Genomic DNA, 144,179 nt, shown 5'->3' with positions numbered 1-144,179 from the left:
ACAAGACAGACCAACAGACATGCAAAAATTATACACAGAGATGACATTAAATCCCACAACAATCATCTCCCTCAATGTCAATGGACTAAATGCACCAATTAAGAGACACAGAATAACAAAATTGATCAAAAAGATGAAAGCAACCTTCTGATGCCTACTAGAAACACACCTGAATAGTCAGAACATAGACTCAAAATCAAAGGCTGGAGAAAAATTATCCAAGCAAACAACACGAGTAAGAAGCTGAGGTGGCCATATTCATATCTGACAACACAAACTTTGGACTCAGAAAAGTTGTAAGGGACAAAAATAGACACTTTGTACTGACCAAGGGATATGTGAAACAGGAAGAAATTGCACTACTAAACATATACGCACCTAATGAGAGACCAGCAATATATCTAAAACAATTAGAGATAAATTTGAAAGAGGACATGAATAATACCAAAGTAAATGTGGAAGACATCAACAAAACCCTGTCACCCCTTGATAAGTCAACCAGACTGAAACCCAAAAAATATACTAAACCTGAAAAGAGAAATGGAAGAAATAGAACTAGTAAATACATATATAGGACACTCCATCCCCAGAAACCTGGATACACATTCCTCTTGAGTGTACATGGGTCATTCTCCAGAATAGACCACATGCTGGCACATAAAACATACTTACATAAAATCAAGAGGATAGAAATTTTCCAGGCTACCTTCACTGACCCTAAGGCTCTGAAATTAGATATGAACAACAAAGGGACACAGAAAAATACTTTAACAAATGGAAATTAAACAGCCTTCTACTGAACAACCAGTGGATCTGAGATGAATCAAAGAGAAAATCAAAATTTTTCCAGAAACTAATGACAATGAAGACACAAACTATCAGAATCTATGGGATGCAGCAAAGCCAGTACTGAGAGAAATATTTATAGCTTTGCAAGTACACATCAGGAAGGAAGAAGGGGCATATCTGAATAGCTTATTGACACAGCTTATAGAATTAGAAAATTATCAACAAAAGTAACCAAAAATAGGGAGAGAGAAGGAAATAACAAAACTTAGAGCAGAAATCAATGAAGTGGAAACCCAAAAAACAATCCTAAAGATCAAAGAAAGCAGAAGATGGTTCTTTGAAAAAAATAAACAAGATTGATACACCATTGGTAAAAACTCACAAAGAAAGAGAGGAGAGAAACTTGATAACCTGTGCCAGAAATGAAAATGGGGAAATCACTACAGATATTGCAGAGATTCAAAGGATAATCGGAGACTATTTTGAGAAACTCTACACCACTAAACATAAGAACCTGGAAGAAATGGATAAATTCTTGTACTCTAGTAACCTTCCATGGTTGAATAAAGAAGATGTAGCATATCTAAACACCCCATCACTGTTGAGGAAATTAAAACTGTAATCAAATGTCTGCCCCAAAACAAAAGCCCAGACACAGATGGATTCATGAATGAATTCATTCAAAACTTTCAAGAGGAACTACTACCAATCCTGGCCAGACATTTTCATGAAATTGTAAAAATGGAATACTTCTAAATAGCTTTAATGAAGACAATATCACCTTAATACCAAAACCAGGCAGAGATGCTGCCAAAAAAAGAAAATTACAGAGCAATATCCCTGATGAACACAGATGCAAAGATCCTCAACCAAATCCTGGCACATAGGATCCAATGCCTCATCAAAAAGATCATTCACTACAATCAAGTAGATTTTACCCCAAGAATACAAGGATGGTTTAACAACCATAAATCTATCAACATAATATACAATTTTAACAAGGAAATTAAAAATTACATGATCATATCAATAGAAACAGAGAAAGCATTTGATAAGCTCCAACACCAATTTTTGATAAAAACTCTCAGAAAGATGAGAATGAAAGGAACCTTTCTCAATGTAGTTAAGGCCATCTTCCACAATACAATGGCAAATATTATCCTCAATGGAGAAAACTAAAAACCTTTCCTCTAAATTCTGGTACAAGAAAAGGCTGTCCTCTCTCACCACTCCTATTCAACATAGTACTGAAAGTACTTGCTATAGCAATTAGGCAAGAAAAAGTTATCAATGGAATCCAGGTAGGAAAGGAAGAAGTCAAGCTCTCACTGTTTGCAGATGACATGATACTCTACTTAGAAAACCCTATAGACTACCAAAAAGCTTCTAGAAACAATAGATTCATAGCATTGTTGCAGGCTACAAAATTAACACACAAAAATATCAATGGCCTTTTTATACACTAATAATGATAGAGAAGAAATGGACATTAAGAAAACAACCCCAGGGGGCCAGAGATATTGCATGGAGGTAAGCTGTTTGCCTTCCATACAGAAGGATAGTGGTTTGATTCCTGGCATCCCATATGGTCCCCCATGCCTACAAGGGGCAATTTCTGAGCATAGAGACAGGAATAACCCTTGAGCACTGATGAGTGTGACCCCCCCAAAAAAAAAGAAACAAATAAAACCCAACCCCATTCACATTTCCACACAAACTTAAATATCTTGGAGTCAACCTAACTAAAGATGTGAAGGACCTATACAAAGAAATCTATAAAACCCTGCTCCAAGAAATAAGAGAGGACATGCAGAAATGGAAACAGATTAGCATGGATTAGCAGGATTAACATCATTAAATGAGAATACTCACAAAAGCATTGTACAGATTTAATGTGATCCCTCTTAAAGATAACCATGACATTCTTCAAAGAAGTGAATCAAACACTTCTGAAATTCTTTTGGACAATAAACACCCTTGAATAGCTAAAGCAATCCTTGGGGAAAGGAATATGGGAGGCATTACTTTCCCCAATTTTAAATTGTATTACAAAGCAATAATTATCAAAGCAGTATGGTATTGGAATAAAAAAGCAACCCTAGGATCAGTGGAATAGGCTTGAGTACTCAGAGAATGTACCCCAGACATACAATCACCTAGTTTTTGATAAATGAGCAAGAAATCCAAAATGATACAAAAAAAGCCACTTCAAAAGTGGTGTTGTCACAAATGGTTAGCCACTTGCAATAAAGAGAACCCAGACTCCCAGCTAACACCAGGTATGAGCCTGCCAGGAGGGATTTTTGAGTATCAAGACAGGAGTATCTCCTGAGCCCCGCTGGGATAACACACACAAAACAAACAAACAAACAAACAAAAAAGACCTTAATGTCAGATCTAAAACCATAAGGTATATAGAACAACATGTAGGTAAAAAAAAAAAACAAAAAAACACGTAGGTAAAACACTCCTTGACATTGAGATTAAAGGCATCTTTAATGAGGAAACAGCACTCTCCAAAACATTGGAAGCAGAGATAAACAGATGGGACTATATTAAGCTGAGAAGCTTCTGCACCTCAAAGAAAATAGTGACCAGAATTCAAGAGCCCACCAGTGAGTGGGAGAAACTATTCACCTAATACCCATCAGATAAGGGATTTAATATTCAAAATATGCATGACACTGACAAAATTTTACAAGAAAATACCTAGTTTCATAAAAAAATGGGGAGAAGAATTGAAGACACTTTGTCAAAGAAGAAATACAAATGGCCAAAAGGCACATGAAAAGATGCTCCACATCACTAATTATCAGGGAGTTGCAAATCAAAACAACTATGAAGTAATATCTCATGTCACAGAGATTGGTGCACATCACAAAGAATGAGAACAAGCATTGCTGGCAAGGATATGGGGAGAAAGGAACTCTTTCACTGCTGGTGGGAATGCTGTCTAGTTCAACCTTTCTGGAAAGCAATATGGAGATTCCTCCAAACACTAGAAATTGAGCTCCCATATGATACAGCTATACCACTTTTAGGGATATACCCTAGGAACTCAAAAAATATATACAAAAATCCATTCCTCACACCTATATTCATTGGCTCTCTATTTACAATAGCCAGAATTTGGAAACAACTAAGATGCCCTTCAACAGATGAATGCCTAAAGAAACTGTGGTACATGTACACAATGGAATAATATGCAGCCCGTCAGGAGAGATGAAGTCATGAAATTTTCCTATATATGAATGTATATGGAATCTATTATGCTGAGTGAACAAAGACAGAGGGAGAGAGATAGACACAGAATAGTCTCACTCATCTATGGGTTTTAAGAAAAATAAAAGACATTTTTGCTATAATTCTCAGAGACAAAAGAGAGAAGGGCTGAAAGATCCAGCTCACGAATAAAGCTCTCCACAAAGAGTGATGAGTGCAGTTAAAGAAATAACTACATGGAGAATTATCATAACAATGTGATTGAATGAGGAAAATATAAATCCTGTCTTGAGTAGGGCTGGGTTTGCGGTTGGCAGGAGGGAGACTTGGGGCATTGTTGATGGGAATGTTGCACTGAAGGGGGGTGTTCTTTACATGACTGAAACCCAACTACAATCATATTTCTTTTTTTTATACCCTATATATATTTAAAAAATTTTTTTAATTTATTTAAACACCTTAATTACATACATGATTGTGTTTGGGTTTCAGTCATGTAAAGAACACCACCCATCACCAGTGCAACATTCCCATCATCAATGTCCCAAGTCTCCCTTCGCCCCACCCGACCCCCGCCTGTACTCTAGACAGGCTCTCCATTTTCCTCATACATTCTCATTATTAGGACAGTTCAAAATGTAGTTATTTCCCTAACTAAACTCATCACTCTTTGTGGTGAGCTTCCTGAGGTGAGCTGGAACTTCCAGCTCTTTTCTCTTTTGTGTCTGAAAATTATTATTACAAGGGTGTCTTTCAATTTTCTTAAAACCCATAGATGAGTGAGACCATTCTGCGTTTTTCTCTCTCTCTCTGACTTATTTCACTCAGCATAATAGATTCCATGTACATCCATGTATAGGAAAATTTCATGACTTCATCTCTCCTGACAGCTGCATAATATTCCATTGTGTATATGTACCACAGTTTCTTTAGCCATTCGTCTGTTGAAGGGCATCTTGGTTGTTTCCAGAGTCTTGCTATGGTAAATAGTGCTGCAATGAATATAGGTGTAAGGAAGAGGTTTTTGTATTGTATTTTTGTGTTCCAAGGGTATATTCCTAGGAGTGGTATAGCTGGATCGTATGGGAGCTCGATTTCCAGTTTTTGGAGGAATCTCCATATCGCTTTCCATAAAGGTTGAACTAGACGGCATTCCCACCAGCAGTGGATAAGAGTTCCTTTCTCTCCACATCCCCGCCAACACTGTTTATTCTCATTCTTTGTGATGTGTGCCATTCTCTGGGGTGTGAGGTGGTATCTCATCGTTGTTTTGATTTGCATCTCCCTGATGATTAGTGATGTGGAACATTTTTTCATGTGTCTTTTGGCCATGTGTATTTCTTCTTTGTCAAAGTGTCTGTTCATTTCTTCTCCCCATTTTTTGATGGGGTTAGATGTTTTTTTCTTGTAAAGTTCTGTCAGTGCCTTGTATATTTTGGAGATTAGCCCCTTATCTGATGGGTATTGGGTGAATAGTTTCTCCCACTCAGTGGGTGGCTCTTGTATCCTGGGCACTATTTCCTTTGAGGTGCAGAAGCTTCTCAGCTTAATATATTCCCATCTGGTAATCTCTGCTTTCACTTGCTTGGAGAGTGCAGTTTCCTCCTTGAAGATGCCTGTAATGTCCTGGAGTGTTTTGCCTATGTGCTGTTCTATATATCTTATGGTTTTGGGGCTGATATCGAGGTCTTTAATCCATTTGGATTTTACCTTCGTACATGATGTTAGCTGGGGGTCTAAGTTCAAACTGTTTGCAGATGACATGATACTCTACTTAGAAAACCCTAAAGACCCTATCAAAAAGCTTCTAGAAACAATAGACTCATATAGAAAGGTGGCAGGCTACAAAATTAACACACAAAAATCAATGGCCTTGCTATACACCAATAGTAATAAGGATGAAATGGACATTAAGAAAACAACCCCATTCACAATAGTGCCACACAAACTCAAATATCTTGGAATCAACTTGACTAAATATGTGAAGGACCTATACAAAGAAAACTATAAAACTCTGCTCCAAGAAATAAGAGAGGACACACGGAAATGGAAACGCATACTCTGCTCATGGATTGGCAGGATTAACATCATCAAAATGGCAATACTCCCCAAGGCATTATACAGATTTATGCCATCCCTCTAAAGATACCCATGACATTCTCCAAAGAAGTGGATCAGACACTTTTGAAATTCATTTGGAACAATAAACACCCTCGAATAGCTAAAGCAATCATTGGGAAAAAGAATACGGGAGGAATTACTTTCCCCAACTTTAAACTGTACTACAAAGCAACAGTTATCAAAACAGCATGGTATTGGAATAAGGATAGGTCCTCAGATTAGTGGAATAGGCTTGAATACTCAGAAAATGTTCCCCAGACATACAACCACCTAATTTTTGATAAAGGAGCAGGAAATCCTAAATGGAGCAGGGAAAGCCTCTTCAACAAGTGGTGTTGGCACAATTGGATAGCCACTTGCAAAAAATTAAACAATCATATTTCTAATCAAAATGTTTAAATAAATATATCTATTAAAATGAAATAACATATAGCTTTAAAAAAAGAAGAAAATCATTTTAAATTTCTATGTCTACAAAGAAAAATATTAAAATAAAATGCATTATAATTGCAGGACTTAAACTAAGGTAAGATAAACAGATGAATTAAATTTATCCAAGATAAAATAGTTTGGGAGTGGGTGGTCTAGCCACACCCAGCAGATTTTACATATTATTCCTGGCACTGTGCTCAGGGAACACTCCTACTAATGCTCAAAGTCTTATTCCTGGCTCTGTGCTATGTTGGATCCTGGTGGTGCTCACAGTACCATAAGTGGTGCCAGCGATCAAACCCTGGTCTTCCACAAGTAAGACAAGTGCCTTGCCTGCTATACTATTTCTTTGACCTTGTCATAATTTTGACTTTGTAATAATTGTTTTTTAAGCTATACCTAAGATAATTCCTAGTCTACACTAAAAAAATCACTCCTAGTAAGTTCTGGTGACCATTTGCTATGCCAGTGATCAAACAATGGTTGACCACGTGCAAGGCAAACACTCTACCCACTGTACTATTACACCAGTTCCCAACCTCGTATTTCATGTGCTAGAATAAAATATTATGAAAGAAAATATCATGTTAAATCACATGTTTCAGCAGCAAAATTCAATAAAGACCATAGAAAATATATCAAAAATTGTTGAAAATGCAAGCTATGAACTCTGAATGGATTTAAATAATGAATAAATAGCACTTTGATAGTAAAAGACTGAATATGTGTGCAGTGTATATCAAAACTCTGACTTTTTGCTCAAATTTTTGTAAATTTGCAAGAGCTCTAAAAGGCACATTCTGTGTGGGATTTTTATTGTTGTTTTTTGTTTGTTTGTTTTTATTTTGGGGCTACATTGACACTGCTCAACGGTTACTCCTGGCTCTGAGTTCAGAAATTACTCCTGGCAGGTTTAGGGGACCATATGGCAAGCCAGGGATTAAACCTGGATTGGCCTTGTGCAAGGCAAAGCCTTACCCGCTGTCTATCACTCTGGCCCCAAAACAGACACGCTCTAGGGCCAAAGAGACAGCACAGTGATAGGGTATTTCCCTTGCAAGCGACCGACCCAGAACCAATGGTGGTGGTTCGAATCCCAACATCTCACATGGTCCTTCTGAGCAAAGAGCCAGGAGTAACCCCTGATTGCATCCAGGTGTACCACCCCCCCCAAAAAAAAGACATGTTCAAATTTAGACAACTGAATACAATGAGCAGTATTCATCCTATGAATATCTATAGTAAGGAGAACACCTTACCTTTTCTCTATCTCTCACTTAAGAAGAATCAATTCTAAGTGGAGAGAACTAATGAAGGATCAAAGATAGCTCCTCTAGAAGAAATATTACATATCAGAATATAGGGTGAGGAAAAGGCTCTTCCAGTGGCAGGAGTATTCATTAAAAGGAAAAGATAAGTATGATATATAAATGACAAAATAAACATTACAAATCAATAACTGAAATATGTGTCTATAATATAGGAAAATTAACAAGAAAACTTAATTATAATATTTGGCCTAGCCATCGTAGAAATGAGAATATCCCTTTGCAGCAGTCCATTGAAGTTGTTCCCTATGATATTCTCTCCTTTAATCCAGCTGCTTTGAATTCTATAGATGGTAAAATAAGTCTGCAGAGACAAATGTTTCTATATTTTGTCAACTCTTAATGAATCTCTTCTCTTCAGAATGAAGGTTGTTTGGATAGAAATCTCAAGTGTAGGAACGCACGCTTTACAAGTAGCAGGTCTGGATTCACTTCTGGGCACTGCCAATCCCACAAGCACCATCAACAGTGACCCTTGAAAAAACCGGCTATCCTTTGCAAAAGCTGGCTCCCTGTGTGTGACACCAGGCGGGGAAAATCCGCGAAAGTACACCGGCCCAGTGGGGCTCAGCTGTGAAAGACTGTAAGTGTGACCTGTCTATGTCTGTCTACTGTCCTCTTGCGTGAAACTCTTGCGAGTGGGGCAAAAAGAGCCTCCAGAAACCTCGCTTGCCCAGACGCCATTTTCAGGGAGGGACTTCAGAGCATAAAAGCCGGCTATCCTTTGCAAAAGCTGGCTCCCTGTGTGTGACACCAGGCGGGGAAAATCCGCGAAAGTACACCGGCCCAGTGGGGCTCAGCTGTGAAAGACTGTGAGTGTGACCTGTCTATGTCTGTCTACTGTCCTCTTGCGTGAAACTCTTGCGAGTGGGGCAAAAAGAGCCTCCAGAAACCTCGCTCGCCCAGACGCCATTTTCAGGGAGGGACTTCAGAGCATAAAAACCGGCTATCCTTTGCAAAAGCTGGCTCCCTGTGTGTGACACCAGGCGGGGAAAATCCGCGAAAGTACACCGGCCCAGTGGGGCTCAGCTGTGAAAGACTGTGAGTGTGACCTGTCTATGTCTGTCTACTGTCCTCTTGCGTGAAACTCTTGCGAGTGGGGCAAAAAGAGCCTCCAGAAACCTCGCTCGCCCAGACGCCATTTTCAGGGAGGGACTTCAGAGCATAAAAACCGGCTATCCTTTGCAAAAGCTGGCTCCCTGTGTGTGACACCAGGCGGGGAAAATCCGCGAAAGTACACCGGCCCAGTGGGGCTCAGCTGTGAAAGACTGTGAGTGTGACCTGTCTATGTCTGTCTACTGTCCTCTTGCGTGAAACTCTTGCGAGTGGGGCAAAAAGAGCCTCCAGAAACCTCGCTCGCCCAGACGCCATTTTCAGGGAGGGACTTCAGAGCATAAAAACCGGCTATCCTTTGCAAAAGCTGGCTCCCTGTGTGTGACACCAGGCGGGGAAAATCCGCGAAAGTACACCGGCCCAGTGGGGCTCAGCTGTGAAAGACTGTGAGTGTGACCTGTCTATGTCTGTCTACTGTCCTCTTGCGTGAAACTCTTGCGAGTGGGGCAAAAAGAGCCTCCAGAAACCTCGCTCGCCCAGACGCCATTTTCAGGGAGGGACTTCAGAGCATAAAAACCGGCTATCCTTTGCAAAAGCTGGCTCCCTGTGTGTGACACCAGGCGGGGAAAATCCGCGAAAGTACACCGGCCCAGTGGGGCTCAGCTGTGAAAGACTGTGAGTGTGACCTGTCTATGTCTGTCTACTGTCCTCTTGCGTGAAACTCTTGCGAGTGGGGCAAAAAGAGGCTCAGAGGAGCACGGCCGCTCCGCTTCGCTACGCGGCCGTGCACTCTTTCTAAGGAAAGAACTCCATTGCAACAAGAAGGAAAAATCACACTAAGAACGGCGCTATATCACAGAAGCAAACATTTCTCTCTGGACTGTCTTCTCTGTTACATGCTCGGGCCTAAGATTTGACCCAGTGTGAGGCTTCATCCACGGAGGACTCCCCTCCCTTAGAGGCAAGTCAGCCCATCCAGAAAGGGAGGAGCCAGAGGAGTGTGCTGCCTACATCATATAGACAATGAATACCACTACAACACGTAGAAAAACCCACAATACAAATGTGACAATGGGGAAACAGCGCAGGCCAGCATCAGACATAGAGAATGAAGATGACAATTCTGAGGACCAGATAATGACTGAACAACTAATCAACCTCTCAGATAAGGACTTTAGACTAGCAATATGGAAGGTGCTCAACAGACTCCAAGAAACCATGGATCGAGTTGAACAGAACACTAATAAGAACCAAGAAAATATGAAGGCAGAAATGACAAAACTCCAAACTGAAATAACATGTCAACTAACAGGCCTGAAAAACTCAGTAAACGAAGTGAATGACAAAATGGATAAGCTCTGGGACAGGGTATCAGAAGCTGAGAATAGACTTGGTGCTGTGGAAGATGAGATACATAACAATTCCATACAGCAGGAGAGATTGGACAAAAAACTTAAAGCAAATGAGCAGACAATGGAAAAATTAGTCAAAGAATGGGAACAGACGAAAATAGAAGTCTATGATAAGATCAACAGAAACAACTTAAGAATCATTGGAGTCCCAGAGACCCAGGAAGAAAATTTCCAGGAAGAATCAATGGTCAAGAACATCATTAAAGAGAAACTTCCAGAGCTAAAGAATATATGTGATCAAATCCTGCATGCCCGAAGAGTACCAACCAAAAGAGACCCCAGAAAAACCACCCCAAGACACATCCTAGTCACAATGACAAATCCCACAGATAGAGACAGAATTCTGAAAACAGCAAGATCAAAAGGGGAAATCATGTTCAAGCAAGCTTCCCTGAGATTTACAGCAGACCTGTCACCAGAAACGCTCAATGCCAGAAAGCAGTGGTGGGATATTGTGACAAGACTGAATGAAATGAATGCTTCACCCAGAATACTATACCCAGCAAAACTCACTTTCCGGTTTGATGGAAGAATACATGGTTTCACAGACAAAAAACAGCTCAGAAACTTCACAGACACAAAACCAGTCTTAAGAGAAAAACTGAAAGACCTAATCTAAGACAAGACTACCCAAAAGACACACCAAATTTTGAAATAAAGATGGCGTTAAATCCCAGGACAATTCTTTCTCTCAACGTCAATGGACTAAATGCACCAGTTAAGAGACACAGAGTGGCTAAATGGATCAAAAAACTCAATCCAACCTTCTGCTGCCTACAAGAAACGCACCTGAATAGTCAGAACAAACATAGACTCAAAATAAAAGGCTGGAGAAAAGTTATCCAAGCAAACAACACCCATAAAAAAGCTGGAGTGGCCATACTAATATCAGATAATGCAAACTTTATACTCAGGAAGGTTGTAAGGGACAAAGACGGACATTTTATATTAATCAAGGGGTACGTAGAGCAGGAAGAATTCACTCTCCTAAACATATATGCACCGAATGAGGGGCCAGCAAAATATTTAATACAACTGCTGACAAATCTGAAAAATAATATCAACAACAACACAATAATTGTGGGGGACCTAAACACGGCTTTGTCAACACTGGACAGGTCAACCAGACTGAAACCCAACAAGAATATACTAGACCTGAGGAGAGAAATGGAAGAAAGAGGCCTAGTGGATATATATAGGACACTCCATCCCCAGAAACCTGGATACACATTCTTCTCCAATGTACATGGGACATTCTCCAGGATAGACTACATGCTGGCACATAAAACATACCTCCATAAGATCAAGAGGATAGAAATTTTGCAGACTACCTTCGCTGACCACAAGGCTCTGAAATTATTTGTGAACTCCAAAGGGACTCAGAAGAAACACTTTAACACCTGGAAGTTAAACAGCCTCATGCTCAATAACCAGTGGGTCCGAGATGAAATCAAGGAGGAAATAAAAAGGTTCCTGGAAACAAATGACAATAAAGACACAAACTCTCAGAACTTATGGGACACAGCAAAAGCAGTACTGAGAGGAAAATTTATAGCTTTGCAAGCACACATCAGGAAGGAAGAAGGAGCTTACCTGAGTAGCTTAATGACACAGCTAATAGAACTAGAAAATGCTCAACAAAAGGACCCAAGAACAGGAAGACAGAAGGAAATAACAAAGCTGAGAGCAGAAATCAACGAAGTGGAAACTCAAAAAACAATCCGAAAGATCAACGAAAGCAGAAGTTGGTTCTTTGAAAAAATAAACAAGATTGATAGACCACTGGCAAACCTAACAAAGAAAGAGAGAGAGAGAAACTTGATAACTCGTATCAGGAATGAAAAAGGAGAGATCACTACTGATATGACAGAGATTCAAAGGGTAATCAGAAACTACTTTGAAAAACTCTACGCCACTAAAAATGAGAACCTGGAAGAAATGGATAAATTCTTGGACTCTTATAATCTTCCACGGTTGAAGGAAGAGGATGTAGCATATCTAAACACCCCCATCACCATTGATGAAATTAAAACAGTAATCAAATGTCTGCCGAAAAACAAAAGCCCAGGTCCAGATGGATTCACTAATGAATTCTATCAAACTTTCCAAGAGGAACTACTGCCAATCTTGGCAAGACTCTTTCATGAAATTGAACAAACAGAAACACTTCCAAATAGCTTTTATGAAGCCAACATCACCTTGATACCTAAACCAGACAGAGACGCTACCAAAAAAGAAAATTACAGACCAATATCACTGATGAATGCAGATGCAAAGATCCTCAACAAAATCCTGGCAAATAGGATTCAATGCCTCATTAAGAAGATCATCCACTACGATCAAGTAGGTTTCATCCCAGGAATGCAAGGCTGGTTTAACATCCGTAAATCTATCAACATAATACACAACATCAATAACAAGAAAAATAAAAACCACATGATCATATCAATAGATGCAGAGAAAGCATTTGATAAGGTCCAACACCCATTCTTGATCAAAACTCTCAGCAAGATGGGAATGGAGGGAACCTTTCTCAATATAGTGAAGGCCATCTACCACAAGCCAGTGGCAAATATTATCCTCAATGGAGAAAAACTGAAAGCCTTCCCTCTAAATTCTGGCACAAGACAAGGCTGTCCTCTCTCACCACTCCTATTCAACATAGCACTGGAAGTACTTGCTATAGCGATTAGGCAAGAAAAGGATATCAAGGGAATCCAGATAGGAAAGGAAGAAGTCAAGCTCTCACTGTTTGCAGATGACATGATACTCTACTTAGAAAACCCTAAAGACTCTATCAAAAAGCTTCTAGAAACAATAGACTCATATAGCAAGGTGGCAGGCTACAAAATTAACACACAAAAATCAATGGCCTTTCTATACACCAACAGTAATAAAGAAGAAATGGACATTAAGAAAACAACCCCATTCACAATAGTACCACACAAACTCAAATATCTTGGAATCAACTTGACTAAATATGTGAAGGACCTATACAAAGAAAACTATAAAACTCTGCTCCAAGAAATAAGAGAGGACACACGGAAATGGAAACACATACCCTGCTCATGGATTGGCAGGATTAACATCATCAAAATGTCAATACTCCCCAAGGCATTATACAGATTTAATGCCATCCCTCTAAAGATACCCATGACATTCTTCAAAGAAGTGGATCAGACACTTTTGAAATTCATTTGGAACAATAAACACCCTCGAATAGCTAAAGCAATCATTGGGAAAAAGAATATGGGAGGAATTACTTTTCCCAACTTTAAACTGTACTACAAAGCAACAGTTATCAAAACAGCATGGTATTGGAATAAGGATAGGTCCTCAGATCAGTGGAATAGGCTTGAATACTCAGAAAATGTTCCCCAGAGATACAACCATCTAATTTTTGATAAAGGAGCAGGAAATCCTAAATGGAGCAGGGAAAGCCTCTTCAACAAGTGGTGTTGGCACAATTGGATAGCCACTTGCAAAAAATTAAACTTAGACCCCCAGCTAACATCATGTACAAAGGTAAAATCCAAATGGATTAAAGACCTCGATATCAGCCCCAAAACCATAAGATATATAGAACAGCACATAGGCAAAACACTACAGGACATTACAGGCATCTTCAAGGAGGAAACTGCACTCTCCAAGCAAGTGAAAGCAGAGATTAACAGATGGGAATATATTAAGCTGAGAAGCTTCTGCACCTCAAAGGAAATAGTGCCCAGGATACAAGAGCCACCCACTGAGTGGGAGAAACTATTCACCCAATACCCATCAGATAAGGGGCTAATCTCCAAAATATACAAGGCACTGACAGAACTTTACAAGAAAAAAACATCTAACCCCATCAAAAAATGGGGAGAAGAAATGAACAGACACTTTGACAAAGAAGAAATACGCATGGCCAAAAGACACATGAAAAAATGTTCCACATCACTAATCATCAGGGAGATGCAAATCAAAACAACGATGAGATACCACCTCACACCCCAGAGAATGGCACACATCACAAAGAATGAGAATAAACAGTGTTGGCGGGGATGTGGAGAGAAAGGAACTCTTATCCACTGCTGGTGGGAATGCTGTCTAGTTCAACCTTTATGGAAAGCGATATGGAGATTCCTCCAAAAACTGGAAATCGAGCTCCCATACGATCCAGCTATACCACTCCTAGGAATATACCCTAGGAACACAAAAATACAATACAAAAACCCCTTCCTTACACCTATATTCATTGCAGCTCTATTTACCATAGCAAGACTCTGGAAACAACCAAGATGCCCTTCAACAGATGAATGGCTAAAGAAACTGTGGTACATATACACAATGGAATATTATGCAGCTGTCAGGAGAGATGAAGTCATGAAATTTTCCTATACATGGATGTACATGGAATCTATTATGCTGAGTGAAATAAGTCAGAGAGAGAGAGAAAAACGCAGAATGGTCTCACTCATCTATGGGTTTTAAGAAAAATGAAAGACACCCTTGTAATAATAATTTTCAGACACAAAAGAGAAAAGAGCTGGAAGTTCCAGCTCACCTCAGGAAGCTCACCACAAAGAGTGATGAGTTTAGTTAGAGAAATAACTACATTTTGAACTGTCCTAATATTGAGAATGTATGAGGGAAATGTAGAGCCTGTTTAGGGTACAGGCGGGGGTTGGGTGGGGAGGAGGGTGATTTGGGACTTGGGTGATGGGAATGTTGCACTGGTGATGGGTGGTGTTCCTTTTATGACTGAAACCCAAACACAATCATGTATGTAATCAAGGTGTTTAAATAAAAAAAAAAATTAAAAAAAAAAAAAAAAAAAAAAAAAAACAGTGACCCTTGAGAACAGAGCAGGGAGAGTACTACTGAAGTGCTTAAGTACTTCCTTGTGAAGACTATATATTTACATATAAGTTTACAGTTTTGGATATTGGGGATCAGAGATATAGTATAGGGGTTAAGGTGCTGGGTTTTTTTGTTTTATGCAAAGAGTCTGCATAAATTAGATTTGAGATTACAGGTATAACATTGTTACCTGAGCATTGCCAGAAGTAAACACAGCCAGGAGTAAGCTCTGGGTAGGTGTGACCTAAAAACAACTAACAACAAAAAAAAATAATGTCATAATATAGGAAGTTGCTTTATGGAAAAGTAAAATAGTTAGTGAACTAAAGATGAAAAGCTAGATTTGTCACTTATTAGCTACATGACATTGGACAAATAACATACTTTCATATTCAGTTTGTTTATCTGGAAAGTAAGTGATTATGATAGGCTCAGAAAAGTTAGAGCTCCTTATATTATGAAATTCATTTGAATAATGCCTGTAGACTGAAAGAAATCAACAGTTTCTCACAGCATTTTTGAGTTCTACAAGACAGAACGTTTGGGTTTGCATTGAAATGTTTATAAAAATAAATATTATGAAAGTTTAATTTACTGAATAAAATAGATTGTTATTAGAAAGTAAAGAACAGCAAGTTAGGCATGGAAGCAGGTAGATTATTTATCTCACTGTAGATCTAATGAAATAAAATAACTAAGAATACCTGTTACCACATTTTATTGAATTGTAAATGCCACTGAGTCTAAACACATCCACTGGAGGAAAAAACATTGTGTATCAATTATATTTATAAAATATGGTCAGCCAGCTCACAAAATGAAAAAATAGACTCTCAGCCTGAGAAGAAACCAAATCTCTATTCCTATCAATCTATTATCAATGGATTTCTATCTTCCAACTCCCTTGACTGGGTGCCTGTGTTTGCTACCATAAACAGTTTCCAAGAAGCTCCCACTCAAAGACATTTCCTGATACAGGAGTTCTAGGACTTGTTTTACAGACTCCAAATGGCCAAATCACAGACCAAAGTGGTGTCCCGAACAACACCCTCCCCCAACAACTATTTCTAAAACATAAAAGGGACATGTGTATCTCCTTTGTATATCTTAGATGTATTCCCTTAACATCTATAACATTTTGAATATCCTCTTATATAGTGACAATTTTACCCACTAGGATTTTGTTTGTTTGTTTGCTTTTTCCCCTTTGGGATCTGTTCAATAAGCAATGCTGTAGAAGTGTATCTCTGTATTCATGTTAGAACCAAGTTACAGCGAACTGTTTCCTCAGCCCCAAAATGCACCAACAATACCTTGTGGCATTGTTTCTCTTTTAGCCCCCACAGGGTTTCACAATGAATAAGGTTAGTAAGAAAACTTGCCTGGAAATTCCTGACCAGAACCTCTGCTGCTGCTAAAACCCCATGCTGGCAGAAACTCCTGGCTCCCAGGAAGGAAAGAGATCCTTCAAGAGCTGGAAGGCAGGAAGTTCAAAGCCCCCACCCAAACCCTCCCTCTGGGATTTTTTTTCTTTCTTAAAGGATAAGTGTTAAAAAATATAGTAGTAAAGTTGTGAAAGTGGCAATCGCCATAGGCCCAGCAAAATATGGGGAAAACGGAAAAAAACGCTTGGCCTGATTACAAGAAGGCCTCACTCCTGACGTTTATTGCCATAAGACCGACTCTGGGCTCCAGGCATACCAGACTGTCCAACTCCTGAGTCATTTTCTATTTTCCTGGTGAAACATTTTTGCACTTTAGCTGTTGTTGGTATCAGGTTCCTGTATTTAATGATTCTGGATTCTGTGCATTTCCTTCATCGAAGTCAGGCAGATGTGGAGCATCCTCTAGTTTCACCTCACCATTAGATGTGGAGAGACCTGCCCTGCAAGCAGGTTGTTGCTAAGTTGTCTGGGTGTTGAGAGCACTCTTTGGAATAAGTCAATGCCAGAGCAGTGGTAGGGTCTTCCCTGGTAGAGGTGTGCGTCCTGATAATGTTATAGACAATTGTGGTTGTTTCCATAGATGGTATCCATTGTTCAGGGGTATATGGGCAATCCCATTCTTCTGAGGCCTAAGTCAAATTATTATGCCAATGTTCAGGGTATAAGGCCTAACTGCATTAAAAATTTGTGTTCCTGTCTCTATTAGATAAGAGCTTGTTTGCATATGTAATATATTCCCATTTTAATGTGCCCATTTGAATATGTAAGATGTTCCAATTTTAATGAACATATAGAAAAATATTTGGATATCATTGTGTTTAATCTGTCATATTCAGAATGCAGCCCAGAAGCTCATTTTATTCATTTACTCCCTCATTCCCACCTCCTATTACCCCACATTTAACCATTTTTTGTACTAAAGGTTTTTTTTGGCCAAGGTGGATTGCATATCTTTCACAGTAATGTTTGGGGGGGGGGGGCGTCTGAAGCTTCAGCAGGCAACACGGGGACAACATGGCTCTACACGGTAGGCTTTTGGGCTAAGTTTAGGGGAAGATGCAGCCTCGGCTGCCCACCAAAGCCTTCTCTCTCTCCTCCTGGTCCCCAGGGTCCCCTAGCTCCTGCTCAGGGTCCCAGCAAGTGAGTTCCTGCGAGGATCAGTTTAAAGGAGACCCCAGGCTTCCTCATTCCTGCAGGTGGTGGGGAGGTGACTGGTGAACTTGCAGCTTCCAGTAATTAGGAAGCAAATGCCTCTCGGGGAGTCAGAAGCTTCAGCAGGCAACAAGGGGACAACATGGCTCCATGCGCTCTTTGCTTGGCCAAATCACAGACCAAAGTGGTGTCTCGAAAACAACACCCTCCCACTTGACCATTTCTAAAACATAAAAGGGACACGTGTATCTCCTTTGTATATCTCAGATATATTCCCTTAACATCTATGACTCTTTTCGAATATCCTCTTATATAGTGACAATTTTGCCCACTGGTTTTTTTTTGATTGTTTGTTTGCTTTTCCTCCTTTAAAATTTGTTTTATAAGCAATACTGGTAGAAGAGTATCTCTGTATAGAATTCATGTTTGAGCCAAGTTAAGGGGAATGTTCAACTTTATTTGTTGGCCTCCAGATGTACCAACAATACCTTGTGGCATTATTTCTTTTTTGCATAGGCACATTAAAATGGAAAAATAATACATATGCAAACAAGTTCTTATCTAATAGAGATGGGAACTCAAATTTGGTAATGCAATTAGGCCTTAATGATTTGGCTTAGGCCTCGGAATAATGGGCATTGTCCATACACCCCTGAACAATGGATACCATCTATGGAAACAATTGTCTATAACATTATGAGGATACAAACCTCTACCAAGGAAGACCAACCACTGATCTGGCATTGACTTACTCCAAAGAGTCCTCTCAACACCTAGACGACTCAACAACAGCCTGTTTGCAGGACAGATTGCTCCTCATCTAATAGTATGCTGAAACTAGAGGATGCTCCACATCAGTGTGACTTCGATGAAAGAAATGCATAAAATCCAGAATCTTTAAATATAGGAACCTGATACCACAACAGCTGAAGTGTGAAAAAGTTTTACCAGGACCATGAAGAATGACTCGGGTTGGATAGTCTGGTATGCGTGGTGCCCAGAGTCGGTCTTATGCCAATAAACTTCGGGGATGAGGCTTTCTTGTAATCAGGCCAAGGATTTTTTTTCTATTTTTCCCATATTTTTCTGGGACTATGCAAACAATGGCGATTGCCACTGTCACACCTTTACTATTTTTAACCCTTATCCTTTAAGAAAAAAAATTTACTGAACTTAAAAACAAATAACTGTAGAAGAATGTCTGTCTCGAATACAGGCAAGGGATGGAAAGGGGGGATTTTACACTGGTGAAGGGGGTTTCTGTTTTGACTGTAAACCGACTATAATCATGTTACTTAAACAAAAATATATTTAAAAAAAGGAAAGGAAAAAAACCAGCTTACTGAACTTGAAAAAATAACTGTAGTAGAATGCCTGTCTCGAATACAGTCAGGGGATGGGAAGGAGGGTAGGCACTGAGTTTGGGAATGTTACACTGCTGAAGGGGGGTGTTCTGTTTATAACTGAAACTCAACTATAATCATGCTTGTAATCATGGTGCTTAAATAAAGAATTTTTTTTTTTTTTTTTTGGTTTTTGGGTCACACCCGGCGGTACTCAGGGATTACTGTCTGCTCAGAAATAGCTCCTGGCAGGTACAGGGGACCATATGGGACACCGGGATTCGAACCAACCACCTTTGGTCCTGGATCGGCTGCTTGCAAGGCAAACGCCACTGTGCTATCTCTCCGGGCCCTTAAGTAAAGAATTTAATAAAAAAATGAAATTCCCAGGTAAATTAAAAACACATTGTGTATCAATTATATTTATAAAATATGGTCTAATTTTTTAGAATCAAGTAAAAGATCCAATTTTTTTTAAATCTTCATGTTTATCTTTACAGAGAATCAATAAACTATCACTGCCATGAAAAAGCTGTAGGGGTATCTTTAGAATCAAATAAAATTATGTACATAAAAATAAACAACTATCAGGCACATGGTATTCTATTAATAAATGCTATCTTGTATGGTTACATTTGATAATATTAATTTTAGAAACCAATATTTTAAACCTGCAAACTTCTTACATTTTGGGCTTTATTTTGTTACTAGTATTACTCATTATGATTACCATCATAAATATGTTGAGTGGTGAATTTTCTGGAATATAATTTCAAAATGCTGTATAGTTCTGAGAGCACACTCTGTATTTTAGTAACTTTTGAACTTATTTTCTTCATTTATGTAATATTAGCAGAAATGTTTAAGTAACCAAAAACCTAGGAAACAATAAAACTAGTCAATCTAATAATTACTATAATAATGTATTTATACATTGCATAAATAATGTATATTTATTTAAATAATTTATAATTATGCAAATAAATTTTATATACAATGCATATCCAGAGATAGATTAAAGGCACCAAAGATTCACAGGGATCAGATATATTGCAATAAGACATTGTTAATGTGTGGTTAGAAAAATAGCCTTTTTTATTTGTGATATAATTTTGTATCATCCTTTGAACTATGAAAAATAAGAGCACTGGGCCCGGAGAGATAGCCCAGCGGCGTTTGCCTTGCAAGCAGCCTATCCAGGACCAAAGGTGGTTGGTTCGAATCCCGGTGTCTCATATGGTCCCCCGGGCCTGCCAGGAGCTATTTCTGAGCCGACAGCCAGGAGTAACCCCTGAGTAATGCCGGGTGTGGCCCAAAAACCAAAAAATATAAATAAGAGCACTAACTACAGAAAACTGACTTTGACAACTATGACTGAACAGAACCTATCTGGAGATCATTTAGGAAAACCCTACTCTAGGCTATAGCCCAGGTCTTTTACAAAAATCAAGACTTCTTAGTACAGAGGCCCAATTCTGGCATCAGAGACTGAGCAGAACCATTGGAACCATAATTTCCTAGACTTCAGCTTAGGGAACGAGCAAAAACATGGAGCATATGATACAAAAAACTGGACACACCAACAATGGTGGAACAGTACCTCTAGAACCTTAAAGACCTGTCCCAGGACCTGCACAAATACCAAGATTGCTTACTATAGTGGCCTTATTTTCTCATCCACAACAGAGAAGAAAGGTTTCTGATACCACAAAAACAAAAAACAAACAAACAAAAAAAAAACCCTGGGATATGGCAATGAGAAGGTATGAAGCCAGTGGTTGTTCCCATGACAATATGCTTTAAGAATGGAGAAACCCTGAATCTCTTAGGCCACGGGAATTTCCTTCCTTCCCCAATACTTGCTGTGCCTATACAAAAAAAAAAAAAAAAAAGGTGGGGTAACAAACCCTGCCACTGCAGCACTTTTTCTGGTGTTGTTTTGTTTTATTTATTTATTTTTTGATATTATCTTCCTTCTCCTTTTTCTTCCACTTTTTTCTTTCTTTTCCACTTTTGTGGATATTATTAGGTGATTAAAAAAAATTTTTTTAGTAGTTGATTCCAAATTCTTTCTCCTCTTTTCCTTAAGCTTTTAATCTCCAACAGAATCACATAATTTGAATTGTTCAGCCTCATAAATTGAGGGGGGGGGGATGATACCAAGACCAGTCATATGAACATGTAGTATAAATTAAAAAATGACCAGAGTGGAACACCAAACAGAATAGATACCCAATCTATAACACACTGTAAGGTGGCGACCATTTGCAGTAGGATTCTGGGGAGTAAAGGAGGGAGATGTGGAAGACATGCTGGGAACAAGAGTGGAGGCGAGGATAGCATTGGTGGTGGGAATGCCCTTCATTCATTGTCACTATGTATCATAAATAATTCTATGTAAATGAACTTTAGTCACAATAAAAAAAGAAAAAAAATAAAGAAAAGATAAATCGCAAAAAAAATCTGTATTTTCCTTCTTCTGAATTAATTACTTCATTTAACCTAGTATCTTTCAGTTCCATTCACGTTGCTGTAAAGAAGGAAAATACAGAATTATATCACATATATGTGGTATTTAGAATAACTGCATGAAGAAATTCAATGGTTTAAATGGAAGTTTTCTTGAACACTTTTGGCCCAGTGTAGTGAAGAGGATAGAAATTTTGTGAAGGAGAAATACAAATATGAAAGTATGGGGACAGGGGCTAAGAAGTCTTATGTGCACTGGTGATGTTAAAATAAGACAACTAAATATGCAAGTCAGAGTCAACAAAAACAAAATCATGAGGGTCAAACTTTCACAATCAAAACTTAAAATGGGCTAGTTATGCTTACAGGATGGGGCAGGTGTGGTGGCATAGGCTGTAATCCGGGAACATTGGTGGAGGGAGGTTGACACTAGAGGTGGGATTGACATTGAAACATTGTATGTATGCATGGAAGCCAACCATGAATATCTTTGTAAATCACAATAGCTTTAATAAAATGTTTTTAAAAACTTGTTTTATATGAAAAAAAGTCTTTTCAGAAGACTGTCACCACAAAGTAATTTAAGAAGAGATAATACTTGAATCTTCATGTTTTAGTTTTATAATGTACAAAATTGAACAAAACTAATAGTGACTAATGCCAGTCAGATTGGCCCCTTTGACTTTAGTTCAGAAGGGGTCAGTAGTAAAGAATGAGACAGACAAAATGCATATGGACTGACCAAGTTTTAGGGTTGACTGGGCAGTCATCAGCAGCTCACAGACTGGACATTTGTTCAGTACTGTGTCTCTCATGCCACCCAAGATGACATTGTGTAAGTTAACAGAGACATTAACATACAATAAATATTTGAAGTTCAGAGGCTGGGAAATTTCAAGAAGCTAATTTATCATTAAGCACTCTTATAAGCTTAAACCCATGACAATTTTCTATTTTTCTCTCCTGTTTTCCCTACATCCAAAAGGACGTAAAAAGTCTTATTCTAGTCTTTCCTGAGACATTTTTGCAGAAGGCAAATATTTGTTAACTTTTCTATCCTTTTTTGCTATATTATACTTTTCTGGTTACAATTTAGAAAACCCTTTGCATTCTAATGCCTGAACTATTTTACCTAAAGCAAATCCTATCCTTATTTTGTTTGTCTATTTGTTTGTGTTTATTCTGTTATTTACACACAACAATGCTCAGGGGTTACTCCTGATTGCCTTTGTTTTAATTCTTGGATGTCTCTGTTAAAGAGAAAAATTCCTACAAGTATTCAAGTAGAAAATGATGCTTTGTAACCTCAAGAACTTGTGTTAAGTCAATTACTATTAAAAAGTACATTTTACCAGACACTTATTACAGCTCAAATACTCCAAAGATTAATTTCCATTGAATGTTTACCACTATCACATATATTCAGACTAAATATTGACTAATTTATTTTGGTTAAGCTTCCTCCTTCAATTAGGAATAATTTTAAGAGTTTGAAACTATTTGGTATACATACCCATATACAATCAGTAGCTCAGCTTCTGTCTCATTATGTTTGACCATTTCACTAACCAACCCCAATTTGGCATTTTTCAATTTTTATAATCTTGTGTTTAGCCCTCCCATACTCATCTATCTAACTTGAGTTGGTCAACAAATTATCAGCAAATATGATTAAGACTAAACCAGAAATTTTCTAGAACACTGCTTTCTTATTCTGAGAGTTGACCAATGCTCAGTTAGTTTCATTGTGAATACTCCATGACTGATTTACTGGGAAACACACACACACAAATTCAAAACAAATCAGAGTTATGAAAAATAGTAAATTGTTACCCACCAAGTCTTGGAGATACTTGTTGTTTTTTAACTTTATTGATTGATTGATTGATTGATTGATTGGTTTTTGGGTCATGCCCGATGGTGCTAGGGGTTACTCCTGGCTCTGCACTTAGAAATTGCCCCTGCTAGGCTGGGAGACCAAATGAGATGCTGGGAATCAAACCGTGTCCCTCTTGGGTTGGCTGCATGCAAGGCAAACACCCTACTACATGCTCTCCAGCCCTGGAGATAATTGTTTTAAGTATAACACGACACATTCCTAATCATTCCTAATGAAATCAATGAGATTAATTTTCCATCTAAATGTTTAAATTATACATTAGCTTGTTTTAGGTATACAGGATAAGGAAACTGAAAAAAAAATCCTCACAGAGAGCTGGTTAGTGCACAAGTGTCATTTCACGTACAAATTTCTGCAACTACATTTGAATCATGGAATTAAATAAATGAATTTGGGGTGGCCCCTAAGTTTGAATCTATCCATCCATTAAGAATTTTGAGATTTCAGTCAGGGCTGCATGTTCATATATGCAAAGACCCAAGTTCACTAAGATGCCACATGGTTCCCTTAGCACCTCTGGGTGTGGACTCTGTGGTCCTTTAGCACCTCCAGTGTTGACCTGCTGGACCAAAGAAAGCCTCCATCATGAGGAGTGATTTCTGAGTGCAGAGCAAAAGGAAAGTAATCCCTGAGTGCTGTTGGGTGTAGAAAAATACCCAAAAGGAAAAGAAAAGAAAAAAAAGAAAAGGGGGCAGGAGAGATAGCATGGAGGTAGGGCGTTTGCCTTGCATGCAGAAGGTTGGTGGTTCCAATCCCGGCATCCCATGTGGTCCCCCGAGCCTCCCAGGAGCTATTTCTGAGCGTAGGGCCAGAAGTAACTCCTGAGCACTGCCTGGTGTGAACCACAAGAAAGAGAAAAAAAAATTTAAAAAAGAAAAGAAAAAAGGGGCCAGAGAGATAGCACAGCGGTCGGGCGTTTGCCTTAGACGCAGAAGGACGGTGATTTGAATCTCTGCATTCCATATGGTCCCCCGAGCCTGTCAGGAGCAATTTCTGAGCATAGAGCCAGGAGTAAGCCCTGAGTGCTGTCGGGTGTGACCTGCAAGCCCCCCTCCCCCACAAAAAGAAAAGAATATGGAGTCAGAGGGATAGTAAAAGGGGTAAGCACTTTTCTTGCATGTGCCTAATATGCCAGGAATAATATCTGAGCACAGAGCTAGTAGTATGCCCTTGAAAAATCCAAATTAGTTTAGTCTTTGGAAAGGGTCCTAAAAAAAAATTCTAACTTACATTTTTAAATATTTTATTCATAAATGGTAGGTTATATAAAAGAATTTTATGGCATTCATATTTCATGTTGCTTTAAATAAAAGTGTATCTACTATGGCTTTTAAGATAGTTTACATTTTCTCTGATAAGAACTCTGTGAATACAGTATTTTTAAATATGATTCTCTATGTTGTCCTCATTACAGGATGATCAATGAATACCAAATTACATTTACTCACGACAGGTAAAATTACACTTATATTATTAAACAACAAAAAAGAAATAATAGAGAAAACATTTAATCATTCTGAGAATTTGTAAAAGTTATTCAGTAACTTAATGTTTCATTGTGACAGATTAAAAATTGAGGCACTTAAGTTTAAAGGCTATACCTTTGAAAAATTGTTGTGTGTTTCTAGGGTATATCCCTAGGAGTGGTATAGTTGGCTCATATGGGAGCTCAATTTCCAGATTTTTGGGGGGAATCTTCATTGTTTTCCATAAAGGCTGGGCTAGATGACATTCCCTCATTCCCTCCAGCATTGAACGTGAGTTCCTTTATCTTCATACCCCCGCCAGCACATATTGTTCTTTGTGATGTGTGCCAGTCTGTATGGTGTGAGATGGTACCTCATTGTTGTTCAGATTTGCATCTTCCTGATGATTACTAATGTGGAGCATTTTTTCTTTTGGTTTTTGGTTTTAGGTTTTTGGGTCACTCCCGGCAGCGCTCAGGGGCTACTCCTGGCTCTACGCTCAGAAATCGCCCCAGGCAGGCTCGGGGGACCACATGGGATGCCGGGATTGCATGAAAGGCAAACGCCTTACCTCCATGCTATCTCTCCGTCCCCAACATTTTTTCATGTGTCTTTTGGCCATTTTTATTTCTTGTTTGAGGAATTGTCTGTTCATTTCTTCTCCCCATTTTTAAATATAAATCTTTATTTAAGCACCATGATTACAAGCATGTTTGTAATTGGGTTTCAATTATAAACAGAACACGTCCCCATCACCAGTGCAACATTTCCACCACCAATGCCGCCCCTCCTCCCTCACCCCTCCCTGTATTCGTGACAGCCATTCTACTAGATGTCTTTTCTTTTTAAATTCTGTCAGTGCCTTATATATCTTAGATATTAGCCTCTTATGTAATGGGTATTGGCTGAATAGTTTCACCCATTCTGTGGGTTGCCTTTGTATCCCTGTCTGTTTCTTCTGAGGTGTAGAAGTTCTCAGTTTAATATAGTTCCATTTGTTTATCTCTGTTTCCACTTGTTTGGATAGTGATGTTTCATCCTTGAAGGTGCCTTTAGTCTGAATGTCATGGAATGTTTTACCTATGTGTTCTATGTACCTTATGGTTCTGGATCTGATATCAAGGTCTTTAATCCATTTGGATTTGACCTTTGTGTATGGTGTTAGATGGAGGTCTGATTTTGCTCTTTTGCATGTGGCTAACCAGTTGTCCCAGCACCACTTGTTGAAGAGACTCTCCTTGCTCCATTTTGAATTTTTTGCCCCTTTATTAAGGACTGATTGCATGTCTGTGGAACATTCTCTGAATACTCAAGTCTATTCCTTTGATCTGAGGATCTGTCATTATTCCAAAACCATGCTGTTTTAATGACTATTACTTTGTAGTAAAATTTAAAGTTGGAGAAAGTGATGTCTCCCATCTTCTTTTTCTGTAGGGTTGCTCTAGCTAATCATGGGTGCTTATTGTTCCAAATGAATTTCAAGAGTGTTTGATATTCTCCTTTGAAGAATGTCATGTGTAGCCTCAGAGTAATTGCATTAAATGTGTGAAATGCTTTAGGGAGTATTAAAATTTTTATATGCTCTGGACCCCTATATTGATTGCAGTGCTATTTACAATAGCTAGAAGGAAACAATCCAGATGCTGACAATAAATGAATGGCTAAAGAAAGTGTGGAACATCTACACAATAGAATACTCTGCAGCCTTCAGGAAAAATGAAGTCATGAAAATCTCATATACATGGGTGGACATGGAAACATGCTGAGTGAAATAAATCAGAGGGAGAGAGATAGCCATAGAATAGTCTCACTTATCTATGGTATTTAAGAAAAATAAAAGACATTATTGTAATAATACCCAGAGACAATAGAGGTGAGGGCTGGAAGTACTGGCCCATAATATGAAGCTTACCACAATTATTGGTGAGTTCAGTTAGACAAATAACTATACAAACAACTGTCATGAAAGTTGTAGTGAATGAGAAAAATATAATGCTTGTCTCAAATACAGACAGGTGGTGCGGGAGGAGAGAGATGGGGGCATTAGTGGTAGGAAGGTTGTACTGGTGAAGGGGAGGTGTTTTGTTTTGTTTTGTTTTTTTATAACTAAAACCCAAGTACAAACATGTTTTAATCCTAGTGCTTAAATAAAAATATTATATAAAAAGGAATATCTGAGAAATAGATGCAGCCATGCTTTCAATGTGCTTTCTTAATTAGTGCCTGTTTTTCTTTCCTGACATTATTTTTACATCTTTTGATCCTGTCCTGAGGCCTGATTCTACCTTCACATACCTGCTAACAAGTTTCTTTGTTTTGGTTTGTTTGAAGGGGGTTAATTTTTGAACCACAACTGATGGTGCTTAGAGGTTTCTCCTGGCTCTACACTCAAAAATCATTCTGGCAGGCTTGGAAGACTACATGGGATGCCGGTGCTTGAAGCCTGATTGGCTAGGTGCAAGGCAAATGCTTTACCCACTGTGCTAAAACTCCAGCCCCTGTTAACAAATTTTAAAAAAATTTTGAACAAGATGATTCATGTTCTATGGTTCTGTTGAAAAGAAAAAAGAAAAAAAAGAAAGCAGGGAGGAACCCCTGTCTAGAAGCTATAAATATAAATTTATAAGAAGATAAAGATTAAAAAATGTAATGGCAGCTGGTATAATAAGTTGTTGTTACTGTTGTTGGTGTTGTTGTATTTGCATAGGCACAATAAATATTGAAGAAATTAAAAAGAAAATTCCCTTGGACTAAGAGATACAGTGTTTCTCCACTCTTGAAGCATACTGTCATGGTATCAAATACAGGCTCTGGATCTGTTCATTTTCAAACTGCCAGGTCTTTTTATGGTGCCAGGAAACATTCTGCTCAGTGTGGTAGTTAAAGTCAGTCCTCTGTAATCAGAGATCTTGATTTTTACACAAATAAATTCTAGAACAGTCTTTCTTTATGGTTCCAGAAGTTCTGCTCAGTCCAGGTTGTTGTAGTCAGTCTTCTGTAATTAGTGATCTTGGTTTTTTGCACAGATCAAAGGACGAAGTTTATCTCACCGTTAGGTAATGAGACAGGGCAGCCTGCCCTTAGATCAAGTTATTATTGTTTCCTCATTGCTAGGATGTCATATGAACCAAGCCTGGTGCCACAGTGGTATTAGTGACTCCCCCATGGGAAGTTTGATTTTTGGTGCTGTTAAAGGGAACTATGTCAGTTATAAGGTCGGGGGGATATGGGGCTCAGAAATGGATTGTCAATATTTGATCACATAAGATCTAAGTCTAGTCCCCATGACAAATGTTCAGGGTGAAAGGCACCCCTGTATTATAAAATTTATGAGTTCTTATTCCTAGTAGATAAGAGCTTATTGCTATACATACATAAGATTTCCCCCATTTTAGTGTGGCTATGCAAAAAGGAACAATGCAATATTATATTGTTGGTGCATTTGGAGGTAAAAGTGACAGGCTATACCATCTCTTTGCCCTGATTTTGACTTGAGCAAGATTTTTCTCTTAGAATCTTGTGCCAAGCAGAACCAAAACAAGCAAAAGCAGGGGAGTGGGGGAGGTAATGGAAGAGGCTACCTTTACATTTGGAAATAAAAATAAACTCACCATGAGTTATAACTCTTAATGAATTAAACATACAAAGAAAATATAGATATTCGATTAAGTCTTTTGTGATAATCTGTGATGAGATTGTGAACACTTGAGGGAACATTTTTGTACTACATCATGGTTTTGTTGTTGTTGTTGTTGTTTTGTTTGTTTGTTTGTTTTTTAGTTTTTAGTTTTGGGGTCACACCCGGCGGTGGTCAGGGGTTATTCCTGGCTGTCTGCTCAGAAATAGCTTCTGGGAGGCACGGGGGACCATATAGGACACCGGGATTCAAACCAACCACCTTTGGTCCTGGGTCAGCTGCTTGCAAGGCAAACACCGCTGTGCTATATCTCAGGGCCCTACAGCACGATTTTATTGAGTCTGAGAAATGGTTTGCAGCAGTAAGGGATCAGGTAGTGTTCTTGAGCTGGGGGTCCTTCTGGAGTTGAATCCGATAGCATGCAGCAGTCCACATTGAGGATGTGTGTGTGTGTAAAAGGACTGCATAGAATGAGTTAGCAGGAGTGTTGGCTGCAGCTTCTTGTGGGGCAAGAGATGTGGGACTGAAGGGATGTCAGTCAGCTTTGAGGGCTGGGTGGTGGCAAAGCTTAACATTCTTAACCATTCTTTCCCACTATAAATTAAAGAAAAGGCAAATCAGGTCTTAATCTAGACAATAGAATTGATGAACATTAATTTTATGCTTGTGCCTTCCATTTTAATAGGGGGAAATAGAATATGTGAAATCCATATTGTGGAAAAAATAAACAATAAATTTAGATCTCTTCTTTCTCTTGTAAATAATTTCACAAATTTTATACTGTTTAAGTAAGCCTAGAGTTTCTTTTTTTAATGTGACCTCTTTAAATCTTCTTAAGCATAGTCATATATTTGTTAAATTTAAGAATTAAAACTTGAACCTGGCATAAGCTGTGTAGGTTACCTCTCCCGCAGACCCCAGCAACCAGAATATCACCAATTTTTTTTGCAACTGGTAAGTGAGCTGTCTTGGAGGCAGGGGGGAGCTAGCTAATAGGCCTCCTGTACTAAACCCTACAGCAGGAATATGGGGCCTCCAGGCCAGGCCTTCACAGCATGGTCGGGCAGCTGGGTCCCAGGGTTGGAGTGGGGGGAGAAGAGAACGCATAGCTCCTCCCACCAAGCATAAACAGGTTGGCTGTGCAGGTGACCTTTGTGCATTGGGGTTCTTTCTCATCAGTTCTCATTCCCCAAATACCTGCATGACAATTGTACTTAGTTTACCATGGTACCACAATGCTCATAATTTTAGATTACTCCTAGGAAAGGAGATGGAATGCCAAGACCTGCTAGATAATACTCCATGAGCTAACTCTTCACAAAGAAGATGCCATTTGTCAACCAGGCCCCAAAGTGAAAAGATAGATCCTCTACATGATAAGAAACTGACACTCAGCTGCTATTGATTCACTCTTGGTACCCCTCTTCCTTCACCTCTCTCTACTATGGACTTTTGCTTGCTACCAGATTTAGTGACTGAGAAGCCCCCCAATTGAGGATACTCCCTGATATATGACTGCTGGGAGCCATATTTCCTAGACTCCAAAAAACAAACTCACAGGTTGAGGCTGGGTTCCAAATCTTACCCTTTCCCCACCTATTTGAAAAGACTTTAGAAGGACATATAAATCTCCTTTGAATATAATTACATTCCTTTAATAAGCATAACCAAGATTGAATATCTTCTCATGTAGCAGCAATTTCCCCATCCTAGGGATCCAATTAGTATGGAATTTTAGTAGACAAGTCTTTGTCTAGAGGCCATGTAAGAAATAGGTTATGGGATTGTTGGTCTTGATACCTGGACCCCCATATGTACCAGTAATACATTGTGGCATTGTTCATTTTTGCATAAGCACATTAAAATGGGAAAAGATTACATATGCAAATAAGTTCTTATCTAATAGAGATAGGAACACAACATTTTAAACTGCAGTGTGACCTTATACTCTGAACACCTGGCATAGTGACTTGGCTTACACTTCAGCTGATTGGACATTGACCATTCACCCCTGAACCGTGGACACCATCTGTGAAAACAAACATGTTTTCCTATACCATCACCAGGAATAAGAACTCTAACAAGAAAGGCCCACTACCACCATGGCACTGACTTACTCCCAAGATGGTACTTATGGGGTCTGTAGCAAGTCAGCCCCTGAAGAGGTTGACTGATGGTGGGACGGAGGATGAGGCCTTTTTCTTCCAGCTCGGAGCACGCATCTGCCACCCTGTCTAGCCCATGGTTCTGAGGTGAAACGGCGGGTAAACAGCTCGCAGACAGTCAGGCTCGTGGAAATATTCGCTTTATTCGGTGGACAAAACTGAAGTCCCAAGACTCAGCTTCCGTTCCAGCCAAAAAGCCCCAGCCTTCCACAGACCCTTGTTTTTATTCCCCAGAATCAGGTACCACCCAATGGTGGGATCAGATACCAACCAATGGTGGAAGCAGAATCAGGTACTACCCTAGGGTGGGGGCAGAATGCCAGGTCACACCCTAGGGTAGGGCACAATCACCAATCAGTTTAGGGTGAGTAACATAGTAATCCCCTCAGGTAAGGCATCTACCTTGCAAGCACTAGTCTAGGACAGACCACAATTCGATCCACTGGTATCCAAAGCCAGGAGCGATTTCTGAGCACATAGCGAGGAGTAACCCCTGAGCATCAACAGGTGTGGCCCAACCCCCCATCCCGCCAAATTTGGTACTTATGACACTCTGATAAACTATGAACAGCAATAGTCTGCTTTGCACAAACCATCTCCCCACCCCCGAAGATGGTACTTATAACACCCTGACAACCTAGGAAAAGCATAGTCTGCTTTTAGAGCAGGATTCTCTGCAATGTTACCTAAAGGTGAGACAAAACCAGAAGATGCTATATACCACCGGGCCTTCAACATAGGGCCTATACAGAAACCAGGATCTATAACTACTGAAACCTGACAGCAACAACTGTGATGGTGAAGAACTGTTACTGGGACCACAGAGAATATCTAAGGGATTGGATAACATAGAAGGACTGGAGCCTGGAGTTGGACTTATGCCAAAATACTTCAGGGGTGAGGGCTCCCTGTTTTTAGGCCAAAGGTTTCTCCTTCCAATTTCTCCTATATTTTTTGTGTCTATGCAAACAACAACTGCCACATACACACACATCTTTCTTTTTTTTAGAGTATTTACTATCTTAAAAAACAAGAGCATACTAAAGCTTCTGTTATTGTATTAACAACTTTATTGGTGATACAATAATTGTCACGGATATAACTGCTAAGAACTCTCCTTTTCTTTTTCCAATTCTCTTTATTTTTTTAGATCTCCTATTTTCTTTGTATTGTTTGATAACTTCGCTTCCTGTCATCCTGAAACAAATGTATTATGATTAGTTATGTCAATTATAATACATTTTCTTTAAAACAATTTAAATAAATAAATTTTGAATCTCCATCTACATATTCAGGTATCTTTTTCTATTTCTTGTTATCTACAAGAATAAGAAAGGTGACCTGGGAGAATAACAAAGAAGAACAAACGTAAAGGTCATAGCAAATTACTTTAAATATAAAAGCTATCTCCTATTTCTTCTCTTTAAAGGTTAGGAAATTGCTTTTGCTGGATTGCCTATTTAGTAGTTATCATTAGCTAAGCTTGTATTGATTTTTCTCCAAAATGATATATAATGAAATACTTGTAAGAGTTCATAACATTTTATTTATCTGATATATTTTGCTATCTAAATATTTAAAATTTTTTATTTAAAATTTCTTTATTAAGCAACATGATACCTAAATTTTAAAACAAAAACAGATTAGGACCAGAGAGCTAGCACAGATATTGTCTAAGAGGCTTGTTTAGTGCAGTGTTGAATAACAGCCCTGGATGGAGCTGGATGGTGATGGGATGAATGGAGGGTGAGAGGCCTTTCTCCTCCAGCCCAGGCCACATGCCTGGAAGCCCCTCTAGCTGGCAGGTCTGCAGGTTCAGGATAGTGGCGAGGAAATCATCCACTACACTCAGGTTTTAGGACACATCAACTTTATACAGGCCCTGGCCAACATGTGTAGCCTATCATAACCTTTTACGCTAGATTCATAATCAGCCCTGCATTCCACATGTTCCTTCTTCCTTCATCCTGCCAGCTCTCCCTTGCTGAATCTCTTTCAATCTCTTCTCCAAATCCTTTTCCTGCCCCTGAGGTAAAACTTGTGTTACTTTCCAAAACCCCTCTCAGAAATGGGCAGGTCTTACTATCAGGCAGAAGATGGGTGTGGGGTGGCAGTTCAAACCCCTGTTTGGAATCTAAGCATCATATATGGGTGTCCTATTATGCCACCTGTCATAAACCCTGAGGACAGACCCACTGTGACCTCTGACCAAAAACAAATTTGAAAACTAAAGTGGATTGTAGAGATAGTACAGTGGGTAAATATTTGCCTTCCATGCAAATAACCCAGGTTTGATTTCCAGTATCCCATATAATCTTCCAAATAATGCCAGGACTAATTCCTAAGTGCACAGCAGGGGTAACCCCTGAGCACTACCTGTGTAACCTAAATACAAAAACAAAACATAACAAAACAATAACAAGAACTAAAGTAGCATATATGTATATTGCATGCATTCATTGGCAAAACTTAGCTACCCTTTACTTTTTCTTTTTTTTTAGCGGTAAATATAAATTTTTGTATTTAAACAACTTTATTACATACATTATTGTGTTTGGTTTTCAGTCATGTAAAGAACACCACCCATCACCCGTGCAACATTCCCATCACCAATATACCAAATATCCCACCTCCTCACACAACCCCTGCCTATACTCTAGACACGCTTTCTATTTCCCTCGTAAATTCTCATTATTGGGATAGTGCAAAACATAGTTATTTCTCTAACTAAACTCATCCCTGTTTGTGGTGAGGTTCATGAGATGAGCTGGAACTTCCAGCTCTTTTCTCTTTTGTGTCTGAAAGTTTTTATATCAAGAATGTCTTTCATTTTTCTTAAAACCCATAGATGAGTGAGACCATTCTGGGGTTTCTCTCTCTCTGACTTATTTCACTCAGCATAATAGATTCCGTATATATCCATGTATAGGAAAATTTCATGACTTCATCTCTCCTGACAGCTGCATAATATTCCATTGTGTATATATACCACTTTTTGTTTAGCCCTTCATCTGTTAAAGGGTATCTTGGCTATTTCCAGAGTCTTTCTATGGTAAATAGTGCTGCAAAGAATATAGGTGTAAGGAAGGGATTTTTATATTGTATTTATATGTTTCTAGGGTATATTCCTAGGAGTGGTATAGCTGGCTCATATGGGAGCTTGATTTCCAGTTTTTGGAGGAATCTCCATATTGCTTTCCATAAAGGTTGAACTAGATGGCATTCCCACCAGCAGTGGATAAGAGTTCCTTTCTCTCCACATCCCCGCCAATACTGCTTGTTCTCATTCTTTGTGATGTGTGCCAATCTCTGGGATGTGGGGTGGTACCTCACAGTTGTTTTGATTCACATCTCCCTGATGATTAGTGATGTGGAGCATTTTTTCATGTGTCTTTTGGCCATTTGTATTTCTTCTTACTCAAAGTGTCTGTCCATTTATTCTCCCCATTTTTTGATGGGATTAGATGATTTTTTTTGTAAATTTCTGTCAGTGCCTTGTATATTTTGGAGATTAGCCCCTTGTCTGATGGGTATTGGGTGAATAGTTTCTCCCACTCAGTGGGGGGCTCTTGTATCCTGGGTGCTATTTCTTTTGAGGTGCAGAAGCTTCTCAGTTTAATAAATTCCCATCTGTTGATCTCTGCTTTCACTTGCTTGAAGAGTGCAGTTTCCTCTTTGAAGATGCCTTTAGTCTCAATGTCCTGGAGTGTTCTACCTACGTGTTGTTCTATATATCTTATGGTTTCAGGTCTCATATTGAGGTCTTTCATCCATTTGGATTTGACCTTTGTACATGATGTTTGCTGGGAGTCAATTTTTTGCAAGTGGCTAGCCAGTTGTGCCAACACCACTTGTTGAAGAGGCTTTCTTTGCTACATTTAGGATTTCTTACTCCTTTATCAAAAATTAGGTGATTGTATGTCTGGGGAACATTCTCTGAGTATTCAAGCCTATTCCTCTGATCTGAGGGCCTATCTTTCTTCCAATACCATGCTGTTTTGATAACTATTGCTTTGTAGTACAGTTTAAAGTTGGGGAAATTAATTCATCCCATATTCTGTTTCCCAATGATTGCTTAAGCTATTCTAGGGTGTTTATTGTTCCAAATGAATTTCAAAAATGACTGATCCACTTATTTGAAGAATGTCATGGGTATCTTTAGAGGGATCGCATTAAATCTGTACAATGCTTTCGGGAGTATTGCCATTTTAATGATGTTAACCCTGCCAATCAATGAACATGGTATGTGCTTTCATTTCTGCGTGTCCTCTCTTATTTCTTGGAGCAGAGTTTTATAGTTTTCTTTGTATAGGTCCTTCACATTTTTAGTCATGTTGATTCCAAGATATTTGAGTTTGTGTGGCACTATTGTGAATGGGGTTGTTTTCTTGATCTCTATTTCTTCCTTACTACTATTGGTGTATAGAAAGGCCATTGATTTTTGTGTGTTAATTTTATAGCCTGCCACCTTGCTATATGAGTCTATTGTTTCTAGAAGCTTTTTCGTAGAGACTTTTGGGTTTTTTAGGTAGAATATCATGTCATCTGCAAACAGCGAGAGCTTGAATTCTTCCTTTCATATCTGGATTACCTTGATATGTTTTTCTTGCCTAATTGCTATAACAAGTACTTCCAGTGCTATGTTGAATAGGAGTGGTGAGAGAGGACAGCCTTGTCTTGTGCCAGAATTTAGAGGAAAGGCTTTCAGTTTTTCTCCATTGAGGAGAATATTTGCCTCTGGCTTGTGGTAGATGACCTTAACTATATTAAGAAAGGGTCCTTTCATTCCCATCTTGCTGAGAGTTTTGATCAAGAATGGGTGTTGGACCTTATCAAATGCTTTCTCTGTGTCTATTGATATCATGTGATTTCTATTTTTCTTGTTGATGTCGTGTATGATGTTGATAGATTTACGGATGTTAAAGTATCCTTGCATTCCTGGGATGAACCCTACTTGATCATAGTAATTGATCTTCTTAATGAGGCATTGAATCCTATTTGCCAGGAATTTGTTGAGGATCTTTGCATCCTTATTCATCAGGGACATTGGTCTGTAATTTTCTTTTTTGGTAGCATCTCTGTCTGGTTTAGGTATCAAGGTGATGTTGGCTTCATAAAAGCTATTTGGAAGTGTTCCTGTTTTTTCGATTTCATGAAAGAGTCTTGCCCGGATTGGTAGAAGTTCCTCTTGAAAGGTTTGAAAGAATTCATTAGTAAATCCATCTGGGCCTGGACTTTTGTTTTTGGGCAGACATTTGATTACTGTCTTAATTTCCTCAATAGTGATGGATGTTTAGATATGCTACATCCTCTTCATTCAACCATGGAAGATTATAAGAGTCCAAAAATTTATTCATTTCTTCTAGGTTTTCATATTTATTGGTGTAGAGTTTCTCAAAATAGTTTCTGATGACCCTTTTGATCTCTACCACATCAGTAGTGATCTCTCCTTTTTTATTACTAATACGAGTTATCAAGTTTTTCTCTCTTTTTCTTTGTTAGTTTTGCCAGTGGTCTATCAATCTTGTTTATTTTTTCAAAGACCAACTTCTGGTTTTGTTGATCTTTTGGATTATTTTTTGGGTTTTTACTTCATTGATTTTTGCTCTCAGCTTTGTTATTTCCTTCTGTCTCCCTATTTGTGGGTCCTTTTGTTGAGTACTTTCTAATTATCTGAGCTGCGTCATTAAGCTATTCAGGTATGCCCCTTCTTCTTTCTTGATGTGTGCTTGCAAAGCTATAAATTTTCCTCTCAGTACCGCTTTTGCTGTGTCCCATAGGTTCTGATAGTTTGTGTCTCCGTTGTCATTCGTTTCTAGGAAGGTTTTGATTTCCTCTTTGATTTTTATCTCGGGCCCACTGGTTATTCAATATTAGACTGTTTAACTTCCAGGTATTAAAGTTTTTCTTCTGTGTCCCTTTGTAGTTCACATATAATTTCAGGGCCTTGAGGATAGCGAAGGTAGTCTGCAAAATTTCTATCATCTTGATATTATGAGGTATGTTTCATGTGCTAACATGTAGTCTATCCTGGAGAATGTCCAATGTACATTAGAGAAGAATGTGTATCTGGGATTCTGAGGGTGCATTGTCCTGTATATATCTACTAGGCCTCTTTTTTCCATTTCATTTTCAGGACTAGTATATTCTTGTTAGGTTTCAGTTTGGTTGACCTGTCAAGTGTTGATAATGCCGTGTTGATGAGGTCTCCCACAATTATTGTGTTGTCATTGATATTACTTTTCAGATTTGTCAACAATTTTATTAAATATTTTGCTGGCCCCTCATTTGGTGCATATTTGTTTAGGAGAGTGATTCTTCCTGCTGTATATATCCATTGATTAATACAAAATGTTCATCTTTGTCCCTTACAACTTTCCTAAGTATAGAGTTTGCATCATCTGATATTAGTATGGCCACTCCAGCTTTTTTTATGGATTTTGTTAGCTTGAATGATTTTCCTCCAGCCTTTTATTTTGAGTCTATGTTTGTTCTGACTATTCAGGTACATTTCTTGTAGGCAGCAGAAGGTTGGATTGAGTTTTTTTGCTACCCTTTTCTTATTCACATCTCTTGTTAGTCCTTAAAGGATAACACTTCAAATTATCTGACAAATATCATGTTTAAGGTACTGTTTATCTTAAGATAAAATCATGAATAGAACTCAAGCCCTCCTTTAGATGTTTTTATTATGTCATGTAAAAAATTTAGACATGTTATTACAATATTCAATATTTTGTTAGCAGAACAAATAATTTTTGTACAGTTCATCAATCAAAATTCCCCCTTTATTTTTGTGGCCAGAGATAAAGAACTGGGAGGAGGGAATTTGCATTGCACACAGGCCACCTGTTTTCAATTTCTGGCATCCCTTGTGGCTCCCCAATCTCTTTAGCAGATTCCTGAGAGCAGAATCTGGAGTAATCTCTGAGCATCTATGGGTGCAGCACAAAATAAAGCAAACAAAAACACCCTCTTTTTTTTTTTCAAAGTCAAATATAGTGGCTAGAATGGTGTTTTTGAAGCAGGCCTAGAGACTATCCAAAATCCTTGCACAAGGTTTCTTTTCTCTATCTTAATATCTCTCCTTATCTTTTTCAGTCTCTCTTATTTTTGACCAATTTTCCTCTTTTGCTTCTTTATCACGTCATAAGAGTCCTTTTTATTATTTGACTCATCCTGGAAATGAGGACTCATTGCATAATTTTCATATTTTAACATCATCTTGGTGTCCGAGAGATAGCACAGCGGTAAGGTATTTGACTTGCATGAAGAAAGACGGTGGTTTGAATCCCGGCATCCTGTATGGTCCCCTGAGCCTGCCAGGGGTGATTTCTGAGCTTGGAGCCAGGAGTAACCCCTGAGAGTTGCCGGGTGTGACCCAAACGACAACAAAAAACAAACAAAAACAAACAAACAAACAAAAACCCAAAAAAGACATCATCTTATTATAAGAACATTTTATTGGGGGGGGGTACACCTGGCAGTGCTCAGGGGGTTATATGGGATTCTAGGTATAGAATATAAATTGGATATACGCAGGGCAAGCACCTTTCTCCCTGTACTATCACTCTGGCCACTAGAAAACCATTTTTAATATTTCTTTCCCCCTGTATGACACATATTCTAGGGTTTGGGTCACAATATTCACTGGTTCTTCTCTTCTTGCCTGGATTATTTCAAATGGAAGATCTAGTTTGATTCTCATGTTGTTTTTTTATATACTTGAGGGTTTCTTTCTCCCTTACTGTTTTAAAGAGTCGATCTCTCTGGGTTTTTTGTTTGGTTGTTGTTGTTGTTTTTGCCATTTGGATTATCAAATGTCTTGTTGATGTTCTGTTATAGTATATTTTATTAGTCACATTTTCTTTATTGTCATTTGGATTGTAGAGAAACTTCTTTTCCAAGAATGGGGAAGTTCTCTGCTATTATCTCCCTCGCTATTTGTTCTACTCCTTTCCATTTTCTTCCTCTTCTGGAATTCCTATAATTTGGAGATTATTTCTCTTTGTTCACTATGTACCTTACATTTTCTTCCAGGGTTCTGTTTCTTCTTTCTTTTTGACTTTATCACTGCTGGCTTGTAATTTGTCTTCAAGTTCATCTATGCAATTCTCCACCTGTGTAATTCTACTATTATTGCTTGCTAACATGCTTTTATTCCTTCAGTTCCATTAGTATGGATTCTCTCATCTTCTGAAAAAGTTCTTCATAGAGGTGGTTGAATTGTTCACCTATAAATTTCTTAATTGTTTAGGAGAGTGACTCCTTTCATTTTCATTGCTAAACCATTAAGTGTTGATTTTAGGACCTCATCTATAAGTTGCAGACATTCATTTGGGTGGATTTGGATATTTGCCAGGATTTCTCTCTGTATTCCCCACAGTAGATGTCTTCTTTAGCATCCCCATTGTACTTTGCATTTATTGGTTTGGACTGCTGTATTTTTTAGGCTATTGAAAGCAGTGTTAGATCAAAGCTGCCAGGAAGTCTGCTGACCCCAAAAAGTAGATAAACAGTGATGGCACCGGAACCCAGAAGGAGACAGAGGGAAGGTTGGAGAGAAGAGGAGGCCCTGTTCCCTTTTCTTTTCTTTTTTTCAACAGAACCATAGAAGATCAAGCATCTTGTTCTGCCACATAAATTTAAAAGGAAAAAAGGATGGTAGATATCAGGGGAAAACGTCCCAATAAATATTGAGTGGGAAAAAAATGATCAGACCTAAATACCCAACCCAAAGTCAATGGCAATAGGATCAAGAGACCCCAACTATAACAAGTTATACACAATAGGGTCCTATTACATTGGCAGTCCAGGGAGTGAAGGGTGAAGGGAAGGAAAGCATGCTGGGAACAGGGGTGGAGAAAGATCGATAATGGTGGTGGGAATTGCCCTAATTCACTGTCACTATGTACCTTAAGTGAAACTGTGATAGACTTGTAATTCATATTGGTCTCAATAAAAAAAGAAATGTTTTTCTAATTATGACAGAAAGATTGTTATTTAAAAAATGGTTTAAAAAATAGCTAGTCTAGTGGCCGGAGAATTAGCACAGCAGTAAGGCATTTGCCTTGCACACGGAATCCAGCAAGGACCGTGGACAGTTTGTCTCGGACACGGTGTCCATATGGTCCCCAAGCCAGTAGCGATTTCTGAGTGCATAGTCAGGGGTAACCCCTGAGCATCACCAGGTGTGCCCCCCACAAAAAAAAAAACAGGCTAGGGACACAACTCAAAGAACTTGGAATTAAGGAGCCCCAAGTTTGATCTCTATCAATGCACAATCCTGGAGCTACTGCCAGGAGTGGACCTAGGTCACTAAATGATGATGCTAATAATTATAATAAAACAATAATAACTATTTTGCCTTATTGATGTCTTACTCTTTATTGTTTTGTCGTTCTTGTGTTTTTATTATTGAGCTAATAGCTGTTACAATATTGTTTATGTTTTTGGTTTACAAATTTATTGCACAGCTCTCCCCGCATACGTACAAAAAACTCTCCACTACAATCCTTATGGGATGTATAATGAGCCTCTTCCCTCTTTAATACACAAAGCTACTAAACAACTTCTTAACCTTAATTGTATTATAAGGATCCAGGTGATTGTCTTTGTTGACCATTGTCCATTCTCTTATTTTCTTTACATGTCACATACCTGGTGATATCATCCAGAATCTGACATTTTCTTCCTCTCACTTTTTCCTCAATGCAACAACCTTCTAGTTCCATAGAATTTTTTTTACAAGAGGTGAGAGTACAGCTCTATTTATAGCTGAGCATCTTTCATCATGTAGATTTACCACAATTTCTTTATCTGCTCATTGGTCCTTGGACATTTTGGTTGTTTATAGATCTTGACTTTTGTATGTACGGCTTACATAAAGATATATGGGCATGTATTTTGGTGGGGAGAGTGAGCTGGGAGCCACACCTATTCCTACCTCTGATCAGGGATTACTCCTAGTGATGTTAGCTGGACCATATTTAGTGCTGAGGATCAAAGCTGGTATGCCACCTGCAAAGCAAATGCCTTACTTGCTGTACTATCTTTCCAGCTCCACAGGTATATTTCCGTGGTGTTCTGGATATAGATGCTAAAGAGAATAATAACTGATTTTACAAAAGGCCTATTTTTTAATTCTTTGTCAAATTTCCCATAGAGGCTTAAGTGAATGTTACTTTCTCACCCCATATCCACCAACACTTCTTGTTTTTTTTTTTTCCATTTTCATATAGATTATTCTTAACAAGGGAGGTCATGTAGCATACACATGTCCTATTAGTGCCTTTTTATCTCTACTCCTCATTTCTTAGTAGGGTTGTTTGTTTTATTTTTGTTAGATTTGTGAGTGCTTTATGTGTCTTGGATATTAGCTCCATATTATATATAGTATACAAATATGTTCACCTATTCAATATGGGAGCTTTAAGAAACACAAAAATTGGGGCTGGAGAGATAGCATGGACATAAGGTGTTTGCCTTGCATGCAGAAGGAAGTGGTTCAAATCCTGGCATCCATATGGTCCCCTGTGCCTGCCAGGGGAGATTTCTGAGCATAGAGCCAGGAATAACCCCTGAGCACTGCTAGGTGTGACCCAAAAACCAAAACACACACACAAGAATTATTTTATGTTAGCTTAAAATAGGAGTTTATAGGGAAAGAGAATAGTGGCTAAACAAAATGTAGGGATACGGAAAGGCTCAGAATGAAGACAACTATGTATTACTCCAAGTGTGTTAAAATAGCTTAACAAGGAAGCTAGGAGACTGATGTGATTCTTCCTTCCTTCCTTTCTTTTTTCCTTTCTACCTTTCTTTCTTCTTCCCACCCTTCCTTCCTCCCTTCCCCCTTATTTTTCTCTTTTCTTTTTTTCTCTTCTCTTTTCTCTTTCTTTTTTCTCTCTTCCTCCTTTTCCCTTTCTTTATCTTTTCTTTCTCTTTCTCAATTTATCTCTTGCTCCCTTTATCTTTCTACATCATAAACTCTAGGAAAGTAGAAATATGGTTTGTTCTATATGTTACTTGGAACATAGTTGTCTGTAAATTTTACATGATGGTAAATATGCTAACAAAATCCAATGAAGTTACCTAATTATATAAGAAAATATTTAAGATATAAATATAAAAAGGTATTCAAGTAAACTGAAAATAACTTGTTAAGTCATGTATCATATGGTCCAATATATGTATGAGTATATATAAATTTATTTATACATATATGTGAAAGTTAGATTCCTTATCCAAGCATAATATATAAAATACTAACTCTCACAATGAAATGTTAGTTATTTTTTTTGCTAATACTTTTATAATAACTAGACTTGTAAGACAAACATAAACACCATATAACAATAAAATTGTTTTATAAGTGGTGCTGAGTGGTAAGGTGTCTGCCTTTTATGAGCTAGCCTAGGATGGTCCGCGGTAAGATCCCCTGGCGTCCCATATGGTCCCCCCAAGCCAGGAGCGATTTCTGAGTGCATACCCACGAGTAACCCCTGAGCATCACCAGGTGTGGCCAAAAAAACCCACAAAAAATGTTCTTTAAAAATTACATGCTACACAGTCTAATTCACTTGAGAAATAACGGTGATACCATTACCTCTTTATCATAGCAATAATAATTAGGCTGCCAAAACATTATATACTCAACCAAGACAAAGGATTCATTTCCCTGATATGATTAAATGTTAATTTAGTTGATAATTTTATATAATCAAAATCACTTAAATGGGTTTCAGCACAATATACACTGGCTACCCAAAAATTACAACTAGTTATTGAGAATTTTTCTCTCTCTCAGATCAGGAAATACCCAAAGGTATTCTCCATTCAAATTCCTTTTCTCTTTAAAACTAAAATTTATTTTCTCTATATGTTTCTGTCCTTTTATTATTTGGTTTCTTTGCTTTGTTTTCTTCATGCTTTCACATAGTCTCTCATACAAAATTACCATCCTTAGAGACCTAAATGAACTGGTTACTGTGGTCATGAAAATTCTCTTCCTGCAGGAATCAATTTGTTTTTCTCTATAGTTATTTCTGATGGCCCTGATTCAGTTCACCGTGCACTAATAGAGAGAGTGTTTACCTAATGGATTGAAACATATTAACATTTTTTCTCCTCACCTCATTTGATCTACAAGTAAGCTTTCATTTCCAGCTTTCAGTTACTTGAATTTGCCTTGCTTATAATAAATAATATGAAATCTTGTTATGACTGTCTGTGTTTCAATGCCTATAACACAAACAATTTTATCACATCATATGTTTTTAGATCATTAAACCAGCAGAAAACATTTACCTAACATTATACATTACCACCAATTAATAAGTGATACAAATATATATATATATTATATATATAATCAGGACATAGATTAGAAACACTATTATAAACCATGATCAATTAAGAATCAGTATTCAAAAATGTATAACAGATGGATTTGTACAATGTCCTGACATAAATTTCCTAAAAGATACACATATATAAAAATGAATATGCTGAGAGGGAAAAATTAGAAAGATGGCATTAGATGAATGTAAGGGTTTCAATTTTACCTACTTATCACAGCTTTGTAGTCAACTCCTCAGATGCCTTTAAATAAAGCAAACTCGAGGATGGGACACACTATGTGGCAATTTAACAACAAGCGTGGCATGACTTTCTCCTGCTCACTCCAATGAAACACATACATGTTCACCTAACATGAAAGAAAATGATTGCTTGTATGAGGAGAACAGTATTAAAAAGGAAAAACTATAAACACATTTTAAAAATAACTTGTAAAAGTCCTTCTGAAATTCTGCCAAAAGACATTTTTCTCCTCTGATAATCAGTAGTTTATACAAATTATTGTAACATTTTTTTAATTTTTATCAATAAAGAAAACATCTGTAGGTAAATATTAATGTATTTAATGAAGTCAAATGAAATCGATGATAATTTCTGCAAACATCAAGCTTACATTTGGTAACTGCCTATTTTTAATTACAGTATCAGTAAATTTTAACTACCTATCAATCACTCTGGAAATTAAATAGGATAGATTTAGTATAACAAAGTGTTCAGTGCATTGTTCAGCATCTTTCTTACAAAAGGTTAATCCATTTCTTGGTATCCCACACATAGCTAAAGCTAATGTGAGTATGTAATTTTCTGAGGCTTTCCCAGTGGAACTGTGTGTATCACATAGCAACATCTTCCAATGAGAAATGCTGCAGCCAGCTTTAGTTTTTCCCTTTTGTAAAGATGATTTCATCCAGTTACAGGAAATATAGGCTACTGCATCAAGACCATTTAAACATTTGTTTCTCTGCAAGTTGTGACAATTGTATTATAGTCAGGAACCCACTGTTACACAAGATTTGTATTGCCAGTAATTTCTCATTTCTACTTAAAGACAATATGTGCCAATAAGGACCTATTTAAAGCAGTTAGATGCCTGAATCAAGACTTTAAGAATAACACTCTCTTGATATATAAATATGTGTGAGAAAGAGAGATATATCAAGAAATAGATTAGTCTTTTGCTAAATCTATCCTATATATATAGAGAGAATATATAGAGTATATACATATATAAAGAGAGAGACTTTAAGAATAACCATATATAGATGCTGGAGGTAGTGCATTTGCCTTGCATGCAGAAGGATGGTGGTTCAAGTCCCAGCATCCTATGTGGTCCCCTAAGCTTGCCAGGAGTGATGTCTGAGTGTAGAGCCAGGAGTAACACTTGAGAACTGCCGGGTGTGACCAAAAAAAAAAAAAAAGAATAACCATATATAGGAAGAAAGAAAAGGTCTTGAGTCATTACTCAGATATCTCTTTTCGTTATATTTTGCCATAGTGTATTTTTATGTGATTGCAAAACAAAGAATGAAAGCACACTTTTGTGCACTAATATGCTATTTTATAATCTACTATAATTTTATAATCTACTGGGTCATATGTAATATAGAGGGAAGCTCTAGATCTATTGATTGCTCTAATTTCTATGTAATCATAGTACACTTTGTTTTTTGTCTTCTAAATGATGGTTTGGAATTGCTACAACTTGCTAATGTTCCTGAATATATTTGGCAGAAGCCTAAGGCAAGCAAATCCACACTAGAAAATTAAATCCCTATAGTAGTTTATCTCCAAGAATTGACAGTATGACTAACAAAGGAACTGTAGGTCCCTAATGATTTAAATATAAGTATAAAGTTACATAAATGTCTATCAAAGAAAGATAAAGTTCAGAATGTAGAGTACACAGAACAATAATCAGAAACCTGGGGCCAGATCTATATTAGAGGGGGGTGGGTCTTAGCCTTGTACTTGGTCTGCCCAGGTTTGATCCTCAGTACTCCATATTGTCCCCTGAGTGCAGATCCAGGAGTAATCTCCAAGCACAGCCAGGGATGACCAAAAACAAACAACATAATAACAACAATAATAGTAATAAACTCAAATTCTTGGTATAGCTAAAAAATTGTGAGTTATGAAGCAAAAAACATGTCCAGTAGGATAAATGTGTGGGAGAAAGATCAGAGGCAGATATTAATCTGGAAGTTAGATAATTCATAGAATCCACTAATTAAAGGAATATAATAAAGATATTTCTATATAATATAGGAATTATCATTCTTTAACTGTCATACAGTTAACAGCTACTTTATATTTCTCTTCTCACAAATCTTGGTCTACTTCATTCCTCTCCTCTACTCAACCACTATTTTCCCAGAGTCTCAACTCATGATCCAAAGATACAGGGGATAAGCTATACATAAGGTTTTCAATTGGGTGTCACAAGAGGAAAGACATTAAAAGACTAAAAAACACATATTCATGGCACCTGTCAAAAAGCAGTAAGTTAATCAGAAAACTGTAGTTATAAATATATTGATGATTGCAATGTGGTTTTGTACTAGTAAAAAGATTCTGGACTTAAGGTAAAAATAGAACAAATTTAGGTAGAAATTTATAGCCAAAAAATAGGGACAAGGGAATGAATGAGTGGAAAATGATCCAAAAACAAACACCTGTGACCTGAACAATTCTTGTTAAGCTGAGCAGCTAGCACCTGGGATATTAGGAAAGGTGGCAACCATACCAAATATTTTAGTATAATCAGGTGTCAAATTTTTGAGTCTTGGGGTGAAATGACATAGTAACGTATTTGCTTTGTATTTGCCAGTATTGTATTTAAAAATATAATATTTTCTGTAATATTGCATAATAATAAACACAGATGCCCAAAAGTCTGTTGCTAATGGAGAATTCAGAGAAGCTTTACTAGAGTTGGATAAGAACAAACACACAAATACACACAAAGATACAACACAACATACCACAGATTTCTTCCAGAAGTATCAAATGCTATTACATCTCTTTATTTTACACTGAAAATTCCACTGAGAATTATGGCCCTTATTTCTCCTCTACTACTACATGAGGGATATTTATACCTGATTGTTAAGGAATTTTATGTTTTTCAATAAAAATATTTCACTTATATTTAATTTACTTACTGATTTATTTATTTTAATATAATAATTTTATTTTGACCAAAGTGGATTACATATCTTTCACAGTAATATTTTGGTACATATTGAACTTGAATCAGGGAAATTCCCACCACCAAAGTTGTCCTCCCTCCAGCCCTGCTCCCAGCATGCATCCCATACTCCCCTCCTTAAACCCCGCCCCCCTAGGCTGCTAGTATAAGTGGTCCCCTCTGTGTCTATCTTATTGTAGATTGGGTATAGATTCTGTTGTCGTTGGCTTTGGATTTGGTGTTTAAGTCTGATCATTTTTATTACTACTTAGTGATCATACAACTGTTTGGTCTTGGGACTCTCAATTATTTCCTCCTCAATTTGAGAGGCAGAACATAATGGTTAAAGTTATGTGGTTCTGTTTGATGAAAAAAATAATAAAATGGATTAAAAATCAAACAAGCAATAAATGGACGGAGTCCTTCTAGAGGCTATAAATATCAATTTGAGAGAAAAAAGGAAAAAAGGGAGAGAAACACAACAATACAAAAAAAAAAAAACTCAAACAAAAAAAATCCAAAAAGCACTACAGCAATAAAGACAACCACCACACAATAACCACCGTCCTGAAATAAAAACAAAACAAAACACACACAAAAAAATGAAAACACCACCAATAACAAAACCAAAAGAATTATTTTGTGCTGTTTTTTTTTTTTTTTCTGCTTAGGCACAGTAAATATTAGGGGAATTAGAAAGGGAATTCTTTACCTAAGAGATATAAGGTTTCTCCTTCCTTGAAGTATACTGCCATGGGGATAACTACAGACTCCATACGTGTTCATTTACTCTTGCCTAGTTTATTTTGTGGTGTATGGGAAAGTTCTGCTTTGTTATGGATGATGAAATCAGACCTCTATATCTAGAGATCTTGGTACCTGCACAGGGCAAAGAACGGAGCCTGTGATGAAGTCTTTCTTTACGGTTCTAGAAGTTCTGTTCCATCACTGTTGTTTTAATCAGTCTTTTGTAGTTGGTGGTCTTGATTTTTGGCATTGATCTAAAATGAAGCCTAGGATAGAGTCTTTGATTATGTTTCCAAAAGACCTGTTCAGTTGCAGTTGTCTCAGTCAGACCTCTCTGGGATTAGAAATCTTAGTTGTTGTACAGATCGTAGACCAAATCCTAGACTAGGGCTTTTGATTTGGTCGTAGTATACGTTTTGCCAGTCATGGTTGTCAGAGTCAGTCTTCTGTAGATAGCGATTTTGGCTTTTGCACAGCTCAAAGGATGATGTGTCTTCTGATTTCATCTTGTTAGACGGTGAGGTAATACAACCTTCTCTTAGATCAAGTTGTTGCCATTTCCTCATTGTCAAGATATCATATCGAAACTGGCACATGTTGGTGTTAAAGCAGAATTAAAAATGTCCCAGAGGGAGTTTGGTTCCCAGAGCTGTTGCAGAAAACTGTGTCAGTTCTATGTCTGGAATCTAGGGTTCAGGATTGGATGATCATTATCTAATCACCTAGAGTCTAAGTTGGGTCCACATGACATATGTTCAAGGTGGGAGGTGCCCCTGTATTGTGAAAAAGTATGAGTTCTTATACCTAGTAGAAAAGAGCTTGTTTCTATACATAAAATTTCCCCTTTTTAGTATGTCTATGCAGGAAGAAATGGTGCTATATTATATTGCTGGTGCATTTGGGGATGGGAGTGTTAGGCTTTATTTTTTCTATGCCCTGGTTTTGGCCTGACTATCATCCCAGGCAAGACTTTGTTGTGTAGGTTTTTGTACCAAGCAGAACCAAAAGAGGTGAAGTTAAGGAAGAGAAGAAAACAGAAACAAGACAAATATATATACTCACATATATAAAGAAAAAATTTTAAAAATGAGTTAAGAAAAAGTAATTAAGGGAACAAAGTGATGCAGGAGACTACCTTATATTTGGGGATAAACAGGTTAAGAGGTAGTGTTATATAGGTCTTAAACTTATAAAAAAAAATAGGCTTCCCCATTGTCTTTTGAGATTTTCTTGTGGGGTGTGGGATCCAGGGCACATTTCCATCACACACTCTGGTCTTCTTGAGATTGAGAAAAGATTTGCACTAGAGAGATCTCAGGTAAAGTTCTTGTGCTGGGGATCCTTCTGGAGCTGAGTCCAGTATCAAACAACAGTCCACATTTGGGAGAGGTGAGAAGGGCCACATAGCATGAGTCAACAGGGGTGTTGGTTGTAGTTTCTTGCCTGGGATGAGGTGTGGGTCTAAGTGGGTGTCCCTTCATTTAGGTGCTGGGTAATGGTTTATTGGGGTAGGAGATAAGTCTTGATACCTAATGGATTGAGAGTGAGGGTAAAGAGCTTTAATAAGGTGGAATATCAGGTTGATAGGGGAGTAAAGGAATAGTAGGATTTCTGAAGGGGAAGTAGAGGGGATACTTTATAGGATGGGCTATATACACTATAGGCATGGGTTGTTTACAATTTAGATTTGGCTCTCATGGAGGAGTCTTCCCTCTATGTACTCAGGTCCACATAGAAACATAAAATAGTTAGCTTAGGTATAGCTTAAGAAAAAGAGGAGGGGAGAGCAAGAAATAAGAACAGAAAAATAGATGAATATAGTAAAAGTAAGGTAAAATAATAAACCAACTAAGAGAGATTGAGCAGGTGTGTCAAAGTTGGGAGGTTTTCTTAATATCTAGGGATTTTGTTGGTGATGGAGTTGGGCCTTCCTGATTGAGGGTTTCAGGATTATGTGATGACTGGAGCAATTTAGGATACACATAGGTTTTGCATCTTGAGTACTAAACAAAGTGTTAGTGAGGCCTATCTATATAGGTGGTTACCCATGTAGTATTGTCCGCTGACATTATGTATTGAATTTCCTTTACTAAAAAGAAAGTAATAGTGTGATTTGTATTTTACATAGATTGAATTGATGATAATGAGGAAGAAAAAGTAAAAGAAGAAAAGGGCTAAAGAAAGAAGTAGTGTGAAGAGAGAAGAAAAGATAAAGGATATGTTAATTTGCCTAAATGTGTTTGATGAGTAGGTCCTATAATAAATGTCTGTGAGTCACAGTTGAATGCTTCAGTGGTCTGGCTTGTCACATGCTTCAGGTCCTAATAGAGACCATAACCAAGAGATAAAGGGTATATTAAAGTGTTTTATCAAGATATATTCAGAATGCAAAATGAGTATGGTATCTAGTGTGATTGAGCACCGAGGTATCAACTTAGGTTGTCCACTCGTTGTATACAAGAAACCCGGTGGACAGAAAAGCTGAGAGTTTATTTTAAATTTAGCAAGATTAAGGCATTGAAACATATTGTTATGAAACGCTCCCACTGGAGTCACTGACTTCCCATCATATTCTTTGCCTGTGATCCTGTATAAGATCCTTAAGACATAATTATAGGCCTTTGTAGTAAAAGGCTAGTTACATACCAGTTCTTTCTTTTTTCTTTTTTCTTTCTTTCTTTCTTTCTTTCTTTCTTTCTTTCTTTCTTTCTTTCTTTCTTTCTTTCTTTCTTTCTTTCTTTCTATTTCTTTCTTTCTTTTCTTTCTTTCTTTCCTACTTTCCTTCCTTTCTTTCTTTCTTTCTTTCTTTCTTTCTTTCTTTCTTTCTTTCTTTCTTTCTTTCTTTCTTTCTTTCTTTCTTTCTTTCTTTCTTTTTCTTTCTCTTTCTTTCTTTTCTTTCTGTCTTCTTTCTTTCTTCCTTCCTTCTTTTCTTCTTTCTTTCTTTCTTCTTTCTTCCTTTCTTCTCTTTCTTTCTTTCTTTCTTCTTTCTTCCTTCCTTCCTTCTTCTTTCTTCCTTCCTTCTTTCCTTTTTTCTTTCTTTCTTCTTTCTTCCTTTCTTTCTTCTTTCTTCTTTTTTCCTTTCTTCTTCCTTCCTTCTTTCTTTCTTTCTTTCTTTCTTTCTTTCTTTCTTTCTTTCTTTCTTTCTTTCTTTCTTTCTTTCTTCTTTCTTTCTTCTTTTTTCTTTTTGTTTTTTCGGGCCACACCCATTTGCTGCTCAGGGGTTACTCCTGGCTAAGCTCTCAGAAATTGCCCCTGTCTTGGGGGGACCACATGGGACACCCAGGGATCGAACCGCGGTCCTTCCTTGGCTAGCGCTTGCAAGGCAGACACCTTACCTCTAGTGCCACCTCACCAGCCCCATACCTATTCTTTCTAAGCTGTTGTTTCTGCTGTTACCGGTTACTTTATGTTTATAGGCTTTGTGTTGCTCCTCTTCAACTTGTTTTGGGCACTACTCCCCAGTAAATGTTGACAATTACAGTGTTTGGAGTTTCTACCCTGTTAAACCATTGTATTTTTTCATGGAGTACTACATGTATATATGGTGTATATTCTAGGTACTTCAGAATAGTGCTATCATTCTGTGTTTATCTTTTATCTTCTGGCTTACTTCATTTAACATACTATTTTGTAGATTCATCCCCAAGCCAGGAGCGATTTTTGAGCGCATAGCCAGGAGTAACCCCTGAGCGTCACCGGGTGTGGTCCAAAAAGAAAAAAATAAACAGAAACAAAGAAACAAAAAAAAAAAAAACAATGAAGCTTAGGTAAGATCGTCATTTTGACAATGTTGATTCTACCTTCCCATGAGCATGGGGTGTTCTTCCATTTTCTTAGATCCTCTTCAATTTCTTTCTGAAGTGTTTTGAAGTTTTGATGGTATAGGTCCTTCACTTCTCTTGTAAGGTTTATTCCTAGGTACTTGATATTTTGATACTATTTTAAATGGGATTGTCTTCTTAATCTATTTCTCCTCTATTAAGTTTTTTTATATAGAGGAACACTACAGTCTTTTGTGTAATGACTTTGTAGCCAGCCACTTTGCTGTATTGGTTAACTCTTTCTAATAGTTTTACTGTGGACTCTTTAGAGTTTTTGATGTATATCATCATATCATCTGCAAAAAGGGATAGTTTGAGTTTCCTTCCCTATTTTGATTCCTTTAATTCCCTTCTCTTATCTGATTGCTATTGCTAGGACTTCTAATATTATATTGAATAAGAGTGGAGAGAGTGGACAACCTTGCCTAGTTCCTGACTTTAGTGGAAATGTTTTTGGATTTTCTCCATTAAGGATAATGTTGACTGTGGGCTTTAATAGATAGCTGTAACTATCTTGAGGAAGGTTCCTTCCAGTCCTATTTTGCTTAGTGATTTCAACATGAAAGGGAGTTGGATTTTGTCAAATGCCTTCTTTTCGTTGATATAATCATGTGGTTTTTGTCTTTTTTATTGTTGATGTGGTGTATGATGTTGATTGATTTGCATGTGTTGAATCATCCTTGCATCCCCGGGATGAAACCTACTTGGTCATGGTATATAATCTTTTTGATGTAGTACTGTATTCGGTTTGCTAAGATTTTGTTGAGTAATTTTGCATCTATGTCCATTAGTGATATTGGTCTGTAGTTTTCTTCTTGGCGGTGTCATTGCCATCTTTGGGAATGGGAGTGATATTAGCCTCATAAAAAGAATTGGGGAGGATTCCTGTCTTTTCAATGGTTTGGAAGAGCCTGTGGATCAGTGGTAGTAATTCTTCTCGGAATGTTTGATAGAATTCACCAGTAAACCCATCTGGACCTGGACTTTTGTTCTTGAGGAGTTTCTTAATTAAAGGCTTCAATTTCCTCTGAAGTGATTGGCCTGCTTAGGCTTTCAAAATCCTTATTTTCCAGTCTTGGAAGATGGTATTTTTTCCAAGAATCTCTCTATTTCTTCTGGATTTTATAACTGAATAACTAATTTAGTTAACGGAGTATAGTTGTTCATAAAAGACCTTATGATGTGTTGTATTTCTCAAAGTTCTGTTGTGATCTCTCCCCCTTTCATTTGTAATCCTACCTATTTGGGTTGGGTGTTTTCCCTCTTTTTTTTTTTTTTTTTTTTTTTTTTGTGAGTCTTGCCAGTGGTTTGTCTATCTTGTTTATTCTTTCGAAAAACCAACTCCTGGTCTTATTGATTTTCTGTATTGTTTTCTTAGTTTTTATGTTGTTTATTTCTGCTCTGGTTTTTATTATTTCATGTCTTCTGGTTGTGTTTGGGTTTGTTTGCTGCTGTTGTTCCAGAACCTTAAAATGTCCCTTTAAACTGCTGATTTTGTCATTTTCCTCTTTCCTGACATAGACCTGTATTGGTATGAGTTTCCTCCTAATTACCACTTTTGCTGTGTCCCACAGATTTTCACAAGTTGTTTCTTCATTATCATTTGTCTCAAGAAATCTTTTTATTTCTTCCTTGACTTTCTCTTTGATCCAGCTGTTGTTGTGCAGCATGTTGTTTAATCCCAGGTGTTAGATTTTCTCCATTGCTTCTTTTCACAGTAAATTTTGACCTCTGTTGCATAATGATATGATATGATAATCCTTATATTTGTGATTTTTATACAAGTTAGCTTTATATCCTAAGGCATGGTCTATTCTGGAGAATGTTCCATGTGGACTTGAGAAGAATGTGTATTCTGCTTTCTTAGTGTGGAGGGCTATATATAAGTCTATCAGCCCTAGTCTTCTAATTTTTTTATTTAGGGCTCTTATTTCTTTGCTAGTTTTCTGTCTGGTGGATCTGTCCAGTGGTGATAGTGGGGTATTGAGATCTCTTACTACTACCACATGGCCTTTCATGTGTTTCTCCAGGTTTGCGAGCAATTGCCTTACATATTTTGCTGGCTCTGCATTTGGTGCATAAATATTAATCAGGGTTAGTACTTCTTGATCTAGTGCTCCCCTGATCAGTAAGTAGTGACTCTCTTTGTCTCTGATCACTTTCTTGAGGTTGAATGCAATTTGGTCTGATATAAGAATGGCCATCCTGCCTTTTTTTTTTTTTGTTTTCCGTTGGCCTGAATAATTGATCCATCCTTTTATTCTAAACCTGTTCCTATCCTGTACTTGTAGCTATATTTATTGCAGGCAGCAGAAATCTGGTTTATGTTTTCTAATCCAGCTCTCTATTATGTGTCTTTTTAACAGGAGAGCTTAGTCCATTGACATTTAAGGAGATTATTGACATAAAGGACTTCTGTGCAGTTGTTTTTGTGTAGGGTGGTTGTTGTTACAATCAGGGGTTTGAATTGTGTAATTCATCTCTGAGTAGGTCATTTAGGATCGGTTTTGTTTGTGCAAATAATGCAAGTTCGTTTTTGTTTGAGAATGTTTTTAGTCCTCCCTCCCATATGAATGAGAGTTTTGATGGGTAGTGGACTCTGGGATGAACATTACTTTCATTCCGTTGTTTAAATATGTGATTTCACTGTTTTCTTGTTTTAATTGTTTCAAATGGGAGATCTGGTTTGATTCTTATCTTCATTCCTTTGTACTTGAGGGTTCATTTCTCTCTTAATGCTTTAAGGAGTTCATCTTTCTCTTTGGTTTTTTTATTTGTTTGTTTTTGTTTTGCCATTTGCATTACTATATGTCTTGGTGTTGGTTTGTTAGGGTCTGTTTTATTAGGGACTCTCTTGAATTTGCACCGATTCCTTATTCCAGATGATGGGAAAGTTTTCTGCTATTATTTCCCTCACCACTTGCTCTACCCCTTTCCCTATTTCCTCTCCTTCAGGTTTTCCTAGTATTCATAGACTACTTTTTTTGTCTTTGTTCATTAAATATTTAACATTTTCTTCCAATGCTTTACCTCTTTTTTCCTTATTGGCTTGTCATTTTTGTTTCATAGTTTTTCTTCAAGTTCTTCTATGCGATTCTACAACTGAGTACTTTTGCTATTGTGGCTTTCTAGGATGTTTTTTACTTCCTTTAATTGTATGGAAACTCTCATTTGCTGTAGAAGTTCATCTTTGAGTTGTTGACCTTTTTATCTATGAATTTCCTTAACTCATTTGCAAGTGATTCCTCGATCTCTATTGTTATGGCTTTCAATGTCACTTTCATGTCTTTGTCTATTGGGCCGATGCATTTTGTTGGACTTCGGAACTTGCTACAACTTCTCTCCATATCCCTAGCTGGTAGTATCTTCCTTGGTTTCCCCATGTTCCTTTGCATTTGATGATTCAGAGTGATCTGTCCTCGTTCTCAGCCCTCATTTATCGCCTGGGATGTGTGGCTGAGATGAAGGCCTGCTGCTTCCCCATATGCAGAATGCAACCTCAGCTTAGTTACCTCTGGGTCCCTGCCCAAGACACAGGCTTGCCATTCCCCAGGTGCGGAATTTGACCAGGTCCTCAGTTCTCTCTGGATCCCTGTCCAAGACACCAGCCTGCCACTTCCTCAGGTGTAGATGCAACCATGGCCTTAGTTACCTCCAGATCTTTGCCCAAGACACTAGCCTGCCACTTCCCCAGGTGTGGAGTGTGACCAAGACCTCAGCTCCCTCCAGATCCCTGCCCAAGATGCATGCCTGCCACTTCCCCAGCTGTGGAATACAACCACCTGATTTGCTTATTAATGTCAATACTAAAGCATTATCTATAATACAAGATTTTCTGCGGTTGAACCAATAGTAAAGTGGGTAGAGCACTTGCCTTTTATGCAGCTGACCCAGATTCAACCCCCAGAAACCCAAATGGTTCCTTGAGTACCAATATGGAGTAATCCCTGTGTATATTGCTAGGAATAAGTCTTGAGAACCACTCAAAAAAACCAAATATATAACATTTTCTGACATAAGTCCTGATATTATATTTTTATTGTTTTCCTTTCTAGGATAAAACATATAATTCCACTTTTATAACCTCCTCATATATTCTTTTAAAGTTTTCTTACTTTTCCTCTTATTAACTGCATATTGACATAGTTACATATTTTGTTACTTTAAAAGTAGCAGCATAAAATTTTTCATAATATTTTAAAATTCATATATATACTAAAGAGAAAAATGAATATTTTTTGAAAAATAAGCTTATTTACAGTATTGTGAAACATCAGGAATTTAGCTTTAACAATCAGTCTATGTGTAGCTATTCCCATCTCCATAATATAATCATTTAAAATGATCTTTCTTGAACTTTAGAGATAGGAAAGTGAGTAAGGCACTTTTCTTATATACAGCAGACTCTGATTGAATACTGGGTACTCCATATGGTCATTTAAGTACAGTCAGAAAGTGATCCTTGAATGTAGAGCCAGGAGATGTCCTAAGCACAGCCAGGTGTGTCCTCTGTCCCAATAAAAATCTGTCTCCTGGATGTAAAAAGCCTATAAATGAGAGTGAAGCAAAGTTGTTGGAAAAAGAAATTTTGTATATAGAGTTGGACTTACTTGGAAAGTTTCAGGAGGGACCCTGTGGATAGTAATAGCATGACGTGAGCACTGTACCAATTAGCATGGTGTTGGAACAGTGCACACACAAAAAGTATCACTAACAGTATTAGAAATCCCAAAATCTCAAATTTATAATAAATAAATTATATTTTACATGAGGCATTATGATTTTCAATCCTGCTCATAAGTATTCCAACACCATAGCCTCCACCAGAATCCATTTTCCTCCTCCATTGTCTTTACTAATATTTTCATTCAAGAAAGTCCTCCCAATACTCCTATATACTCAATATATTCCTTTTTAAATTAGTAAAAGCTTGTCTTAATTCATTATAACTATTCATTATAACTTAATTCATTATAACTAGTTAAGGCAGAGAATGGGAATAAGAATAAGTGGTAGGATACTGAATAAATATAACAATGGAGAGGGCACTTGGTTTGTAGTTAGCTGTTCTGAGTTCCATCCCCTTCCTACCCAATATGGTCCCCAAGCAAAGTTAGGGTTGATTTTTGAGTGTAGACCAGGAGCAACCTCTGAGCATTATTGAGTGTTTCCCCCAAACAGAAAAAGAATAGAGGAATAGAGACGTTGGACCAGGTGAGCAAGCTGAGATTGAGAGGAGAATGTGACAGATGAGGCTAGGGAAGCAGATATCAACCACAGAGACAGAACACTGAGATCTTACAAAAAGTATTTTTCACTCCATTCTCAGAGTAGAGAGGAGTGTTCAGTATTCAAGAAACATGATAAAATTTGCATTGTAAAAGGTCACTTAGTGATTAAAGACTTGGTGTCATAAATTATTATAGTTAAATCAAGATATGGCTGTAGGAATAGAGCTGAAAAGGTGCCAAACTTTATGTAATGCTGTGATTTGGCAAGGGGTCAGATGTAAAGTACAGAGCATTTTTCTTATAGAGCAACTTATTATTTGTTTAGAAAAAGTGAAATACAGATGGAATTACTCATGATATAAGCATTCTATTGCAGCTATCTCTGTATATAAAGCCAAACACAGTGAATAGAGCACATAGAACACAAGTTTTGTATTTCCTCTCTGATTTTTTCTGTAGAATATTATAGAACATATTTTTATATAATTTTTCTTTAGCCATTTGTATTATGTCATCTCTTTGATATTCTTTAGGTGCTTTATTTCATGCATATTAAAAGAAAATCAAAAATTTATTCCTAGACATGTAATTGAAAATATTCCTTCCTGGAAATGCACACAAAAATTGAGTATATATTAAAATAAAATTTCTTTGGTGGATATCTAATCTTTCTTTAAACAAAAGTTTCAGTTATGAATAAAATATTGAAATTATTTATTTATTCTACTAACCTAAAAATGCCCTAAAATGAAGTTGGGTGTTGAGGAGAAATTTCAAGTGGTAGAAGATATGCCTTGCATGAGACCCTGAGTCTTATCCCTGGAACTAATTCCAACCAGAGGCCCATGAAATTAGCTATACAACAATTGACTTCAAGATACATGAGGGAGAAGAATAAGTGTTTAATTTTGGAAGCTATTAAAATTGTTTAAACACTTCTTATCATTACCTCCATGGAAGTAAAGAAGATAAGAAAGCAACCAAGTTATGCCAAGATGCATTTTGCAACTATGAATAACTCATCCACATTTCCTGTTAATGGTACAAAAATGTTAAATAGCTAAAACATTAATTTTTAAAAGAAATCTTTAATTTTGTGACTTAATATTTTAGAATTTGCATCTTCACATTTGTTTATAATATTCATGTATTATCTCTAATAACAAACTTTACCTCCCATAAAATAATTTAAGCCAAATAATTTTATAGACAAGAAACATGCTTTGATTTATTATGAAGTATCAATGTTTTAAAGTACTTTGTTTTATGATAATTACATGAGTAAATAAAAATCACATATATCTTAAACTTAATGAAAAGTATACTTTTGAAAGTTCACAGTAAATACATCTGTTCCACATACAAAATTAAAGAATAAAATACAAATAAAAGTTGTTTATTTTTTAAGTTAATTGTAAGAATTGGCATTGTTCAGACTGGCCCTCATGGCCAGGCCTGGCAACTCAGGCCCTGGGGGGCAGTGGGAGGAGGGATACTCCTCCCTACGCATTTTCAAACTGGAGAGGGAGGCTGCTGTGGGACCCAGAAGAGCACACATGCCAGAATTTCTGTCCCTCTTTTACTGGTATATCAGGGTCTCTGGGCAGACTGCTGGCCAACGGCCTCCTAGACTGACCACTTAGTCCAGAAGACTGAGATCCCCACACACACCAGACTTGCCTTCATGGCCGGGCCTGGCAACTTGGGCCCTGGGGGGTGGTGGGAGGAGGAAAACTCCTCCCCTAGGCATTTTCAAACTGAAGAGGGAGGCTGCAGTTGGACCCAGAAGAGCGCACATGCCAGGATTTCTGTCCCTCTTTTACTGTTTCTAATTGGGTACACACCAATACTGACCTTCTGCCCCAACAAACCACCATCCAGCTCCTCAATGGAAGACACCCTCTCGGTTCCCATCTCATGCCTTGACAAAGAACTACAACCAACACAACTGCTGACTCATGCTTGGTGGCCCCTCTCACCCTCATCAAACCGTGGACTGTTGCATTATACTGGAATCAGCTTCAGCAAAAGCCCCAGTTCAAGGACAAATAGGGTTCCGTAATGCCGCAAAACATGACTCACTCAACTATCACTTGTTTTTTTCAAATACTTTTTTCTCCTTTTTTAAAATCTAGTTTTATTTATTTATTCTATTTTAATGTGTACATATGTATGCTATCCTTACCATTTTTGGTGCTGCTTGGTACAAAAAGCCTTACCTGGGATAAAAGGGCAGATCAAAAACAGACCACAGAGACTGTGAGTATAACCTGTTATCCTTACCCAGAATAGCACCAGCAATCCAATGTGAAACCATATGTTTCCCATAAGGGGAAACCATAGACACAGAAATAAGATCTTATTCTCTAGGGATGAGACCTCACACTTTTTATAACACAAGGGTGCCTCCCATCCTGAACATGAGGCATGTGGATACAACCCAGTCTCCAGGAGAATGGACAGTGTTAGTTCAACCCCAAACCCCAGATCCCAGATATAGAACTGATACAGCTCCAGGCAAAAACACCAGGAACCAACTCCATTGGGAGAATTATAACACCGCTCTGGCACCAACTTGTACCAGCTATGATATGACAATGAGGAAATGACAACTTGACCCAAGACCAGGTTGTTTTATCACCTCACCTAACACTAAATGGAAAGATGTACAGTCCTTTGAACTGTGAAAAATAAGAGCACCATCTACAGAAAACGGACTTTGACAACCGTGACTGGGCAGAACTTTCCTTGGGACCAATAAGGAAATCCCTACCCTAGACTATAGCTCAGGACTCTTATTTAAAAAAAATATATTTCTTATTACAGAGGCCCAACTTGTACAACAGAGACTGAGCAGAACCCTTAGATCCATAAAATCCCATACTTTGGCTTAGGGGCTAAATGAAAACAGGGAGCATCTGTTACAGAAGACTGAACACAACAATGATGGAACAGAACCTCTAGAACCGTAAAGACTCTAACCTAGACCCTGTCCTAGGACCTGCAAAAATACCAAGACTGCTAGCTACAGGGGCCTCATTTTCTTATCCACAACTGAGAGGAAAGTTTCCTGGCACCACATAAAAAGCCTTTGGATGGGGTAACGAGTATATATGGAGCCAGCGGTTGATCCCATGATGGTATGCTTCAAGGATAGAGAAGCCCTAAATCTCTTAGGCCACAAGAATTCCCTTTCTCCCCCAATGTTTACTGTGCCTATGCAAAAAAAAAAAAAAAAAGTGGAGGGAATGCCAAACCCTGCCACTCCAGCACCCCTTCTTTTTCTTGTTTTCTTTTGACTTGTTAGTTTTTTACTTTATTTTTCTTCTCTTTTTTCTTCCACTTTTCTCTTCCCTTTTCACTCCTGTGGTTATTATTTGGTGGGGTTTTTTTCTTTTTCTTATTAACCGAGTGCATTTTTTTTTCATTTTATTTTTTTCTCTTTCTTTATTTGGTAGTTGCTACCAAATTTTTTCTTTCTTTTTTTTCTTATCCTTTTTATCTCAAACGACAACAGAATAGATAATCTACTACAAGCTGTAAACTGGAGACCAGTTACACTAGTATTCTGGGGGGGGGATAGGAAGGAGATATGGGATGCATGCTGGGAATGGGGTGGAGGGAGGACAACACTGGTGGTGGGAATGCCCCTCATTCATTGTCACTATGTACCATAAATAATTCTGTGAAGAAAAATATAAAATTAATTAATTTTTTTTTTTTTGGTTTTTGGGTCTCACCCGGCTGTGCTCAGGGGTTACTCCTGGCTCCATGCTCAGAAATTGCTCCTGGCAAGCACGGGGGACCATATGGGACGCCAGGATTCGAACCGATGACCTTCTGCATGAAAGGCAAATGCCTTACCTCCATGCTATCTCTCCAGCCCAAAAATTAATTAATTTTTAAAAAAAGAATTGGCATTGTTATAGAGTTTCAAGACAAAATAACAATCACTTCCACTTAATGTGACAACAGTGTCATAAGGCATTTAGGCATATTAATTCTAATGTTTGTTGAGAGCCCTAAAATGTAGGCATTAATATCTCTATTTATGAAGATACTGAAGTTCTAGTGAAATAATTTGATTGAAAATTACAACTACTAAATCAGGCTATATAAAAAGAATACCAAGAGCATAAATCTAATACCATACTCACACATTATTCTTTGAGTATTATAGGCTAATTCTATTCTTATACTCTACCTAATATTCCTATTAATGTTTGTTGACTTGAATTGAGACAGGAGTTTCACAAATCTATAAGGTCTAAATCAGCAAAAGCAACTACTTTCCCTCCTTTCCACTATATTGAGAACAAAAGTATTCCCTCTGAGAGTATCAAACATATGGATAAGTTTTCTTTAACATTGTTTTAAATTTTTTTGTTTTTGTAAAAAATATAGAAAATATACTAAGGCTCTAGCAGCCATTCTTTAGTGACTATTTTATTAGCCAAATTTTTAACCCAGATCTTCTGCCCAATATAAAGAGCTCTGCATTAAATTATGATTTCCTAGAAGCAATCTCTTTAGACAATTAGAAGCATTTTCCTTATGATTTCTTTTCTCATATTACATGCTGCCATATGGCTACAAGAATTAACCCAGCAGAACATATGGAAAACTTGCCATGAATGGGAAAACATTAAACAAAAAATATGGAAACAAGAGATGCTTCCATTGCTCATACCACTCCAGAAGAAAGTTTCTTATGATACTCCTGCCAAAGCATAACTAGTTGAATATGTCTTTATGTGTGGTTTCTATTTCAATTTCCGATTTATGTTTAAAGTCTGACTTACCAAGCAGCACCCTATTTGGATGCCAGTAAGATGAAAATGTTTTTTGACCTAAATAGTAGTCAGGCAAAATTAATCCAGAATGTCCCCTACCTTCTCTTATAAATAGTATCTTTTATTTTTTTTTAATAGGGTTATACCTCTTTGGGTTGGAAAGAAGCCATTGTGCAGAAGCAAAAACTCAATCTCCATTCTCTTTCAACTGCAGAGGTCTGAGTTGAGACTGGAATGTCCATTTCTTTGCTAAGATGGTGTGTTTCAAAGCAGCCAACCTCAACATGTAAAAGGCATCCAAACGTTTATAGAACAAGAGCACCCACATCACTTTCAATCTTGGAAAGTTTCAAATGCATTTGCAAGCTGTGCACAGGAACTTCAGATCCAAATATGAAGGTGTTGGTATACCTAAGTGGTGGAGCCAAAGCCTGTCTGGCCTTGGAGGCATAAATAAGACCTGCAGTCTCATTCCTGGCACTGCCTGGCATGTTGAGTACAGTACAATCCTTGCAGTACTAAAATTTGTCACCAAAGGGTGCAATTTATCAACAATATTTGCAACTAAATTTGGAACTCCATGTCAGAAAATAACAACCAAGAGAAAAATAAGGGAAATATAGATTCAGAACCAGACTGAGATATATAGATACAGATTTAATATATTTTTGTTTCTTAAATGGTAAAATAATTTTTTTTTACAAATCATGGCATCAGACTGTTTTATACAGTATTTCAATATCTCCTACCCCAGGTTTTTTATTTCTAACAAATATATTATTGACTTCAACTCATATCTAAACTAAGTGCTCCAGGCAGACAATTAGCTCCATGCCCCTATGACTATCAAAGTATATTTTCATCTATTTCTAAGTTTCAGATTATTTTTCATTACCCAGGTCTGTTCTATAGTCTTCTGAAATAACCACTCCATCTTGAACATCAGAGGCTAAGAAACATATTCCAGGGGTCTCAAACTCAATTTACCTGGGGGCTGCAGGAGGCAAAGTCAGGGTGATCCTTGAGTGCAAAGTCAATAGTAAGCCTTGAACATTGGGGGGTGTCACCCAAACAACTAAAACAAAACAAAACAAAAAAAGATTTCTCTAGGGCATCTCAAGAATGTTCCCTTGAATGTAATTTTTCTTTTCAATTTTGCTGCTTTCAGAATTCTATCTCTATCTGTGGAATTTGTCATTGTGACTAGGATGTGCCTTGGGGTGTTTTTTCTGGGGTCTCTTTTAGTTGGTACTCTCCGGACATGCAGGATTTGATCGCATGTATTCATTAGCTCTGGTAGCTTCCCTTTAATGATGTCCTTGACCATTGATTCTTCCTGGAGATTTTCTTCCTGGATCTCTGGAATGCAATGATTCTTAAGGTGTTTCTGTTGAGCTTATCATAGACTTCTATTTTCATCTGTTCCATTTTTTGAGTAGTTTTTTCCATTGTTTGATCATTTGCTTTAAGTTTTTCCAATTTCTTCTGCTGTATGGAATTGTTATTCATCTCATCTTCCAGTGTACAAATTTTATCCTCAGCTGCTGTTAACCTGTGGGAAATCTCAACCATGTTTTTCTTCAATTCATCTACTGAGTTTTTCAGACCTGTTATTTGACCTGAAATTTTAATTTGGAGTTTTCTGCCTTCATATTCTCTTGATTCTTATTAGTGTTCTCTTCTATACTTTCTTGAGTTCTTTGAACATCTTCCATATTGCAACTCTAAACTCCTTATCTGAGAGACTGACTAGTTGGTTGGTCATGTTCAAGTCATCAGAGTTACCATTGTCATTCTCTATGTCTGGTGCTGGCCTGCATTGTTTCCCCATTGTCACACTTGTATTGTGGGTTTTTCTTCGTGTTGTGGTTATATTCATTGGCTAAATGATGTGCATGTCCAAGAAGCGAATTGGAGCTGCTGTGCTCCTCTGGCTCCACCCTTTCTGGGCTTGTAAACTCACCTCCAGGGAAGGCTCCAGGGAAGGCGAGCTGTCCTCAGATGAGCCACAACCAGGATGAAGTCAGGTCAAAAATGGAGCACAGCACAGAAGACAAGCAGATAGGGGTGCTGGCATCTGAGTTCCAGCAGAGTTCAGCGGCTTCCCTTTTCCTGGCTTGTAAGCTCAGCTCCTGGGAAGGCTCCAGGGAAGGTGAGCCATCCACAGATGAGCCACACACAGGATGAAATCAGGCCAAAAATGGAGCACAGCACAGAAGACAGGCAGATAAGGGTGCTGGCATCTGAGTTCCAGCAGAATTCAGTGGCTTCCCCTTTCTGGGCTTGTAAACTCACCTCCAGGGAAGGGTCCAGGGAAGGTGAGTCATCTGCAGATGAGCCACACACAGGATGAAAATGGAGCACAGCACAGAAAACAGGCAGATAGGGGTGCTGGCATCTGAGTTCCAGCAGAGTTCAGCGGCTTCCCCTTTCAAGAACATTATTTTTGTTTGTTCTTTTGTATTATAAAAACATCAACATTTCCTTCAGAGAAAAAGAACGAAGTATCATGTGTTTTTTGTTTGGTTTGTTTGGTTTGGTTTTTCGGCCACACTCTGTGATGCTCTGGGATTACTCCTGGCTATGCACTCAGAAATCACTCCTGGCTTTGGGGATCATATGGGATGCCAGGAGATCTAACCGCAGTCCTAGGCAAGCGTGTGTAAGGCAAATGCCTTACTGCTTGCACCACCCCTCTGGCCCCTATGGATTTTAGATCATACAGTTGTAATATTATCTACTGCACACGAAACACAGTCAACTCTGATTGCACACATATGTATGTACACTCAAACACCAAACTGATGAGCATTGACTATGCAATTCAAAGAATAAATTTAATATGATAAAAATCATAACTAAAGTAAAATATATCAAGTGAATGGGCCTTTCATTGTAAAAATTTTAATCTTGGCCTTTCAGAAATTGATTTCACAGTTGGGAATTGTAATTAATAGTCAACTTTGTGTGTCCTTTCTTCTTGTAAAAATTGAGAAAAATTCACTAAGATTAAGAAGCAAAAGCACCTTATAGTTTTGGAAATTAGTGCAAACTGGCTCACTGCAGCAGTGAGGCTAAAATCACTCTTTTGTTTGTCTACCTAAAACAGAAAGACCAGTGCTTTCTCAAAAGTGTGTGTGCTCATTAAATCCAGGTGCTCCTTCTTAGAAAAATCCCCATGCTTCCATTAATCATATATCCCTCTCCTATCTGGTTTAATCAGCAGTTATATAAATAGCAGATTAAGGAAAGCAAATCTGACAACCCACAACTCCCATCTTTCTTCCTGGGAGAGAGACAACACAAGAATGTTTGTGAATTTTCTTTCTTATGCAGACAAAGATTTGATCTATAATTTTCCCTTAAATTTACTATTGTCATTATTTCTGATGATATGCACAGGTTCTCCATGTGTGTCCAAAATTATCTTTTCTACTCTTACCAAAGGTTTGGTTTCAGCTCATGAACCAGTCATTCAAGAGAAGAGGGTTAATCCAAAAACAAAAAAAGGAAAGAAATAAAAAGTATTTTTATTCAGGGTTTAGCAACCTGAGAAAATGGCAACCTTTTATATTTTTTCTCCCACCAGTATACTCTTAGCTTACATGTATGGTTTTATAAAAGGTTGATTGTGAAAATAAATCATTAAAATTGTGGGTAGTAGATCAGGGGAAGGGATTCCTATCATGAAGCAAACCATCTACACTTAGCAATTAATGAGACTATAGAGGAACAATGCTCATACTTAGATATAATGTGATTATGAACATGAAAAGCACTAATATATACAAAATAGCCTCCAAGAAACTTGGCAAAATGCCTAGAATTTTCTACTTCCTTCTGTATCCATAACATTATCTACCTGAATATGAAACAAAATTTTTGAGGAATCAGAAGAACCACTTATGCCAAAAGCATTTACCATCAGCTAATTCTCTTTATGGTGACTCCAAATAAAATTCCCAAATAGATCAAAACAAAATATATGGCTTTGTGCATGGGCCTTAAAGTGATGCTTCATGTTACCATGCAGAAAGTGGGCCTCATACCATTTCTTGGCTATTTTCATTACAGGTGAGGACTGATTATGTATGTTCACTCTGTTTCTTAATTGTTCACGCCCACCGATTCCTTCATAAATATACATGGTTTTTCTTTAAAACTCTTAAATATGTATAGATTGTACATCACTAAATGTCAGGAACCTCACAGCCCCACACCTTTGGTCTGCTCTGCTACTGCTTTGCAGAACTTCCTGGTATAGCTGCCTTCGAGACCTCCCTCCCTGGGGCTTAGGAAATGAGTAAAAAAATCAAGAAAAAGTTAGCACAAATTGTGCTACCTAACCGGATGCCTGAGGAGGTTTGTTAAACTATATTGCCAGCCTTGTTCCTGCTGACCTTTCAAGCATGAGTTAAGACAGGGGTCTTCAAACTTTTCAAAGTGGGGACGACCGAGTTACGGTCCCTTAGAGAGTTGGAGGGCCGGACTATATGAGCTACTAATTCCTACTCACACTGCACATATCTTATATAAATAAAATGAAAACCATTTATATATAAACAGATCACGCACCAGTATTTCAATGGGAACTGTGGGCCTGATTTTGGCTAATGAGATGGTCAATGTCTGGTTCCATATATTTTCACTGCCAGCTGTAACAAGTGATGCAAGTGGACATCAGTTAATCTTGATCTGGTTGGAGATTGCAGATGTTTTATTCTTGAAAACGTCTGTTCACAGGCATAAGTGCTACCAAAGATGGTTACCATTTTGAGTGCATGGTTCCTGATATTTGGATATGTCTCAGAGTGGAAAGATGCATAGAAATTCAAAAGGTTACTTGACTTAAACGCATCTTTCAGAGTCACAATTCTGCAGTTCAGCCAGTTCCATTTGGTAAATTGTAAGGACATTTTCAATCTCAACAAAAAATGGGTTACAGAAAAGCTGTATGTCCTGTTCATGGAGATGAAGCTCTTTGAATCTAAATTGAAACTCCTTTTGCAACAATTCTAGTGAAGCCAGATATATTTCCTTTCGGAATGCAACCAATTGTTTGTCCGCTGACAGGTTTTGAGTTGTTGGGAGATGACTGAAGTTTTCCTCCTGTACTTGTTTGATGAGAAGGCCTAATTTTACTTCAAATGCTTTCACATGCGATGCTATATCACAGATGAGCTTCCCCTTGCCTTGAAGTTGCAGATTGAAACTGTTGAGTAGCTCTGTTATATCTGTCAGAAAGGCAAGGTGCCATTTCCATTCTGCATCATTGAGCTCTGGTACTTCTTGGTTTTTTGAAAGTAGAAAAGCTGTAATCTGCAGAAGTAAGTCATAGAAACGTTTCAAAACTCTCCCTCTACTCAGACTTCTGTGTGGTACAGAACATCTTCATGGGCAACATTTACCTCAGATAGAAATTCCTGAAATTGTCTGTGGTTTAGTGCATGAGTTCTAATGTAATTAACACAAGATTCCACAATTTTCATAACAGAGTCCCACTTCAGTGATTTACAACACAGCGCTTGTTGGTGGATGAGGCAGTGTATGGCAATTGGATGAGGATGGTTATGTTTGTCCATCTCTTGTGTAATGTGAGCAATTACTCCTCTCTTAGACCCCACCATGCTAGGAGCACCTTCAATTGTTACACTGACTAGTTTAACCCAGTCCAGCTCCAAACCATTCACAGTTTGGCAAACCTTTTCAAATATATCCATTCCTGTGGTTGTACCTTTGATACTTTGCAGTGCAGCAAGCTCTTCTGTGACTTTAAAATACTCATTTGTCCCACACATATAAATTAGAAGTTGGGCAGAATCACGAACATCATTGCTTTCGTCGAGTGCCAAGGAAAAATAGCAAAGTTTCTTTGCAGAGTTTTTCAAATGGTGCAGCAATTTTTCTCCCATTTCCTCAATCCTTCGTGTTATTGTAACACCTGAAAGGCTCACTGTACTAAATAAATCGGCCTTCTCTGGACACATCTCTTTGGCAACAGAAATAAGGCATTCTTTAACAAATTCCCCCTTCACAAATGGTTTGCCATTGCATGCTATTAGCTTGGCAACTTGAAAACTTGCTTGCAGTGAGGAAGTATTTAACTGCTTCTGCTTCACAAAAGTATTTCACTGAGTAATCAGTGTATGTTTCAGTTGTAATATTTTATCTTTTCTCACTTCTCCAACCAAACAATCATATTTATCTTTATGTTGAGTTTGATAGTGGCATTGCAAAGTGTATTCTTTGAACACAACAACTATATTCTGGCATCAGACACACAGCTTTTTTTTTTGTACCACATAAAAAAGTAATCGTAAGTCCACTGTTCTTTGAATATCCTACACTGGCCATCAATTTTTCTTTTTCTTGACATCATTGTTTCCTAAGGATTCCAAACTGATATTAGTAAAATACAAATATGTGTGCATATATACACACAGCGTATGAACCCCATTAGTCCCTGATGTGAACACTTACCCCTTGCAGGCTTTTCTAAGCAGACCAGCTCAGTCCCTGATAGTTCAGTTATATGTCCCTATATAATGCCCAAATTGATATGTTTGGAATCAGCATGTGAACACTGAAAAGGAATTGCAAAATGCATATAAAATTTTCAATGTAACCCCTTTAAACTGCTTCAGCATCGAACCCCTAATTTTCCACATGGGCAATTCAGCACCAAACCCCTAAACTCCCAACCACCTCCCACCCCCTAACTTTGATTTCAGCACTTAATGCCTCACCACCCACAAAGGGGAATTTTCATATGAGTCACCCACAGCCCAATCGGGCAGAACCCCCCATCTGGCAAAAATTTATTTCTATGGCACTTTTGACTGACCTTTGGCAGTGGAGGGAGTGGAGGAAAAGCTCACTGACAGGCAAGCACAGCACACAGACACCATGTTGCCTGGGGATGGAGCAGGTGCCTTTTTACATCATATAGTCACCCACATGTGGTACTCCTTGCCATGCGGCGTCTGGCGCCCTCCAATGACGTCATCAGCAACGCGCGCCAAGCACCAGGTGCAAGGGCGCATCAGTGTCCCTCTCAACACTGCCCTCATGCTCACCCTCCCAGCACACAATATGCCGTGGGCAGAGGCGGTTGATGTCATCCCTGAGAAACCGTGACACTTAGTGTATATGCTGGCAGGTATCTTGGCAACCAAACAGCGCTCACTGCTGGCGGCAGGATCAGACTCCTCTGTGGGCCGATTGTGACCCATAGGCTGTAGTTTGAGGACCCCCGATTTAAGATCTAGGTTTAACTTTATGTTTAGTAAAAACATTGGGTAATTGTAAATGTTTTAATGGTAAATGCCTTCATGTTACACATTTCTTTCTGCAGACCCACCCCCCTGCCTCTTTGTGGCTTGCTATATAAGCTCTCTGAACTTTGCAATAAATGACTCTTGATCAGATTCTTGTCTTGAGTCGTGTCTGTTCCCCTTCCCAATTCTTTTACAGGTTAAGTCCTCTTCGTGACCCACTAATAACTGGCAATCCCCGTCCCTGCGGGCAGGTTTGGGTGTTCACAACTAAACTTTAATGCTTATAAAACCAGACCCTTTTCTGCTAGCCAGGCTTGCTTCCAATTTTTGACATTATCTAGTCAATAAAGTTTTTTCTTTTCTACTAATCTCTGTCTTTGTTTTGGGGGAAGGGTAGCAGTGACCCATTACCTAGAAAACTCCCTCATTCTTGTCTTTGGTCTTTCTGCCCGAGTAATGGTTGTATTTAGTTTCTTCCCTTCAATGTGTTAAATATTGTTGGGAAGAAAAAAGTGAAACATGTAATTAAATTAGTGTTTTTAATTACCAATGGATATTTTTCTGACTCTGAACTCAATTATCCAAGATAATTGAGATCCATCTCTGCTGCATTTAAAAAAATAAATGCTTCTCAATAGTCAATGTGGAGGAGGAAAAAAAAGCTGAAGAATTGGAAATCATGACCACCTCTCTCCAGTCCTTTTATTTCTACCTCTGACCCAATTCCACCAAACCTTTCCTCTTAGATGACTGCAGGGTTTTCCTGTACACAAAGAGAAATAGAGCATGATAAATACTCTCTGTCAGCTCACAATTGTGGTTTTCCAAATCAGCAAAGCACTTCACGTGGACTGATATAATGTGTTTAGAATTAGAATATTAACCTAAAGAACCTAATGCTGCTTCTTACCATTATTGTTTTCTATCCAACTTGCAAAATCAGCTTTTGCATTATTTTTTAATAATTTTCTTTATTTAAACACCATAATTACAAATATTATATTTGTATGATTACAGTCATGTAAAGAACACCCCCCTTCACCAGTGCAACATTCCGACCACCAATTTCCCAGATCTCCTTCCTCCCCACACCCCCACATCTGTATTTAAAACAGGCTTTCTACTTCCCTTATTCATTCACATTGTTATAATAGTTTTCAGTGTAGTCATCTCTCCACTGTACTCATCACTCTATGCGATGAGCTTAATGTCATGAGATGCACCTATCTGCCCTCATCTCTCTTGTCTCTGAGATACTGTTAAAATGTCTTTCATTTTTCTTAAACCTCATAAATGAGTGAAACCATTCTGTGTCTTTCTCTCTCCCTCTGACTTACTTCACTCAGCATAATATATTCCATGTACATCCATGTATAGGAAAATTTTATGAATTCATCTCTCCTGATGGCTGCATATTATTCCATTGTGTATATGTACCACAGTTTCTTTAGCCACTCATCTGTTGAAGGGCATCTTGGTTGTTTCCAGAGTCTGGCTATTGTAAATAGTGCTGCAATGTATATAGGTGTAAGGAAGGGATTTTTGTATTGTATTTTTGTGTTCCTCGGGTATATTCCTAGGAGTGGTAAAGCTGGATCGTATAGAAGCTCAATTTCCAGTTTGTGATGGAATCTCCATATCACTTTCCATAAGGATTGTACTAGACGGCATTCCCACCAGCAGTGAAAAATAGTTCCTTTCTCTCCACATCCCCTCCAGCACTGCTTTTTTTCCTTTTTCTTGATGTGTACCAATCTCAGTGGCGTGAGGTGGTACCTCATAGTAGTTTTGATTTGCATCTCCCTGACAATTAGTGATGTTGAGCATCTTTTCATGTGCCTTTTGGCCATTTGCCTTTCTTCTTTTTCAAAGTGTCTGTTCATTTCTTCTCCCCATTTTTTGATGGGTTTAGTTGTTTTTTTCTCGTATAGTTCAGTCAGTACCTTGTAAATTTTGGATATTAGTCTTTTATCTGATGAGTATTGGGTGAATAATTTCTCTCACTCAGTGGGTGGCCTTTGTATCCTGGGAACTATCTCCTTTGAGATACAGAAGCTTCTAAGTTTAATATAGTCCCATCTGTATATCTCTGCTTCCATTTGTTTGGAAAGTGCTGTTTCCTCCTTAAAGATGCCTTTACTCTCAATGTCCTGGAGTGTTTCACCTACATGAAGTACTATATAACTTATAGTTTCAGATCTGATATCAAGGTCTTTAATCCATTTGAATTTTACCATTGTACATGGTGTTAGCTGGGGGTCTGAGTTCGCTTTTTTCCAAGTGGCTAACCAGTTGTGCCAACACCACTTGTTGAATAGGCTTTCCTTGCTCCATTTAGGATTTCTTGCTCCTTTATCAAAAACTAGGTGGTTATATGTCTGAGAAAGATTCTCTGAGTACTCAAGCCTATTCTACTGATCTGTGGGTCTGTCTTTATTTCAATGCCATGCTGTTTTTATAACAATTGCTTTGTAATACAGCTTAAAATTAGGGAAAGTAATGCCTTCCATATTCCTTTTCCCAAGGAGTGCTTTAGCTATTCGAGGTTGTTTATTGTTCCAAGTGAATTTCAGAAGTGTTTGAAGTTCTTTGAAGAATGCCATGGGTATCCTTAGAGGAATCACGTTAAATCTGTACAATGCTTTTTGAAGTATTGCCATTTTAATGATGTTGATCCTGCCAATCCATGAGCAGGGTATGTATTTCCATTTCCACATGTCCTCTCTTATTTCTTGGAGCAGTGTTTTATAGTTTTCTTTGTATAGATCCTTCACATCTTTAGTCAGGTTGACTCCAAGATATTTGAGTTTGTGTGGCACTAATGAAAATGGGATTGTTCTCTTAATGTCCATTTCTTCCCTATCATTATTAGTGTATAAAAGGGCCATTGATTTTTGTGTTAAATTTGTAGCCTGCCACATTGCTATATGAATTTATTATTTCTAGAAGCTTTTTGGTAGAGTCTTTAGGGTTTTCTAAGTAGAGTATTATGTCATCTGCAAACAGTGAGAGCTTGATTTCTTCCTTTCCTATCTGGATTGCCTTGATATCATTTTCTTGCCTAATTGCTATAGCAAGTACTTTCAGTACTATGTTGAATAGGAGTGGTGAGAGAGGACAGCCTTGTCTTGGACCAGAATTTAGAGGGAAGGTGTTGTGTTAAATAATTAACAATGGGGCTGGAAGGTGGATGATGCCATCCAGCCCACATGGCTCTGCAACCTCCATGCAGCCGGCGAGTTCCAGGCCCAGGTGAAATCATTCACTCACACGCAGCCTTCAGGAAGAATCATCTTTATTTATGCCCTAGCCACCACAGGTGTGTGGCCTATGTCAACCTTTTAAGCATTCAGCTATATTTTGCTAGCCCTGCATCTTATCTCCTGTTAGCCATCTTCCCTCTGGGCTCCATGGCCCAAAGATCCAAAAGCCAGGAAGCCAAGCCGGGCCAAAAGAGAAATGGCAAAAGGGGCAAAAGGCCAAAAAGGCCGAATTCCCTTGGTCCCAGCCTTATCTACCTTTTTCCAAACCCCTCCCAGGAATGGGAGGGGCTTGCAGGTAAAGTTACACCTACTATCCGGTTCAGACCCCTCCCAGAAATGGGTGGGTCATAGGGTACACCACAGGAAGGCTTTTATTTTTTTTCCATTGAGGATAATATTTGACACTGGACTGTGGTAGATGGCCTTATCTATATTGAGAAAGGTTCCTTTTATTCCTATTTTGCTGAGAGTTTTCATCAAGAATGGGTGTTGAACCTTATCAAATGCTTTTTCTGCATTTATTAAAATGACCATGTGATTTTTATTTTTCTTGTTGTTTATGTTGTGTATTATGTTGATAGACTTATAGATGTTAAACCATCCTTGCATTCCTGGGATGAAACCTACTTGATCAAAGTGAATGATCTTCTTGATGAGGCACTGGATCCTGTTCACCAGGATTTTGTTGAGGATTTTTGCATCTGTGTTCATCAGGGATATTGGTCTGTGATTTTCTTTTTTGGCAGCATCTCTATCTGGTTTTGGTATCAAGGTGATGTTGGCTTCATAAAAGCTATTTGGAAGTGTTCCTGTTTTTTTGATTTCATAAAAGAGCCTGGCCAGTATTGGTAGTAGTTCCTCTTGAAAGAATTAATTCATGAATCCATCAGGGCCTGGGCTTTTGTTTTTAGGCAAATATTTGATTAAGGTTTTAATTTCCTCAATAGTGATGGGGGTTTTTAGATATGTTACATCTTCTTTATTCAATCATGGAAGGTTATATGAGTTCAAAAATTTATCCATTTCATCCAGGTTCTCATATTTAGTGGCATAGAGTTTCTCAAAGTAATCTCTGAATAACCTTTGAATCTCTGCAGTATCTGTAGTGATCTCCCCCTTTTCATTTCTAATACGCATTATCAAGTTTCTCTCTCTCTTTTGCTTTGTGATTTTTGCCAATGGTCTATCAATTTTGTTTATTTTTTTCAAAGAACCAACTTCTGCTTTCGTTGATCTTTTGGATTTTGGGGGGGTTTCCATTTCATTGATATCTGCTCTCAGCTTAGTTATTTTCTTCTGTCTCCCTATTTTTAGTTTCTTTTTTGATCATTTTCTAATTCTATAAGCTGCATCATTAAGCTATTCATGTATGCTCCTTCTTCCTTCCTGATGTGTGCTTTCATTGATTATTTACTCCGGATATTATCAAAGTCTCCCCCAAAAGGGGGATGGAAGAATGGGATTCAATTTATCATTCTGGGAGTCATTCTTAGACTTGGAGACCATCAACAAGGGGTTTGACCTCCCACCACATTCCATCTCCTATGTGATGGATTCCACTCCGAACAGGGAGTAAATAATCAACGAATGCAAAAGATTAGGGGACCAAAGGTTCAGCAAAGAAATTCTTTTGTCAGTTGCAGCCAGCTCCAAAAAGCAAACCGAACAAGCCGTCAGTTCTGGCAAAAGAGCTCCCTATGCCTCCCCAACAAGCTATTTCTTTCCTTAATCACCCCCGCCTGGAAGATCCAGGTGGGATGACAGGCAAAAACAATATTACAACAATTACTCAACAATTCCCCCTTTTTTGTAAGCAAACAATAATAGTATAGAATAAAATACAATAATAATATACAATACAATACAACACTACATAATTACAATTACAAAACTTTAATGAAATATTAAATACTATAAAATTAAAAACATTAATTTCAATCAATTAAAAACATTTAATTACACTAATCATAAATTAAATATACTTTAAAAGATTTTAGTCATAAAAAATACAAATATATAAGTTAAAAATTTGTTTACCAGGTTCAAAGTTACTCTCAAAAAATAAGGAGTATAGAACTCCTAAAAGTCCAATCAAAGACATTTGATGAATCAGGAAAGATGAGTTGTAACTTGATATAGAACACAGCACTGGAACAGTTAATGATGTATTCCTCAGTTCGATATCAGGAGGCTTGCAATTGTGATGAGATTCCTACAAATAAAACGTTAAGAACTAGGAAGAAAAGATGAATTTTAGAAATAATAAATTAAGGCATAAAGTGTCAGGAAAAGAAAACCATAAACAAAAATTACAAAACCGATAAACATGCAAATACATACTATACAAAATTATGGAAATAACACTCATTTATAATTGCCAGAAATATCTATTACACAGGAATCAAAATAAAGCCAAAGAAAAATTTAAATTGAATCAAAAAGAAAAAAGAAAAAACACTTTGAAAATACAATAATGAAAAAACTGTTTAAATGAATATTTCCAAATAACAAAAAATTATAGTAACGAAAAAAATTTTAAATCAAAGTCAAGTGAATCTAGACAATCAAGAATTTCATGCACAACATGACCATAAAATTCTATAATGCAAATATGAAACAATAAATATATTATAATCAGTCATCGATAATGAGCATTGTGAACAGAGTCTACCCAAAATTATGGTTATATCCAAGCTATAATTATACCTCTGTCTCAAAATATATGTTGAGAGCAATAAAACACTGATGTTACAATGAAAAGTCAAAAGTTGCCAAATGAACATATATCGATACACAATCATAAAGCAACATTAACATGATTAAGAATCTTTCTTTCATATAGGTCTTAAGTAACATCAATATATTGCAAAATCTTCTAATTAATAGTAACCTAAAACAATACTGAAATTAAGGCATAAATACATCATACAAACAACCACAATTCATCGTATTCATTCCTATTAAGCAATCATACCTAAAAATGACCAGTAAGACATCAATGATAATTGACAAATAAAGGAAATGATCATTAATTATTCATAGTAGATATCTGAGAAATATAAAACAAGATATATGCTGCTGTAGATTTTACCGATACAATAGGGATTTTCTTGATCTTCTTATCATCAAAATTGGTCCAATACTGTTCTGTGGCAATTTTACAATACAATACAATAAAATACAATTTTACAATGTCCATAATGAACTTGACCAAAATGATTTGATACTGATGATAAATTATATTTTTCAATCTTGTTATTATCTTCTTGAGTGAACTCTGCTAAATTGAGGTCTTCCAAAGGAAAATCCACAAAAGTGTATAATTTTTTAATCTGTTTTCCATCAAAAGCAAAACGTTTCAAATGAATTATCAATACGGGAGGTATTTTCCATAAATATGTTTTCTTTGAAAAATTCCTTTTAGTGTTGCAATTATAACAGTGAATTCTATTGTTATCTCTCAAATCTTCTTCTTTAAAAATTCAACAAGGCATTCCTGTAAAGTACATTTACCTGCAGACTTGACAGCCAGGGATAACTAAAAAAATGTTTCATAAACCTCAGACTTTTGGTAACATGTAAGACACTGTAGTATAGATTTAAACTGTCCTTGAAAGGTATCATAGATAATAGATTTGCAAGCTCTAAATTGTTCATATTTATCATTGTCTATGAAGTGTACAGTTTCATCTGTTATTGAATTTTTAAGCAAATCTTGATGTAGTCCTTCTATAAGAAGCATTAATAATTCGTGAGGATCCTGTTGGTTGTGTCCAGCAAATTGGTCATTGAGTAAACTGATTGTTGCTTTGAACCTTTCAGGATTGAAATACTTATGGCATCCATTTCCCATCATTTTGATAAGCTGACCAAATTCATCTGCTAATTTACCTTTATGTCCCTTTGGATTTTCTCTGTTAATATCTTTTTATAATGATCTTGATAAAAATACTGAGTCAAGTCTGTAATATTATACAAGCATTGCAATATTGAATTCATGTAACATGAGTTACCCAAATTTTGTAATCCAGTGAAAACAGGTTTCTGTTTTTCTGTTTGTAGTCCAGACTGTAAGGATTTTCACTTTTGTCAGATTCACTGAGAATATGAGGTATGAAAGTTAATCCCTCACTTACTTTCCCAGTCACCTCAGTAGCACCACAACTGTTAAAATCTTGAGCACTCTGTACTTGATGTGGGGAGAAATCTTTAGTCCCAGCAACCTGACCTTGATCATCAGCGCCAGTCCGATTTCTAACGAGACGTAAGGGGACCCATAATTTCTTAGGAGGGTTGTCATTTGTAGAAACATAAGCATAACCCCTCCCTCTCAAGAGGAGATAACCAGCAATCCATTTTTTATCCTCTTTTATCCAAATTGGAATATTTGTTGTTTCTTGTCTCTGATTATCTTCTTTAAAATGTTTTTCCCCTGCTGTATAGCTCTCTCCCTGAGGTAAATTTAGATAATTTAGTGTAATGAGAGTCAAAGATAACAGCTCCGTTGGCATTAAACCTCTTTTTCTATTCTTTTCAATTGAGTTTTCAGAGTTCTATGGGCTCTTTCCACAATTGCCTGTCCTTGACAATTGTGGGGAATTCCTTTAAGATGTTTTATCTGCCATTCATTACAAAAATATTCAAAAGTTTTACTTATATAAGAGGGTACATTATCAGTCTTAATAGAATACGAAATACCCATAACAGAAAAACATTGTAAAAGAAAACTGCAAACTGCCTTAGATTTTTGGGAAGACATAAGAATTGCTCAAATAAATCGAGAATATGTATCCACTACCACATGAAGGTATGGTTTTTTGGGAAATAAGTCTGTTTGAGTTACATCCATTTGCCACAATTTGTTAGACTGCAAGCCTCTTGGATTTGCTCCTGCTATATGAGTCTTTTGTGCTAGCGAGGCACATATGTTACATCTTTTTATAATTTCTCTCACTTGCCTCCATGGAATTTGATAATTTACATGTAAACGACGAGCATTTGTGTGTAAGGCTGAATGTTCCTCTACAGGTGATTTAAATATAGGCATTGCCAACAAATCAGCAGTTTTATTTCCTTGAGCCATTGGTCCTGGAAGGTCTGAATGAGCTCTAATATGTGTGATGAAGATAGGTTCAGTTCTTTTTTAATAATGTGTTGTAACCTTTTTAATAAATTCTGTATAATAGGACTATGAGAATTGAGGGAGGCAGTGGCTATCACCGGGCATAAATTTACAACATATAAAGAATCAGAAACGACATTCATGGCTTCAGATACATTTTCTAATAGATAATTAATGTTGCTAATTCAAGTTTCTGTGCAGACTTATATTTGGTTTCTATTGTTATGTTCATATTTTCCCCAGTTATTTCGCCCATCCCCCGCTTGATCCATCTACATAAAAAACTTTTGCATTGGGAATAGGAGAATCCCTCATAATTGAAGAGATAACAAACTGAGTCTTTTTCAAAAAGTCCCAGGTCTTTCCTTTTGGATAATGAGAAGAAATCTCTCCTGTAAAATCTGAGAGAGCCCTTTGTAGAGATTCATTAAGAGGCAATATTAACTCAATTTCCTTTTTTGGTATTGGCAATACTATTATATCTGGATCAAAACCTAACAAAGATATTGATCTGAGTCTTGCTTTGATAATCAATTCTGAGATTAGTTGCAGGTAAGATATCACAGACTGAGGCTGTTTGTTATGTAAATACACCCATTCCAAAGGACCAGCCTGTTGCATTAAAGCTGCAGTAGGTGTTTCTTTTGTAGGGAAAATTAATAAAAATACCTTCTCTCCAGGGATAAATCTTAAGAGAAATGATTTTTGCAGTCTGTTCAAGAAAATGTCCAATTCATTTTTTAGCAGCTTGTGTTAAATTTCTGGGAATATCTAATGCAGGATTACCTTCCAAAGTTTTAAACAGATTAAACAGCTCTGCATTTGAGATTCCTAGCGCTGGGCAGAGCCAATTTACATCACCCAAAAGTTTCTGAAAGTCATTAAGAGTTTTAAGGTTCTCTTTTTCTATGGAAATTTTTTGTGGACGTATTGATGTTCTGTCCAAAATAAAGCCCAAGTATTGATACGGTGGCATGGTCTGTATTTTTTCTAAAGCTATTTTCAGTCCTGCCACTTGCAAACAATTGATCACATAAGCATATAATTTCTGTAAATCTGTTTCATTATTCATTGTAATTAAAATATCATCGGTGTAATGATAAATTATAGCTTGAGGAAATCTTTCATGAGCAGGGCTCAAAATTTTGTCCACAAAATATTGACACATAGTTGGTGAATTTAGCATGCCCTGAGGGAGAACAGTCCACTGAAAACGCCTGCAAGGGTGAGTATTATTAATAGAAGGAACTGAGAATGCAAAACGGTGTTTATCATCTGGGTGAATAGGAATATGATAGAAGCAATCTTTTAAATTAATTATAATTAGTGGCCATTCCTTAGGGATTACTACAGGTGATGGTAAACCTGTCTGTAATTTTCCCATAGGTACCATAGATAAATTCACAGCTCTCAGATCCATTAACAATCTCCATTTACCAGATTTCTTTTTTATGGTAAATACAGGTGAATTCCATTGAGAAAACGAAGGTTCAATATGTCCTAATTTTAGCTGTTCTTCCACTAATTCTGTCAGCACCTTTAATTTATCAGTTTTAAGGGGCCACTGGCCTATCCAAATTGGTTCATCAGATTTCCATTTTATTTTTATTGGTGCTGGGGTTTTTCTGGCAGTGGCCCATACCAAAAATTTTTGGTTTTTAATTCAGGAGAAGGTTCAGGCTCACCTTGAGCTAATGGAATATGGAATTCTGCCTTCCATTGTTTATGCAAATCACGGCCCCACAGGGATGGTGAGAATGGGCCCACATGAGGTCTGATTATAGCCTTTTGGTTTTCTGGGCCATAAAATACCATGGTTCTTGTGCTTAACAAACAAGATCTCAGGCCTCCTATTCCTTTTAATAAATATGGAATTTCTTGCAGAGACCAATTTTTTGGCCATTCTTTATCAGAAATTACAGTGACCTGAGCACCTGTGTCTATCATGCCATTGAAGAATTGCCCTTCTATATTAAGTTTAATCATTGGATTTTCATCTTTACATTTAGTAATCAGAGCCACTAATGGGTTTTTGGCAGCCCCTGGATCTGTGCTTCCAAAACCTCCAGTTCTTATCTTATCTGAAGTCCCAAATTTAACATAAGGTATTATTACTATTTGGGCAATCATCTCCCCTCTTTCGAAGTCCAAGTAACTGGCACATTGATAACTACAATAATTTCTCCCTTTGAATCTGAATCAATAACACCTGTAGTTACTGATATACCTTTTACATTAAGGGAACTTCTGCCCAGAATCAAACCCATTGTATCTGGGGGTGGTGGTCCCACTATGCCTGTGTGTAACATATAAGGGCATTCTTCTGGGTAAATTGTAATGTCCACTGGGCAAGTTATATGAAGCCCAGCACTGCCCACAGTGGCATGTGTTAATTCATTATTTGAAATTAATCTTCTTGGGCTGGGCTGGGGAGAATTATGGTTTGATGACTTTGCCCCTGATTTGTAAGGGCCTGCGGATTGGCTCTGTAGGCGTTTCCCTGTTTTCTAATTGTAGATCCTGGAGGAACTGAATTTAACAAAAGACGGCAATTCCTTCTAATATGCCCTTGTTTTCCACAATGGTAAACGGCAAATTGTCTCCTTGGGTTTGTATTAAAAGTTCTTCCTGGGGCCGGGCGGTGGCGCTGGAGGTAAGGTAAGCCTTACCTGCGCTAGCCTAGGAGACCGACCGCGGTTCGATCCCCCAGAGTCCCATATGGTCCCCCAAGCCAGGAGCGACTTCTGAGCCCATAGCCAGGAGTAACCCCTGAGCGTCACTGGGTGTGGCCCAAAAACCAAAAAAAAAAAAAAGTTCTTCCTATATTATTATTAGGGGGATTTCCAGATCTACAGTCTTTTGCCCAGTGGTAACCCTTATTACATTTTGGGCAGAGACCTGGTTTTCGGGCAAGTTTTTGTCCCCTTTGGTAAAGAGGTATATTGCAGTTTTCTTTTACAATGTTTTTCTGTTATGGGTATTCCGTATTCTATTAAGACTGATAATGGACCCTCTTATATAATCAGAGACAAGACAGTTGTGGTGCTGCTGAGATGACTGGGAAAGGAAGTGAGGGATTAACTTTCATACCTTATATTCTCAGTGAATCTGACAAAAGTGAAAAATCCTTACAGTCTGGACTACAAACAGAAAAACAGAAACCTGTTTTCACTAGATTAGAAAATTTGGGTAACTCATGTTACATGAATTCAATATTGCAATGGGTACCATAAGTATTTCAATCCTGAAAGCTTCAAAGCAACAATCAGTTTACTCAATGACCAATTTGCTGGACACAACCAACAGGATCCTCACGAATTATTAGTGTTTCTTATAGAAAGACTACATCAAGATTTGCTTAAAAATTTAATAACAGATAAAACTGTACACTTTATAGACAATGATAAATATGAACAATTTAGAGCTTTCAAATCCCTGGCTGTCAAGTCTGCAGGTAAATGTACTTTACAGGAATGCCTTGTTGAATTTTTAAAGAAGAAGATTTGAGAGATAACAATAGAATTCACTGCAATAATTACAACACTAAAAGGAATTTTTCAAAGAAAACATATTTATGGAAAATACCTCCCGTATTGATAATTCATTTGAAACGTTTTGCTTTTGATGGAAAACAGATTAAAAAATTATACACTTTTGTGGATTTTCCTTTGGAAGACCTCAATTTAGCAGAGTTCACTCAAGAAGATAATAACAAGATTGAAAAATATAATTTATCATCAGTATCAAATCATTTTAGTCAAGTTCATTATGGACATTGTAAAATTGTATTTTATTGTATTGTATTGTAAAATTGCCACAGAACAGTATTGGACCAATTTTGATGATAAGAAGATCAAGAAAATCCCTATTGTATCGGTAAAATCTACAGCAGCATATATCTTGTTTTATATTTCTCAGATATCTACTATGAATACTTAATGATCATTTCCTTTATTTGTCGATTATTATTGATGTTTTACTGGTCATTTTTAGGTATGATTCCTTAATAGGAATGAATATGATGAATCCCCATTGTGATTGTTTGTATGATGTATTTATGCCTTAATTTCAGTATTGTTTTAGGTTACTATTAATTAGAAGATTTTGCAATATATTGATGTTACTTAAGACCTATATGAAAGAAAGATTCTTAATCATGTTAATGTTGCTTTATGATTGTGTATCGATATATGTTCATTTGGCAACTTTTGACTTTTCATTGTAACATCAGTGTTTTATTGCTCTCAACATATATTTTGAGACGGAGGTATAATTATAGCTTGGATATAACCATAATTTTGGGTAGACTCTGTTCACAATGCTCATTATTGATGACTAATTATAATATATTTATTGTTTCATATTTGCATTATAGAATTTTATGGTCATGTTGTGCATGAAATTCTTGATTGTCTAGATTCACTTGACTTTGATTTAAAAAATTTTTTTCGTTACTATAATTTTTTGTTATTTGGAAATATTCATTTAAACAGTTTTTTCATTATTGTATTTTCAAAGTGTTTTTTCTTTTTTCTTTTTTTTTGATTCAATTCAAATTTTTTCTTTGGCTTTATTTTGATTCCTGTCTAATAGATATTTCTGGCAATTAAAAGTGAGTGTTATTCTCATAATTTTGTATAGTATGTATTTGCATGTTTATCAGTTTTGTAAAATTTTGTTTATGGTTTTCTTTTCCTGTCTCTTTATCCCTTAATTTATTATTTCTCATAATTCCCCTTTTCTTCCTAGTTCTTAACGTTTTACTTGTAGGAATCTCATCACAATTGCAAGTCTCCTGATATCGAACTGAGGAATACATCATTAACTGTTCCAGTGCTGTGTTCTATATCAAGTTACATCTCATCTTTCCTGATTCATCAAATGTCTTTGATTGGACTTTTAGGAGTTCTATACTCCTTATTTTTTGAGAGTAACTTTGAACCTGGTAAACAAATTTTTAACTTATATATTTGTATTTTTTATGACTAAAATCTTTTAAAGTATATTTAATTTATGATTAGTGTAATTAAATGTTTTAATTAATTGAAATTAATGTTTTTAATTTTATAGTATTTAATATTTTATTAAAGTTTTGTAATTGTAATTATGTAGTGTTGTATTGTATATTATTATTGTATTGTATTCTATACTATTATTGTTTGCTTACAAAAAAGGGGGAATTGTTGAGTAGTTGTTGTAATTTTGTTTTTGCCTGTCATCCCACCTGGATCTTCCAGGTGGGGGTGATTAAGGAAAGAAATAAATAGCTTGTTGGGGAGGCATAGGGAGCTCTTTTGCCAGAACTGACGGCTTGTTCGGTTTGCTTTTTGGAGCTGGCTGCAACTGACAAAAGAATTTCTTTGCTGAACCTTTGGTCCCCTAATCTTTTGCATTCGTTGATTATTTACTCCGGATATTATCAAAGTCTCCCCCAAAAGGGTGGACGGAAGAATGGGATTCAATTTATCATTCTGGGAGTCATTCTTAGACTTGGAGACCATCAACAAGGGGTTTGATCTCCCACCACACTGTTGAGTTTATCAAAGACTTCTATTTTCATCTGTTTGCATTCCTTGTGTACTTTATCCATTGACTGTTCATTTGTCTTAAGGTTCTTTTCCAATTTCTTCTGTTGTGTTGAGTTTTTCTGCATCAGATCTTCCAGTACTCCTATTTTCTTCTCAGCTGCTACTACCTTGCTGGTGAGGTCATCCATTGAGGTTTTCAGTTGAGCTACCGTGTTTTTCAGATCTGTTATTTCAGTTTGGAGTTTTCTGATTTCTGTCTTTGTGTTCTGTTCAGATCAATCTATGCTTTCTTTGAGTTCTTCAAACATCTTCCTTATTGCTATTTTCAGTTCCTTTTCCAAGAGGTTAATCAGGTGGTTGGAATTTATTAGGTCCTCCGAGCTTTCGTCTTCATTCTCTGTGCATGGTGTTTGCCTGCGCGGTTTCCCCATTGTCATGCTTGTAGTGTGGTTTTCTGGGCAGATTTAAAATGCAGTTTTTGGGCTGCACTCCCTAGGCCTCTGAGGAGACCTTCAGGTATTCAGAAACACAGGAATACAGGCACAGTAGTTTCCCTTGAAGTCCTCAGAGTGAACAAAGTCACAGCAGGCCCATGACAGTATATTTCAAGGGCGGAAATATCTCGGATCTCTTAGGTCAAGGGAATTACCTTTCTATTTTCCTTAATATTTACTGTGCCTATGCAAAAAAAAAAAAAAGAAGAAGAAGAAGAAGAAGAAGCACAAAATAATTTTTAAGGTTTGTTATTATTATTGTTTTTTAGGGTATTTGGGTGTTTTTTTGCTTGTTTGTTTCTTTTTTGCTTTGTTTTGTTTTTATTTCAGGACCATGTTTATTGTGTAGTTGTTGTCTTAATTGGTATGGTGCTTTTTGGGGTTTTTGTTTGATATTTTTTGCATTGTTGTGATGCTTTTTTTCTTCCTTTTTCCCTTTCTTCTCTTAAATTGATATTTATAGCCTCTAGAAGAACTCCTCCCATTTTTTGTGTGTTTGGTTTTGCCCCATTTTATCTTTTTCCTACCCTCAAACAGAACCACATAACTTGAATCATCTTGTTCCGTCTCATAAATTGATGGTGAAGTAATGGAGGGTAGCTAGACCAAACAATCATATTAACATTAAGTAGTAATTAAAAAAATGATCAGACCTAAACATCAAATCCAAAGCCAATGACAACAGAATTGTTACTCAATCTATAACAAGCTAGACACAGAGGGGACCACTTATAGTAGCAGCCTGGGTGTAAAAAGGAAGATATGGGATGCATACTTGGAACAGGAGTGGAGAGGGACAACATTGGTTGTGAGAATGCCACTGATTAAATATCATTATGTACCTAAAATATTATTTTGAAAGATTTTTAATCCATTTTGGTCAAAATACAAATTATTATTTAAAAATATAGACAGATTAAAATATAAGTCTTTGATAAACTTGACAGAAATAACATAAGAATCAATGGAGTCCCAGAAACCCAGGAAGAAAATCGTCAGGACATTATTGCAAAGAAACTTCCAGAGCTGAAGAGAGCCTACAACCAAATTCAGCATGCTTTTAGTGTTCCAGATAAAAGAGACCCTAAAAAAGCACTCCAAGATACATCCTAGTCACAATGAAAAATCTCACAGATATGGGTAGAATATTTAAAGCAGCAAGATAATAAAAGGTAAATTACATTCAAAGAAGCATCCTTTAGATTTAGAGCAGATCTGCCACAAGAAATTCTCAAGGCCATAAGGCAGTGACAGTGGGATATAGTAACAAAAGTCAATAAAATAAATGCTTCACCTAGAATACTGCACCCAGCCAGACTTATGTTCATGTTTGAAAAAAGTATGCATAGCTTCTTGGATAAATAGCAGCTCAGAACCTTTACTGACATAAAATCAGCCTTTTAAAAAAAGTAAAAAGTCTATTTTAAGACAGGACAGACCAAAAAATACACTGAAGTCCTGTTTAAAGATGACCCTATATCTCATGACAATTAGCTCTCTTAACATCAGTGGAATAAATGCATCAGTTAAGAGACAGAGTGGTAAAATGGACAAAAAGCTGAAACCAACATTCTGCCTATGAGAAACACACCTAAACAGTCAGAACAAGCATAAAAATCAAAGCTTGGAGAAAAATCATCCAAGCAAAAAATTCCAATAAAAAAACTGGAATTGCCATATTGATATCAGATAAAACAAACTTTAGATTTAGAAAAGTTATAAAGGACGAAGATGGACATTTCATAATAATCAAGGTATATATAAAACAGGAAGAAATCACACTCCTAAACATATATGCACCCAGTGAGGGAGGAGCAAGTCATTTAGTGTAATTGCAAAGAAATCTAAAAGAATATATCAATAGCAACCTAAACATTGCCCAGTCATCCCTTGATAGGTCAACCAGAATGAAACCCTACAAAAATATACTAGGTCTAAAAGCAGAAATAGAAGAAAGCAGACTAAATACAAGGCCTCCATCCCCAGAAAACTACGTACACATTCTACTTCAATACACATGAGTCATTCTCCAACAGAGACCACATGCTAGCCTATACAACAAACCTCTATAAATCAACAGGATAGAAATAGTAAGGCTACCTTCTCATATCACGATGCAGTGAAATTAGAAGTCAACTACAAAATTACACAGAATAAAAACTTTAACACCTAGAAATTAAGCAGCTCACTACTAAACAATAAGTCGGCCAGGGATAAAATCAAAGGGGAAAATCAAAAGATTGCTAAAATAAAACATGAATAAAAACACAAATTATTAGAATTTGTGGGACACAGCAACAGCAATACTAAAAGGAAAATTTATAAATTTGCAAAAACATATCAGGAAAAAAAAGCGCATACATGAGATATTATATAAGACATATAAGATATAATGATGTATATTATAAAATTAGTAAAGGATCAGCAGAAAGATCCAAAATTAGGTGGGCAGAAAAAAGTTACAAAGTATAGAGCAGAAATCAATGAAGTAGAAATCTAAAAATTAATTTAAAATATCAATAAAAGCAAAAGTTGGTTCTTTGAAAAAAATAAACAAGATTGATATACCACTAGCATATACCTCACAAAGAATTGGAGGAGAGAGAGAAACTTAATAATTTAGATTAGAAATTAACAGGGGGAGATCACTACAGATAATTGCAGAGATTCAAAGTGTAATCAGAGACTGCTTTGGAAAATTATGCCACAAAACAGGAGAAGAATGGATAAATTCTTGAACTCTTACAATCTTCCACTGTTGAATCAGGATAATCTAGCATATCTAATCAGACCCATCACTATTGAGAAAATTAAAATGATAATATTTTTTCAAAAAACAAAAGCCCAGGCCCAGATGAATTTACTAACAATTCTTTCAAGCCTTTTAAGAGTAATTACTACCAATTCTCTTCCGGCTCTTTCAGGAAATTAAAGAAACAGAAACACTCTATATAGGTTTTATGAAGCTAACATCACTCTGGTACCAAAACCAGACATAGATGCTGAAAAGAAAAAAAAAATACATACAAATATCCCTGATGAACACAGATGCAAAGACCCTCAACAAAATCCTAGCAAAAGAGCCAGATGAGTGGCACTAGAGGTAAGGCATCTGCCTTGCAAGCTCTAGCCTAGGACACACCGTAGTTTGATCCCCAGGAATCCCAAATTATCCCCCCAAGTCAGGAGCAATTTCTGAGTGCATAGCCAGGAGTAACACCTGAGCATCAAAGGGGTGTGCCCCCCAAACAAAACAAAGAAAACAAAAACAAAATAAACAAAATAAAATCCTAGCAAATAGGATCCAATGCCTCATCAAGATCATACACCTGACCAAGTAAGTTTCATTCCAAGAATATAAGAATGGTTTAATACATGTAAATCGATCAACATAATACACCATATCAACAAAGGGAAAAATAAAAATTATATAATCATATTAAGTGATACAGAGAAAGCATTTGATAAAATCCAACACCCATTCATGATCAAACCTCTCAATAAGATGAGAATGGAAGGAACTTTTCTCAATATATTCAAGGCCATTTACCACAAGCCAATGGCAAATATTATTCTTTTTTTTTATAATTTTTTTATTTTGAATTATGAGAACAAAAGATACAAAGAAAGAGGATAAGGTAAAGTTACAGTGGAAGGACAATCACCCATAACATAATTATCTGAAGAAGTCCCCTTGCTGATATCTTAACTTTGAACTTTCACCAAAGAAAGTTAAGATAAATAAAACAGAATCCATGTGCAATTACTTTGTCCCTCAAGTCCCCAGATTGTAGCACATTGTAATATTTCTTAACAGCACACAAGCAATCTAAAGCCATCAAACTTACATAACTCCTTAAACATTAGAGGCATAGTACTTTTTACATTTCCATGTACATGCATATTAGCTTAAGTTAACCTCAAATTTTAAGTGGGTGCGTTTTAAGGATTAGAGTCAAAGGAGCACAGTAAAAACGGTGTTAGAGTGGCAATTGTTGTTTGCATAGGCCCACCAAAATATGAGAGGCATGGAAAGGAATAACCTTGGCCTAAATACAAAGAGATCCTACCCCTGAAGTTTCCTGGCATAAGACCAGCTCTAGGCCTCAGGAAAGTTATCGTTCGCTCCAAGACATTGTCCGTAGCGCCAACACACTTATCACACAGTCTCTGTTGTTGGTATCATGTTTCTGTATTAAAGATTCTGGAATCTGCATGTCCTACATTGAAGTCATGATGTGGAGTGCCTTCTCGTTTCACCGCAAATATTATTCTTAATGAAAATAAACTAAAATCCTTTTCTCTAAAGTCTGGCACAAGACAAGGCTGTCCCTCTCACCACTTCTATTTAACATAGCACTGAAAATACTTGCCATAGTAATTAGGAAAGAAAAATATATCAAAGGCACACATAGATAGGAAAGGAAGAAATCAAGCTCTCACTGTTTGCAGATAACATGATACTATATTAAGAAACCCTAAAGACTCTACTGTAAAAGCTTCTAGAAACAATAGGTATATATGAAAAAGTGGCAGCTACAAAATTAACATACAAAAATCAATAACCTTCTTTTACACAAATAATGATAGAGAAGAAATAAATATTTTTTTGTTTTTTTCAGGCCACACCTGTTTGATGCTCAGGGGTTACTCCCTCTGAATAACTGCTCAGAAATTGCCCCTGGCTTGGGGGGACCATATGGGACACTGGGGGATCGAACCACAGTCGTGATCTTTCCTTGGCTAACGCTTGCAAGGCAGACACCCTACCTCTAGCACCACCTCACCGGCCCCAGAAATGAATACTTTAAAAAATCCCATTCACATTAGTGCCACCCAAACTCAAATATCTTAGAGTCAAATTAACTAAAGAGGTTAAGGACCTATACAAAGAAAATTACAAAACACTGCTGTTTCAAGAAATAAAAAGGGGACAGAAGTAAATGGAAACATGTACCTTGTTTATGGATTGGGAGGATTAACATCATTAAAATGACAATATTCTCCCAAAGCATTGTACAGATTGAATGCAGTTCCTTTAAAGACACCCATGACAATTTTTAAATAAGTGAATCAAATCTCCTGAAATTCCTGGAATAATAAATACCCATAAATAGCTAAATTAAGAAAAAAGATGTAAGGCATCACTTTTCCCAACTTTAAATTGTTAAAGCAAATATTATAAAGCAATAGTCATTAAAACAGCATGGTATTGGAATAAAGACAAACCCTCAGATCAGTGAAATAGACTTAAGTATTCAGAGAATGTTCCCCAGATATACAATTAATTAATCTTTGATAAAAAAGCAATAAACATAAATGGAGCAAGGAAAGTCTCTTTAAAAAAAAGTGGTGTTGGGACAACTGGTCAGCCACATGCTAAAAAGTGAACTCAGACCTCCATCTAACATTATGCCTAATCATCAAACAAATTGGATTAAAGACCTTGATATTAGACCTGGAACCATAAGGCATATAAAAAAAACTCTTAGGTAAAACACTCCATGACATTGAGATTTAAGGCAACTTCGAGGAGGAAATATCACTGTCCAAACAAGTGGAAGTGGAGATAAACCAATGGGATTGATTATATTAAACTGAGATACTTCTGAACCTCAAAGGAAATAGTAATAATACAAAGGCCACCGATAGAATGTGAGAAACTATTTACTCAATGACAATCAGATAAGGGACTAATAATAAGATACAAAAGGTACTCATTGATCTTAACAAGAAAAAACATCTAATCCTATCAGAAAAGAGAAGAAATGAATGGACAATTCCTCAAACAAGAAATAAAAATGGCCAAAAGACATGAAAAAATGCTCCACATCACTAATCATCAGGAATATACAAATCAAAACAGCATGAGGTACCATCTCACACCATAGAGACTGGCACACATTAAGAAGAACAAAAACAATCAGTTATGGTGGGGTTGGGGGAGAAAGGAACTCCTATTCAACTTTGGTGGGAATGCAGTCTAGTTCAGTCTTTATGGAAAACAATATGGAGATTCCTTAAAATATTGGACATTGGGCTCTCATATGAACTAGCTTTATATAAATTTATATATATATTTATATATTATATATAGGAGCACAAAAACACTATACAAAAATGCCTTCTGCACACTTATATTCATTGCAACACAATTTACAATAGACAAAACCTGGAAACAACCCAGATGGACAACAGATGATTAGCTAAAGAAACTGGTACATTTACACAATGGTATACTATGCAACAGTCAGAAAATGAGAAAATAAAATGAAATCATTTTATTTTTCTATACATGGACGGACATGGAAACTATTATGCTGAGTGAAATAAGTCAAAGGGAAAGAGATAGACACAGAATAGTCTCACTCATCTATGGGTTTAAAAAAAAATAAAACACTTTATTGTAATAGTACACAGAGACGATAGAGATAAAGTTTGGAAGGATTGGCTATGATATGAAGATTACCACAAAGAGTGTTGAATTCCATTAGAGAAATAACTACATTGAAAATTGTCATGACAATGGTAGTGAGAGAAATAGAATGCCTGTTTCAAATACAGGCACATGGTGGGGAAGGAGGGAGTTAGAAGGGCATTGTTGGTGGGAATGTTACACTGGTGAAGGGGATATTCTTTTCTATTATTAAAACCCAACTACAAACATGTTTGTGATCATGGTGCTTAAATAAAGATATTAAAGAAAAAACTGAAAATGAAGCCCTCTTACTGTAAATCTCAGAGGGGTTTCAGAACTTAACTTGAAGGAGATCTAGTTGTTCTGGTTAGGATTAATGTGGGATTAAAATGGCCTTCATCAAAAAAACCAAAGGAATAAATTTGGTCAGAAAATAAAATTTTATTCTAAGTAATGGTACCAGAAATCTTTTATTTCAGAATAAATTAATTAATAAAGGTACCACAAATTTGTGGTTCTTTATCTTGGTCAAAGAATGATTTTAAATACAAGACAGTATAGATATCAAAAGAGAAGTTTCGAACACTCTTAAAGGAGCAATGTACTCCATAATTTAGAAATAGAGATTTTAATTAATAGGTTAATTAATGGGAAGTTCTCTACATAACGGCCTGAGATGAGCAGCTTTATTAGGTTGTTGTTGAAGTTGGACATACATAAATTAACTACATGTTTACTCAAGTGTCTCTAGTATCATCCATCAACTTCTAATTTTGTAGGTAATGGGTAGATAAATCAATATGTATTTTGGGCTTAATCGGAAGAAGAGTAAAATGATTGTCAGGACGCTATTCACTGAAAGAGGTCCAGTAGTTGACTCATTTTCCAAAGTCCTCAACTTACCAGATCAAGTGGAGTGGGTGCCTCCCAAAGTACAACCAATCCTGAGATATTAGTATCAACCACACAGTCCTGAGGCTCATGTAAAGAGTGGCCACAGGACTGTCCAGCACACCCCCAAAACAAAACACAGCAAACAATAAGCAAACGATTATCTGATTGCTTGATGTATAAAAATTAAGACCACACGTGCATTGAGACTACCCTCAAACAGAAAGAGAGACAAAGAAAAACACATCTGAGTAAGAATCATTGAGAGAAACATAATGAGGGGGAAATTATTTTTAAACATCTGTAGTCCAAGAATCCATAGAGAGAGAGAGAGGATGGCAAATTCAATTCAGGATAGATACCCCATTTTTGAGTAAGCCTCTGAAAACTGCCAAGCCTCCAAAGGCATTATATGAGATAAAAATTATCTTCATTGAACAAGGTCTCAGTTCAACAGTGAGAAAATAGTCACATTGATTGCACAGTAAGCTTCCAAGAGAAATTAATTCTTTCTGAAGGAGATGATTGTTACAATCAATGAAAAGCCAGAAGTGCATCAAGACTATTGACATTATTTTCACATTCAAAATAAGGTCTGGATTGGGTTAAGACAAAATTGAAAGTATAAAGTAAATCTAACTTTGGTTCAATTTCCTCTTGAATGTGTGAGAAAATAAAGCATTTCCTTTGATGTAGTTTTCGTAGAATTCAAATCCTTTATCTAGTGCCTTTCATTATTTAATTCCTGCCTCCTTTAAAATATTTCTCCAACTTCCACTTTATTGACTACATAAGTTAGAGAAAGACCTTTTCACTTACAGTCAGAACTGAAGGAACTCGAGGTGTTTGTATCAAAATAGGCATCTAAAATATATACTGTCATTTTTCTTTAAAAATACATTTTAATAGAATTATTATTTCATATCTTCATAAAAGTGTTGGCAAGATTATTTAAAATCAAAGACATGAAAAATTTGAAATAAATATTCTCAAAAGTTTTTTTTCTATAATCACAGTACTTTTCAATCAGAAACTATTGTCTCAATGGGGCAACTGATAAGTTAAATTAAATTGTATAAGGTAAAAGCTAATATATATCAATATAGAATATCCTCAATTTTCTTTGCTTCTATTTTCAGTTAAAAGCCACTCTGGCAACGTTTGAAGCTTTTTAGGATGACGATTAGGCAGCATATCCTGGGAATGTTCAGGGGGACCACCCAGGCCCAGAGATAGGTCACAGTCCTTCTTGATTCTAACTTACTGAGCTTTCTCCCTAATCTGCTAATATATTCTCAATTCTAAAAATTTCCATCAAATTATTTTTGTGAGAGTGTTTAATATTAGAGAATTTCTCTTTGGCAAATATTTTAATAGGAAAATCTTATCAAGAACATAATTTTATGTATCATAATTATAGATGTTTTAGCCAATGTAGATCATGCAAAATTATAACCCTCTTGTCATCATTCAATTTTTATACTGAACGTAAAATGACCAATAAAAAATGAGAGTTTCAGGCTCAGAGTGGTGGCACAGAGGTAGGGCGTTTGCCTTGCACATTGCTAACCTAGAATGGACAGCAGTTCAATTCCCCAGCATCCCATATGGTCCCCCAAGCCAGTAGCGATTTCTAAACGCAAAGACAGGAGTAACCCCTGAGCATCACCGGGTGTAGCCCAAAAACAAGAGAGAGAGAGAGAGAGAGAGAGAGAGAGAGAGAGAGAGAGAGAGAGTCCCATAGCCTAGCAGCTTTAATATCTATTATTTAACCTGTTCAGATATTCTTTTGCTCTTGCAAAGATAAATTTCCAATTCCTACTGTTTGTAAACTTTGTTTTCCATAACCAATTTTCTCCACAAGTATTCTTGGAATACTCTTGGTATTCCATTTATTGAATATTTAAAAAATTTTTGCTTGTTTTCAATAAAAAAAAAACAATCCAAGATTTAAAGAACCGATTTTTAAAAAGTTGAATGACATAGTCAGATATTTAGTTTGAAATAAAACAGTAGCTCTTCAAAGGTTCCAATGTTTGTTTAGCTATGAACAGAGGCCAAGGAGAGGAATGCACATACTTCCATGCTGAACTTTTAAAAAAGTTTAGCACTGATGTTTCTTTATTTAAATGTGTATACATAAAATATCTATAAGTTTTAGCATGTTTATTATCATAATAAATACAAAATGCATTCTATTGATAAGTTTCTATTTGTTTGGGGGCTTAGGGTACCTCTGGAATTGTACTACCCTTTGAGATATCCCTTGGGCCTCAATTTTAAAGCTTGTTTACTTACTTCATAGAATTCTTTTATAATGGACTTTTAACCAAAAATTAATTGTGAGGTTAGAGAGATAGCATAGAAAGTAGGTAGTTTGTCTTGCATGTGGCTGATCTGAATTTGATCCCCGGCATTGCCTCAAGGCTGCCAGGAGTGATTTCTGAGTGCAGAGCCAGGAGTAACCTCTGAGCACCATTGGGTATGGCCCCAAAACAAAAACAAAAACAAAATTAGTTGTTTTATCACTCCCAAGCAATCTATAGTTCTGAACATTAAATAAAAATTACAGTAGTAGTATGCTTATAAAACTTTTGATTCATTCCATAGGATGAGCCCATTTTGTTTCTTTTGTTTTGGGGCCACACCTAGTGGTGTTGAGGTGTTACTCCTGACTCTGTATGCAGGAATCACTCCTGGAGAGGTCAGGGACATATCAGATGCTGGGATTTACTTCAGCCATGTGCAAGTCTAGTGTCCTTCCCATTGTAATAGCTCTCCAGGTCCCAGATAAGCATTTTATAGAAATCAAACTACAATAAAAATTAATTTCCAATGTCTTATAAACAACGAATAATATTTACTCAAAACTGTTGTAAATAAGTTATTTGCTAAATTCTACTGCTGCTAATTTTTCCACTACATTAATACTAATATTTCAATTTTAGACACACAAAAACTGTAATTTCATACTAAGATTCAGCAAAGTTAACTTGAATAAATAATAATTTAACTGTGCCTCCTACAGCCTCAAGCACCAATAAATTGTCCAGAAATAATGATATATCTTTTTAAGTGGATTTAAGCGTTCTAATTTTCAAGAAATTATATCACTATGGTTTATGTAATAGATAATAAATTTGATTAACATTTTATCTATCTATCATTTTAGTTTAATAGTCTTGAGCATGAGGCGGACAATAGGTTTTCAGGTTTTTACTTATTTTTAGTAAAATATTAATATTTTTTATTTTTTTCAAATTCATTGTTACTAAATATTTTATTTAAAAACAGAAATGCTATGGGGCTGGAGCAGTGGCAAGTGGTATGGCATTTGCCTTGCACACTACTGATCTAGAACAAACCACAGTTTGATCCCCCAGTGTCCCGTATGGTCCCTCGAACCAGGAGTGATTTCTGACCCTAAAGCCAGCATGTGTGACCCCAAAAAAACAAAAACAAGCAAACAAACAAAACATAAATGCTTTTGTAAATTAGAAAATAGAGATAAAGATACTATGTTTTTAATGACAAAAAGGGTTTTAGAAAGAAATATAAATGCAAATCACAGAAGGACAATTTTTGGTGATTTCTAGATTATTTCTTTGTGGTTCTTGAAGCCATAGATGAGAACATTGCTAAAATCTTATATAAAATTACAGCACAGAAAACAACTTATAATTTATACTGATTTAACACTTGAAAATGGAAAATTTTATTAAAATCTTAATATACCAATATACACTCTGGTACCTATAATTTTTATCATTAATATAAGAGTAAGATCTTTGATAATCAAAAATCAAAAATTTCAAAAAAATTACACGTATTGTATGCTTTTCATTATGTACACATATTTGTCATATATCTCAGCATGAATTTATTTAACTAATTTTATGTTCATTGCATGGAAAAAAGCAATTCATCTATACAGTGATAAAATTACTCATTTTCAGAAATTTGAAGGATTTGTCATGCATATAGAATCTTTATCATCTGTATTACATAAAACCTTTGGGAAACAATGACATGTTTAAATTTAAATAAACAAAATAATCTGTTGTTTTTGGCTTCATTCTCATACCAGGAGGTTTACAACCTTAAAGATCTTATTGCCTTATAAAATTATTGCATGTCACTAAAAGAGGGTGAATATTCCTCCACTGCTTTTGGAATCTACTTTGCTTCCATCAACAAATGGCAAATTACTTCAAAAAAACTCATGTAATATTTTCAACCTCTCAGCATACACCAACTGTTTTTCCTTGGTCTCTTCTAGCTCTACCAGATATAATTCAGAGACTGTATTCTTGAGCTGAATCCATGAACTTTATTGTACCTGCCAAGGTGGAACCAAGGGTTAGTTGGGGAGTGGTGCATGACAGAGTATGGAAGCACTGGTAATGGGAGTTGGCACTGATAGTAGGATTGGTGTTGAAATAGTATATGCCTAAAACTCAATTATTAATGCATTTATAACACTTTTATTAAATTAACAAATTAAATGTTTTAAATATCCCTAATCACATACCTCAAAATGTGAACCCTGAATTTCTGAGATACTGCTCTTACATTCTTTTACCCATAATCCTCCTTCCCATCAAAATTAATTGTTTTTAAAAAGCATCTATTTGACATGGTTTAATGATTGACAAAGGCTTTATTGTATATTAATCAGAAATGTATGATTTGAGGAATTCAATAAGTTTTAAAAGAAGCAATTTTGACAGAATAGTGGGTGCATAAAGTCTTAGATATCCTTCTTATAATAATATTAGATGCACCATAATTTACAATTTTGAATCAATACTGTAAATAGTTGTATTCATCCAACATTGAAACATAACCTCTGTCAGTGCTGTTTTCCTTCACCATTCACTTAATGTTCCATTTTCTGTGCACTTCCTTTCCACCTCTGCATCTCTACCTCATTCCCCATGTCTTATGATCCTGGTAGGTATGTTCTTTAGACCAGTTCTTGGATTCTATTGCTGTAAATCATTTGTTATTCCCTACTGCTCTCCTTTATAGCCCAAATAAGAAAGAAAGTTCTGTCTCTGTCTCTGTTCCTGCTGACTTCAGCCAGCATGATCCCCTCCAGTTCTATCAATGTAGAAAAATGGCATTTTGTTTTTCTCTAATAGCTGAGTTGTGTTCCAAATATATACCATACCATGTATATGTGTGTACATATGTACATATATATGCATAGTTTATATACATATGTGTATATATACACCATTGCTGTGGCTAGCTTTGTCCAATTGCTTTACAAAATTTCTTTGAATTCCTTCTAGGAAATTTCTTTGAATTCCTTCTAGGAAAGTGGGAACATAAATGGAACATAAAGTGGGAACATAAATGACAAAATATGAAGGAAGATTATGAACAAGGTTATGTAGGAGAACAAGATGTTCACATTTTAATGTGAAGAATAAGGGGTATATATGGGAGATTTTGCCAGTCACAAATATGAAAAGAATTTATTTTATTTATTTATTTATTTATTTATGTGCAAAGTACAACATATCTCTCTTGTCAATGAAGAATTTATCATTATACATAGTTTGATCTACAAAAGAATTCATTGGGCTTTAGGTGGTACACAGACCTTACATTTCAAGTATGAGTACAGAGTTAAAAAAATAGAAGGTGAGGGACCAGAAAGATAGCAGAGTAGTAGAGAGTTTGCCTTGCAAGCAGGTTCGAATCCAGGCATCCCATATGGTCCCCCATGCCTGCCAGGAGCGATTTCTGAGCACAAAGCCAGAAGTAACCACTGAGCACCACTGGATGTGGCCCCAAAACAAAATTAAATTACTTTACTTTAAAAAAGAGAGAGAGAGAGAAGGTGAATTTTAACATCTCAAAGACAGGTCTGCTAGGCCCTGAATGTCAATACTGATGTAAATTAGGGAATTTTGCAAGGAGCTAGGTTTTCCTATCAAACTTCCTATTTCTGAGGAAATAGGTTTTTGTATTAAATAAAAGAAACAAATAAAAAAAACAGTATCTGAAAGAAATGCAAATCTATACCTGGTAAAACTTTTCTCAACAGCCAAATACTATATCCTGGCCAAATATTTTGGATCTTAATACTGAGGCAAGAATTAGTTAGCAAGTACTCAAAGTCCCAAAGCAAAACATTCCTTTCTGTTTAAAACTGCAGAGCATTTTAAAGACAATGAGGAAATAAAGTTGTTTTGTTGTTGTTGTTGTTGTTGTTTTTGGGTCACACCCGGCAGTGCTCAGGGGTTACTCCTGGCTCCATACTCAGAAATTGCTCCTGGCAGGCACGGGGGAACATATGGGTCGCTGGGATTCGAACCGATGACCTCCTACATGAAAGGCAAACACCTTACCTCCATGCTATCTCTCCAGCCCCCAAGAAAATAAAGTTGTTTTTAAGTATCTTTTGGTGCTTAGTTTTACAGGTAAAGAGAAATTTAATCAAGGCTACATTTGGAAGTAAAAAGCTCAAATTTATATATGCTTAATAGAGCAGAAGATAGATTCATATTTAGGTCAAATAAATGTTTGTTATTAAACATGAGAAATATCACCCTCACTCATTAGAAATGTTGGCCAGCCATCCATGCTGAAGAAAGTCTTCTCAGCGAGCCTTCTAATGAGACATTTATTAGATTGTGGTGGTGATACACCATGGTTTCTTTATACAGTCTTCAGTTCTTAGTCAGTTGAGTTATTTACAGATTTGAGCTACTGTGAATACTGCTCCAATAAACCCACAAGAACAAATACCTTTTCTGAGTAAAATTTTTTTGAGTCCTTAAGATAAATACTTAGAAATGAAATTACTTTGCATTTACATTTATCTATTACAAAAACTACTGCAGTAAATATGCTTAAACTTTGTAGGAGGATTATTGGTATTTGTGCAAGATTTTCTCTAAAATATTTACAATTCCCTATGAACTGTCATTTTCAATAATAAAAACAGTGTCCAATTATTTTTTAAAATAGAAGGAAGGTTTGATACTATAGTCTAAGTATTTAAGTTATTCTACTTTCTTGTCATCACTTGCTATTTCTAGATATTTTAAAATTTTAAATCAGATAAATGATAAAGAAAGTAGATACTGACATTTATTTTCCCAGCAGTGGAGTGAGAATCATTTCTTTTGTTAATTGAATACATTTCCATTGGATATACTAATTCCATGCCACTTGAGCATTTCTCTATTAAAACATTTCATTTTTTTAAATTAATTTTGGTTTTTAAATCTAATTTAAGCTTTTTATATAGGGCACCACACCTGGTAGTGCTTAGGTTTACTTCTGGTTCTGTGCTCAGGAATTACTCCCAGTAGTGCTCAAGAAACCATATGGAGTGCTATAGATCAAACCCAGATCATATGTAAGATAAGCATCCTGCTGACTGTACTAACGCTCCAACCTGAAATCAAAATTTTAAGTTTATGTGTTTCAAAAATCTAACAGTTTGTGACTTATATATGTTCAATATTTGGTAGCATCTTTTAGAAATTTCTTAAGTGTTACAGATACAACATTTAATAGAATCTGATTTATAATTCAGAGTGAAATTTAAAGTTCCAAAGCTCTCCCTAGTTTCATATTCTGATATTGCCTAACCAAATTCTCTTACAAATATCAGTCACTTCCTTGCACTTCCCTGGTATGCTAGCACTATATTTGGACCATCAAAGTTGAGTAATACTGGACCTGAAGCAACAGTACAATGGGTAAGGCCTTTCACACAGTTGACTAGGCTTTGATCCTCAGTATTCCATTTGGTTGTCTGAATCCTACCAGAAGTGATTTTGTGCTGAGACAGGAGTCACCCCAGTGCATTATTTTGTGTGGCCTCAGAAAACTAACAAACAGAAAAGTTAAAGTAGTTAAGTGATGTTTTTATCTTTATTTCCTGTAACAATTCTATCATTTCATAAACAATATAGCAGAGTAATTAATTTTTTAAGTATCAGCACAGAAATAATTGTGTTACTATTACAATGTCAAATTTATCTTTTAATAGCAAATAATCTTTTTCATAAATGTTACATTCTTTGAAAAAGTTTAAATATGTTTATTAAATCTTGAATGAATAATAGTTTTATAAAATTAATAACATTTTTACCTAAATAAATAATTAAGTAATAGTCACAATATTCATCATGTGATGAATGAGCAATTGTTAATCTAAAAAGAGTTACAAATAAAAAGAATATAGTAAAAAAGGTGTGTGGCAGGGTTTTTGTTCATTTATGGGTTTGGTATTTTTTTTTTCATAAGCATAGCAAAATATGGGGAAAATAGAAAGAAAAACTTTTTTACGAAATATTCCTGCATTTTCCTGTATTTTATATATTTATAAATATAAGAAAGGAATAAAGAAAGGCTGGGTAGGGAAGGAGACATCTGGCTTAAGATGTATTGGCAGGGAACTAAATAAGGACAGAACTAAATATCAAAGGCAAAGTCAATGATAATAGAATCAAGAGACCTAAACTTTAACAATCTAAACTTAAAGGGGCCTCTTATACTGGCAGGCCAGGGGGCAAATGGTGGTGGTATAGGATGCACTCTAAGTCCATTGGTGGATGGAGGTTGACACTGGTGGTGAGAAGGGCCCTGACTCATTGTATATCTGAAATTCAACTATGAAGAACTCTGTAGATCACATTTCTTTCAATAAAATTTAAAAAATAAATAATCAAAATAAAGAAGAGTTTCAGAATATTTTTCTTTCTCCCATATACCTCTAAAAAGGAAACCTCAAATAAATGTATAATTTTTTGGAGTATTGGGTTATACTGGGCATTGCTCCAGGTTTTCTCCTGGCTCTGCACTCAGAGATCACACCTGGTAGGACTCATAGTATGACAAGGGGTATAGGGGGTGCAGGATTAGCCATGTGAAAGGCCAAGTGTTTTACCCACTCTACTATCATTCTGGTCCTTACTTTATAATTTTTATTAAAAGTCTGAGATGATATCCATAACTAGCCTGAGATTTTCCAGCTGGTTTCCTAGCTACTGATATAAGACATGAGATGCTTGATCAGAGACAAAGAACATTAGGCAGTGAAATATAGCAGCAGTGACATTAACAGCATTTAACCCAGTTCCAAGGGGCCAGGCTCACAGAGGGAACAGCAAGGTTGATGAAGTGCCTACTCACATAGTGTATTGTAGAAGAGAATAAAGTCACAAACTTAGTGCACTTGAATACCTTTTAATTAGCAGCAAATTAATCTTACTTTTGCACATAGGAAGGTATTTCTATAGTAATAAAAAAAAAACTGCCCTTTGAATCAAAAGAAGATGTCCTTACCTACTTGCTCAGATGCCCTGCATCCATACATCTTTGAAAGATAGTCTAAAAAAATGCCAGTAAAATATCTATTCACAAGTATATGAGGACCCACACAATTTTATCAATTTGATACTTTTGCTTCGCACAATCTGACTTTGACATGAAAATAAAGTTTTCCATGAGCTCCGAGAGTACTTTACCGAAGGCTTCCTCTTTCACAATATTCCTCTACCATAACATTTACTTTTTTACCTTATAAACTTTCAAAGACTGGGCCCGGAGAGATAGCACAGCGGTGTTTGCCTTGCAAGCAGCCGATCCAGGACCAAAGGTGGTTGGTTCAAATCCCGGCGTCCCATATGGTCCCCCGTGCCTGCCAGGAGCTATTTCTGAGCAGACAGCCAGGAGTAACCCCTGAGCACCACTGGGTGTGACCCAAAAAGCTTAAAAAAAAAAAAAAAAAAAACTTTCAAAGATTAAGTTTTAAAGTTGCCTCCTCTGGAAAATATTCCAGGATCTTTTGAGTTTGAAATGGAAAGGCATCATTTCTTGCATTGTTCTTTATATAATCCCTTGTTTGATTTTTTTTCTTTAAGCCATAACTCCCTTTTTTTCTTTTTTGGGCCACACCCAGCAGTGCTCAGAGGTTTCTACTTGTTCTGCACTCAAGAATTACTCCTGGTGGTGCCTAGGTGGCCAAATAGATTGCTAGGACCAAATATGGATTGGATGCATGCAAAACAAATGCCTTACCTGCTGTACTATTGCTCCAATTCCCTAAATCATCACTTTCTTTATGTAAGAAACTGGGATGTTTCTACATTTTATTGGGGAGGGAGGAAATGTTGTTGTTTGGGAATTACACCAGACAATGAATTAGGGTTCATCAAGGTGTCAGAAATATAACTTGGACTTCAATGAAAAGCTTGCACTCCAGCCCTGTGAGCACTCTCCTTAGCCCCAAGTTGTACTTTTATTTAAAAAAACATCAAAGTGTTCTATGAAAATTATATAATTTGATTCAGTCTTAATTCTTACTAAATTTTGGTCTTGATAATTTGAATTACTAAAGAGATTGTTATAAATTTTATAACATGTTAAAGCACTTTATTATGCTAGGCATTAGGCAGTACTTTTCCTGAGATGAGTTCTTATGAAGTGACATTTCAGCTAATTCAAATTTAATAAAAGATAAAAAAAATTAAAAGGATCAAAGAAAACTGATTTAAAATCAGATACCATTAATATTATTATTCAGGTAAACGTAAGAAAATTTATTTCATATAGTCTATCAAAATGCCCCACTACTCAAAACATTGCTGACCTAGAGAAGCAAAAATGTCATTTTTCAGATTAAAATCATTGTGATTTATAAAGTTTTTCATAGTTAGATTTTTAGATACACAGTGAATCAGGGCCATTACCACCACCAGAGTTGACCTTCTTCCACCAATGTTCCCAAGAGTACATCCCTATACTACCACCCTTTGCCGCCTGGCCCGCCAATATAACAAGCCCATTTTAAGTTTAGACTGTTTTAACCTTAATCTCTTGATTATATTGTTGTTAACTTTTGCTTAGATATTTAGTTCTATTCTTTTATCTTTTCTCCAACAATGAAACTGGTCCCACTTGGTTCCAGGGACCCAGCCTTTCTCCATTTTTCCTTCTTAATTTTATAGAAAAATGCAGTAACATAAGGTAAAACAAAATAATTTGTATTCCAAGGTCCTATGAAAGTTCGGGAATCTCTATCTAAAAGATTTTTTAAAAGAAGTGTGGCTAATTTGTGCATAGGCACAACAAAAGTTGAGGAAAATAGAAAGGAAAAACCTTTGGCTCCCTATACAAGAAGCATCCTTCCAAAGACCAATTACAAGCTCTGGGAATACTAAGTTATTTACCTCCAAAGTCCTTTTTTCATGATCTCAGAAAAAGTTCTCAATCATGGTTGTCACAGTCAGACTTCTGTAATTGGAGATCTTGGTTTTTGCACAGATCCTGTGTTGAAGACAGGTGTTATGGAGTATCTTCTAGAATCATCTGACCATTATGTGGTGAGGCTAGGAAACCTGCACTGAAAGCAAGTTGTTGCAAAAGCAAGGTGCTGTTTCCAAGTCATCAGGGTGTCATATGAATCCACCCTGGAGCAATTCAGTGCCAGTGTGGCATTAAGGCCTTCCCTGGTAGAAGTTCCTGGTGCTGGTACAGAAAACTGTGCCAGTTTAAAGACGAGATTCAAAGTTCAGAGGTAAATGGCCAATGTACAATCAAATGAAGCCTAAGTCAAATCACTATGACAAATGTTTAGGATGAAAGGCCCCCTAGCAATATAAAAATGTATGAGTTCCTATCCATATTAGAAAAAAAACTTCTTTCTGGGACTTGAGAGAAAGAACAATAGTAGGGCATTTGCATTGCATGCAGCCAAGCCAGGACAGGTGGTGCTTCAAATCCCAGCATCCCATATGATTCCCCATGTCTGCCAGGAGTGATATCTGAATGCAGAGCCAGTAGTAACCCCTGAGCATCAACTGGTATGGCCCCCCCAAAAAAACTAAAAGAATAAAAACTTCTTTCTATATGTAAGATTTCCTTCATTTTAGTTTGCCTATACAAAAAGGAACAATGTCACATGATGCTACTGTTGCATATGGAGGTAAAAATAACAAACTGAACAATCTCTATAACCTGGTTCTAACATGAACTCAGAAATCTCCCCCCAAAATAACTTATCTACTAGAATTTCCTCCTAAATAAATCCAAAAAAAAAAAAAAAAGGATGGGAAACTACATATATATAAGGAATTATACTTAGTAAAGAAATACATGTAAGGAAATATACATATCTCCTTTAACTTTTTTGAAATAGTTTGGGGAGGGAATAAAATCTAGAGAATAGCTTCAGCTAGTGACATGGTCTTATGGAGTCTGAAAAATGGCTCACAGCGGTCATGGATCAGGCAATGTCCTAAAGCTGAGGGTATCTCAAAACCCAAATCCAATAGTGTGCAACACTCCACAGTAAAGGATGGTGGGAGAAAAGAGACCATTGAGAGCAAATCAGCAGCAGTATCTGTGGCAGCATATTCCTGAGCCGATGAAATACAGGCTTAGAGGCTGTCCTTTCACTTTAGAAGCTGGCTGACAGCTGGTTGGGATTAAAAACTGAAGGTAAAAATGGGTTAAATGGAGAGAAATAACAGGTCAGGGGTGAGAGACTAAAACAACAGAAAAAGATATGTAAAGTGATAAGCAAAGGAGAGAGAAAAGGATGGGTTACATATAATGGGGAAGCACTATATACAACTTAGACAGGCATTATGTAGAGTACAGACATATATTAGACATACATATAGGTGTCCATCACACACACATTCACACACAAACAGACAGACAATAAAGATCAATCCATAGGTTGCAGTTGAAAAAACTGACCCAGATGGAATGATTTAGAGTGCTTAAAGAATATAAAGACAGGGTCAGAGTAGTAGCATAGTGCTAGGGCATTTGCCTTGCACATGGTTGACCTAGGATCCTCCAGCATCCCATATAGTCCCCCAAGATAGGAGCGATTTCTGAATACGTAGCCAGAAGTGGCCCCTGAGGGTCACCGGGTGTGGCCCAAATAACCAAAAATAAATAAATAGATTATATATGTATGTATGTATGTATGTATGTATGTATGTATGTATGTATGTATGTATGTATGTATGTATGTGTGTATGTATACATAAAGACAGTGGCCGGAGTGGTAACAAAATGGTAGGGCATTTGCCTTGCAAGAGACAGGTTTGTTCGCTGGCATCCCATATGGTCCCATGCCAGGAGCTATTTCTGAGTTCAGAGCCAGGAGTAACTCCTGAGTGCCACTAGGTGTGGCCAAACCCCACCCCCCCAATATATATATATATATATATATATATATATATATATATATATATATATATATATAAAGAGAGCAAGTCAGATAGAAAGGTTTTCCAATTCCTAGGCAAAACATCATTGGTGAGGATAAACTTTGCTGAAACAAGGCTTCCTGCTTTAGACTGTGCATAGAGCACTCTTTTTTTTTTATTTAACCAACTTTATTACATACATGATTGTGTTTGGGTTTCAGTCATGTAGAGAACACCACCCATCACCAGTGCAACGTTCCCATCACCAATGTCCCAAATCTCCCTCCTCCCCACCCAACCCCCCCCTGTATTCTAGACAGGCTTTCTATTTCCCTTGTAAAGCAATCATAATTTCAAGTCTAGAATACTAAGCAATATGGTAATGAACACTGTAAAATTGTAAAAGGAGTCTAAACCATGAAGTATCATCTAATGGGTCTTGAACATACAGTTCCTTTCCTGAAAGCAAATGAAAAATATGGCATTATTATATAATAGTGAACTAGCTTGAATTGTAAATAAATTGCAAAAATATACTCAATGAATGAGCACTGTAGCAAGAGTCTACACATGCCATTGCCTATTCCAATGGTATCTGTGGACATAAACATTATATATTAGTGGGTATAATAAAAAAGAAAGTGAATAGATTAGAACATTTGTCAAGACATTATCATAATGAGTATTTGGAGTTTAATATAATATAGCACTGTAATGCAAAACTAGGCTGACCAATATATATCTCTAAGTTCCACTGTGAACAGAAGATTAAAGAGTTATTATAGACATATTAAAATCAAGACACTAAAATATTCTTATAGTGAGCACTGGAGTGGGTGTCCAGGGCTTCGAAATGCATTCTGCTCCTGTTTCAGTGGATAAAAGCATTAGAAAATTATTATGACGTCTATAAAAAGCAGTTGATTGAACAACTGCTCGATCTAATCAGCTGTATCCATTGTTACAGGTATCTTTGAAATATAGAAGAGAATATAAGCTTTTGTGTTTCTCCTCTTCCACTCAGTTTATTTCCTTCTCCTCACTATACTCTGAAACCAAAGGTGTTGGAGATAACTACCATTTTTAGACCATTGTGTTAACCAGAATATCTTAAGAAAATTAACTGAATTTAGATAAATGTTTTCATTTTTATCCTGTTTCCCTAAAAATAAGACAGTGTCTTATATTTTTGCTCCCAAAGATGTGCTAGGTCTTATTTTCAGAGGATTTCTTATTTTTTCATGAAAAAATATAGTACACATTAATTGTAAAATGAAATAAAGGAATATTATTACGGTAGTACAGTAGTTGTCAACACAAAACAGTCAAACTGGATCCTATAGTATCAAGAATTTCCTCACCACCTTCTCCAAGTCCCATTTGCTCTAATCTTCCTGTTCTTTTACATGCATCTACAAAAGTTTCCTCTCTCCCACCCTGTGCTCACTGCTTACTCTGGCCTCTGCTCCATCTCCACATAGAAGTGAAATCAGGACTTCGTGTAATGTCTCTGATTGCTAGACGCCCATTGAGGAGGCCCTAGCAATCAGTTTACTGTAAATTAATTTTCATTTTGAGACAGAGCCTGGGGGTGCTTATTTGGGGGGTAGATGCCTTATATTTCACCTGAAGGAAACCTGTAAGTAGTCCTATTTTTGGAGGATGTTTTATTTTCAGGGAAACATGGTATCAGCCCTTTTCCCCCAAGATATGATCTAAATTTAAAGAGATAACAAAGATGGCAAGCCCTCATTTTCCATGACAAAGACCCAAGTTCAAGCTCCAACCATGAATAAACTTTACTAAACACCACCAGGGGTCAAAACTTAGCCCGAAGCTGGGAATAACCCCTGAGCATTCCTTGGGGTGGCCCTCAAACAAAATAATAAATGGAAAGAATGATCTGGTCCATAATAAACACTCTAGGACTGTCTTATATTTTCTGGAAACATAAGAAGAAATAAAATCATATTTTGTGTCTTATGCTGGGGTATATTTTTTAGCCTAGGCAATTTGTTTTCAGTTTCTCTCTACAGATAGAAGTTTCATGGCAGTGTCTACTAGAAATACAAGGGAATTAAATGATATATTAAAGACAAGAACTTTACATTCCTAAGCACAGTGGGAGGCAAAAATTTTGTAATAAAAGTAAAGTCAGAATGTATACTTCATAGTTCTCTGTGTTAAAAAAAACCTGAAGTTGCCATGACAACAAGTAACCTGATAAGTCCAATAGCTCATTATTTTAATTTTCTTTTCAAGAAAACAGATATTTTCTTCTTCTTCATGGATTTATATTAAATTGGACCAAAAAAATCTGCCATAATATTAGTTAAAATTAAAATCTAAAATTAAAACAATATATCTTTTAGAAATAGCATCTGCCTAAAGTTTTAGAGTTTTACTGGGTCTTAAAATTATAAAACTATTTAATTCCCAGGCATATTGTATCTCGATAGGTTTGAATATTTTTTTTCCTGGCAATGCCAAATAGAACTGTGGGTAAAATGGCACAAACATGGGGATGTAATGATAGCACAGTGGGTAGGTCATTTGACTGACCTGGGTTTGATCCCTGACATCCCATATGGTCCTTTGAGCCTGCCAGGGGTAATTTCTAAGTACAGAGCCAGGAGTACTTCTGGGTATGCCATTCTACCCCCTTCCCCAAAAGGCATGAACGAACAGTAAGAAGAACCCGGGAGTGTGTTTTCAAGGGTTGGGACTTCTCTAGCTCATCCTCTTGCCCTGTCCATTATGAGGATGATGATTGATGCCAGAAGGCTGGGGTAGGGTTAGGTGTTAAGGGAGTTGTGCAGAGTAGGTGTCCACTGTTCTGGGCATCAGTCTTAATCCTCAAAACTCAAAACTATATGGATACACTCAGTGTCTTCATGCAAAGTATTATTGCATACAACACCTCACATTTTGAAACCTAAGAATGTATGCTTCTGTCTCAGTTAATTGAGTGAACTAGTTGATTGAACCTTTTCATATTCAAATAGCACTACATGGTAAAAATATAATATAAATAACAGAGGTCTAATCATTATGTATCTTGAATAAACAACTAAAAAGATCAGTTCTTAAGTAACTGGGAATCTAAAGTTCCACCATTAAAACCTATCAAACCCAAACAGCAGTGAAAAAAACCTTAAATAAGTCCTCAGCCTCATCAGAATAAACTCTCAAACCTGGCTGAAGAGGATTTCAAATCAACACTCACTGCATTGGCAATAAATAATTTGTCAAGCACTAGAAACAAAGAAAGCAATACAAAGAATTGTATGGTCTTTGAAAGAATAAATAAGATAAACTAACTTTTGGCTAACCTCAGGAAAGAAAGAATTGAATAAGTATTTGAATAAATCAGATCAGAAGTCAAAGTGTAAAAATTACAAAAATATTCTCAGAATTATAAGACATGATGAAAGCTTAAAATTCTAGTCTGTTCAACTGGAGAACCTAGAAGAAATGGGCAGATTCTTAGAAAAATGTTATCTCCCAAAATTCAATGAGAAGGAAGCAGAAAGTCTGAACAGGCCAACACAAGAAAGTAAATTTAAACATTAATTAAAAATCTCCTTAAGAGCAAAAGTAAATCTTCTGAAAAGCAAAAGTCTTGGTCCAGATGCATTTACAGGTGAGTTGTCAAACTTTCAGAGATGTTTCATACCATTGATCCTAAAGTTCTTCCAAAATTTCTAAGAATTCTTCTTAATACTTTCTATAAAGATAAAATTACATTAATGTTAACCATGAATGTTGTTAATTACATAAATACATTAATGTTACATACATTACATTAATGTTAGCCAGAACAGAGTCCCTGCATTAAAAAAACAATCTTTTTTTTATAAATATTGATGCAAAAATACTCAATAAAATGTTAGCAAATCAAATTTAACACAATATTAAAAAAAATCATGCATCACAAGCAAGAGACATTCACTCCAGGGTTGGAAGTTTGGACAGAGAAGGAAAGAAATCAAGGGGAGACTAGATAAATAGAAAGCAATGGGCAATGGTGGTCAAGAGAATATAGGTATATTGGTCATGTAAAGGAGTGGCATAGCTAAATAATCAAAACAGAGTCAAAGTTGAAAAGATGAGATCTAAACATCGAAAATCAAATTTTAAAATGTACCTGTCAAATTGGTAGTCTTGGGATTGGGGGTTATGGTGGAGGGAACCTGAGAAACTTGGTGGACGAAAACAGATACGGGTGGTGAGATTGGTGCTGGTACATAATTTGTCTAAAACACAACTCTGAATAACTTTAAAAATGTGGTGCTTTAATAAAATAAAAATAGAGCTAAGTTGACATTTTGAATGACAATGTATGATTAGTTGCAATTTTGTTCAAAGATTAGAGGACAGAGAAGTGACACCCATTATTAATTATGTATGCTACTAAAGCTCTATTTAGTAGTTTTAATACTGTAAACTTTAAAATTACTTATAGAAACATAATTATCTTACTAAAAGTGTTTATGAGTTCGTTGGTTTCTACATGTTTTTCATCAATATTACTTAAATAGTAAGTTCTATATTGTGGGGAGCTGATGGAACCTAGAATAAAATGGTGTCTCAGAAGCCCCTGACCTTGTTGCCCACGTGACAAGAGGCACTCAAGCCCTGATGACAAAGGAAATGGCTAATCTCAAAAGTTAAAATTTACACAGAGCAGCCTAACCGCATAGCCAGGAGGAAGCAACGGTAAACAGAACTGTCTGTCTTTGTAACAGTTAAAACTAGCAAAAGATTAATGTGTCCCTTTTTGATGTTTGTGTTTCTTTTAGACCTGTTGGCTAAACAAAGTTTTTAGATCCTGTCTTGTAACATTTTTAAGTAACTGATAAGGTTGGAATGTTGACTCACAACTCTTTATCCCAACTTCTCCCCTGGCTTATGTAGATACTGAAAAAAAAATCGCGCTTTGCCTCTGCCATATTTGGAAATATTCCTTGCCCGAAATGATGATTGGTGTGTTTGAATTTCCCCCATGCATCTGCCTATAAAAGCTAGCCACCCCTTACAATAAACGCTTTTGAGCAGTGTGAGTTGTCTTAAGCCTCCTTCTTTCTAACCTCTCAAGTTTGCTTCATAGATGGGCTCTGCTCGGGAAGACCCACGAATTACTAGTGACCCTCATTCCCACACCCCAGTGTGTCGGGGGTCCCCCATCGGGGGTCACACTATATAAAATGCTGAAAATTATGTTACAGTGGTCTAAAAGATGATATATTTATTTCATTTATTTGCATTTCAGAACAAGAGAATTTTTTGTTTTTGTTTTTGGGCCACACCCAGTGATGCCCAGGAGTTAATCCTGGCTCTGTGTACAGTAATTGATCCTGGCTCAGGGGACCATCTGGGACTCTGGAAATCAAACCTAGGTTTGTCCTGGGTCAGCTGTGTGCTAAGCAAATATCCTTCCGCTGTTCAATTGCTCTGTCCCCAGAAAAAAAAGAATTTGAAAGTCATTAAATCCCAACAATTAAATTCAATTATAGAGTAAAATAATATTTTATAACTTTAATGCTATCATTTACCTGGTTAATTGATTTAAACTTACATGATCTGAATAAAATTATTGAATGAATATGAATCAATTATTTGAATTATTTGAATGAATAAATCCTGTGGCCAGGATTTATGCAATCAGAACTCTTTGTAATTTTACTTGAAATGATCAAAAGTAGTGAAAAGCATAAACAAATAATGAACTCCAGTAGGACAAATTCAATGGAGATTTAACACCTTTCCACACCTAATTAATATAACTTTTATACACTAAGTTTTTTGTGAAAATAATCGCTATCAGTTTACTAAAGAAGCCATTAAGATGTAAGAAATTATTGTAAATAAATCTATTGTTTAATTTAATTTTAAATGTTCTTATATATAACTATGTACTTTTAGATACAGTGATTTACAGACAGATTACAGCTATTCACTATCTTTTGTTTCTAAAAGAAAATCATCAGGACATTAATTATGACATAAAATTAAACATATTAACCATTATAGTTTAATCAGTGATAAAACATATGGATGCGTGTTTGAATCCAGTAACTGAACAAAAATGGATCCTACTCTGAATCTAGCAGACCACATCTTTTTAGGCCTTTTAAAACTGTGTTTATTTGAAATTAGTCATTGCGTAAGTCAGTGGTGCATCTCATGCCAAGTGCTTTTCTAAGATTTTACAAAAAAAAATACTAAAGTGATTATTTTAATTTCAATTTTATATGCTAATGGAACTAGATCTCAGAGTGGTATTAGGACAAGCCAAAAATGCATATACAGTGTGATTCAGAGCAGTGATTATTTTCTGGGTATAACATGCCAAAGACTGAACTCAGAACTCATATTATATTGCCATGGCTGTCTTGGTCTGGAAACATGAGAGAATTTTTCAAAATTTCTCAGGAAACTGTGTGTACAGAGTTGAAAAATTATGAAATCCAGGGGTCACATCAGTTGTGTAAGAGAACAGTGTGTTCTGGTTTATTGCACAAATCTGGAAGTATATATTAAGAATTTTTTCTAGTCATAGTTTTTGTGTTATGTAAAAGAATCACATTTGTTTCTTTGCAAAGTAAAACATACCTCTCTTGGTTAACAAAAGCTTTATTAGTATATACTGTCTGATCTTTAAAAACAATTCACATGCCTCTAGGTAGTTTGCCAACCTTATGAACAGATAAATTTTAATTAAGAACCCAGAGGATAAAAAGAGGGTAACATTTTTAATTAATATCTTTATTTAAACAACTTGATTACAAATATGATTGTAGTTGGGTTTCAGTCATGTAAAGTACAACCCCCTTCACCAGTGCAACATTCCCATCTCCAATGTCCCAAATCTCCCTCCTCCCCACCCCACACCACCTGTACTCTAGACAGGCTTTCTACTTCCCTCATTCATTCACATTGTTACAATAGTTCTCAATGTAGTTATTTCTTTATCTGCACTCATCACTCTATGTGGTGACCTTCATGTCATGAGTTGGACCTTCCAGCCCTCCTCACTTTTGTCTCCGGGAATTACTGTAAAAATGTCTTTTATTTTTCTTAAAACCCATAAATGAGGGAGACTACTCTGCATCTATCTCTCTCCCTCTTATTTCATTTAGCATAATAGATTTCATATACGTCCATGTATAAGAAAATGTTATGACTTCATCTCTCCTGATGGCTGCATAATATTCCATTGTGTTTATATACCACAGTTTCTTTAGCCATTCATCTGTTGAAGGGCATCTAGGTTGTTCCCAGAGTCTGGGTATTGTAAATAGTGCTGTAATGAATATATGTATGAGGAAGGAATTTTTGAATTTTATTTTTGTGTTCCTAGGGTATATCCCTAGGAGTGGTAATCCTTTTTTTACCAAAGAAGTCCTGTGGTGAAATGTCATATTGAATTGCAAATTCAAAGAAGCAGCTTCAATTCTGCCGGGGCTTCTCCCGCCTACTTCCGCTTTTTACAAGGCGGGAGAAGTAGATTGAAGCCAGTTGTTTAGGGTATTTAGCTGTTAACTAAAATTTCGAGGGATTATAGCCCTCCAATCTAGGGAGGATTTAGCTTAATAAAAGTGTTTGATTTGCATTCAATTGATGTAAGATAGAGTCTTGCAATCCTTATAAGCAGAAGTTAAGTAAAATTTACTTGCTTAGGGCTTTGAAGGCCCTTGGTCTGTCTAACCTAAACTTCTAATTCAATAAAATGAATAAAGGGGTGAGGGGTAAAGCTAGGGTTGATATTGTGATTAGTAGTACTATTATTGGTAGAATGTTTGTGTTTTGGTATTGTCATGTTAATTTTGTATTATTTATTGTAGGAAACATTGTAAGGGCAGAGGAGTATGTAAGTCGTATATAGAAGAATAGATTAAGTAACGCTAAAATTGCTATAAGTGTGGGTAAAATTACACTATTATTTTTTGTTAATTCTTGAATAATTATTCATTTAGGCATAAAGCCTGTTAGAGGAGGGAGACCGCCTAAAGATAGGAGAACCACTAGAGATATAATTGTAATAATAGGAGTCTTGTTTCAAGTAAGAGATAAAGATAGTATGGAAGTAGTTGAGGCAAAAATTAGAAGTATAAATATTGATGAAGTTATTAAAATATAAATAAATAGGTTAAGGAGTGAAAGGTTAGGATTATAAATTATGATTGCTATTATTCAGCCTATGTGAGCGATGGATGAATATGCTATAATTTTGCGCAATTGCGTTTGGTTTAAACCACCTCAGCCACCAATTATAATTGATAATAATGATATAATTAAGAGTAAGTTCGTGTTAATTGATGGATAAATTTGATAAAGGAGGGATAAGGGGGCAATTTTTTGTCATGTTAATAGAATTAAGCCTGAGTTTAAGGATACTCCTTGGGTTACTTCAGGGACTCAGAAGTGGAATGGAGCTAGGCCTAATTTTATTACAAGGGCAGTAGTAAGAAGTATAGAGGCAGTAAAATTATCTATATTTGTGATTGTTCATTGACCTGAAAATATTAGGTTAATAATAATAGCTAATATGAGAATTATGGATGCTGTAGCTTGTGTTAAAAAGTATTTGGTTGCAGCTTCTATTGATCAGGGAGAATATTTTTTTATAAGTACTGGAATTATAGCTATTATATTTATTTCAAATCCTAGTCAAGTTATAAATCAGTGTGAGCTTGTTATTACAATAGATGTCCCTAACATAATAGTTCCCAGCAGAATAATGAAAATTATAGGATTAATTAGTAAGGGAAGGTATTAACCGACATTTTCGGGGTATGGGCCCGATAGCTTAAATTAGCTTACCTTACTAGAACTTGGTGTGAATGGTAGCACGGATATTTTTGATTTCTCAGGGGTAGGTTCAATTCCTATAATTCTAGAAATAAGAGGATTTAAACCTCTATAATTTACTCTATCAAAGTAACTCTTTTATCAGACATATTTCTTATAATTGTGGGGGTACACTTGAGGTGAAAATTGGGAGTGCCAAGTGCCATATGCAAAGGGCTAGTGTTAGAGGGAGGAAATTTTTTCATAATAAGTGTATTAATTGATCATATCGAAATCGGGGGTATGAAGCACGTACCCATAGAAAGGAGCATGTTAGTATAAGTGCTTTTAATATAAAATTAATTGAATATAATTCGGGTCAGTGAGGGTTGTGGAATGCACCTAAGAAAAGGATTGTGGTTAAAATATTTATTATAATAATATTAGCATATTCGGCTAGAAAAAAATAGTGCAAATGGGCCTGCAGCATATTCTACATTAAACCCTGAAACTAATTCAGATTCTCCTTCAGTAAGATCGAAGGGTGCACGATTAGTTTCTGCTAAAGTAGAAATAAATCATATTATTGCTAAAGGCCATGATGCTAATAGTAGTCATGCATGTTCTTGTGTAATAATTAAATTTCCAAGGGAGTATGAACCACTTATTAATAAAATTGATAAAAGGATAATGGCAAGGGTGACTTCATAAGAAATTGTTTGGGCTACTGCACGTAATGCGCCGATTAGTGCATATTTTGAATTGGAAGATCATCCGGATCATAAAATGGAGTATACAGATAGGCTGGATACTGCGAGGAGGAACAGGATACCTAGATTTATATTAATAAGAGGATATGGTATAGGGAGAGGAAGTCATATGGTTAAGGCTAAGGTAAGTGCGAGAATAGGTGCTGCAATAAATATAGATACTGAGGATGTTAGTGGGCGTAAAGGCTCTTTAATAAAGAGTTTTACGGCATCAGCAATAGGTTGGAGTAGGCCATAAGGGCCTACAATGTTAGGCCCTTTACGTATTTGTATATATCCTAATACCTTTCGCTCAACTAAAGTTAAGAATGCTACTGCTAGAAGAACAGGAACAATTAAAATTAGGAGATTAATTATAAACATGTTGTTAGAGAGAGGAATTGAACCTCTGAAAATAAAGGTTTAAGTTTTATGCAATTACCGGGCTCTGCCACTCTAACGAATCCTGGTCTAGAATTAGTTATGTTAATAGTCATTCAGATTAAGATGTAATCATCTGTAAGTCTGTGGAAGCGCCCTTTAGGGTAGGCTTCATTTCTCTTGTCCTTTCGTACTGGGAGAAATTTTTAATAGATAGAAACCGACCTGGATTTCTCCGGTCTGAACTCAGATCACGTAGGACTTTAATCGTTGAACAAACGAACCTTTAATAGCTGCTGCACCATTTGGGTGTCCTGATCCAACATCGAGGTCGTAAACCCTATTGTCGATATGAACTCTTAAATAGGATTGGGCTGTTATCCCTAGGGTAACTTATTCCGTTGATCAATAAGATTGGATCAATAAGTTATTTCACTTTGACAGGTAAGTCTTAGTTTATATAGCTCGGAGGTTAAGTTATACTCCGAGGTCACCCCAACCAAAATTTGTTATCTAGTTAAATATATTGTTATGCCTATTGGATTAAGTTTAAATTTATTAGATAATTTAATTTAAGCTCCATAGGGTCTTCTCGTCTTATTTTTTTATTCCCGCCTCTTCACGGGAAGGTCAATTTCACTGATTAAAAGTAAGAGACAGTTAAACCCTCGTGGAGCCATTCATACAAGTCCCTAATTAAGGAACAAATGATTATGCTACCTTTGCACGGTCAGGATACCGCGGCCGTTAAACTAATGTCACTGGGCAGGCAGTGCCTCTAATACTGGTAATGCTAGAGGTGATGTTTTTGGTAAACAGGCGGGGTTTATGTTTGCCGAGTTCCTTTTACTTTTTTTAATCTTTCCTTAAGTACACTCCGGTGTTGGATTAACAATATGGTGGAAAATTGTTAATTAAATGCTTAGATTTGTCTAATTGTTATTTATCAGTTAGTATTCGGGCTGATATACACGTGTGTATGGAGATTTAAAATCTTGTTACTCATATTAACAGTATTTCTTCTACATGTGGGTAGAATAATCCAGTAACTAAATTAGGAGTTCATATTATTTTTCGAATTAAATGTGAATTCAATTGTTGAGCTTGAACGCTTTCTTAATTGGTGGCTGCTTTTAGGCCAACTATGGTTGTTATATAAATTTACTCTCTAGTTAAGGTTGTAATCTTATTCTGCAGAGCTGTACCTCTGCAGATTAACATTTAAGTTTACATTGAAATTAAGTGTTTATTAGGTAAACTTAAAGTTGAACTAAAATTCTAATCTGGATAACCAGCTATCACCAGTCTCGGTAGGCATATCACCACTATTCATAAATCTTCTCACTATTTTGCCACATAGATGAGTTGGCTCTGTTAGCTGTTCATGAATAGCTCGTCTGGTTTCGGGATATTTAACTAAAGTTCTCTTTGCTAAAATTTTTCTAGTTAAGTCATTATGCAAAAGGTACAAGGGGTAATCTTTGCTATATTTTACTTTTAATAATTTCTTTCACTCATTCCCTTACGGTACTGTGTCTCTATTGCGCCAGTAGAATTATTTCTATCTCCTATACTGGATCATATGGGAGCTCAATTTCCAGTTTTTTGAGTAATCTACATATAGTTTTCCATAAAGGTTGGACCAGACGGCATTCCCACCAGCAGTGAATGAGTTCCTTTCTCCCCACACTTTCCGCCAGCACTGCTTGTTCTCGTTCTTTGTGATGTGTGCTGTTGAGTGAGATGGCACCTCATTCATTCTCATTCTGCCTAACTGTTTAAACTAGACTCTTATAGTGGTGTTCCAGAGTATCAGACATTTAAATCTGGAATCCACCCAAAACATAATTAGCTCACCAGCCCTCAGTTATGTTGTGGTAAAAGTGAATTACAATTCTCTCACAGTAATATTTGAAACACATAGTGACAATGAGTGAGGGGCATTCCCACAACCAGTTTTGTCCTCCCTACACCCCTGTTCCTAGCATGCATCCCACATCTCCCTCCTTTACCCCCGTAATTCTAGTGCAACTGTTCCCTTCTTGTACAGCTTGTTGTAGATTGGGTATCTATTCGTTGTCGTTGACTTTGAATTTGGTATTTATGTCTGATCAATTTTTATTTCCACCAATTGAACATTCAACTGTCTGGCCATGATACCATTGGAGGAAGAAGTAAAAGGGAAAAAAAGCAAACAAAAAAGAGAAAAACTAGGAGTCCATCCATCTAGGTGTTATAAATATCGATTTAGAAGAAGGAAGAGAAAAAGAAGAAAAAGGTAATAAAACAAAACAGAAACAAAAAACAATAAGGAAGTATCAACAAGATTACAAAAAGAATAAACACAGAATAAACCAAAAACCAAACCATCAGCTATGGAAAATAAAGACCAGCAACTTTTTTTTTTTAAAAAAAAAAGGTTATATTTTTTCTTCTATTTTTTGCATAGACATGGTAAATATTGAGGAAATTACAGCAGGAGTTCCCTTGGCTTAAGAGATACAGGATTTCTCCACCCTTGAAGCTTACTGCTATGGGAACAACTACAGGCTTCATGCTCACTCTTTTACACACCCCAAGGTCCTTTTATGGTGCCAAGAAACTTTCCACTCAGGTGTGGGTGATGACATCCTGCCTCTGTAGCTGGAGATCTTGTTATTTGTGTAGATCATAGGGCAAAGGCTAGGAGAAAGTTTTTCGTTATGGTTCTAGCACTCATGTTCCATCACTGTTGTTGTAATCGGTCTTCTGTAATTAGTGGTCTTGGTTTTTGTTCAGAACCTAGAATTGTTCAGAACCTAGGGTATAGTCTATAATTTTCTGTATAGTTCCAGAAGCTCTGCTCAGTCAAAGTTGTCAAAGTTAGACTTCTGGAATTAGAGGTCTTGGTTTTTGTACAAATCCTAAGCCAAGGCCTAGGCAAGGAATTTCCTCATTGGTCCCCGGAGAGGCTCTGTCCAGACCATATTTGTCAAAGTCAGTCTTCTAGAGATAGTGATTTTGGTTATTGCTTAGGGCAAAGGATGGCATGTCTCCTGGTAGAGTAGCAAATCTTCAATGGTTAACTCCTTTTGGTGTTTGGCCCTCAAATTCATTAAATCAAAGCTACATTTTCTTTGAGGTAGTAAAAGAAGTAGTCATGTACATATTTAAATAAAAATAAGATAGCACTTTCGACTTTTGTCAAGTAAGCACCTAAAACTTGTTAAAATAATTTATTTTTAATAATGAAAATTATTATTTTAAATCTGAAGGTAATTACTAATTTATTCTATAATAATCTTAGATAAAGTTTAGCGAAGAATCAACTCTTTTCTCTTGATAACAGTAAATACAAAAAATTAAATTTATTTCCATTACATTTAAGGGTAACAAATTTTCTAGCGTCAGTCTCCAAGAAACAAAAACTTTTTTTTTTTAAGTTTTTGGGTCACACCCAGCAGCGCTCAGGGCTTACTCCTGACTCTATGCTCAGAAATCGCTCCTGACAGGTTCAGGGAACAATATGGAATGCCGGGATTCAAACCACCGACCTTCTGCATTAAGGCAAATGCCTTACCTCCATGCTATCTCTCTGGCCACAAAACAAAATATTTTAATTTTTAAAAATTTTATAAAATCTATTTTTTATTTTATTTTGATTTTTAATATCTTTATTTAAACACCTTGAGTACAAATAGACTCAGTATAGATACAGTCATAAAAAGCACATAAACCATCACCAGTGCAACATTCTCAGCACCAATGCCCCAAATCACCCTCCTCCCAAACCGACCCCGCATGTATTTGAGACAGTATTTCTATTTCCCTCATTCATTCACATTGTTATGATAGTTGTCAGTGTAGGTATTTAACTGCACTCACCACTCCTTGTTGTGAGCATTATGTCATGAGCTGGACCTTCCAGCCCTCCTCTCTTTTGTATGTAAGAATTATTGCAAAAAATGTCTTTTTTTTCTTTAAAACCCATAGATGAGAGAGTCTATCTCTCTCCCTCTGACTTGTTTCACTCAACATAATAGATTCCATGTACATCCATGCATAGGAAAATTTCATGACTTCATCTCTCCTGATGGCTGCATAATACTCTATTGTATCCATGTACCACAGTTTCTTTATCTATTCATCTGTTGAAGGGCATCTAGGTTGTTTCCAGAGTCCAGCTATTGTAAATAGCACTGTAATGAACATAGGTATGAGGAAGGGATTTTTGAATTTTATTTTTGTGTTCCTAGGAGTGGTATAGCTGGATCATATGGGAGCTCAATTTCCAGTTTTTTGAGTAATCTACATATTGTTTTCATAAAGGTTGGACCTGACAGTATTCCCACCAGCAGTGAATGAGTTCCTTTCTCCCCACACTTTCCACCAGTACTGCTTGTTCTCATTCTTTGTGATGTGTGCTGTGGAGTGAGATGGTACCTCATACTTGTTTTGATTTGCACCTCCCTGATAATTAGTTATGCAGAAAAATTTTCTTCATGTGTCTTTTAGCCATTTGTATTTTTTCTTTGACAAAGTATTTATTTTTTTCTCCCCATTTTTGGATAGGATTAGGTGTTTTTTCTTGTAAAGTTATGCCAGTGTTTTGTATATTTGGGTATTAGCCACTTATCTAATGAGTATTGGGTGAATAATTTCACTCATTATGCAGGTGGCTCTTGTATTTTAGACACTATTTATTTTGAGGTGCATAAGCTTCACAGCTTAATATATTCTCATCTGTTTATCTCTGCTTCCACTTATTTGGAGAGCGGTGTTTCCTCCTTGATGATGCCTTTAGTCTCAATGTCATGGAGTGTTGTAGTCATGGAATACATAACAAGCCTTGTTCTATATACCTTATGTTTTCAGGTCTGTTATTAAGGTCTTTAATCCATTTGGATTTTACCTTCATACATGGTGTTAGCTGGGGGTCTGAGTTCGCTTTTTTTTTTTTTTTGCCAGTAGCTAACCAGTTGTGCCAATACCACATGTTGAAGAGGCTTTCCTTGCTCCATTTAGGATTTCTTGCCCCTTAATGAAAAATTAAGTGATTATATGTCTGGGGAACATTCTCTGAGTACTCAAGTCCATTCCACAGATCTGAAGATCTGTCTTTAATCCAATACCACCTGTTTCCAATATATTATGTTTTAATGACTAAAACAGTTTGTTTGTAAAACAGTTAAAATTGGGGAAAGTAATGCCGCCCATATTCCCTTTCCCAAAGATTGCTTTAGCTATTCGTGGGTGTATTTTGTTCCAAATGAAATGCAGAAGTGTTTGATCCACTTCTTTGAAGAATGTCATGGTTATCTTTAGAGGGATCGTATTAAATTTGTACAATGCTTTGGGGAGTATTTTCATTTTAATAATGTTAATACTGCCAATTCATGAGCAGGGTATGTGTTTCTATGTCCGTGTGTATTCCTTATTACTTAATACAGCGTTTTATGGGTTTTTTTGTATAAGACTTCATGTTTTTAGTTAAATTGACTCCAAGATATTTGAGTGTGCGACTTTACTGTGAATGGGTTGTTTTCTTTTCTTTTCTTTTCTTTTCTTTTTTTTTTTTTTTTTTGGTTTTTGGGCCACACCTGGCAATGCTCAGGGATTACTCCTGGCTGTCTGCTCAGAAATTGCTCCTGGCAGGCACGGGGGACCATTTGGGACACCAAGACTGAACCAACCACCTTTGGTCCTGGATCAGCTGCTTGCAAGGCAAACGCTGCTGTGCTATCTCTCCGGGCTAGGGGTTGTTTTCTTTTTTTTTTTTTTTTTTTGGTTTTTCGGGCCACACCCGTTTGATGCTCAGGGGTTATTCCTGGCTATGCGCTCAGAAATTGCCCCTGGCTTGGGGGGACCATATGGGACGCCGGGGGATCGAACTGTGGTCCTTTCCTTGGCTAGCGCTTGCAAGGCAGACACCTTGCCTCTAGCGCCACCTCGCCGGCCCCAGGGGTTGTTTTCTTAATGTTCATTTCTTTTCTATCATTACTTGTGTACTAAAATGCCATTGATATTTGTGTGTTAATTTTGTAGCCTGCTATTTGGAAGAGTTCCCGTTTTTTTCAATTTCATTAAAGAGCCTGGCCAGGATTGGCAATAGTTTCTCTTGAAAGATTTGAAAGAATTCATTAGTAAATCTATCTGGGCCTGGGCTTTTTGGGGGGACAAACATTTGATTACCATGTTAGTTACCATTTTAATTTCCTCAATACTGTTGTGATATTTAGATATGCTACATCCTCTTTATTCAACAGTTGGAATATTATAAGCATGCAAGAATTTATCCATTTCTTCCAGGTTCTCATGTTTAGTGGATTAGGTTTCTCAAAGTAGTCTTTGATTACCCTTTTGAATCTCTGCAATATCTGTAATGATCTTCCCCTTTTCATTTCTAATATGGGTTATCAAGTTTCTCTCTTTCTTTGTGAATTTTGCCAATGGTCCATCAACCTTGTTTATTTTTTCAAAGAACCAACTACTTTCATTGACCTTTTGGATTGTTTCTTGGGTTTCCACTTCATTGATTTCTGCTCTAAGCTTTGCTATTTCTTTCTGTCTCCCTATTTTTGGTTTTTTTTGTTGATCATTTTCTAATTTTATAAGCTGTATCATTAAGATACTCAGCTATGTCCCTTCTTCCACCCTGATGTGTGCTTGCAAAGCTATAAATTTTCCTCTCAGTGCCACTTTTGCTGTGTCCTATAGATACTGATAGTTTGTGTCTTCATTGTCATTTGTTCCCAGAAAAGTTTTGATTTTCTCTTTGATTTCATCTCAGACCCACTGGTTGTTAGTAGTAGGCTGTTTAATTTTCAGGTGTTAAAATTTTTCTTCTGTGTCTCTTAGTAGTTCACATGTAATTTTAGAGCCTTGTGGTCAGAGAAAGTAGCCTGCTGAATTTCTACATTCTTAAATTTATGGAGGTATGTTTTATGTGCTAGCATGTGGTCTATCCTGGAGAATGACCCAGGTACATTGGAGAAAAGTGTGTATCCAGGTTTCTGGGAGTTTTTCTGTGATGTTTTTGACTGTTGATTCTTCCTGGGGCTTTTCTTCTTGAGTCCAATGATTGTTATGTTGTTTCTGTTGATTTTATCAAAAACTTCTATTTTCATCTGCTCATATTCTTTGAGTACTTTGTCTATTGTCTGATCATTTGTCTTGAGGTTTTTTTCCAATCTCTTCTGTTGTATGGAGTTGTTCTGCATTTCATCTTCCAGTTCACTGAGTCTGTCCTTGGCTGTTGTTACCCTGTTGAGGTTTTCAGTTCAGCTACCATGTTTTTCAGACCTGTTGTTTCAGTTTGGAGTTTTCTGATTCTATCTTTGTGTTCTGTTCAGCTTGATCTTTGCTTTCTTTGATTTCTATGATGATCCTCCATATTTCTATTCTAAACTTAGCAGAGAGACTAATAAGATGGTTGGTACTTTGGGGGTCATCAGGAATATCATCTTCATTCTCTGTGCATGTTGTTTGCCTATAAGGTTTCCCATTGTCACACTTGTAGTGTGATATTTTTCTATGTGTTATAGAAAGAGCTTGCGACCATGAAGTAAAGTGTAGCAGAGCACTCCTCTGGAGCCTCTAGGAGGCAGTTTTCACTGGATCTTTCTTGACCTTCTTTTTTGATTTTTGGGTCACACCCGGCAGTAATCAGGGGTTACTCCTGTCTTTGTACTCAGAAATTGCTCCTGGCAGGCCTGGGGACCATATGGGATGCCAGGATTTGAACCACCATTCGTCCTTTTTCAGCCGCTGCAAGGCAAATGCCCTACCGCTGTACTATCTCTCCAGTCCCTGTTCCTTTTATCTATTTTGTTTTAATTTCTTAAACTTGGGCCCCTTTTATGAGCTTTTTAACACAGTGGTCACCTGCCAATTTACAACTGATTGGGAAAAGAAACACAAATTCCTTCTGCTCTCACATCCCTTAATTTATCTAAGAACTAAAATCAGAAAAAGCAGCATTTCATGAGGATTCTCCAAAATGTGCCCAATTCCTCTGCTATTTTCTTTTCTAACCCCTTTCCTTGCCTCTGAACTCAAACTATAAAAACTTATTAGTAACAATTTCTCCACTAGTAGCGAAATACCATTTGGATTATGATTTCTTGTCTAAGTCTCAAAGTCATGATTCATATCTTTTATTTTTCTGTTCCAGGGACAATTTGACCCCTTCATTCCAGTAATAGATAAATAATATTTAGCAGACTGGGCTAGCAAGGTTAGGCAACGCAAGAAAACTCAAAACAAAATAAAGTACATGTTTTAAATGAGATTCTTTGGAGGAAGGCATATAAACAAACACCAAAGTTTGGTGATCTCTTTCTGGGTTTCTGTTTATTTTCTTTATTAATAACTGCAATAAGTGATTGAAAACAAAGAGTTTTTGCTTCCTAATGAAAGAATAGATAGTAGCCCTGGAAACCACCAGAATTCTAACACTACTCCATGCCCCTCAGCAAAACTCACCGGCATGAAAAACTGAAGGACAAACAAGATCAAATTCAAAGTTCAAATAAAACTATCTTGACAGCCTAAAGGTCTTCTGCATTGTACCTAATTACCCCACATTGTCCTTACTACCGATTTGTCTCTGCCTTGATTTCTTCTAAATCTTACAGGATCTTACAGTATTGCAGTCCAAAGTGTATATGATTTGGGATTTATTGTATACAATCAAAATATTATAATTTACAAAAATATGTGAGAGCACTTAAATGTCAATTGTTGAATATGGTCTACTAAATGCATCTACAATTTTTCAAGAGTTGTTCACTCACATATACACAGGCTCAGAGATTTCTTTCAAGGTAGATCAATAAATAATCTGGCCACTGAGTGACAGTGAACATATTCACATACTCTCAACTTCCCATGCACCAAAGTAAAATTCAACCTTGTGATATGGTGTCATGTGTATCCATTTAATTTGGTTATAATATTTGTGTGTGATTATCTTGATTTTCCCAGTTGATTACTAGATTATCTCCTATAAGGAAGTACAAACATTTTTATACCAATGGAAACATTAAATTTTTCCAAAAATTTCTGACTATCAGTATAATGTTCTATTTCCCAGGCCTTTACCTCATTCAGTCCTCTTCAAAGATCTCTCAAAGAAATTGTGTTAGAAGGGAACACTAGAATTTAAGTGCTAGAACTAAGTGCTGTTTTATATTAGAATGTAAGTTTAGAATTAACTGCTTTTTTTATTCTGTAACCTTGCTTTGCTTTAGACATGAGACATAAAGGGCACATTATGAGAAATATCTCAATGTCCATAAGCCAATGGAATGCAGACTAAAATGGCACATTCCGAAAAATACCAGGATGGACAGATAATTTAAGTAAACCAGAAATAAACTCAGCAATCTAATTGCACCCCAGAACTAATTACATCTGGGGACCTGAAGCCACTCAAATGGAATGCAGGCCACCTACAGGCACACAAATGAAGTGTGGAACATAAATTTATCTAGCCAGTGAAATCTATGAAATCTATTTAGCTGGCACCTGAATTCTTCCTTCACTTACCAGTTTACCCCTCAGCAACGATGTAATGTGTAGCCAATCCATTTTAAAAGTGTATAAAAAAACAAGAATGTAAGAAGGGCCAAGGTCACCACCTACAAGATGTACAGCCCCAGCATGCTGGTATCTAATTAACTCCTATGCCTTTTTGCATTACTGACTCATCTACTCTGGTCTTTGCAGAAAGGATCTAGAGTCCAGAAAAAAACAAATGAAATTATATATTCTCAAGTTTAACATTTTACTTTGAAATTTTCAGCTCCTTCTACCAGAAACAGATACAACTATAAGATCATGGGAGCCATGGTGTCCCCCAAAACTCTGAATTCTGGCTATTGTTTCTGTACATATATAGAACTTCTAAAAATCTATTACTTTGTGTATCTTCTACTGTTTGGATTCTCTACTGTCCAGGAATTAACATGTATTTTTTATAACATAGTGAACTAAACATTTAAAAGACCTCAAACTACACAACACAGAAGTATATATTGGTAAATATTAGAAGCATTTTAGAAATAAATAAATAATAGGCTAAAATGTAATAAAATTGAAAAAAATTAAAAGAATGGTAAAAAAGTATTTTAAAAGCAAAAATAAACTAAAATTCAAAATTATAAATACCAAATTGATGGTACATTTGAATTAGCACATTGCAACCATTAGAAAGAGCTTTATATAAAGCTCTATAGAAAGAGCTGGTGTTTTTGTCATTCTTTCATAAAATTTAGACACTCAGTGGTAGGGCACTACAACGAGAAATAGTAATGAATAAAAACAGCATCATGTCCCACCAGAGAGAAGTAAAAAAAGGTAGCTATAGTGTTTTTCTAGCTTGCCTTGTTGGAATAGAAATAAAAGCCAATATATATCAGAAATTTATTTATTTTTATTTTGTTTTATAAGGGCATACCCAGTGCTGTTCAGGGATGACTATTGGCTGTGCAGTCAGGGATGATGCCTGGTGGGCTCAAGGAATTGTATTTAGGTTCTAATGAATAAGCCTAGGTCAATCACATGCAAGGCAAGTGTCCTGCCTGCTCTAATACTACTCCTGCCCTCCTACCAAAAATTCATAAGCCTTTTTCTGGCCTTGGTAAGTTTGATGTTTGAATACCCACCAGATGCTGGGCTCAAATTTCCAACACTTTGAAATGAATATAAAACATTGCCTGGAATCTGGTAAGGTATAAAGAATCTTAGCATAAATGCATGCAAAGATTGTTTTTAAAAAATACACATTAAATTCTGGTAACTGCTGAGGACAAACAATCCTAAATTAGAACACACATAGGGACAACAATCGCTGAGAATAAGAATCATCAGATGCTCCTAAACAGCAAGTGAAAGAAGAGGCTACATCTTCAAATAAGAGAATAATATGACATAAGAGACTAACTAAAATTAAATGATTAAGCATATTAAGTAGGACATGGAAACCCTGAATTTCTTTTAAAGACAAAGTCAGAAAAATTAGGGCACATTTTGGCAATGAATCAAGCAAAATTTATAGAAATTAAAACATGAATAGACTACAAGGCATAACTAAATGTAATTGAAAACACTATTTAAATTGTTGTGGAGTGCTGAGAAAATTTCCAAGAAAGCAAATTACTATCAAGAACTATAAACAAGAATAATGATTATTGTAGGAGACATAAAATCCAGCTTACAAAAACATTAGAAACTAAAAAAAAAAAACCATTTGTAGCTATAAAAAAATTTGACCACAATAATATAGAGACAAATTGAGAGTATACTAAAAAATATAACACTAAGAAATCATGTTATTGAAATTCTAGACTCTTTAAATTTCATTCTATATCTATCTAAAATTTGAAGGTTGTAATAATGAGTCAAGTACATAATCTCCTTTAACAGAAACATAATTAAAATACATAAACTTCTATCAAATAAATAGAACACATAAGAAAAAAAGTGTGAGGAAAACAGTATAAAATAAAATTGGGAAAATATATTAAAATCACTAATTATAGTAAATGTAGATTTAAATTTGAATACCTAAAACACGGAACAAATTATAACAAAAATACATAAAAATAAATAAATACTACTGAATAATAACCACTGTTAATTAAAAGAAAGATGACAGAAGGATATATATATATATGAATATGCATTGTTGTAAGTATTATTAGGAATAAGCAATCACTGAAAGATAAAAGGAGATATGCCCAGGAAGATATGAATGTTTTAAACTAAAAATGTATATATAAAATAATATACCATAAAATCATTCTAATTATCATAGAAAACTTCTAAATTATGCATAGGTATTATAAAAGAAAACTGTGGACACAAGATAGATGATTGCCACATAGAGCTAGGATTTAACTGTTTTTATTATGCTAAAAATTCAAATGATCATCAAAACATATTATTGAAAATTATGGATTTAAAAGTAAATGCTATAATTATTGTCAAAAGCTGAAAACTACATTAATTATTTATTTTCTGTTTGGGTGATAATGTTTACAATTCTATGTGGTTTAGGAGTAAAATTATATATTGCCTCAAAATAAAAGTTACCATTAATGTTTTAGATAAAAAGCACAAAATAAACATGATTGCTGAATATCAAGTTGCAACCAAATCTCAGAAAATTTCTTTTTTTAAATAATTTTTATTGTAATAAAAGTGAATTACAAGTCTTTCACAGTAATATTTAAGGTACGTAGTGACAATGAATTAGGGTCATTCCCACCACCAGTGTTGTCCTCCCTCCACTCCAGTTCCCACCATGCATCCCTTACCTTCCCCCTTTTCTCCATGGACTGCTAGTGTAAGAGGTCTCTTTTGTGTATAGCTTGCTGTAGATTGGGTATTATTTCTGGTGTCCTTGACTTTTGTTTTGGTGCTTAAGCCTGATCATTTTTTATTTTCACTCAATGTTCATATGACTGGTTGTTTCTGGTACCATTAATTTTTCCCCCCTCAATTTATGAGGGAGAAGATGATTCAAGTTCTGTGGTCCTGTTGGAAAAGAAAGAATAGAAAAACAAGCAAATCTCAGAAAATGTCTTAAGCCCTTCCCTCTACTCCTATATGTATGGTCTCCAATTCATATTGCCATATACAATTAATCTCCAAGAGTACATTACAAATTTTTCAAGTTTTGAAATTATAGATTAGAATTTTTTGTTGTTTGGGCAGGAGAAATAGTACAGCCAGTAGAGTGATTGCCTTTCATGTGGTCTTTTTATTTTTGAATCCTTTATATCCTATATAATCAATCCCCAAACCACCACCAGGAGTAATTTTGAGTGCAGAGCCAAGAGTAACCCTCAACTTCTCTGTATATGATCCCAATCAAAAACTAAAACAAAAATACTTTTTAAAAAAAGTATCCATTGTGCACAGGTATTTAATAGGATATAGTATACATTACAAATATAGCGATTTTCCACCCACTGTCTGAAATAAGTGGTCAACAAATGATAATTCCTTTAAGCTCAGACTAGGATGGTAGAGTAATTAGTTAGTTAGTAAGTTAGTTCCTTAGATGTAACATTCAGTGGACTTTCTTAAGTTTCTTTAAACCATATAACTACAGATGAAGAGTTAAGCATCAATAATAGCTTATTTTTATATTAATTCAAGTAGAAATCATATATGAATAAAAATAGAGACATAGACGTTCTTTTAAAAATATTAGTTGTATTTGTCTCTATTAGATGATTGGTTTTGTATAGTCTTGATTAGAGAATTTTATATGAAGATTCTCCAGAAAAACAAATAACCCAGGATTGCTTTTTGATCTTCTCTATGCAAGTGGAAAGCATAAAAAGACCAATGATGTCATGAAAATAACTGAGGATGGGTTAGGAGGGATAGCACAGCAGTAGGGCTTTTGCCTTGTATGCAGCAGATCCAAGACAGACGATGGTTTGAATCCTGGCATTCCATATGGTCTCCCAAGTCAGGAGCAATTTCTGAGCGCACAGCTAGAAATTGGGGTGTGGCCCAAAAACCAAAAATAAAAAATAACTGAGGGCTGGTGAGCTAATTATGTTTTGGGTGGATTCCAGATTTAAATGTCTGACACTCTGGAACACCACTATAAGAGTCTATTTTAAGCAGTTAGGCAGAACAAGACCAAATTCAGCCATCAGTCTCTGAGTAAACTGGGTTACATCTACCCACATTGGGAAGGGTCATCTGCTTTAACTCAATTCACCATCTCAAGTGTTATTCTCTTCAATTAAAAAAACACTTATGTAGGAGCTGGATCCATAGCACAGCAGTAAGGTGTTTACCTTGCACATGGCCAATATAGGATGGACCCCGGTTCAAATCCTGGCATCCCATTTGGTCCCCGGAGTCTGCCAGGAGCAATTTCTGAGCACAGAGCCCGGAGTAACCCTGAGTGCCGATGGGTGTGACCCAAAAACCAAATTAAAAAATAAAAGTACTTATGTATATGCTCAGAAATCATGTTTATCCAGCTATTTGATCATGATATGGTCCAACTAGACTAAACAAACATTACAAGTTTGGGTTCTTTTATATATATTAATATATATTTATTTATTTTTATACACACATACACACATATGTATATATATGTATGTGTATATATATATATCTTATCCTGAGTCAACCACAAAATTGCTCTTAAATTTTCTGAGCACATATTGTAAAACACAGATCTCCTTAGCAGCTAAACTTAGTCATGGTCCATCTACACCAAGACAAATTTTTGAAACAATATTAATGGACAGAACAAAAGTTCAGAATAGATGATTGTGGACACTAATTTTTAGAAAAATGGAAGCTACTGAAATGAATAGTAATAAGTAGCTTATATGTAAAACCAGTGTTTTAAAATATGTTACCAGAGGGGCCGGAGAGATAGCATGGAGGTAAGGCATTTGCCTTTCATGCAGGAGGTCATCGGTTCAAATCCCGGCACCCATATGGTCCCCCGAGTCTGCCAGGAGTGATTTCTGAGCATAGAGCCAGGAGTAACCCCTGAGCGCTGCCGGGTGTGACCCAAAAACCAAAAAAAAAAAAAAATGTTACCAGAGCAAAATTAACTAATTAACAATTAACTAAAGAATAACTGTAAAAGGTGCTTCATAATGCAGCATACGAAAAATACATTATCATAAAATACTCCCTAAGTATGCTGCAGTCACAAATAAGAATATTTCTCTCTGTGCATGTCTTTTATTATTTTTACTATTATTATTGTAATTTTTTAATTTAAGCACCATGGTAACAAACTTATACATAATTAGGTTTCAGCAATAAAATCCCCACCCCCCCTTCACCAGTGCAACTTTCCTGTCTCCAATGTTCCCCATTTCTTTTCTCCCCCATATCCTGCCTGTCTTTGAGACAGACATTATATTTCTCTCTACATCATTGGCATGGTAGTTGTTAGTGTAGTTATTTCTCTAACTGCACTCACCACATGAGTGCACTGCACTCATCATGGGCTGGTCCTTTCAACCCTCATGTCTATTGTCTCTGGCTATTATTACTACACCGTCTTTTTTCCCCCCTTAAATCCCACAGATAATTGAGACTATTCTGTGTTTATTTCTTTCCCTCTCGCTTATTTCTCTCAATATAATAGTGTCTATATTCACATATAGGGAAATTTTGTGACTTCATTTTTTAACAGTTGTATAGCATTCCATTGTGTAGATATACCATCATCTGTTGTCAGGCATCTAGGTTGTTTTCAGATTTTGGATATTATAAAAAGCACTATTATGAACATAGGGGTTCAGTAGGCATTATTATATTTTGCTTTTGTGATCCTAGGATATATCCCTAGGAGTGACATTGCTGGATCATATCGGAGCTCAATGTCCAGTTTTTTAAGAAATATCCATATTGTTTTCCAGAAAGGCTGGACTAGACAGCATTCACAGCAGTGGAGAATGAGAGTTCCTTTCTCCCCACATCCCCATCAACAATGATTATTCCTGTTCTTTGTGATGTGTGCCTGTCTCTGTGCTGTAAGATGATATCTCATTTATTTGCACCTCAATGACGATTAGTTATGGGAAGCATCTTTTCATGTGCTTTTTGGGCATTTGTATTTCTTCTTTGAGGAAGTGTACATTTCTTCTTCCCATTTTTTGATGGGTTTGTTGTTGTTGTTATTAGGTATTAGTACTTTGTATATCTTAGTTATAAACCCTTTATCTGGTGGATATTGAGTAAATAGTTTCTCCCATTCTGTGAGTGACATTTAACCCTAGTCACTGTTTCCTTTGAAGTGCAGAAGCTTCTCAGTTTTATGTAACCTCATTTGTTTATCTCTGCATCCACTTGTTTAGACTATAGTGTTTTCTCATTGAAGATGATTTTAGTCTCAATGTCAGAGAGTGTTTTGCCTACGTTTTCTTCTATATACCTTATAGTTTCAGGTCTAATATCAAGGTCTTTAATCCATTTGGGCTTGACCTTTGAGGATCGTGCTAGAAAGATGTCTGAGTTCGCTTTTTTGCATGTGGCTAACCAGTTGTCCAGCACCACTTGTTGAAGAGGCTTTCCTTGCTCCATTTTGTGTTTCTTGCCCCTTTATCAAAGGTTAATTAATTGTATGTCTGAGGGTCAGTCTGTGAATATTCAAGTCTGTCTATTCCATTGATCTGAGCATTTGTCTATATTCCAGCACCATAATGTTTTAATGATTATTGCACTGTAGTACAATTTAAAGTTTGGGGAAGTAATGCCTCCTATCTCCCCCCCCCCTTGAGTATTATTTTAGCTATTCTTGGGCATTTAATGTTCCTAATGAATTTCATGAGTTTGATCCACTTCTTTGAAGAATGTCATGGGTATACTTTGAGGGATAGCATTAAATCTATATAACGCCTTGGGGAGTATTGTGTGCTCCTTAAAATTATATCTCTTAATTAGGCCATCAAGAAGACTCTGGACATAAAATTTGGGTTTCTAACATCATAAGTTCTATGAATAGAAATCAGATTAAATAAGAAAGGAAAATGGTCAACTTTTTCATCAGAATTTCCTGTGGATAACTCTTCCAGAGCAAGATCTCTGATGTATTTCTGAAAAAATAAATAAGCTTTACAATGAACAAGACTCATCAACAGCAAGCTTTCTACACTTTGTATCTTCCCTTTTGCCCTTTGGTTTGTGGGGACACAGCAACAGTAAAAGAGACTTAGTCCTGGTGGTGCTTGGAGGACAATATGTGATGTTGAGGATCAAACTCTGGTCAACTGCACGCAAGATAAATGCCTGTTGCTATATTATCTCTGGTCTCCAAACATCGTATCTTTTGTCAGCTCCCAGACATAACAGCCTTACAACAAAGACTGAATTAAAAAGAAGATATACAAGTTTCTTCGTAAGCAGGCCCAACAAATTGCATTGCACAAGATGACTAAACTGGCAGCATTAGGGCAATGGTGGTGGATTTGGAATATAAGTATGTGCAACAAATTATAGTGGATATTTTGTATTCAAATATTCCTGTTTTCATTTGGTACATTCTAGTCAGTGTTGAGTGTACTAAATAAAATATGATGATATTGTTCTATCTAAAAATTCCCATTGCCTCCTTCCCTGCCCCACTCTTTTTTCACTTTATGGTGTTTTAGATGGAGGTTCTTTGTCAGTTATTGCTTGTTTCATAACTTAAACTATTCATTTTCACTTTATTAATACTCTACTCTTCCTCAAATAAATACAAATAAATTCCTCAAATAAATAAATACTCTTCCTCAAAATTAAGTGATATCAGAGTTTAGTTATGTCCTCAAGACAAAATCTTAGTGAAAGACAAATACATTTTCTCATTTGAAAAAGAAAGTTCTTATTTACAAAAGAAAATAAATTTACTTCATTCTACTTTAGGGCTGGCAAGATATAGCAGGTATGGGGATTACCTAGCATGAAGCTAACCCAGGGTCAATCCTGGTACCTGTGTGGTTGTTGGGGGCCCCACTAGGTATGATTTTTGAGTGCAAAGCCAGGAGTAAGTTCTGGCAACTACCAAGTTTGGTTAAAAAATTTTTAATCTATTTTATAAAATTCATTTACATGGTGTATGTGTAGCTATGGGGGGATGTTCCTGAGAAAAGCTCAGGGAATCTGAAGGCCACTCCCAGCCAACCTGGGTTTAATTCCTAGAGCTGAATATGATCCCCCAAGTCATGCCAAGAGTGATCCCTGAGCACAGTGATCCCTGCACAGATCCAGGAGCAAATTCAGAGCACAGCTATGCGTGAATCAAAACAAACAAATATAAAATCTTTTATTCAGAGTTTATTCAGGATTCTTTTCTGAATTTTTTCTGAATTCACCATAGGTTTTGTTAATTCTACTTTTAATATGTTTTCTCAAAGTCATAGAAAAAAATTAAATACTTAGGGAATTCCTAGTTTAATGATACTTGGAATACTCTGCTACCACCAAATAACAATTTATTTTCTTCATATCTTACAGAGGTTGCTATGCACCTACATCAAGAGACAAAGGCAATTTCCAGTCATAAAATATAGCACACAAATTATCAAATAGGACTAAGTTACAAGAAAAAAGCAGTTTCCATGAGAAAAATGTGTTTAAAGGAATAAGAAAAGCATATTTTCCAGTTAGAGCTTAATAAAACAAATTTAGGGGCCGGAGATATAGCATGGAGGTAAGGTGTTTGCCTTTCATGCAGAAGGTCATTGGTTTGAATCCTGGCATTCCATATGGTCCCTCGAGCCTGCCAGGAGCGATTTCTGAGCTTGGAGCCAGGAATAATCCCTGAGTGCTGCTGGGTGTGACCCAAAAACCAAAAAAAAAATTATATTTAATTAAGCCTATCACTTAATTTAATTTCTCAAGCTGCAGCATTATCTTACTGTACAAAGGAGAAAAACAGTAGTTGGACATTTAGCAACTGAACTAGGCAAACAGAAATATCAGTAGGACTCTTTAGTTTCCTCTTTCACTGTAGGGGGAAAATATATGAATAAGAATATAAGGAACTAACAAGAAAAAATGTAAGAGTATTTGTAGAACTGGAGCTTTGTATTAAACCATCTATGACAGAAGCTGGGGAGATAATCGAGTTAGTAGGATGCTTGAATTGCACAAGGCCAACTGGGATTTGATTCCTGACACCCCATATGGTCTTCCCCTGACCCTTGCCAGAAGAAACTCCTGAGTGCATAATCAGGAATAAGTCCTGAGTATAGCCTGTTAGGTTTGTGCTAGCAGCCCAGTGATAAGACAATCACTTGGCAATGCAAGTCACAAAGTGGGGTTTTATTTGCTTAGCTAGCTAAGGGTCCTGGTAACAGGCCCTGAGTCTGGGGGAGTAAGGATATATATAGCCAAATGTGCCCATGCGTCAGAGCTGAATGTATAGCTTGAGGAAGTAGATAAAAGAGATACACCATTCAAATGCCACAAGATATATAATTCAGATGTTACAAGGCTGATCTGTTAAGGCCTATCCTGAGTTCACAGATGTGGGTGCCATAGCCGTATCCCAGGTTTTGTGTCTCCCTTTGTCTATAACTCTTAACTGAAGGCCACATTCCCATAAGATAACAAGTTAACAAAGGGAGTATACAGAAGCAGTTTTAGCAAAAGCAGAAACTTTCATGAATGAAAGAGGAAACCTCAGGGTCCTATAAGACAAATATGACTCTCAAATAAAAAGAAACAAACAAAAGAATGTAAGGAAGTCATTTTAACAATGAATTACATGGTACCCAGAATCACACATGTCCACATAAAGCAAATGTTATGGATAGAACTAGAAATATAAGTGAAGGGAGTTAAGAGATGAAAAGGGATTAAAAAAAACTATGTATTCAAATGGAAAAGTAATTTCTTTTTTCTGAAAATTGCTCAGATCTGGAGTAGGACAAGACCACACACTGGAATAAAGCTTAAGGCTTTAATCTGTCTGCCAACAAGACCCCCACCCTGGCCAGCCAAGCCCATCCCCTGAAGGAGATGAGCCTCGCCTCAGGTCACGATGAGGATTATCTAGGAAAAGGATATAGGGAGGTTCTAACTTTCTGATGAACCTTAAAATGATTGGCTATTGTCTAGGCGTACCTTCCTACTGCTCCCTTGGTAGGTTACCTAGTATGGCCAAGTAGCTTGGGGTGGAGTCTATGGAAATAGGCTTGTGAAGACCTAGCATGTGGCTTACACCATGTGGTCCTTACAAAATGGCAACCCTCTCTGCTCTGAATCTGAGAAGCCTGCCATGTGGCCTTTACAAAAGGGCATCTCTCCATGTTCAAAACTCAGGTCCCAACAAAAACTTTCCTTAGGAAAGTAGTGGCAAAAAAGGAATTGCTTTCTCTAATCTTGTTGGATAGTTATGCTACATACATCAGTCCATAAGACCAAACTAAATTTTTTTTTTATTTATTTATTTATTTATTTATTTATTTATTTATTTATTTATTTATTTATTTATTTTGGCTTTTGGGACACACTCGGTGACACTCAGGGGTTACTTCTGGCTATACACTCAGAAATTGTCCCTGGCTTGGGGACCGTATGGGACTCCGGGGGTTCACAATTACGGTCAGTCCTAGGCTAGCATAAGCAAGGCAGATGCCTTACGCCCTCTGCCACCACTCCAACCCGAATTTTATTATTAAATAAAAGTGGAGGGGATATATGAGGACTTTTATAATATTATTAGCTCTCAGAAGATGGGGGGGAGGTGTTTGAGTGGTTGTGAGTGGGGAAGTGTTTAAGAAAGTAGGGTTCACTCTCTTTGCTTTTAGAAAGTAGATTCTTGGTGTTATAGTTAAGTAACTCAACAAATGTACTCAATTTATTTAACTGGAGTCTAAGACTGCTGTTGGTAAAGAAGCAGCAATTAGTGGATCTGCAAGAGAAGAGGAATATTTGATCTTTTGTAAATGGCTTTATGATTTTTTTAAAATCTGGACTTTAAAAAGACACAAAGTCACTTTTAAAATCAGAATGTGCTTCTTATAAGTAAATAAAAAAAATATTTACATTTGATGAAATAGACATTATTTTCTTTTTTTTTTTATTTAAACACCTTGATTACATACATGATTGTGTTTGGGTTTCAGTCATAAAAGGAACACCACCCATCACGAATGCAACATTCCCATCACCCAAGTCCCAAATCTCCCTCCTCCCCACCCAACCCCCGCCTGTACTCTAAACAGGCTCTACATTTCCCTCATACATTCTCAATATTAGGACAGTTCAAAATGTAGTTATTTCTCTAAATAAACTCATCACTCTTTGTGGTGAGCTTCCTGAGGTGAGCTGGAACTTCCAGCTCTTTTCTCTTTTGTGTCTGAAATTTATTATTGCAAGAATGTCTTTCATTTTTCTTCAAACCCATAGATGAGTGAGACCATTCTGCGTTTTTCTCTCTCTCTCTGACTTATTTCACTCAGCATAATAGATTCTGTGTACATCCATGTATAGGAAAATTTCATGACTTCATCCCTCCTGACAGCTGCATAATATTCCATTGTGTATATGTACTATAGTTTCTTTAGCCATTCGTCTGTTGAAGGGCATCTTGGTTGTTTCCAGAGTCTTGCTATGGTAAATAGTGCTGCAATGAATATAGGTGTAAGGAAGTGATTTTTGTATTGTATTTTTGTGTTCTTAGGGTATATTCCTAGGAGTGGTATAGCTGGATCGTATGGGAGCTCGATTTCCAGTTTTTGGAGGAATCTCCATATTGCTTTCCATAAAGGTTGAACTAGACGGCATTCCCACCAGCAGTGGATAAGGGTTCCTTTCTCTCCACATCCCCGCCAGCACTGTTTGTTCTCATTCTTTGTGATGTGTGCCATTCTCTGTGGTGTGAGGTGGTATCTCATTGTTGTTTTGATTTGCATCTCTCTGATGATTAGTGATGTGGAGCATTTCTTCATGTGTTTTTTGGCCATTTGTATTTCTTCTTTGTCAAAGTGTCTGTTCATTTCTTCTCCCCATTTTTTGATGGAATTAGATGTTTTTTTCTTGTAAATTTCTGTCAGTGCCTTGTATATTTTGGAGATTAGCCCTTTGTCTGATGGGTATTGGGTGAATAGATTCTCCCACTCAGTGGGTGGCTCTTGTATCCTGGGCACTATTTCCTTTGAGGTGCAGAAGCTTCTCAACTTAATATATTCCCATCTGTTAATCTCTGTTTTCACTTGCTTGGAGAGAGCAGTTTCCTCCTTGAAGATGCCTGAAGTCTAAATGTCCTGGAGAGTTTTGCCTATGTGTTGTTCTATATATCTTATGGTTTGGGGTCGGATATCGAGGTCTTTAATCCATTTGGATTTTACCTTCGTACATGATGTTAGCTGGGGGTCTAAGTTCAATTTTTTGCAAGTGGCTAGCCAGTTGTGCCAACACCACTTGTTGAAGAGGCTTTCCTTGCTCCATTTAGGATTTCCTGCTCCTTTATCAAAAATTAGGTGATTGTATGTCTGGGGAACATTTTCTGAGTATTCAAGCCTATTCCACTGATCTGAGGACCTGTCCTTATTCCAATACCATGCTGTTTTGATAACTATTGCTTTGTAGTAAAGTTTAAAGTTGGGGAAAGTAATTCCTCCCATATTCTTTTTCCCAATGATTGCTTTAGCTATTCTAGGGTGTTTATTGTTCCAAACAAATTTCAAAAGTGCCTGATCTACCTCTTTGAAGAATGTCATAGGTATCTTTAGAGGGATAGCATTGAATCTGTATAAAGCCTTGGGGAGTATTGTCATTTTGATGATGTTAATCCTGCCAATCCATGAGCAGGGTATGTGTTTCCATTTCCGCGTGTCCTCTCTTATTTCTTGGAGGAGAGTTTTATAGTTTTCTTTGTATAGGTCTTTCACATTTTTAGTCAAGTTGATTCCAAGATATTTGAGTTTGTGTGGCACTATTGTGAATGGGGTTGTTTTCTTAATGTCCATTTCTTCCTTATTACTATTGGTGTATAGAAAGGCCATTGATTTTTGTGTGTTAATTTTGTAGCCTGCCACCTTGCTATATGAGTCTATTGTTTCTAGAAGCTTTTTGGTAGAGTCTTTAGGGTTTTCTAAGTAGAGCATCATGTCATCTGCAAACAGTGAGAGCTTGACATCTTCCTTTCCTATCTGGATTCCCTTGATATCTTTTTCTTGCCTAATCGCTATAGCAAGTACTTCCAGTGCTATGTTGAATAGGAGTGGTGAGAGAGGACAGCCTTGTCTTGTGCCAGAATTTAGAGGGAAGGCTTTTAGTTTTTCTCCATTGAGGATAATATTTGCCACTGGCTTGTGGTAGATGGCCTTAACTATATTGAGAAAGGTTCCTTCCATTCCCATCTTGCTGAGAGTTTTGATCAAGAATGGGTGTTGGACCTTGTCAAATGCTTTCTCTGCATCTATTGATATAATCATGTGGTTTTTATTTTTCTTGTTGTTGATGTTGTGTATTATGTTGATAGACCATAAACCATCCTTGCATTCCTGGGATGAAACCTACTTGATCGTAGTGGATGATCTTCTTAATGAGGTATTGAATCCTATTTGCCAGGATTTTGTTGAGGATCTTTGCATCTGCATTCATCAGCGATATTGGTCTGTAATTTTCTTTTTTCGTAGCATCTCTGTCTGGATTAGGTATCAAGGTGATGTTGGCTTCATAAAAGCTATTTGGGAGTGTTTCCACTTGTTCAATTTCATGAAAGAGTCTTGCCAGGATTGGTAGTAGTTTCTCTTGGAAAATTTGACAGAATTCATTAGTGAATCCATCTGGGCCTGGGCTTTTGTTTTTGGGCAGACTTTTGATTACCATTTTTATTTCATCAATGGTGATGGGGGTGTTTAGATATGCTACATCGTCTTCTTTCAACCGTGGAAGATTATAAGAGTCCAAGAATTTATCCATTTCTTCCAGGTTCTCATTTTTAGTGGCATAGAGTTTTTCAAAGTAGTTTCTGATTACCCTTTGAATCTCTGTCATATCAGTAGTGATCTCTCCTTTTTCATTCCTAATACGAGTTATCAAGTTTCTCTCTCTCTTTCTTTGTTAGGTTTGCCAGTGGTCTATCAATCTTGTTTATTTTTTTGAAGAACCAACTTCTGCTTTCGTTGATCTTTCGGATTGTTTTTTGGGTTTCCCCTTCGTTGATTTCTGCTCTCAGCTTTGTTATTTCCTTCTGTCTTCCTATTTTTTGGGTCCTTTTGATGAGTACTTTCTAGTTCTATTAGCTGTGTCATTAAGCTACTCAGGTAAGCTCCTTCTTCCTTCCTGATGTGTGCTTGCAAAGCTATAAATTTTCCTCTCAGTACTGCTTTTGCTGTGTCCCATAAGTTCTGAGAGTTTGTGTCTTTATTGTCATTTGTTTCCAGGAACCTTTTGATTTCCTTCTTGATTTTATCTCAGACCCACTGTTATTGAGTATGAGGCTGTTTAACTTCCAGGTGTTAAAGTTTTTCTTCTGAGTCCCTTTGGAATTCACAAATAATTTCAGAGCCTTGTGGTCAGCGAAGGTAGTCTGCAAAATTTCTATCCTCTTGATATTATGGAGGTATGTTTTATGTGCCAGCATGTAGTCTATCCTGGAGAATGTCCCATGTACATTGGAGAAGAATGTGTATCCAGGTTTCTGGGGATGGAGTGTCCTATATATATCCACTAGGCCTCTTTCTTCCATTACTCTCCTCAGGTCTAGTATATTCTTGTTGGGTTTCAGTCTGGTTAACCTATCCAGTGTTGACAAAGCAGTGTTGAGGTCCCCCACAATTATTGTGTTGTTATTGATATTGTTTTTCAGATTTGTCAACAGTTGTTTTAAATATTTTGCTGGCCCCTCATTTGGTGCATATATGTTTAGGAGAGTTATTTCTTCCTGCTCTACATACCCCTTGATTAATATAAAATGTCCATCTTTGTCCCTTACAACCTTCCTGAGTATAAAGTTTGCATTATCTGATATTAGTATGGCCACTCCAGCTTTTATATGGGTGTTGTTTGCTTGGATAACTTTTCTCCAGCCTTTTATTTTGAGTTTATGTTTGTTCTGACTATTCAGGTGCGTTTCTTGTAAGCAGCAGAAGGTTGGATTGAGTTTTTTGATCCATTTAGCCACTCTGTGTCTCTTAACTGGTGCATTTAGTCCATTGACGTTGAGAGAAAGAATTGTCCTGGGATTTAATGCCATCTTTATATCGAAATTTGGTGTGTCTTTTGGTCAGTCTTGTCTTAGATTAGGTTTTTCAGTTTTTCTCTTAAGACTGGTTTTGAGTCTGTAAAGTTTCTGAGCTGTTTTTTGTCTGTGAAACCATGTATTCTTCTGTCAAACCGGAAAGTGAGTTTTGCTGGGTACAGTATTCTAGGTGAAGCATTCATTTCATTCAGTCTTGTCACAATATCCCACCACTGCTTTCTGGCATTTAGTGTTTCTGGTGACAGGTCTGCTGTAAATCTCAAGGATGCTTGCTTGAATGTAATTTCCCCTTTTGATCTTGCTGTTTTCAGAATTCTGTCTCTATCTGTGGGATTTGTCATTGTGACTAGGATGTGTCTTGGGGTGGTTTTTCTTGGGTCTCTTTTGGTTGGTACTCTTCGAGCATGCAGGATTTGATCACATATATCCTTTAGCTCTGGGAGTTTCTCTTTAATGATGTTCTTGACCGTTGATTCTTCCTGGAAATTTTTTCCTGGGTCTCTGGGACTCCAATGATTCTTAAGTTGTTTCTGTTGATCTTATCATAGACCTCTATTTTCATCTGTTCCCATTCTTTGACTAATTTTTCCATTGTCTGTTCATTTGTTTTACGTTTTTTTTCCAATCTCTCCTGTTGTATGGAATGTTATGTATCTCATCTTCCACAGCACCAAGTCTATTCTCAGCTTCTGATACCCTGTCCCAGAGCTTATCCATTTTGTCATTCACTTCGTTTACTGATTTTTTCAGGCCTGTTAGTTGACATGTTATTTCAGTTTGGAGTTTTGTGATTTCTGTCTTCATATTTTCTTGATTCTTATTAGTGTTCTGTTCTATTCTATTTATGGTTTCTTTGAGTTCTTTGAGTATATTCCATATTGCTACTCTAAAGTCCTTATCTGAGAGATTGATTAGTTGGTTGGTCGTTAACTGGTCATCAGAATTGTCATCTTCATTCTCTATGTCTGATGCTGGCCTGCGTTGTTTCCCCATTGTCACACTTGTATTGTGGGTTTTTCTACGTGTTGTGGTTGTATTCATTGGTTATATGATGCAGGCAACACACTTCTCTGGCTCCGCCCTTTCTGGATGGGCCGACTTGCCTCCAAGGTAGGGGAGTCCTCCGTGGATGAAGCCTCACACAGGATCAAATCTTAGGCCCAAGCACGCAGCAGAGAAGACAGTCTGGAGAGAAATTCTTGCTTCTGTGATCCAGCACAGTTCTTAGTGTGGCTTTTTTCTTCTTGTGATGGTGTTCTTTTTTTAGAAAGAGCGCAGGGCTGCGTAGCAAAGTGGAGCTAAGTGCCTTCTGGAGCCTCTTTTCAGCCCACTCTCAGGAGGTTCACGCAACAGGATAGCAAAGAGACACACATAGGCAGCACTCACAGTTTTTCACAGTCGGGCCCCACTGGTCAGGCGTAGTTTTCACTCGCTCGCTGGGCAGCTTCAGAATGCTGTATTTTTGGGGTTCACTTCCCAGGACTCTGAGGAGAGTCACTGGCTCGCTGGGTAGCTTCTGAATGTAGTTTCTTTAGGGTTTGCTTCCCAGGGCTCTGAGGAGAGCTTCCAGAGTTCAGGAAAGACAGAGAAGAGTAGGACAGGGCTTCCTTCAGGTGCTCAGTTTCTGGCTCGCTGGGTAGCTTCCAAATGTAGTCTCTTTGGGGTTCGCTTCCCAGGGCTCTGAGGAGAGCTTCCAGAGTTCAGGAAAGACAGAGAAGGGTAGGACAGGGCTCCCTTCCGGTGCTCAGTTTCCTCAGAAGAAGCACAGCCGGGTTGAGACTCTGCAGGTAGAGCAATCAGCACTCTGCCTGGAAACCCCCACATCCAGCCATTTCTTACTCACTCCCCGGCTCGCTGGGCAGCTCCCAAATGTAGTTTCCTTGGGCTTCGCTTCCCAGGGCTCTGAGGAGAGCTTCCAGAGTTCAGGAAAGACAGAGAAGAGTAGGACAGGGCTCCCTTCCGGTGTTCAGTTTCCTCAGAAGAAGCACAGCCGGGTGGAGACTCTGCAGGTAGAGCAATCAGCACTCTGCCTGGAAACCCCCACATCCAGCCATTTTTTACTCACTCCCTGGCTTGCTGGGTAGCTCCCGAGTGTAGTTTCTTTGGGGTTCACTTCCCAGGGCTCTGAGGAGAGCTTCCAGAGTTCAGGAAAGACAGAGAAGAGTCTGAAATAGACATTATTTTCAAAGTGTGATACGTTATTTTCACATTGTGATGCATGTGCTGAGAATAATAGGAACCTTTAAAAAAAGAAAAAGAAAAAAGGAGAGGACAGGGTAAAAAAAAGATAAAGAATAAAAACACAATCTATGTGTCTGTGCACAGATGTGCACAGATCTGCAGCAGAAACTCAGAGTCAACGGAGTGACTGTTAGGTCACTCCTTTTATTCCAATACAAAGACTTCAGACCTCAATTCCTTCTCCCTTCACCAAGGGTTTTTGAAATGTAAAAACCCATCTAGACTGTATTAGTCCCATTTGGGTATTTTTGTCTGTTACTACTCCCGCCCCCTTCCTGGGGGTGGATTGCAGGGAATAATGGCTCTGGACCCATGAGGTTGAAAGCTCCCAGATCTTATGCTTTCACTTGGATGCTTGGCTTGGGTTATTAATTCTTCCCAACTACCCTGCTCAAGATCCGTTTTACCTATGTGTCTCTGGTATTTACAGAAACAAAATTCCTCCTCCTCTCAAAGGAGGACACATGTTTAGGGCGTGCCTGCTGCTATCAGCATATATGCTTGTGGTTCCTCCTAAGTGCCCTTCCATGGTCTGAGCACACTTGTTTTTTCAGCCTGTGGCCAATAGTTTAGTAAATGTGCTTAGACTCTTGTCCTGTCAGTTGGATACTGTTTTGAATCCCCAACATTTCCTGTTGTCCCCTGACCATTATCAGGAGTAATCTCTGAGCACAAAACCAGGATTAAGTCCTGTGCACCACTGAGTATGTCTACCTCAAAAATTACCCCCCTCCAAAATAATTACTCCCAAATGTTTAAATTCCGTGTAAACAGTTTAAATTTTCAGGGGGAAAGGTAGGGGTAATGTATTAACCATGATAACATATTGTTCTAAAAATTAAATTGAAACAAAATCTTAAATTATATTATTTTATCTATCATGTAAAAATGTGATTTTAAATCTGCTTTACACAACTATATATTAGTTTTAATTAAATTTTATCTTATGGCTTTAAATAGAAATAATTCAAAGAAATACTTTTCATTTAATAAATTCTGCCCGAGACGATATATTTTTGTGGTTTCCTTGGTAATAGTTGCCATAGTTCTGAAATGCATAATCAGATTGGCATTGTAGTCATAATTGGTACTACACTGTAGCTTCACATCACTATTTTAACTAGTGATAAATAAATGTATCAGTCTTTACTTTGGTTGCATATCAATGCCAAATGTCACTGTCAACATGTTATTATGATTAATAAAATACTTATTTAAATTATATTCTCTGATAATTCTGTTCAGTATCAAGAACTTTGCAGGTTTCACAAATTTATATAATGTATTATATTAGTATAATGATGATAGGGATCATATAATTGTATTTCTTTTTCTTTTTCTTTTCTTTTCTTTTCTTTTTCTTTTTTTTTTTTTTTTTTTTTTTTTTTTTTGGTTTTTGGGCCACACCCTGTGATGCTCAGTGATTACTCCTGGCTATCACTCCTGGCTTGAGGGAATGCCATATGGAATGCTGGGGGATAGAACCGCAGTCCCTCCTAGGTTAGCCTCGTGCAAGGTAAACACCTTACTGCTGCGTCACTGCTCAGGCCCCTATAATTGTACTTCTATTAAAATATTTTAAATAATTCTAAGAATATAATATTTACTTTATTATTAGATCATTGTATTTATTTAGTTAATCACTCTTAAGAAAAAATTGCCTAATTATACTCCTAGATATGTCATTATTGTGTTTTAATTTAGTTTGAAATATCAGAAGGTGTTGATTGATGTCACACAGGACATACATGATTGCCACTTTTAAGTTATTTGCTTGGTAATTTTAAATCAAGTAAGATTTAATCACAGAACAAGATTTTAATGTTAATTTGCAATCATATTCCTTGTCTGAAATTAGCTGTAAGTTTAAACAAGAAACCTAAAGCTCAAAACTTTAATTTTTCCATCATTTTCTTTATCAATTGAGATAACATATGTTGAAACAATTGCAAAATAGTTATCTGTATATGCCCTGAGCAATTACTAAAACTTAAATACCAATTAATTTTCTCTCTAATATTTTCATCAATCTGATATATGTTAGAAGCTACTGTAAGCAAGGGATTTATATAAATTATATTAATATTAAGACATACAAATAAGAAACATTAGCTTAGAAAAATTTATCTGGGCCCAGAGAGATGGCATGAAGGTAAAGTGTTTGCCTTTCATGCAGAAGGATGGTGGTTCGAATCCCTAAATCCCAAATGGTCCCTTGAGCCTGCCAGGAGCGAGTTCTGAGCATAGAGCCAGGAGTAACCCCTGAGTGTTGCCGGGTGTGACCCAAAAAACAAAAAATGAAAGATTTATCCAACACTTTTTACCAAAGTATAGGATGTACAGAGTCTACCTTCTAAAAAATGATAACAAAAGAAATTGACTGATAACACATTCAATTATTTTCAATTTTCAGATCTTTCATCTAAAAGAAAGATAAAGACTGCAGTTTAATTAAAAAATATTTTAAAGAACCAAGATATTGTATGTTCATAAAAGAAGAAAAATATTTTCTGTAAATAAAGTGTAAATATATATACACACAGCATTGTTTTTCTTTTCTGCACTTTAATTGCCTTTTTCTTTTTATTTATTTACTTATTTATTTTTGCTTTTGGGTCACAGTCAGTTGTCCTCAGGACTTTCTCCTTCCTGGCTCTGTTTTCAGGTATCACTCCTGTAAGAATGTGGACCACATGGAGAGTGTGGAATCAAACTCTGTTGGCTGTGTGCCCAGCAAGAGCCCTACCTGCTATACTTTGGCTTGGGCCCCTGATTTCCTTTTTGTTACATGTGTTTCCCACAAGGTTTTCCTCCATGTTTCTATAGTGAATCTATTTGCAAAGATCACAGCTCATTTTTATGTTACCATTTTCTTGTGTAAATAACCTAATCATATCTTGACTGAACTCTTAGCCTCATTGGAAGAAGTTGATTTATTTTTCTTCCAATACTTGTCTTTCTATAATACCACATCTCCTGGGGTTCTTCTCACTGGTCTGACTTTTACTTCTCTGTTTCCTTTGCTACCTTGTTTCTTTACCTCTCTTTTTAAATTCTGGAATAGCAAAAAAATTTTCTATCTACTTTCTTCAATTTCTATTAGTGATTGTTAGAGTTAGAGATGCCAAAGGTGGCAGAGATACAGGAGAAAGAATGGAAGAGGTCAGTCAAATCCAGACTGCTTCAATTGAGAGAAATTTAAGAATCCTGATTGCCCATTGCCCCAAAACTCAGAGAGACAGAGACTGCCAACTGATATTGCCATGACAAATGGGATTTTTTTTTTATTCTTACCTGGGCACCCAGGGTTTTGACAATCTCCTGATGAAGTAGGATGATCTATGGATCCAAAACTGATGAAGTAGGATGATCTGTGGACCAAAACTGAGGAAGCACAGGGTTTATAAAGGATTCCACAGGTTTAGCAACACACGTATCTCAATGGTACACACAGATGCATTAGTTCAAAATTACAAAATAGCAAAGAGAGCTTGTCAGAGGACAAAGGTGAGCAACCTTGTGACAATCAAGAGTCCTTGCTGTCTGCAATTCATTCCTCCTATGATCAGGGTCTGATATCCTTTACTTGCCCTGCATTCTTGCAATGGGAGGTACATCCTTATATTCCATTTAAACATCCCAAAGATACAATTTCCCCAAGAACGATGATTATCTAGCAGAACAGAGTCTCGCATGTCCTGCCTATCAAGACATGTGTTGTGTCGGGCTGCAACTGAGGGACACTGCTCTCTAATAGTGATCTTTTTCGATCTCATTGCTATAAATTTCATCAATGTATGTTTTCTCTTTTAGGTACGTAAGGAATTATTTTGCAAAAAACGTTCTAGTACTTCATTATCACCAGAATGTCTGCTATCATGCAGTATTGTCCCACCAATCATTCCCATACTAATGGGGCTGCCATCCCCCTGAGGGAAAGACATGGGGCTCTCAAATTTCATCTCTACTTCTCCTCTGAAAGATAAGCTACTCAAACTATTTATACATCAACTAAAAATCTCAACTAATACTCATCTTAAATTTAATAATCCAAAGCTTGAGCAATATAGCACAGCAGATAGGGCATTTGCCTTGCATGTGGCCTACCTGGGACGAATCTGGGTTCAATTTCTGACATTCCATATGTTCTCCTGAGCCTGCCGGGAGTAATTTCTGAGCACAGAGCTAGGAATAACCCATAAGCTTCACCAGATGTGCCCCCCAAAACA

This window comes from Suncus etruscus, chromosome 11 (assembly GCF_024139225.1).
Source record: "Suncus etruscus isolate mSunEtr1 chromosome 11, mSunEtr1.pri.cur, whole genome shotgun sequence".
In the NCBI taxonomy this organism is placed as follows: Eukaryota; Metazoa; Chordata; class Mammalia; order Eulipotyphla; family Soricidae; genus Suncus; species Suncus etruscus.
The sequence above is the reverse complement of the archived record's forward strand: the minus strand, read 5'-3'. Positions refer to the sequence as shown.